Source organism: Tetrao urogallus, assembly GCF_951394365.1.
Source record: "Tetrao urogallus genome assembly, chromosome: 6".
Lineage (NCBI taxonomy): Eukaryota > Metazoa > Chordata > Aves > Galliformes > Phasianidae > Tetrao > Tetrao urogallus.
Genome location: NC_136819.1, coordinates 24,355,854 through 24,500,032, shown reverse-complemented (window position 1 = coordinate 24,500,032; position 144,179 = coordinate 24,355,854). Strand labels below are relative to the sequence as shown.

Genomic DNA, 144,179 nt, shown 5'->3' with positions numbered 1-144,179 from the left:
CCCCAGACCGAAGGCTGCAGAGTGGGACTATCGCTGCCCCAAGCCAGAACGCCCAGACTTTCCGAAAAAACAAGGTCCATGCTTGTGGTTTCTCCCTCTCCCCAGACTCCCTTCTGCAGTCTGAGTGATTACTGAGAATTGCTGGGCCTGGCCACAGGACCATGCCCGGGGCCTCCCCCAGGCAGTAGCTGGGCAGAGCCCACCTGGCCGCCCGGAGGTGTCTCTGGGCATCCTGGGAGCCTGGAGCCTTCAGGAGCAATTTCCCCACATCTCCTTCCAGCTCTGCCTCAGGGGCAGATCAGGAGCTGGTGGCGGGCTTGTGCTCCCATGCTGATCTGCATTTCAGCCACAGATGCTGGCCCAACGCCAAGGTGATGCCATTTCGGTTTGACAATCACCTCTTAAACAATCTTCAAAACAAATTTAATCAGCAGGTTAGATATCGACACATTGAAATGTAATGCTGCTGCCATATAAAGATAAATTCAGTCATAGCACGCACATATTTTAAAAGCGTACCTTAGTCAGTAGTCCCATGAAAGTTATAGATACATGATAGAAATCGTTTGGCTTCGGATTTTATGAGACATGTTCCTTGCAACATGTTTTCCTTTTCTTTTGTGCCTAATCCTTACTCTTAGACTCTTTTGATAAGGAGAACTCATTTCTCCAGGGGCAAAATTTGCAATGAAAAAAGCCACAGAAGAAACTTTCCATACTTAACATCCTATGCAAAGAGGAACAATAAGATAATAATGAGGCTGAATATTCATTATGCTAATCGAATGTTAATAAACTATGGGATAGCATGCAGCTCAGTTTGGCTCCCATCTCCCTCTCTTTATTTCTTGCCTGATTGCATCTCTCTTCTTTTCTTCTTTGCTCTTTCCTTCTCTTGCTACACAAGGCCATCTTTATGGAGGTGACCCGCTCTCAGTTTGAAAGCATAATTTATTTAAAACAATCTTGCAAATAGTAAACACTGTCAAGTAGATATGCAACATCTGTGTGGTTCAGACTGTTGCTGAATATTTCTACTTTGACCTCAGGGAAGCCTCAGGTCCAGGAAGAGATGACGACCAATAATCACAGAAACCCCAAATAGATGAGTGTAATTATATCATTTTCAAGACATGAATACTTAAAAATGAAGACTGCTTCACATATCTGTCACCTTAGAATGGAATAATTATGTTTGAACATCTGACATCCTCATAATTATACGGACAGCGTTTTCATTTCACTGCATTAATTATGTAAGGAAACAAAAAAACAAAGAAAGAAAGAAAAACCGTGGGGTGACATGCTCATGATCAGTAAGAGTGAAGGCTTCGGCATAATATGTGTAACCAGAGCTGCACCAGCACCTTGTGTCTCCAGTTTCAGATAATCGCCTGGTGTCAAATCCTTTGTACCAGGAGTGTGCTGCAGAGAAAGGGAAAAAGAGACCAAAATGTAGTGCGATGCTGAAACACAACCCAGCAGGTGACCCCTTCCTGCAGCTAAACCCTGCCTTAGATACACTGCTGGGGCTGTGACAGTGTCCAGCTCCCTCTCTCTGCTTCTGGGGAGAGCAGCCAGATGAACTGTCAGCCAAAGCAGCATCACTGAACCAAGCATGTTGTGCCTGGCGACTGCTGGGTACGGAGTGTCCCTGCTCCCTAGACGGGGACTTTCATGTCAGGGTTGAGACAGCACCAGCCTTGTTCTCCTTGGGCAAAGGAAAAGAGACCACTCAAGAAACAGGACAGACATAGACTTGGAGGTGCTTATACCTGAATGCAGCTCCTCAAGCACCCAGCTCTGAAGGCTCAAAGTCCATCACCTGCACAGTCAAGGAGGCTTGGTCCTCCTCTGTCTGCTGTGCTCCTGATGGCTGGTCAGAGCTTCCCTGACCTGAGCCTTCACAGCATGACATGCCGTGGGAGTCACTCAGCAACTGCCCCGTGGGAGATGAATATTCAAGTAAAGCCGGAAAGGCTACAGGGTCACTGAGTTCAAGGCAGGCTAAAGAGAAGGTTGTGGCAGGAAGGCTGTTGGTAGCCCAGGGGATACCTACTGCTGGCACAGAGAAGAGAGCATGCAGTCCCACAGCTGTGAGGCTGTTTGTATGGCTGCTGGTACCAAGAACCGCACCCAGCTCTCATTTCTGTTCTAGCACACCAAAGGCAGTAGGTGCGAAAGGTGTCTGCAAAACCAAAATTGGCTTGGTCTGCAGCTAAACTCTATGAAGCTGTTCTCCCACTGAGCCCCATAACCCGAGTACTCCTCTTGGGAGACAGGTAGAAATCACTCCCTGCAGGCATACTGCCTCCACAGCCCTTTTCTCTTCTCTGCCATCATGCTCGTGACTGCTTCTCAGTCGGGCTCTTGAGAAAGAACAGCAGAAGAGGGACACCCAGGCTCCTCAAAATGACCTGCTCCATCAGATCCACTACACTGCCTGTTCTGCCCTTTTCCTCCATCTTCTGTCTGGGATCTGTCACCATTTTCAAGCGACTCATGCTGTGGCCTCACCCCCATGAAGGAAAATTTAAAAAGAGAAGAAAGAGAAAAAAGGATGACCTCACAGGAAGATGTATCCAAAGTCCAGATAAGCATCTCTTGTTGTGCAGCTCTGCTGCCCATAGAGTCATTCTGGGAAGAAATCAGCTCTGTTTGACAAATCTGCCAAGAGCACAAGAGCTCGCCACACAAAGCACATGCAAAAGCTGCTGCCCCACGGTCTAACTATGGAATAGAGATATTGCTACCTCCCTCAGTGCAGCTTGTCCAGGTGTTTGCTGGGAATGAAGGCCAGCAACGCTGTCTGCACTGCATCACCTCCATTTGTGCTCCCTGGGTGGCAGTGCTAGCAGTCTGCTCTGCTGTGTAACAGTTTATCTGTGTTTCTTGCCTAAATAAATCAAATATCTGCATATCGAGGTCTAAAGCAAGGTGCCGGCATGAAGATGAGTGCGTGCCTGTGGCTGCTGTAGGAGGGCTTTGGTTTACTTTCTTCGGTCAGGCGCCTGTGTTTGTTTTGGCAGCAGTGGAGTGCTGGTGACACTGGAGGCAGAGTTCAGGACATCGCCAGAAACTGAATTTCTGCCTTCGCTCATGTTGGAATAATAAGGGCAATTCCCTCAGCGTGTAACACTCCACCCACTCAGCTGCACTCACTGCAGCTGTGGGGCTCTGCTGCCTCCAACTCAACTCTGGAACCACAACTTTCCCCATCCCACTGGCTATGAGGAATACAAGGTGTGTCAAGGGGCTTTGCAGAGGAAGATGCTGCCCCACCAACGCATGCTGCTTTCTAACAGACCACTGGAAAGCATGGAGCTCAGCTTGGTTACCCTCCTGCCTGTGTAACACTCAGGTTTAGACTCCAAGGGAAAAGCTGTGGGGTGGGATCAGCTGGGATGCTCCTTCCCCACAGCCTTACTGCTATCAGGAAAAGGGATCTGGGTTTCTTTACTCATTGAGGCTGCAGACACCTTCATTCCTCAGCCCTTTGTAGGACACAGGAGTAGAGAATAAGCCTGACAAGGTGATCCTGTGCCAAGTACTCAGATGCTCCCCCAGGGAATATCTCCACATCAGGAGGAAAGGGATGCAGCTGGGGCAGCTCCCAGCCTCAGTTAATGTCACATCCCTAGGGACACAAGCAGCTGCATGCAGGCCAGGTCCACCTTGACTACTGCGGAGTAAAAATATTGGCTCAGGAAGCAGGAATCCATATGCACTCACTAAGTCATGGTGTATTGCTGCTGCAGGATGGCTGCTGAGGGCACTGTAGCATGCACTGTGGCATGCACGGGGCATTGGGTTCCCTTGCTAGGCAGTGCTCCTTGGCCTCCATTTCTCTGTCTGCTGCAGCAGCTTGCTTGATTTGCCCCTCAGCAGAACATGCTGCTGCATGTTTAGGCTGAGAAAGCAAAACAGACAACACCGCAGCTGCTGGGTTTGGGGAAGGAAAGCTTTCAGTTTTGACTTCTAACCACAAAATGCATACTGGATTTTTCCTGACAGAAGTGACAAGAAACAGACCCTTAAATCTGCTCTGGACACAGAGAGAGAACGTGCTGAAGATACGCCATGGGCCAGGCAGGGCTTACGCAAGATGGGCTCTGATAGGCTTACAGTCTGTATGTATATGAATGCTCTCAGAGCCTTTCTTTTAAAAGAGGACCAACATTTTACAGGCAGGAAAAAGACCTGTTTATGGACAGCGTGTCCTTGACTGTCTCAGAGATGCTAGCACTGCTGAGTAGGAAGTGCTCTTTTGGATCTATTTGCTCTATAAACAGAAACAAGGAAGGAAGAAATGAAGGAAGCGAGAAGAAAGCGACACGGTGGATGTCTCATTACCAAAGCTGCCCCTTATAGCATGTATTTCTTCTCCAAATTAGAGTGAGAAATGTCCTGCAGACACGTGGCTGTGCTTTCGTATGGCAGAGCTCTACTAGCTGCAGGGGGGTGAGTCGGGTTCCCCATGGCTAATTCCCAGCCATTCCTCAGAGGTCCTCTGTACTCATTCATGGCTCATCCCAGCAGCAGCAGCACAGGGCATCTTCTTGTCCCTGCAGCTGACTGAAGGGCTGCGCTCTCTAGGATGCAAAAGGAACTTGCTGTGCATCCATTCTGTCAGCAAGGAAGAAAGGGGGCCTATTTCAGCCTCCATGGTGCTCTTCACCTGCCCAGCAATAGGAGTGGCCATCTTGGGACAGGAGGCGGTGGAAGGACTGTGGTTTTGTCAGATTTCAGCAGGGCAGGATGGAGTGGCTGCTTGTGCCCTCTGTCCCTCTTACCACCAATGCAGCAATCAGGTGCAGCACAGCCACACGTAGCCCAGTCCATAGAGGAACATTTCCCATTGTCCCTTTTTTTTTTTTTTTTTTTCCATCATTGTAAATTTTATTACCTCAAAGGTATGGAATTAGGAAATGAAAGATGTGGAAAAATTCCTCAGACCAAAGCACTCATTTCCACCTTGCCCTGGATTTCCTTCTCGATTAGCTCCAGCAGTGTCCTTGGTTCAAGCCTTGGAGTCATTAAAACTCTTTTGAAGCTCCAGTGCCCCATGCTAGTTCTCATTGCTCAGCAGAATGATACACTGGGAATAACAAAGTCCACTTTGATCAGCTACTTCCATCCTTTACAGCTGCTTCTGCGGGTGTGATTAATCCCAGCCCTTCCTCCGCTAATAATAAGCGTGTAGAACCAGCAATATCCTTTGTTGTTATTATTTCCCCTTTTCATGTCCCTTTTTGGGGAGAGCTGTGAAAGGCACGCAGTGACCTCTGTCCATCTCCTGCTGGAGGGGTGGCCACGGCGCAGGAACCAGTCCCCTGGCTGCAGACAGTGGCAGAGATCTTAGGCACCCATGGGCTGGTGATCTCTAAGCTCTCCCCTTGTCAAGGCTGTGAGTTTCCTACATGTCCAGTTCCTGATGCACCTGCTCTGGAAGGCTTCACAGAACCCTTGTGTCTGCAGTCTTACCTACGTGCAGGAGATGAGCGTTTCCTCCTGGCAGCGAGCCTCTCAGAGATGCAGGGCTGCTGAAGAGGAAACTGGGCACTGCGACTTCACTGGCAATTAGGTTATCTCTGAATAAAACTTGTGGTCCCCTGAGTCATTAATCTGGCACCTTGCTCCTCTGCAAACTTTGCCTTACAAATAAGGAGTATTCTAGGCCTTCAGTTTCTGTTTTAAGCTAACACTGAGCCGGAATTGCTCTCCATTTGTACTAATCTAGCTGAAAGAGGAAGCATGCTGTTTATTTAATGACAAATGCCAGCTGAAGAGGAGGTTACTGAATTACCAGTGACTACCAACTCTCACAGGCAGGATTTCAGCTGCAAACCACAAGTCTTCAAATGCTGCAGAAATAAGAGCCCTGCATGTGGGAAATAACCCTGCAGAAGAGCATTTCATAGCAGCATCAATGTTGTAAATGGCCTGACCTCTGATAACAGCTCATGCAGACTGTGCTTTGCATTATGTGTGTTGCAGACCAGGAGAGAACATCTCACCTTCAAATGTAGTCTGTTTCTTCAGTGAAAGCTTGTCCCTGAGATTTATCCTGGGTGTGAGCTCCTCCAGCTATCTATTCCCAGATCCACCAGTGAAATAATGGGATATCAGGCTCCATGCATATTGCACTGACATCGTGAGGAAGGGAGAGGGCAAAAGGAAAGTGAAAGAGAAGGGAGATGTGACTGACGTTTCTTCTGCATCAGGCCCAGCGATGGGAGCCTTTGAATGCTGATATGACACAAGAGCTGCACCTAGGAGAGAGAAGTCCAAGGACTGGAATGAAATAGGCTGCTTTTTCTGGGTGATCTATCTTAAAGAAATGCCTCCTTGGCCAAGAGCAGACTGCAGAATCAGGATGTTATTCCTCAATGTAACACCATAGAAAACACAGCAGCAACAGCAGAACAGCAAGGTCCCAGAGTGCAGCAAGCGAGTATATGCTCAAATGCAAAAGCCATAGGCACAGAACAAAAGGAAAGAAGCTGCTTACCATCAGAAGGCCTCAGGTACAAAGGAACCTCCAGCAAGATACCTTCACCTCCACTGCTGCCCTTGAATGAGGTCTGGGAAGGGGTGGATCCTGGCTAAACCCCTTCCAGTCACTCAGGAGCATTGTATGCAGCTGAGTTCCCCTGGGTTGGCCCTGCCTTCCCACCAGGTGCTCAATTACAGGTTCAAACCATGACTTAGCATTTCTGCTACACCATGATTTTGGGTCTCTGACTGGTGATCTGGCTGCCTAGCACCTTCAGCCCTACGATTGACACACTGGACACTGATGAAAAAATAACTGTACTGCAAAACTTTCCTTGACGGTGCTCCAAGCTGCTCCACTAATTTCTTAATACTGCCTCTCCTGGGTGTTGCAGTGCTGGGTAGAATGCTCTCTCTTTGAGACCAAAATCTTAGATTTGAAGTCTGGGGCAAGCAAGACACCACTGATGTAATGGATATGCGAAGATGGGATTTAAGTATGTAAATATGTGAATGCCATTTCAGTGAGCGAACTTTCACTTAGTTTTATAAGGTATGTGGATGCTTTTCGAAATGCATAAGTCCCAGAGTATCAACCGCCCCTGCAGCTCTGCTGATAGGAGCAAATTAAAGTCCCTGCATTTCTGCTCCGTGGACTTTGCTGGTTTTGAGGTGGGTGAGGATATGGCCTCAGCACACAAGGAATTTCATCCAGTGTATGGCTTGAAGTGCACTGACAAACTAGCACCCACCTCAGGCTAAAAGAGCCAGCTACAGCATGGGCACAGCCATGGCAGCTGCCACCAACCTGCAACGCATGGGAGCCATCCATATACAAATGGCTGATGCAATGCGCATCTGTATCGGGGTAGAGTTACATCTCATTTAGATACTTCCATTGCATTGCGCATTCAACAAGTCCGTTTTCCAAAACAGAATTTGAAAACAAAACCAAGAACAGGATAAGCTACTGTCCATCAGCTGAAATAGACAGGAGTTGTCAAGGGGAAGACAGAGCAGGAGAGGAAGAGACAGTCTCGTGGCCAGGGATGGACATACTTGTGCATTGGTTGTTAGCTCATCAGGCCTCAGTACTTCAAATTCCTTCAGATGCTTACCAGGAACAATCTCATGGAAATCAATGGATCATTATGTTATTACTATTATCATTGCTATATCCTTCACAAAATGCAGGGCCCTTCTGATTTTTGTTGCTATGCTCAGCTTAATTCACCTGGTAAAACAACTGCCCCTCTGAAGTCAGAACTGAGAAGAGAAATGAGCTAACGTGCATTTTTCATACGCTGTCTTGCTTGGCCATCCTGTGAATGAGCTTCTTGTTTTCTTCTCCTTGATCAGACAGTTCCACCTAAACCAGGACTTGATGTAGAAGTAAATCTGATAGGAGAATACACTTCCTGTTTATAAAAATACCCTTCCTGAGTGGAAGAGCCCTCTTCCTGCATGCTCGTCTGGTGCAGCATCCCAGACCTGTTTCTATGCAGACAGGCAGAATGGCTGGGAGTGGGGATATGGTGATTAGAGACATTTCATCATACTGAAGAACAAAATAAATTAACCTTGCTCCTCTGCCACCTCTGGAAAACAAGCTGTTTGAACCCCAGGCATTCCCAAACTGTGACCAAGATGTTATCCTTTTGAAATGAAGAGCTTAATCTTCTTGGCTTATATCTAAACCTGTGAATTTCCACAACCGGTGTCTGATTGCCATGAACTTATTTAGCTAACTTATAGACAGTGCATCCGGCTCTCGTGTTTAATTGTGGCTCATGGTTGACACGTTCACAGCAGCTGAGGATTTGAGCTGTGTACATGAAGTGGTAAAGCTAAAAAAATAATCCGGTCTCAAAAGGCAGTGAACTGGATGTTTCCATTCATTTTCCTCAATGTGGGTTTTCCTGCTCTTTCTTCTGACCTGGCTTAGATCATCGGGGCTGATGGGTTTATCCACTCTTCTCTCAGGCACTCTCTCGTCTCACACCTATGCACAGCTCAGTGGTGAGCAGATCAGATCCTCCTTCTGCCATGACTGCAGCATCCCTAGACCACATGAGACTCCAGAAATTATTAGACAAGACTTTTTTAATAACTGACTTATGAAAGACTCCAATCACCATCTCACCTTCCCCCCATAGTCTGATTGTCTCCCTTTTCCACCTCAAAAACTCCCTCTGCTTTCCGTCTTCTTGAGGCCTCTGAAGCTCATGCTGAGAGCTGAGTGGTTGCAACAGGTCCTCCTGGGCTCACAGTTCTGCTTTGCTTTCCCTCTTGGATGGATCATTTTTTCTCTGTTCCATGTTGGAAGTCAACGTTTGCTGTCACCACTTAGCCAACATGTCCTGCTGCCTCATCCCCCTACTTTCTTTTCTGGGCATCTCAATTACATGCTTGGTCAAGTGCAAGGTTATTGGCATGTAACATACAACAATCAGTGTCCTTCTAAAGGAGGGCGTATTTATGGAGAAGGGGGTTCTTTAAATCTGTCTCCTTTGCTAGTTTCTGTTAACCTCCCAGTTCGTATGTTCAAAGGCCAGTCCACCTCACAACTTCCCCAGCACATGCCCCTAAATTCCTATTTCCAGAGGGTTCCCACAGCATCTGATTACAACCCATGGTGGATGCAAGATCTGAGCCTCTGTGCTGTGCAGGGACTTGGGCAGTGCACAGGAGGGTTGCCTCAGCCTTGTACCTCTTCCAAGGAGCTGCAGCACCATGCTCACGGGTCAGATTTGTGGCTTAAGGGAAGCTCACCCCAAACAGGCATGGCCACTGGGGACATGGAGGAACTGGGAAGGCTCACTGGAAGGCGTGGCCTGACCCTGCCTGATTTGCTTTGTTCTGGGAACTCCAGTCCCTCCCCTGGAAGGCAATGTTGCCTCTGTCCCCTGCATTGCACCCTGTGAGGTCAGCTTCCCAGTCCATGCAATGACAGACGCAATAATTAGTGTGCTATCTTCTTCCTTATCACAGCAATGCTCATCTCCACAAACTCTTCTTGTCACACAGCAATAAGATTTCTGTGATTCCTGCCCCAGCACTTATCACTTTTATGGCTGCCTGGTGTAGGGAAGAGATCAGCCGCGTGGAGGGTAGGGTTAAGGAAAGTCCGCATAACTGTGGCAAAGCCTGCTCTTTGGACCTTCTCCTGTCTGTGTCACCTCCTATGTCCCATGGCCACCACTAGTGTCCCCACACTCTCCACTCATGTGGAGCCTGGGGGTGAAGCCACAGGGTGCTTGGTGCAGTGGTGTCAGAGCGGAGGGCACTGCGGGGGTGGCACCTGCCTGGTGGTGCAGGTGTGTGGCCTGGTGCTCTTCTGCGCTCCCCAGCTCTGCCACCGTTGCTGGGACCCCCACTGCTCTTCCGTCCCGCTTGCCCAGATTTCCTTCACAGGGAAAACAGGATACGAGTGGAGGGGGTGGGGAGCAGAGCGTGCCTCCGGCTCATCCTGACACGGAGGGGACAAACACAAACATGCCTGTCCACACAGACGACGGGAAGCACCCGCTGCTCTTCCAGCCTGCAGAGAAGCGTGGGAGTGCATGCTCCTCAAGGCAGCACCTCCGCTATGAGTGCAGCAGTACAAGCGTCCCCTTTCTTCTTCTTTCTCCACACCCCAGTTTTGAATAAGTGAATCCCCGATCTGAGTGGTTGGCAGTTTGAAGGGTACCAGCCATCAGCCAGGCAAGCACCTCAAGTGCTGCACTGCTGGGCATCTGTACAGTGCACAGCTCCAGAGCTGCAGTCCAGATGTAGCCAGGCATGTTCCCACGTCTAAAGACATCCAGCAAGTTGACTAAAGGGAGGCAGGGACCAACCGCATTTCATGTGAGTTGATATCTGTGAAGTTCATGCTGTGCCTGGGTCTTGCTCATGAAGCTCAGGGGAAAAAAGAGCCCAGGCTCCACGTAGTTGTGCATGCAAAGACCAGAGGAGCAAGAGAGCAGTTTGTGTTTTTGCTACTGCAGGTAGCAGGACTGGCTCTGAATGCATGCAAGGATAGCATCAGGCAAGGCCTATTTATACACAAAAGAACTTTGCTGAGGATGGCTGCACTTTAACACCATTACTAAAAAAAAGGAAGGAAAAAAAACCTGGCCTGAACATTTGAAGGAACATTTGAAGGAAAAGCATTTGCTTCCTGGAAGGAGGCTTGGCCAGTGGAGGCTGCTCCTCTGCTGCCTCTATCTGCCTGGTGTACTTTAGCCTCAGGTACAGCTGCTGGGTGGAAGAAGCAGGAGCTGTGCCACCCTTCAAAAGGCAGAACAGACATCTTCTGGTGACTGGCAGGTTGGTGACCTTTGTGCCCATCATCATGAAATCAGCTGACATTATGCTGAGGTTTCTAATGAACTCTCCCGTTCCCCTCACTGTGTGCTTGTGAACTTTGTTTCTGCTTGCAGCACCTAAATCTTGACAATCCTGGCTGGGCTCCTATGCAATCTGTACTGGCAGCATGCCAAACTGCGACTTGGCCAAGGAGAGCTGCTGAGCCTGGTTGTTGTTTGTTCAAAGTGCCCAAAGGAAGTTCTCCAAACCACTCTGGCTTGGAAGTGAACTGGAAATATCACAAGCCTTTTGTGAGATTTCTGATATTTCCAAGTCAGGCTGGGAGTATTAAAGCAGCTCCCATCAGATCATTCTGCTCCTGTGCCTTGGGCTCAAAGAGGCAGTAGGACACTGAATGATGTGGGTAAGCTGAAGCAAGCTGAAGCAAGCTGAGAGATAAGAAACGGTAGTTTGAAGCAAATTCATGATTTGTTTATTTGGAGAAAGCAGGGTTTAGGCATGAAAACACACCTAATACCAGGGCTTTTGTTTCTGCAGCCACAGAGACAAAGCTCCACATCGCTAGTGATGCAAGTGGCTATAAAAGCAGTGCCAATGTTTTGCATCTGCTAGTCCTGTAAAGAAGTCAGGACTTAAACCTGCCCTGGCCCCACTGCCCATGCTGGGGACATAGGATGGAGCTGTGCTGAGCTAGAGAGCTCTCCTGAGGAGCTGATGGGAAGAAAATGTAACATAACATGGAAGGGCACAGGGGAGTTACTACAAGGTTAGATGGGAGTGAAAAGGCTGGGGAGGAAGAATAGCTCTGTGTCACAGTGATGGGGGAGGGAATTATCTCCTCCCTTCCTCTGTGTTTTGAAGACAGAGCAGAGACAAAGCCAGAGTCCCATCCTTAGGAAGGAGCTGGACAAGGCTCCCAGCACTCCTGGTGCCTGGTCTCCTCTGTCCAGAGGAGATGACACAGAGACACCTCCAGCAAAACAGGCTACTGAGGTGCCTTCAGCTCATGATCTGAATTGTGGCCTTTATTGTGTGTGCGGTAATGGGGCAGGAATCAAGAACTTGTCTTCCCAAATCCACCTTACCTTCAGTTTGTAACTGTGAATTCCTCTCCACTCCCTGAGACCTGGGCTGTAATTGGCTCCTGCGAGTGGCATGGTGGGTTGAGCTGGCCCTAGGCACAAGGCATCTGAAAGACTGCCTGTGTTGAGGGGCTGTGGCAGGGGAAAAAAAGATAATAAATCTGCGTAGGGACAGCCATTGTAAAGCTAACCTCTAACTGCTACTTGGGACTCCGCAGTGCTGAAGCACAACCCTGCGAAGAGGGCAACACAAAATCTGTCCCTCGTAATTTCAAGGAAAATTCTGAGAGAAGCTGGGGAAAAGGGGCTTTTCTCCTTGGATTGCTCTGAGAATCACGGGCGGCTATTTGCCAGCAAGGAGAAGATTTGCATAGTCAGTCAGCCTCTCCTGCTGCTGCCATGAAATGAAACATAAACATGTTGCTCCTATAAGCAGAGAGCTGATCCTTGCTTGTGGTATGTTAGTTATGAGCAATTAGGATAGATACCGCACAGAGATTGGGTTATGGGTGATAAAAAATGCTGGAAGGGCATTTGCTGCCCTTTCAGATGCAAGGGATTACAGCCAAGTTCCTGGTCTTGTTGCCACACTGAGAACATCCCCCAGATGATTTTGGGAAGAGGGACTGTCTGAAAAACCACGGTCAGAAACATCTGGGAAGCAAGCTGGCCTGCCCAAAGTTTACATTGCAGTTCAGCCCAATTCAGACTAAATGGGAGCTGCCTCGAGTTGTTAACCCCAGGGGCACTTGGAATGGGAGGTCTGTGTCAGATCCAAACAAAATAACAATCAATCCCAAATGCAGCCTAAAATGCAAATTAAACCAGAATAGAAAACATTTGCTTTAAAAAAGTAATCATATAAACAAAGGACAACCACCACAACAAAAAAGGCAGAAAAAGCACATATTTGCTCGAGGAACCGTAAGAGGTCTCCAACCACTTCCTGTCGCTTAAAGATGGAGATGGTTTTCATTCCCCGTGCAGCGAGGCAGACGGGGCTTTGTGTGAGAGGGGCTCATAAATGCCATCCTTGGCTCAGCTGCCGCAGCTCTTCCTGTTGTATCCCCAGTGACGCCTTTTCCAGGAGGCTGGATGAGCAAGACCGAAGTGCCAAGACTTGAACTCCAGTCCCTCGATTCAGGACCCAGAGTGGGAAGTGAGGTAACAGTCAGAGAAGCCTGACACAATCAAAATGCTCCCCAGAGCCCGTATCAGTGTAACACACCATGCAGTGCTGCCTATGAGGATAGTTACAGCAAAGTCATCACTGTGACTGCCGTGGCTCTGCTCAGGTTCACTGTAAAAGTGACTTAGAGCAAGAGTTACTTAGAGCAAGCAGTTTGAGGCAGCAGCCCACAGCCTCACCCAACTTTTCACTGACTGCAGTGCTGGCATAGCAGCCGTTGTCCAAGGGGAGTTATCTGAGGACATTCTGAGACAGCCGCTCATGTATGTGGACATTCAGGACGCGTTCTCCATCACTAATTCCCCCCAGATGAAACTCATTGGTGCCATTCCTGACTGATTTCAGGATAAGTGAAAACAGACTTGAGCACTTGATTTCTACATGCTAAGAAGAATTTCTGCTTTCCTTTGTGGAGGGGATGTCTGAATTAATTGTTACACTTGCATCACATGATTCTGAAGTGCATTTTTCCACTGTAAAACTTCTAGAGGAAAAAGTTGAAGTGCAAACTCCCAAAAAAGTATGAAACAACTGCAGAAAATACCCTCATAATGCATTATAAACCCAAGAATGCTGAAGTTAAAAAAGCTGTGCTCCAAATGCATTATGTTAAAGAAGTGCACCCTTAGGACATGTGCACACCCCCACTACTGCCCTAAAACAATGCTTGTACAGGGGAAAACAAGAAGTCAGTGAGCAAACACAAATTCACCTAAGACTTTTCTGAAAACTCAGTTTCAGATCAAGGATTCCAGTTACTCTGACGGCAGTACCTTGAGCCTGCGTAGGGCAGTGTGATGGTCCAGACATGGCCCGAGGGCCTGCAGCCAGCCTGGCTTGCATGTACCATCCCCATTTGCCTTCAATCACACAGGCAGGCGTACCAAAGGACCTGCTGTTTGGCTCTGTGCTTGAAGCACATCCTGCATGTTGCTTTCCCAGCTGGACCCATCCCATCCCGGCCGGTGACTCAACACGAGGGATGGAAGTGTCGCAAAGCCCCGCTGTCCTGACTCATCAGCTATTATTGTCACACACAGGTGGATGAGGAGTTTCTCCGGCACTCCCAGAAGAAGCGGCACTGTCACATCACCGCTGTAAAAATAGAGCCTTCTCAGTGGGATTGCTGCTTCAGATCTGTCCTTGTGAGCCTGTGGGCACCTGGCAGAAGCGGGATGAGCATTGCTGTGTGTAGAGCTCACAGATGGTATGCCGGCACTAAGCCTTGTGAAAGGTACGTTTGGGGCTGCTGCCTGAGGCCTGCTTCAACGTGGCCAGCCCCCACCAAGCACACACCCCTGGATGCTGTGGGGGATACGTGTGCTGTCTGCTGAGCAGATCCGGACTATCTGTGTACTAGGTTGTACACAGCTTTTGCAAAGCCGCCTTTTCCAAAACTGACACTTCCTGATTTATCAGCTTTGATCTCTTTGGCAGAAGCTGTGGAGCTGTGTGTCTCAGCAGTCAAAGTTTTGCAAGACAGCACTGACCACACTGCGTTCGGATGCCGTCCCATTTGTTTTCATTTAGGGAGGATCCATTCACTCCGCATCCCTCACTAATGGCAGGTGCAGGAGGGCTGCTCTTTGGTAAGCAGTGGCTTCGGGTTGTTTCCCTGCAGCTGCTTCGGCCAAACCAACTCTCGTCAGGTGCTCCCATCCTCTTGCGGATGCCACAGCAGCCCAACAACCCAACTGGGAAGCGGTGAGGAGTAGTGCCCTGTCCCGGCTCTGGAGGCTTCTGCGGGCAGCCGGGCTCCGGGCACCACCAGCCCCCCATTACCCCCAGCAGCACTCCCTGGGGAGGAGCCAGGGAATCCCAGGCTCCATTTCCTAGGGAAAGGCTGAAACCTGGGGACGGTGCTGGCTGCCGGCCGCCCGCAGGTTCCCACCGCTTCCTGAGGAAGCGCTCAGTCACGTTTGGCCCCGCGCTGCCTCCGCACCAGGACAGCCGATGCCTCCGCGGGGGACACCCGGCACCCACCGCCCAGCCGGGCTTCGGCACGTCCCCGGCGCTCCCTCGCAGCTCCCCAGCCCCGCAGCCGCCCCGCCCCTCAGCGGCCGGGGTACCGCCTGGCCCCGGCCTCGGCCCTCGGCCCCCGCCTAGCGGCGGGGAGCGGGAGCGGCTCGGGGTTGCCTTTGGACGCGTTTTGCTTACAGCTACCATTCATCGTCTTCCGCACAACGCTGGAGCCTCCCGCGCCGTTGGCGTGTGGCATCGTCGCCAAGGAGATCGAAAGGAGAGAGTAGGGCTGTGCGGCTGGTTGGAACCGGGTGTGTCTGAAACAGATCGGTGTCGGTGTTTACTTTGCATTCTATCTGGAGTAAAGACAGTGCTCTTGTTTCAATTTCTGACCTGTTAGAAATCTCAGGTTCACAGTGCCCCGTGCACAAGCAATACAAACCAACTCCTGGCTCCTCGGTTCTGGAGAGAACTTCTCCAGCTGTGGGATCCCAGGGTCGATGCCTCTCTGTCTTGGGTTTCTGGCTGGCATCTTCTGGGTTTGATGAATCCAGTCCACATTTGGCCTTACTATGAAGGGTGCATAGAATCATAGAACCAGTTAAGTTGGAAGGAACCCTTGTATGTCATCTAGACCAACTCCCCTGCAATGGACAGGGAATAGAATCGTAGAATTGCTTGAGCCAGAAGGGAAACTGGATATCTTGCTGGAAGTGCATGGAGAATGGCTGCTGACCTGACCATTGTTTGCATTTCATGCAGCAGCTGCAGCAGGACTGGCACATTAACCACCTCCATGTCACATTTTCCTGTACAATGAAGCATCCTCAGCTGTATATGATTGAGAGTGGGAGGGGAAGAGCCTCTGAGGTCAGTGTTTATTGCAGTGGTGCTGAGAAACCAAAGGAAAACTCTGTAAAGAAGATCACAGGATGGTGTCTCACCTCAAATGGGAAGAGCAGGAGTTTAGGAGACTGTTATGTTTCCTTCTGCCATTGGTGTACTGTGCAAACTTATTCATTAAGATTATCGGCAATCTTATTTATTAAGCATCCTTCCCATTTTCCCCTCTAAAGCAGAGACAACAGCTCCGTATTTTGCAAGACTGAAGTGTGACTGAATGAGGTATGGCTTTCATTGTGCTGTAGGGTTCAGCAGGAGCTCGTCCTCATGTGCCTCTGAGAAATGCAAAGCATCTGCTTCTCCAGGCATGCAACAGCTGCAGCAGAAGTGCCCCATGAATCCCTCTGCAAACCTGGTCTACACCAATAGCTACCTGGACATGGTCTGCAGCCTGAGCTCTCGCCACATTCACATGTTCCCCCCTTGTGTCCTTGACCTAGGATTCTGCTGCCTTTCCACACACAATAATATCATTCAACACGTTAGGCCCTGGGCTTTTGAGGGTCAGTGCCATCAATGTATGGAAAGCAGTAGAGGACAATAACAGCTGTATAAGACACGTGGCCAAGTAAGGAGAAGTCCCTCAAGAGTTGTAAAATGTACCAGATCCACCTACTGCGACCCTTTCTGATAGTTTATGCAAATCCCTGGTAGTAAACATTCTGCTGCTGGTGGTGCCAAGGACGTTTCCCCATTAGGCAGTAGCAGCGGCTATCAGCCCCACTGCTTATGGCACAGCCTGGCTTCTCTGCTTTCTATCCACAGGAGCTCACACCGCTGAGTTCAGTCATCTCTCCTGTATTCCATGCTCAGGAGACACATCTGAAGGCCTGGTGAGAAAACCCTGCTGGTCCTGAGTGGTGCACACCCAGCATGGAGCACAACACTCTTTTCTACCCTTCCATCAGATGGGACCGGCCTCCCCAGAGACTGGCATGGAGCCTGGCTCTCTATGCAGGGACACCTCCAGGAGGTGGTTCCTCCATCCCAAAAGAACATCAGTGGGCAAACCCCTCTGTCAGTGATGGTCTCTGGCAGAGTCCAGGGCCACGCTGGTGGCTGGCATTGGCCTGGTTGAAAGGAACCATCTTCTCACAGCCCAAGGACAGCAACATGCCAAAGGGACAGCTTGGCTCCTCCAGCCAGAAAACAATTCCCCAAAATGCTATACAGCAGACAATTGAGATATGCAGTGAGGAAGAAGTGGCCCAGTTATCTTCATCCTGTTAGCTCTGTTCCCGCCACACTGTGTCCAGTGACACTTGAAGATAAAGAGCGAGTACCTTATTATCACCATCATGTCTGCCCTTGAGGTTTTATTCTTTCACCCCCTCCTGTCTTTGTTTCTTTCCCCCTTCCCTGATTTTTTTCTGTGTTGTCTCCCTACTTCCTACCATGCAATTCCCACTTCCCATATGGGTCTCATTCCTACCCTGTCCCCATCCTGTCTGCTAAAATAATCAGCAGTGAGACCCTGAAAATGGCCGTTCACATTGTTTCCATGGAACTGGGTGGCAAGGCTCCTGGTGCGATGAATGAAGGCAGGACGCACTTCTCAGAGCCATTGTTCCAAGCTGTCTGCCGACTCAGGAAAGCACAGCCTGCTTGGTTTACACTGAGCCCTTGACTGGTGGGTTTTCTCCTCTGTCTGCTGTGAATCAGGCCGTTATATTTTAAACAGTCACCGCTCCATTTGTGAGGTGCGTGCTTAGTAACTAGCTCTTGGGTCAGAGCAGATCCATGGGAAGGATGTTGGATGAGAGCATCATGACGTGGCCCTTTGTGAGCAGCCATAAACTAGCTTTATTTACCCCCTGATGAGGTTGCAAAGAGCAGGAACCTGGTTAGCACAGCAATGACTGTGGGATAGGATTGCCAAACCATCACGGAGTCTTTCCTCATCTCAAGAAGTCCTGATGTCATGGCTATCCCATTTACACAGTTTTCAGTCAGCCGAAAACACAGAAAGGGACTGCTCACATGTGTTTGGAGAGAGCTGCATAAACACCTTCTGACTCAGAATAACAACATGAAAACATGCTGCAACTAGCACACATGGTACCTCTCCATCTGTGCTTGACACCAGGAACTTTTTACTCCATGCCCTAAGGGCACTTCCAGGGAGGTACAAACCATGGCAGATGACCCAGAAATATATTATCAGGATCTGTATGTTATAAAATAGTCTCTTCTTGAACATTTCAGTTTGTTTAAATAGATTCCAGACTCCCAGCATAAAAAAAAAAAAACAGGGGGACCTTGCCCAATATCTGAATAGCTGCACTGTACAGTTTACAAACATGATTCACCAAAAGAGCACTAAGTGGGGTTTGAATATTGGTGTAACAAAAATGATCATGAGCTGAGACATCCCATCTGCTGAGAAAATTGTCTAGCTTGCTGGTAATTGAAAATCCAAGGCAGCGTCATATATTTCAGTAAAAACATCTTCCCATATTGGAGAACAGCTTCCCATCCATGTCCTGCCCCAGTTATAAAAGGAATTTATTCTGTCTGCTACTACTGTTCCCCTTTTGACCCGAGCAATGGATCAACATTCTTCTGTGCAGTTTGTATACTCCCAAAGTGTGTACATAGAGGCCCCGTTATAACAAAGCCTGGAGGGTCCCAACCTCCTACCCTAAACAAGAGTTTCCCTGAACACAGTGAAGTGTGACACAACTTCTTGTAAGTGCCAGCCCTTTCTGAACTACAACTCTCCTGCCCCCCTTCAGCAGGAATCAGGCTGCAAGAACCTATCTGTGGGGATGCAGAAAAGGTTTCATTCAGTCAGCCCATGCAAAAGGCAACTCTCACATCCAAAGGCCCCTAGGCCACTCAGCAGGCTGCTGAACTCAAGTTGCTCAGGGTAGACTGGCTTTAACCACTGCCCCATCTGTTTTCCTTGCCCCAGTTGTAATTCCCCAGATGTAATTCCTACTCTGCTGACAAGTTTCAAAAAATCAATTCTTTTGCTGAGGCAGAATTTACAGGTAATTACTGTTTTGATTTGATTTTCCCAACAGCTGGAGAAAGAGGCACAACCCCAAAGCGTGTATGTGGCACTGTGGGTGGGGAAGAAGAAATTCTTTCACAGTATTCGTACATTATAAGTATGGCTGCCAAAAGGCAAGCTCCCAAGTGCTTGGGGTCCACATGTGCTCTAAAAGCAGCGTAGCATCTTGGCATGGAAAAGCAACATCATATGAAGGAAGCCAAAGTCTCTACAGGTCACAGTGTCCTCAGCGGAGATGAAAGCCCTGGGCTGCAAAGTGGTACCTATCAGCTACATCTGCCACAGGACAACGTGTTTTGCTTTGAAAGCGACCCCCTTCAAGGAAACATGCTGCATGTACAAATGCAGCATTTCATTTATTTAAAGCACAACTGCGAAGCCAAACAGTTCTAAGTCACAGATGTCTTTAACGAAAAACAGCTATTGGAATGCTCCTCGTACCGTAAGCAATGAGTCCTCTCTGTCACACTTTTAGGAAATGTAACAGTTTTGATGGATCAACCTATTAATCACTTGGCCTCCTAATGGTTCATCTGAGGGCAGCTACGAATGTGTTAGCATGTTGTGCTGACAGCTCACCGAGCGGTACACACACAGATGTCCCATGTTCTGCTCCTCCGAGGTCCTACAATGACAGGCTCTCCTCTAAGATACTAATGAAGACTTCATTTTTCCCCATCCTGCTTCCGCTCATTCAGTCTTTAGTCACTTACCAACTTGTTCCTGTGGCTGCAAAGCATTCACAGCACTAAGAAGATGTCAGTTCCTGACTCCATACCACAGCCCTGGCAGCCTGGATGACTGGCTGGGGTGATGCATTGCCCCAAGATGCTGCCGTTGGGAGATGTTCACACGCACTTCTGTGACGAACTGTAAGGTTTGCTTGTGTTCACTTGCTCCCCTCTTCACTTGGAGGAAATCTGCCAGTGCTCTGCAGCTCCAGCCCTGAGAGCCTTCGTGTTAAGGCTTAAAACTGGTGTGCAACGAGACCGACAACAGCACCTGGCTTTTCTTTTTGTTTTCTTTAAAAAAAAAACACTCAGCCAAAAGCATGCACGGCACTAAACTGCAGCATGTGAACACATTACTTCTCTATATTTTTAGAAATTCTTTCGGGCTTAATCATTGCCGTTGTCATTAGGAAGCCAGGAAAGACAACTACATCTGGATTTTCCTTTCCTTAAACTTCAGCTTCGGGAGTAAACGTGTTTTATGATGAGGGCTAGCACATGGCATGGAGTTGCAGCCAAGGGAGGCTTTAGTTCTGCCAACCTGTTCCTGCATTGCAAATCCCAGTGCACAGCTCCTCTCTCCCTCCCCCAGCTATGTTCCAACCAAAGAGACATCTGATAACCTTACTGCAATCCTGTCACATGCTCTATGCACGTTCCTTGGGGTCTCTGTCCCAAAGAGACAGAAGCACATTTGCCCATCAGTGTCACCAGGAAAGCTCTGTGCTTGCCCTTGAGAAAGCTGAGTCCCACTGTCGGCAAGTATGGATGTGTATGTCAGTGTGCCAACAGATAGTAATTGATTTATGCAAGAGAAACAGGAAGGACGATGGGAGAACATCTGTAAAACTCCAAGGTTTGGTACATAGCACTGCTGCTTGGCCTGCTTGTTGTCAAAGGTGAAAGTTTAAGAATGAAGCATCCTTGCCCCCCTGTGCTGCATGAGAAAAGCCAGTGTCACGGGCCCACAGAAGGCAGTTGTTTGTGCGCAAGGTTCCTGTTTGTTACTCATTTCCCCTCCCCGTCCCAACACTCTGACTCTTTAAAGCTCTTCCAAGATTCCTTATAGGAGGTTTGTTGCCAGCTCAGAGTTTCCTGTTGTACTCAAAGACTCTTATCTCTGCAATCTTCATGCACATAGCAAGATTTGTTTTTATTCATTTATTTATTTTACAACCCAGACCATTTCTATGGACTAGCTGGTTTCTCTGTTGCTGACTTAGGTGGTACATTTTCTTGGAAAATTCGACTCCAATGCTAAAAAAAGATATTTTTGCTTTGTCTGTCCTGTGGTGTGAGGATCCCCATGTCACAAGGATGTGCTGGAGCTTCTCCAGCTGCCGCCCAGGCAGCTGGCAGCAGTGGGGTCAGAGTGCTGGCTGTGGCTGCCAGCATGACTCTTGGCCAGAAGTCACCTTGAGTAACAGTGAAGGGTCCTTGGCTCAGCCTCTAGGTGCTAAATGGAGAGAGAAGCAAGTGGTAACACAAGGAGACCTGGATTTGGGTCCTACAAAACATCACACAGATTGTAGCATCTGCTTGCCATCAGTCCTTTAGAGCATCTGGACTGTAAAATGGTGGCCACTGTATAAAGGGCCCAGCAGCAGGCTGAAGAACACGCTCAGGATCCAGCAGTCCCAAATCTTGGCTCTGCCCTATGACGATGTCCCTGTGGCCATCAGATATCTTTCACAGTGCAGGACGAAGACTTGCCCCTGGCTGCTATATAGGCACTCTTGATGATGAATAAATAGTTAGGGACCTTCCTGGACGCTTGGTCCAGATTAGGAAAGGATTTATCAGCTAGACTGATAAGAAGAAGAGCAGGTGAAGGCCTAACATCCCGGGCCAGGTCTTCCTGCAGGCTGAGTCAGGCTGAGCTGGCCTTGCTCTCCACATGAATCACTCCCTCTCATTGCCTTTATGTCTAGGAACAAGGCAGGGATGCCCCAGGGGCTGCTCTTTGGGGAAAAGCTGCAGCTGCCTTGTGTTGCCAAGGGGAATGTTTCTTCTTGCTTCTGTTCTTCCAGGGAAACTGGCAGAGGATAAGTCCCAGCGCACACCCAGATGGTGAACAAGTGACGACAACGGCACAGTGTTATGTTGTCTTCTCAAGTGAGTTCTCAAAGCAGCAGAGTGACAGGTAGCTGAGAAGCTCAATCCATCCTCCCTGCCCATGGCAGCCACAGAGCAGCTCAGAGGGACTTCCTTTGCCAGGGCTTCAGAGGAAAATATTAGCTTTAAGTGGCCATTCCACATCACAGCAAGACACTGGGGGCTTCTGGATGGCACCAGCCTGATGACACAACTTCGTGTCCAGTGGGGATCCATTTTCCCAACAGACTCATGAATATGGCAGAAGCAAATTTTACATTCCGTTTTCTGAATAGTTCTACTTTTCTAATGAGGTTGTTTCAGTTGCCCTCACAAGAGACCTGTCAAGCCAAATCTGGGCAGCCTGCGAGTGCGGCAGTGTCAGATGGAGAAGGAGCAGGTGGCCATGCCCCTAAGCTCTTTTCTTCCCACAGTGTCATCCTTGGAGAATGGTTAGTAATGCAGCAACCTTTCTTTTGGCATAAGAAAGCGATTTGCTCGCAAATTATAGAAAACTCACGATTATTCCCATTTCCCACACAGCAGCAAATAATAAACCATTAATATGATCCTGACTTGAAGACCTGTGTGGTTTGCCAATGCAAGATAATTATTTGGCTATTCTAAGCAGACCCCATCAGGCAGCCTTTTGTGGCATTCATTTACTCCTGAGCCCCCAAAGACTCATTATGTGTTGTCCTGGGGAAGATCTAGAAAACTCCTCCATCCTCACTAACAGCACATGACTGCATTTTGTGGTGCCAAGCCAGTTCTTCAGAGCGCGAACACAGCTCATCCACTGGAGCCCTCTGGCTTCATTGCTGGAGCCATTCCTCGGAGTCCTGCTAGAGATGCTCCTTGGGTTGCTGATATCCTGGCTGCCCTGGGGGACGCACTTCAGGCATTTTATCTGTCTACTGCCATCCCTTCATCTGAGGCAGTTTTCACTACTATCAGCCATCTCATGCTGCCACTGCGCCAGCATTACAAATCTGCCATGACTCCATGCCATTTCCCCAAACAATGACAGTGGCAAAAGTAGGAGAGCAACAGACTTCTACTCTTCCACTTCTGACAGCAGCAATACTTAGATAATAATCCTCAATTCCACTTTTTCATTTTGGTTCTGTGATTTCAAGGCCAGGTCAGAGCAGGGGAGGAGAAGTGCCAGATAGTATTTTAAACCAGTCAGCAATGGTGTGAGGTGAAACTAAAAAGTTCCTAAGTAACTGTAAGGTCTCAGTCTCCTTCTCAAATGTTCTTTAGACATTCAAAAACTTAAGTTAGGGGGACAGTGCTCTTAAGCGCTTAAATCACTTGAACTGGGGACAGCAGCTTATAAGTCCACACTGATGCCTTACTCAATTTCAGCCACTTACAAATGAGCTTTTTTCCTGGCTTTCCTCAGTGCCAACCGCGTGCAAGTGTTGGCAAGATCTGTGTTAGCTTGTCTGGAGTCTGAACCACTTTGCTGAATGCTTAATCAAGCTGCTCGCCCCTCTCTCCCAACAGAGGCCATTTATACAGCGAGGGAATCAGCTGGTCGATGAAGCAGACAAGAGGAGTGAGGGAGAGGGGGCAAGCTCTTTGAATGGGATGAGAACAGAGCCACCGGCACCTCAAGAAAGTTTATCTGCCTCCAGTGCCAAGCGCACACAGCACTAATCTTTTGTTGCCATGAATATTCAAGCCCAGCTGCCAGCAACAGAGGGAGCAGCTGCAGTGGCAGAGCTGGCGGGTCCCCTCGTGGTGCCCTCGCTTGCCGACCCTGGCATCTGGGGCTGCCTGGGGGTAGGGAGGGGGAGATGCTGCCTGCATGGCAGTCCGGAGCCATTTAGCAGCTTGGCCCCATGCTCCCTGAGCAGCATGAAGCCAGAGACAGATAGCCAAGCACTGTGCTCCTTCACTGACCTGAGTGTGCCAGGTGCTCCAGAAGTTTGAGGTCATTTGAAGACCTGGAGGGAAAGGACAAGGAGGAAAAACAGCCAGGCAATTTAAGTTTGAAGAACCCTTGCTGCTGCTGGGAGAAGCCAAAATGAGGAAAGAGCCCATGGGCCCCATGGAAAGCTAGATACATACAGCTGGATGCAGATCACAGTTCTGATGGTGCATTTGGTGATGGGATGTATTTGGCAGCAAGTGGAGCAGGCTGAGGACATGCAAGGTTTGGCAGCAGGAGCTGCAGGCAGGCTAGCAGGTGACCATGCTGCTGCAGTGTCATAGAAGAACTGGAGGGTTCTGGCACCCTCCATGATGCAGTGTTTGGAAGTCATGACCTCTCCTTGGATGGTCAGCATGTCCTTCTCTATAGTCTAGAGCACTATAAAACAGACAGCTCTCTGCCTCCGGTGAAGCAGTGGAACAGAAACCCAAGGAAGATGTGGATGCCCCATCCCTGGAGGCATTCAAGGCCAGGCTGGATGTGGCTCTGGGCAGCCTAGTCTTGAGGTTGGCAACCCTGCACATAGCATGGAGGTTGAAACTAGATGATTATTGTGGTCCTTTTCAACCCAGACCATTCAATGATTCTATGACAGGTCAAAGCAGACATCCGTGCTGCCATAGCATCATCCTGCCCAGCACCAAAGTCAGAGGCAGAAATGGCCCTGTCATAGCTCAGATCACTGGGACCCACCTTGTTCAGCTATTTTTGCCCGGTCATATACTGAAATACTTAATTGAGGGGGAGGAGGGAAAGAAATGGAAAAGAAAAAAAAAAAAGACTGAGGAAGGGAAGGGCAGGCTGCAAGGACTCTGATGGCTTCCAACCAAACCCAGCATGTTCACTGCCACATAGCTGCAGAGGCTTGTCTCTTTCATGCACTGAAGAAGATGATTCCCAGAGCCCTTGCTATGATCAGCTGTCAACTACTGACATTTGAAAATACTTACTTTGTTCTTCTGACTCTCAAAGCTTCTTATGGAAAGCAGGGTCTAGGAGCAGCAATATGTTAGTGTTGCAATACCATAATTACACCACCTCCTACCCAGGAGCAAGAGGTCCCTGCTCTCTGGATCTCTTTGATCCAGACAAATATGAATGCAAAAGAGCTTGCTCAAATAACCTAATTGCTGTCTACTTGTAATATGTGTGAATTTATGGCAAACTTCTCAGAGCTCAGCCTCCTCACAGTCGACCCTCCAGGCATGCATTCCACTTGGTAGTTGAATGGTCACAGAATATAGGTGCCTCTCATGGATTTATGGTAATCTTTGTGAGTGATATTAGAAGAAAAAGAGTTTATGCATAAGAGCTTTTCCCTCAGCAAAGCCACCACCTCCTACTGCTTCTGCTTTTTAACTCTAAGAGATCAGGAGTTTAAAAACTGATTTCAGACTCCCAGGTTGTTATTGCCACAGTGCTGGTATAGCAAAAGGAAGGATCATTGTTCACAAAAGGTATAGTTTTTTGCAAGAATTTAGAATCACTTCTCATATGCCATCGCTATTTACTTCCCAAGTGGTCTTGAGTTCTCATCCAGGTGCTGTGAAATGCTGGTCTGCACCCTTAAGCACAATGACAAACGCAACAGGTGTGTGCACAGTGATGCTCCCATGCCACATGAACATAGTATAGTTCAAATTATAGATTATATATAGGCTAAGAGTGACATAAGGCTCCAGCAAAATTGTTCAGGCCACAGCTAACAGCTAAGAGGGGGCATATTGGTCTAGGGAAAGCAGACAGGTAGGCAGATCTGTACCTCACTCTCCTGGCAATGCATCTGAGAAGAAACACAGCTTGTTCCAGATGTACACTGCGTGACAGGAAATTTCTGGGTTTGCACCCTGAATTCAGCTTCCCGACTTCTGCCAAACTCCATGTCCCAACTCTTTAGACTAAACAATTAATGAACACCATTAAGCAGCTCTGTTTGTAATCTGGAAAGAGTTTACAAACACATTGTGGCAGAAGGGTGTCATGCAGAATTGTGGACTTACTGTGTTTTGGCATATTAAAATTTCCCCTCATTCCTCTGGTTTGGCACAAGATGAGCTGCACAGAATGGAAGTGTCTAGTTTTTTGGTGTGTGCGGATGCTCTCAGCCCATTCTGTGCTGGTGGCCAGCTCAATCAACAGCTGCTGTGGTAGGAACTATGTCTGAGACCTGTCCACCAGCTTGTGGTTGTCTCTTGTAACAGGGATTGTAGCCTGCTGGAGCTTAAGTGTCTTGCTTAAGATTGCTTCCTGCAAGTTTGGTATCTTCTTTTGCCGGGTTAGGCCAGGCTTCTGACCTGGGAGAACCCTGTTTAAATACAGCCACAATGTTTTTGCTCACTGTTTTTTAACAGTTTAAGATATTTCCATTTCTTTTTTCTTATAAATCATTTTTTCATGTGAAGAATTTGCCCAACCCACAGCAGCACCATTTGGTACACCTTCTTGGCTCTGATGCCCTAATCCACACTTTGCTGGGAAGCAGGCCTGCCAAAAACACACCAAGTCTGCAGAGCTGCCTGCTGGGACCCACCAGCAGCCCAAGAGATGTCTGAGGAGAAGGAAGCAGCCTGTCCAAAGCATCTTGTCTGGTTGTGCCAGGTGCAGGAGCACTGCTGGCCTCCCCACTGCTGGGTGGGTGGCAATCTTCTCCACAGCTTCTGCAGCACTTCCAGTACGGTGGGACTTCCCAAGTCTGCTGTACCACCTGGATCCTGTAAGTTTCTCTGATGCTTCTTTAACGCCTTCACTCCTTTGCACCAGAGTGATCCAGAATGCCAGTGAATTTTATCCAAGCGTGGCACAGAAAACACAAAAGCTGCAATTGTGTTTTATTTTCTTTTCAAATGATGCTATGTACTTCATGTAGTATTACAGGAGATGTGTCCTAACATCTGCAATTCTTTCTGCCACACCCCCTCATTTGCAGTCCTTCAGAAGAACTCCGCAGGGCGCAGGAGTTCCTTGCATCCTCATCTGCAAGGGACAAATCTTCAGCTTAGGCATGAGACAGGGGTGACAGTGCAACCCAGGGCTGCAGAGGACTATTTCAGGCAGTTATCCACCAGCCCCTGCCAACCTGCCTGGTGCTATTTGCCTTGCAGGGGAGATTAACCACCCTTAGAGTTCCTTTAAGCCCTGCGCTGCTCAGGTCTGAACTTCATCTGCTCTCACTGCAGCCTCCATGGTTTCCCTTTTCCACTCAGAAAAGCCTAGGGATACCTGCAAGACAGGGTCTTAATACCAAGCAGCCCCAAGCACCAATGCACTTGTGTTGGAGGAGGGCTTTAAATCATAGCACAGCAACCTGCTTCTGGACCCATCCCATTGCAGTGTGATGCTATGCTGTGCCAGTTTACTATTCAACACTGATAGCTCTGCAGGTTTGGGCTGTTTCTACTGCATTTAGAAGTTCAAAATAAAATAATAATAACAGAGAGACAAGGAATCTAAATGTGATCATGCCTGAGCCTAAACAATTTAAAAAAAAAAATCCAAGCCTCTGTTTTGTTGCTGTCTTAATCTAATTTTGGCCAGATGCACATTGCCTATTTCTTCAGAGTAAACTGAATTTTACAGAAAAAGCACCCTCATTTCACAATTTGCTGATGCAGTACCTCAAGCTCATGCCACAGCACAGTTGGCTGACAGACAGATTTTCTAGTTCATGCATTTTGTTGGTAAATTTTATGTTCTTTAAATTTCTCTGCTGAGCACTGCACAAGAAAACTTTCTATAGGGTAGCTGAGAAACTTTACATGGAGTCTGAAGAAGGTTTCTTTGCATGCGCAGAGCACACAGCCTTCCTAGCACTACACCACATGCATGCCTGGATGCCACTCAGTACAACGGGGCCTGTCCCATCCAGGCCTTCCGAGGTGATGAGGCTGAACTTGGCTTGGGAAGGAGTAAAGGCATTTCCCAACAGGGCATAGCTGCCAAACCGCACACCTGAGCACAGTGAGCTAGGAAAGGAGGGGAGCATAGGAAAGGAAAGGGGAAAGGAAGTCTCCAAAAAGAGCGTGTTGGAGGTTTTCTGTCCTCTGCCTGGATTGATGCCAGAGCTTGTGATGGGATGAGTGTTCTGACAGACTGAAGTTCATAGACTCATAGAAACACTAAGGTTGTAAAGCACCGCTAAGGTCCTCTTGTCCAACCAGAAAGTCAGCTGATGCAGGTACATGAGATACCCAGTTGTTCATGAGGAAGGCAGGAAATCAGACTTGCCACAAAGTACTCTTTCCTGACTGTTTCATTGAGCCTATCTTATTTCAGTCCTTCTACCTTGCTGTGAGCAGATGTGTCCTTGGTGGTTTCCTGCTGCCCACTGCCCTCACTTCCAGGAACCGAGGAATGCTCTAAAAGCACACCCTTGGTATGGTGCAGCTCAAATCCCAGCCGCCCTGAGGCAGGTGACAAGTGCGGCAGAAGCCCAGGGTGCTCTGTGAGCCTGTCAGTCATGTACCACTGCCATGAGAGCAGATGGGCAGGCGGGCATGCAGGGTTCTGCCCAAGAGCGAGCAAACGCACAGAGCTCATTCAAGGCGCTCTCCTGAATGCGCTCGCACCTCATCCTCAGTCCAGGCCCAAGCGTGGACCAGCAGCAGATCTGGCCTCAGGCCCAGCCTGGAGGCTGCTCTGAACATTCAGCCTGGGTGTCAGCTCCGGCACGGCAGCTCCCAGAAGCCAGAGGCCCTGCAGCAAGTGGGGCTGGGCCTGCCCATGGGTGCCCCACAAACTGTCTGCAAGGCGACTGCCATTTGGTGCCCGCAGGGCTCTTTCTGATGAGGCAGTCTGCATGGAAGCACACCCCGAATGGTGAATCACTTTGGAAACGGTGGGCCTTTCTTTATGCAGACAGCTGCAGAAACACGAGGCACCTCAGCACCCAGAACACACATGCTTCCTCCTGCATGCAGTTTCACTGGCACTCCCAGACCTGACTGCGTCCACACACTTCTACATTTCAAGAGACAGCACTCAGTCTAATCTCATTCTCTGCAAAGACTAAATCTTCACAGAGTTCTGAATAGGTCTGTTTAAACTAGAAACGTAATTGCATCTTCTTTTCATGGCTGTCCACATATAAGCACTGAATTCACCTGAGGTGGAGACAGGGTGCGGGAAAGGAACTGTTAGCTCTGAACAAGGGTTCACTTTCTATCGCTTTCAAAAGAGAATGACAAGTCTAACTCCAAGTCCTGTAACACTTGTTTGGATAACATGGCTGGATTCAGACAGCTTGAAAAACAGTGCTGATGGATGTCTACATCACCTTGGTTTGTAAGGTGTATGTCAGGTACGATTGCTGTGCCTCCTCCTAGCACCTCTTCCCTAAGGAAAACAATCAAACAAAGATGAAAGGAAGAAGAAAAGGAAAACAGAGGGCTTAGCTGAGGGCCACTGCAGCTTTAACAAGAAAAACAGTCCCAGAACCAGCAGGTCTCTCCTACGTGCTTTGTTCCCCCAGATCCTCTCTAGGTTGTGCCATTTTAAAAATCTACAAGCTAGGACATCAAAGAGAGATTGAGCACAGGAGGAAGGCTATAGTACAGAGGCACTGTAAAGAATGAATGCTCAAAGACCCAGGGTTTAACAGCATGGAAACGTAGGTCTGGACACAGTCGGAGTGGCTGAGCAGACACTGCATGCAAAAAGAGCTGCCTGAGTATCAGGATTCCCTGGATGAGGGTTTGTCAGCTCTGCCCTGCAGTACAGGAAAGCAAAGGCAGCACAAGCAGATCTACATCAGAACAACAACTGAATTACTGTCCCAACACCAGCTCCCTTCCTCCTGGCCATGGCTGTCACAAGGGCTGGGTTGGTTTTGCTGGGGCAGTTTGTTTTGGTTTTGGAAGGATACAATTTGTCCTTGAGGTCTGTTGGGTTTTTTTTTTTTTTTTTTTTTGGACGACCAACATTTGGGGCAATGCCACAGATTCCATCGATGTGGGAGCCTGCTGCGCCTTTTCTTTTTCGACGAGCTCCCAGCCTGTGAGAGCAGCATGATGTCTCTTGATCCTTCCAAATGAAATTAGGAAAATGGGCTGCCTAGCTTGCATCTGCCATACACTGCACAAAACGGCACTGTGGAGGGAGCGCGTTTGCTAGGAAAAGTAATAAATGCAATTTCCTCCATGAATTAGCTGTGCCACACTGGCTCCAAAAGGGATCGGAGGGAGAACAAGAAAAGATCCACTGTCTGCTAAAAATATGCCAGGCTTAAGTTATCAAGGGATGCAGGACAGTGGGTCACACTTCAAAACCTGATGACAGCAGTTCAGGGAATTTGCTCAGATCCATTTCCTTTGCTCTGTTTTTACAGAGCCTTGGGCATTTCACAGTGAGCACAGAATCCAGTGGGGAGGGCAGAATGGGGCACAGAGCTGAAGCCCCAGCTCTGTCGGGGCCTAAAGTGACCTTGTGTGCAAGCAGGAAGAATTTCAGGTCGGCAGAATGTAATTACACTGGTTGGAAAGGCGCCAAGATTCTGGCATTAACATCCCCACCGCCTATAAAAGTGCCATGGGGCCAGAACTATAGATTTCTCCATTGCTGAAAAATCAGGGCTGGAGAGGTAGAGGCACATGTAAGCTTTGTGAGCAGCTTAAATTGTTACAGAGGGGGTTGGAAAAGCAGTTAATTTATAAAACATGACTAAACTAAAGAGCTGACATTTCTCTCCTTTCCTCTCTTTTAGGAAAGGGATAATAAATTCCCAAAGTACTGTGGCAAATGCATCCTAGCCCAGTAACATACAGATTATTCCTGCTTGTGCCAGATTGTTTTTTTGTCCTCTCCTCCCACACACTTACTGCTTTTCGCAAATTGATCTCATTCAGGGCAAAGCCTATAGCAGGCAGAGCACCACTTGACTTCAGGCTGACCCCAGTGAGAAAGGGTGATGCTCTGGTGGTGTGGTAACCAGCCCCCAGCCTAGCCAAGCACTCATGCCCAACTGCCTCCATCTTGGCTGGTTTTAACATAGCTCCCTGCAGCACAAGAGGCAGTGATTACTATTGCTGAGTGCTGGGCCACGTGGAATATCATTGCAAGCTGAAACATTTTGTACAATCAGGTGCAGAGGTTTCCTGTACAGGTCTTCAGAACACACAGCATCCCAAACAGAGGCCAAATCCAGTGCCTGAGGAGAGGAATGGGCATGCTAGCACAACAGCTGCATTGGATTATATTCATAATTCTCAGAAATGTACAGAAATGCTTTCCAGCATGCGATCACTTGTGTTTCAGGATTAGTTTTGAGGAGGCAGAACTTAATTCTTCCCTTTCCTGGCACTCTCCGCTTTGACCCACAGGGGATCAATTAGCTTGCAAGTTGCAGAAGAAAATTTGCACACAATAAAGATTCTTTTCAGATACAACATTTGGCAAGAACACATCAGGGGAAAAAAAAAATGGCACTGCTTTCATTAAGGAACAGCATTAATTTTTCCTCTTGCAGCAGGCAGAGAACAGACCTAGGCACGAGTTTAGGAGGACAGCAGACCCCATGTACCAGCTCAGTGGAATTTGAGAGAGCCGCATGCTGCAACGTGTTGTATGTGCTATCATAAGCTGTGGCTACACAGCATTCCTCCATGCACAGCTGCATCTCCTCACACTCTGGCTGTGCAGAAAAAGCAAGATGTGGTTTCACTGCTACTATCTCTCACAGCTTTAGGTAACAATTGCAGAGCTTCTTTCATAAGTAACAATTTTTAGAGAGCACAGTACATCTTGATCAAGGTGCAAGAATGACATACATCTAAGAGCACAGCAGTAACATTAAACTATTAAAAACTGAACAGGTGAACTGCCCCCCAGATTGCAGCTTGTAAAGCATTCCTCAGTTCCTGGAAGTGAGGGCAGTGGGCAGCAGGAAACCACCAAGGACACATCTGCTCACAGCAAGGTAGAAGGACTGAAATAAGATAGGCTCAATGAAACAGTCAGGAAAGAGTACTTTGTGGCAAGTCTGATTTCCTGCCTTCCTCATGAACAACTGGGTATCTCATGTACCTGCATCAGCTGACTTTCTGGTTGGACAAGAGGACCTTAGCGGTGCTTTACAACCTTAGTGTTTCTATGAGTCTATGAACTTCAGTCTGTCAGAACACTCATCCCATCACAAGCTCTGGCATCAATCCAGGCAGAGGACAGAAAACCTCCAACACGCTCTTTTTGGAAACTTCCTTTCCCCATTCCTTTCCTATGCACAGTGACAAAGCTTTTTCTGAATCAGAAATAAGCAAGTCTTACATTCGCACTTCCTCTGAGCGCCTGAAATAGCCACACTGCCATCTGCCTCAGGTACCGCACGTCCCATGTTGTCAGTGCGTTATGCGACTCCGAGGTCACAGAGCAGACAAGCATCAGAACCAGGAAGATGAGCTACATTTTCTACATCTTCAAAGAATAAAGCATTAAGCAAAGATCAATAATCATGGGATAATTTATTTGGGTTTTGTTTTCATCGGTTTTGAAAAAAGGGTGTTGGCTGCGTGCAAACATTAATACTCAGCTAAAAATATACTCCTAAACTTTCCTTTGGTCAGAGCTGTAATTGGCAGCAGGAAGCAGGGCATCACTGAACAAGAATTGTGGCATTTCTCCTATGCAGATCAGACTGTGCTAGTTATAAAGCAGTGAGTGGGGAGCAGCATCCCCACTGCAGGATCAGCTGGTGAAGTGACAGGGCAGCTCCTCTACCACCCTCATGTATGAAAGTTAACTTCACAGTGTGTGGTGGGATATCTGCTGTAAACTATCAAGATGAAGTACCGCTCATGACCAGATCCTCTTTCCCTACTTAGCACAGTTCAGACAGGCTCAAGAAGTGATTAAAAATTGTCCTCTTAGAATCCAAGCATTGATTTTCTCATCTCCTCAGATCCTCCCAGCCAACACTGCTGCAGGGCAACAACTTTGGGGAGGGATAGAACAGCTGGGGACAGTAATCTGTTCAGCCGCCTCAGCGTAATCTGCTGCCTATGCACAAGCATCATCCTGTTCCACAGTTCTTAGTAATTATCTAGAGATCCCAAGTATAGAGAGTCTTGTGATGTGTCCTGCTTCCCCACTGCCCACACACGGCTCAGATATGTCAGGGGTGGAATGCTTTGTAGGGGACCCAAAAACTTGTACTGCTTGAGGCTGCAGTACTCCCTTGCATAGCTTCCTTATTAAACCTAGATTGGATATGAGGAAGCAGTTTTTTTTTTTTACAATAAGGATGGTGAGGCACTGGACCAGGTTGCCCAGAGAGATGATGGACACCCCATCCTTGCAGACACTCAAGGTCAGACTGGACGGGACTCTGAGCACCTGATCTAGCTGTAGGTGTCCCTGTTCATTGCAGGGGAGTTGGACCAGATGGCCTTTAAGGGTCCCTTGCAAATCAAAATGACTCTATGATAGGGCAGGATTAGCCTACAGAAGTACCTAGCCCCCTCAGCATTACCCACACGCTACACAGAAAACATTCAGATGCACTCTAGAGCTGGGGTTGCTATGAAAGAATCTCTTTAAAGACAAATTAAAAGCACGCCATCTGTAAATAAAGCAACCTGCCCCTATGAAACCAGGCATCTTCACCAGGAAGAAAGGGCCTCAAGCCGAAGGCAATGAAATATCTCAGTAGGACTGTCAGAGTTTCAATTCCCTCTTTGAAGTAGCACACAGTGCTAGTGTTGTGTGCGCTAATGAATAGGCTCAGAGCTCTCTGATGAGTTAAGCACTACAAGGAATGAGATGCCATGTGCCAGCCACTGTTTTCTGTGAAGTCACTGGCAATGCTTTACTGCAGTTTGACTCTGAAGCCTTGAAAGGGGTGTTGCTGAGAGATTCCACAGAAGAAGGAAAAGAAGAAAAGTAGAAGCAGGTGTACTGGACAAGCAAACCCAAACAACAAAGGGCTTATTTCTGCAGAGTGCAAAGCACCAGTGCCTTGCCACAGTATCAGCAGTGGACAAGAGTTCAGCAGCACTCCATGTGCAGATAAGGGTCAGACAGACATGCAAACATAGAAATGGCAGCCACCTACGTTCAAATTCCCACTGTGAAGGATCATAAGCCCCTCTGTAATACTGCACCACCTTTCTGCTTTTCACTTCACACTAGGTAAGTCTCGAGGTAACAGCAAAGAAAGTATGAACAGTAGCAGGCAGTGCTCCTCAGGAAAAAAATAAACAAAACTTAAAAAGAAAAAAACCCAACCACTTGTTTTTACTTACACTTCAATCACTTCCAAGAAGTCTGCTCTCCACCCAGCATGCTGCTGTCAGGATACACACAGTCTCACAGCTGACTCCCATTTGTCATGATTTTAGTTTCCACCAAAAGAGATCATGCTTTTGGAATACACATCATCTTTACATATTCAAACTGTCAGTAGCCTGAGATACAGTAAACTAAAAGCTCACCAGCACCAAGAGATGGAATTCAACCTCCTTTTACCCCCATCTCTTCTCTCTTTACACATTCTTTCTCAGCTCTGTTGCCCCCTGGTACTGTCCATAAGCCAGAAGAAACAAATGCCAACTCAGATGCACCTGAAATCTCTGCCTCAGGCTCTCTTTCCTTGCAAGGCTTCCAGGCAAGACCCAACTTAATCAGGGCTCACCTATTCAACAGAACAGCTAAATGCTCCCAGCTTTCCTTAGAAAACATCTATATAACATAGAAAATGGTTAAGCCATTATCTTCCCAGAAAATAAACACAAGTATCTCAGCATCTGAAAGGGGAGCTTATAATGCTGTTCTGATACTACGTTAGGAGAATAGACCTAGGCCTTATATGAAAAAGACAAGGAACTTGTTACAACAAACATACACAAGCTCAGATGCCTTGGACCTGTTTCCCTAGAAACCAGGCTAAGGACAAGAAAATCTGGCAACCAACAGCAATGTTTATAGCTCAGCATCAAGACTGAATAGCAAATCCTTGTGCGTATTTCTCACTGAATAAGCTCAAAAATAAAAGTCCTCCTTTTCCCTCACATTATACAGCTGCAACACACAGGAGTAAACACTGATTGCCTTGCAGGGCTTAAACACTCAAGTTACTAGCCACCAGTGCATGGCTGCGCATCATACAGTTGAGCCTCTGATAAGCAACACTGTTTATCACAGAGAACTGGCTGATGCACTGGCAGCATGCAGGGTAAAAAAGATTCTCAGGGAGAGTATTTTCATTTACTATTCAGTGAAATCAAGTCTAAATTTCATATAAATCCATCTAGATCTTGATCCATAGAAGGGACTTCATCAAAGTGAGGGAGCTGGATAGGAACTTGTGTCTACCAGCCCAGCTGGGGAATAAACGGAAGATAGCACAGCACTGAATTTATTACCTCAAATCCTACAGCAAAATTCACAGTGAATGGCACAAAGACAAGATGGCTTACTTCACATACGGGGAATTACTAATGGAAGGAGTCCACATGCATGCAGCTTTCAGACAAACAACAGAAATTCATACTACATGTCTTGTGTAGCATAGGAAATCAGTGGGTTATGAGGTAGACAGCCCCAGTAACATTGCTCTGGAGTTCATCAGAGAAGAATTCTTCCTGCAAGAATTCCACAGTCATTCAGATTCAGACTTGTAAGGGGCAATGGTGCTTCCTCTCAACATGCAAAGCAGCAGAACTGCACTGCAGAACCTCAAAGCATGAGCAAATGGAAAGTCATTATTCAGACTAAGCATTGGACAGTGCAAAGGTGAAACTGGTCCAAGGAGGAGGTATCAAAAATTTTCTCAAGCTTGTAGGGAAATTTAAAAAAAAAATAAAAAAAAAAAAGCAAAGAAGAAAAGAGCAGAATGAAAAGTATTTTTGCCCACATCAGTGGTCTTGATCACAAAAGGACTGGATGTTCATTCCTAGCACTCACTCTGGGTACAATCTCAGTCTCTGGGTATAACCTCAATCTGTCTTTGGTGGTATGTGCATCTTCAGAAACACTTAATGTGGCCAGGCAGAAACAGGTTCTTTCATTAATATTTCTTCAACTGAAGGGAAGGTGCCTGGTTGTCCATCAGTGAGATCTTTAAGCCACTGGAAATACAGAAGAAAAAAAAAAAAAAAACAACTATGAAACCTGTTCACAAGCTGATTATTATGCAGATCAGCAATCGTTATCCTTTCTCTCACTACCTCAGATGCTTTCTGCCATCTGTTGGTAACAAACCTGCATCTGGCAGATTACCAGAGGAGCCCTAATCAATGGGTAATTGGGGTAGAGGATTGTGAGGACAATCCTGGCAATGAAAGCACATACAAACTTATAGCATGAGAAGAAAGTTTGCTTGTCACAAGCGTGACATCCTACACCCAGCATTACTCTGCCACTCTGACAGAATACCTTCCTTTTGGAAGAATGTGGAGTGAGAAAGATTTATCACAGCAGCAGGACAAATTACACCAGCCTCTGTAATGATACCTTAAGCAAAAGGTTAATTTCCAACAGATTATGCCAGTGAGCACTGCCAGGAGAGGCACAGAGCACAGCAAGCACAAACATGCATGAGCTTGCATTGCCATGCGTGCCCCTTTGAACCATCTGTTAATGAGAAGCCGAGGATGCTACAGACGCTTTCAAGTAATGGTTCCCAGTTCTATCTCTTAGTACCTTCTGATAAGAACTGCTCAAAATAGAGCCTCTGCAAGCTGTCTTCCCCAGTCAGGCATTCAGGGTCCAGCTCCATTCCATGTGGTCCTTCCCATCTTGATCACAGCAGCTCAGACACGATATTCTCATTATCACCCACCTTCCAAAATAAAGCTTTCTAAAATCACACTTACTGGTACTGAGCTCTCAACAGAGACATGTTGACAGATTTGTCTCATTCTGAATTTCTGTTCTAGGCTTCAAAATTACCAGAATCCTGAAAACTTCGAGGGGAAAAAACTGCTGGCAGAACACAGAAACCCAGCCAGCACCTCATCCAAAGGAGAGCACAGAAGAATTTGCTGCTTGCTTTCCTTTCATCAACTGGCTGCTCCTTCAGCAAACGCTGAGAAGGTCTCCAAACATGGGAGCCATCAAGAAATACCACAGCTGCTGCCCCTTCTCCACTGGGATCGCTTAGAGATGAAAGTTTAAGCAATAAGTGTAAAGACCTCTGGAAGAATTAAACTTTATAAATTCACATTTCAAAGAATGAATCAATGTAAAATCAGCACCATACCATTTGAAAGAGCTGTCCTATAACATCTGCTCTTCTATCACTCCATATAGACAGAGAGAACAGTTTCAACTGGAAAGATTAGAGACAGCTAAATGCTGAAAATCACATTGTAACGTTCTCAAGATGTTCCAGTCCAACAGTGATAAATGGACAAGCCCAAGTCATCTGCCAAAGTGAAAGGAGGCAAAAGAGGCAATTTTTGTTATTTTTATTTGTTTTTCCAACTATGCCTTGTGTGCCATTGCTGTGTCCTACCCTCCTGCTTGCACTTGCCCCAACAGCTGGTTAGGTGCATACACAACATCTATTGCCCAGACACCACCCTGGGAGTGTCACATCCATTGCAGCATGGAAGGAACAACAAATTTTTGTAGTAAGAAAGTGGTCCAAAGAAAAGAAGGAAGTAGAAATCCCTATAAATATCCAAATGCTGCCAGTGCCCACGCATGCTGGGCTAGGATCCAAAGTAACTGTGCTGGGGTGATAAGAACTGTATTAAGCACCTGAGCATGGGAGAGGAACACCAACACCCAACCTAAGATGTTAATTAGGCTATGACAGAAAAACAACATCCTACAGCAATCCAGTACCCAGGCTGATGTGACTAAAGAGTGAAACTTTACTATGCAAAGCAAGTAAATGGAGGGAGAACTGCAAAAGAAAGCCGATTTTAAATACATGTTCCCAGGGTATATAGATCTTATTCTCTTACTTCTCTTAAAGGAAAGGGGTGCCTTGTTTATTTGATTTACAACTTACGGCAGAGAGTAACATCCTCACTTAGTCAAATGCAATGACTTTTTCTTTTTACCTTTTCAGTATAAATTCAGCACTCCAAGGATGTGGTGCAGGCTCCATGTAACAGGTGCAGCCTGCAACATACTGGTTCACTTGCCACAGAGAGCAGGGATTCACATGCAATAACCTTGTAGATTATCTATCTGAACTGCCACCAAAAACCAAGAATTCTGTATATATTAGAAACCTACTTTTGTGCCCTAAAAACGTCAGGGAGCTAACAGAAACAGAGCTGGTAAAGAGACAGACTTGGCATGCTGCTTTTTTTGTGCATGCATATGTCTGTAATTTGTTTTGAGGTGGGGGTATTGTGTAGCCCCATCTGGAAGGGGGGAAGCAGAACTCAGTCCCTCCTGTATAAGATCAGATAGTTGTTTCTCAATGGAAGGATTACTTTCTCCGGCCATCTTGAGCCTCCCATACTCATTAAATGGTATTAGTCAGAAAGACGGGGTAATGGTGAAAAGACAAATCCTTTCTGGCTGTCATTTGTGGTACTGGAAATGGGCTGAGATTTTAGTATCAAACTTTATTTAAATGTCCATCCTACTACTGCACTGCTTCACTCAGAACAGCCATGTGGGGCAAGAGTGAAGTGGCATTAAAAGACACGATGCTTAATTGTCCTGCTGACACCTTAACAGTAGGCAGTAACTACTATCCTTGCACATTTCATCCTTCTGAAACCTGAAAGCCAGCAGGGCTCTGGATACCTTCTCAGTGCAACTCCCTTCCTTTACTTTTCAACCTGCACATCAGGGAGTTTTCACTGTCAACTTCCTGCTAACCCATCCTGTATTTATGCCAGAATCAAGAAATGATTTGCAACAGCAGCGAGCTGAGGTGAAGGAAATGAGCTGGAGAAAGAGGTGGTTGCTGAGCTGGTGTCTGCCCCAGTGAGGGTAGAATGAATAAAAAACACAAGACATGTCAGGCATTGAGAAGAAATGGCTCTGCCATTGCTCCTGATTTAAGGCTTCATAAGAAGGCAGTCAGCTCTAAAAGCATTCTAACTTCTGAAGAACAACTTTAAAAGGAAGCACTTTGAACTTCTGCCCAAAGCAATACCTACAAATTGTTTATGACTTACGGAGGACATCCAGAAAGCTTGTTCTGGCCTGGCATTATGCACATGCTGAACGGAGACTGACAATAATGCCTGTGTTGTGTTCAGAAATTCTTCCCTCTTCCTTATTTCACCTTAAGTTTAGCATGAACTTCCCAAGTGGTTGGTTTTCTTAGGAGCACAATCCAGGCAGGACAAGATGCCTGGCAAATAATCCACACCTTTATTTTTGGCACAGGTGCCACCGTGACAACTGAGCAAATTCCTGTAACTCTAAGCTGCTGAAACATAATACTGAATTCCCTCAATTCCATGGATTTCCACCTTTCAGGTCCCTCCTCCATAAGGATACACGGGGAACTGTCATCATCTCAGAGAAGTCTGAGATGAATGAAAAGTTACTTTACAGTTTATTCTTACTTTCTTGCTAAGTACTGAATGAAAACAACAGAATGAAAACAAACGCTGCCTATTATGGAACAAGTTTCTGAATGTTCCACTTTCATTAGACATTTCCTGTGATACTTTTTTGTTGTTGTTGTTTTAGCTTTGGAATCCCTACCACTGCAAGTCCTTGAAGCACGTACACAGGATTACCACAAACCATCTTCCAGAGGGACATAGCAGAAAGATGTCATAGTTCCAGTCATTGCAGTCTCATTAACCAGGAAAGCAGGCAAGTGTTTGAAACAGACTGTAGAACATAAGGAAGTGCTTTTCTCCCAAAAAGGACTGCTCAGCAGAATGTACCACCGTAACACAAATGCAGATGTCACTCTGAGACAGCCATGCTGTGTCACACAGGCAAGTATTAAACAAAGAATTGGGACACTGAGGAGAGTAAGCCTTGACTACCAGCTTCCTCCTTGTCCAGCAACATTCTGTGCGGTCTTCCCAAACAGCACGAGCTGTTAGTGGCCCTATTATCAAGGACGGCAACATACTGTTCAGCTATGCTTGGGAGGATTATTTTATTTTACCAACAGACCAGTTATACATATTGATGCAGAGCTAAATGATAGCTCTGCAATATGAGGAAAACTAGAAGAACATTTTGCAAGGACCGTGTTAATTAGCCAAACACAAAAAAATTCTGACTACCTGCATCTTCATAGGCTTTTGTCGGCTCTTACCAGAATTGTTCATCTGAATGAAAAACAGCAGCCATCAAAAACAGCAGCTTTGAATAACTGTCACAACCTGGTCTATAAGGAGAAGTCCTAAAAAACTAATGCAGCAACCATCACATTCCTCTTCATAACGTTCCTAATTAACCCAGAAGTCCTGGCCCAATGAAAACACACCTCTGTGAGAAAAGGGAAAAAGGTGAAACATTAGAGATCGAAAAATGTTAGATCTACTCTCTAAGAAAACCACGTTGTGCACCTTGTGTGCCATAGGAGAAACAAAAGCAACAACAAAAACAAAAAACTACAGATAAGAAAAGCTTTTTGACCCCAGATCTGTAGTAAACATTCATTAGAAAATCTATTCAGTATGTACATGCAGAAATGAAAAAAAGACTGCTGAGTAACTAATCGGAAAACAGAGATACCTGCTTAAGCAAAGTCCAACAGCCATCAAGCTCATGCTGCGATCCAAAAAGCACATCCCATGTCAAGTGACTGGCACTTGGACTTCAACTGCACAAAGTGGAGAATACCTGCTTTTGGATACCAAACCATTTGTCAATCTTTTTCATATTAGCTGCTACCTACAAAGAACAATATAACACACAAAATAAGGAGTAGGCTGCGACTGCTCACATCCTCCTGGGCATTTTCACTGCAGATGCCTCCACCAGTACTATTCTATTATAAATGAAGCAAACAAACAGTTTAACAAACAAAAGGCTGTAGCAAATCCTCTTTAGGAGGAAGAGGATTTGATAGTTAGGATTTCTAGTCAGCTAAATGTACAATCTTAGAGTGCTCCTGTATCTTCCTTGCTCCTAAGCAAGGAATGTTATCAGAACAACCTTTCTCGAGCACCTCCAGGCATCACAAAAAACACTCAGTTCAGTGCTTCTTTCTCTCCATCTCAACCAGTTTCAACTGATAGATCTAAAATTTGTTTAATCTCTTAATTAGAGGGTGGTTGGACTCGATGATCTCTGGAGGTCCCTTCCAACCCCTACAATTCTGTGATTCTGTGTGATTCTTCTCTCTCTTTTTCCACCTGAAAGCAGCTGCAGGTCAGTTTGCTTGAGGGAGGAACATTGTGAGTCTCCAACATCACAATAAGGGCACAAACCTTAACTCCTAGAAGGCTTCTGAGGGTATGACGTCTACATGGGGCATAAACAGAGTCCTAAACTCACAGCAAATAAAAAGAAAATATTACAGGAATGCTTTTTAAGTCTCAAGCTCTACAAATTTACTAAAATGTTGATGTTTCTTTTGAATAGAAGACAAGCTTTTTCTTCAAGACCTCAGAATGAAAATTACAGATCCATTAATTCCCACAGTTCCAATTAGAAGTTTTCTCTGAAGTCAAATACATAAAGCTTAACCAAACCGTATCTCTATTCCCTCTAACTTCCAGGACATTCCTCCCACCTTGGTGTACAAGAGGTGTTTAACAGAAGATTCTAGCCAGCATCTCACTGCTTTGAGGATGCCTTAAGGTTCTGTCACAAACACCAGACTTACCATAGTGAATTGCATGGCTCTCCATCTATTCTGAAGAAAAAGATTGAGTCCAACTGAAAAAACAAAACCCCTAAGTCCATAGGTCCTGGATATTTCAAACCTCAAATTTCAACTCATCACACTCAATGCAAGGAAGAAGCCCACTTGCAGTCTATCTTTCCACAGATCAGTACAGGATTGTTGAATTAAGTGGTACAAGGACCTAATGGAAAGATTTCCCACGAACTCTCACTAGAAGTAAGTATTTGCATTTGTAAACATAGTCTATACACCGACAGAGGCAGGTCATTATACTTAATTTGAACATGCTTTTCAAAGAAGAAAATGTTAATAGATGATTTCTGAATAAAATGACATCTAATTTTGATGGCATACAGGATGTTCCTACTCCTATATTGAGATGATGACCCTGTAACTCAGAGACACACTGAGAAACAAACACTAACATCTCTGGTCACACTGCTCAGTGTCTCACCCAAACACTAACACACCCAGCTGTAATGGTGCTTTTAATAAAGACCATGTGTAAACCCTAGCAATGAAAGAGCTGCCTCACATTTACTTCTACTATCTCTGCCACTAGGACAAGTAGCAGAGGTAACGGCCAGATCCTAGGCCACCAAATGCCACTTCAAGAGACAAAGTGAGATAGTCTCCGGAGGAACTTACATTGGAATGCAATTAAACAAGAGTGTAAAAAAAATGCCACTTAACTGAGTAGAAAAGCTTTTGATACCTGAAAGTGACCTGTGAAATAAAGTTTCCTTTTAGCTAGAGATAATTCTTCATAGCATCTTTGCCTCCAGAAACTACCTTACAGGTCTGGCTCCTTTCTGACATAGAAGGCACTGAGAATCTGAATAGTTTCCTCTCTGTTGTGTAACATACTTTTCAAGCTTTAGCTTGTCTGCAGCAAGTCTAAGCATTTAAATGGACAGCAATGACATCTAGTGGCTTGCTAAGAACCTGCCTTATTATATTTCCAGCCCAGTCACTTACTTTTAGTAATAAGACAACCCACACAGCTCCAAATTTTATTGATGTGCTCCTGACTTGATAGGTCAACAGCAAGCGCATCTGAAATTCTTCACAAGTTTTCCCATAATACACATTCACTGCTGTCTCCTATGATTGCAGCATTTCTTAAGTTACTTGCTTGATGTTGAGGCGAGATAATGGGCACGTTTACTTTAGCTGTGCAGGTAAGGCCTAAATTTCTTCAGCACGAATCTATCTACAGCAGTTTACTCATATTAAACAGGGCTTGGGCTCCCATCCACCCTTTTGGTTACTCTCTTCTCTACCTGCATTAAATTAAATGACAGAGATTACTTACGCAGACAAGAATAAGGCTCAAAAACATGTTGTTTGTAACAGCTGGTATATGGTTCATTCACAGTTGAACAAAAATAAATAAATACAAAGGACTTCAAAAACCACAACTGTGCAGTTTCAACAAGGAGAAAAGATCAAAACGCTGTTCTGAAAGCACAGAGGAAGAGATCTTGCAGACTGGATTTATTGGAGAACAGTGAACGGTTTGCTTCCATCTGCCCTCCCCAAAAAACACCTCATTTTCAGGGAGAGGTACTGCAAAGTTGCCACGAAACACAAGCGAGAACTTACCAAAACTTTGGAAGTATGTGACAATTTAAGGAAAGCTCAGAAGGTATTTTTATATAGCTTCCTACACTACTGACACTGGTCATTTAACCACTGCTGGAGTCTTTTCAGGCAGTAACAATTTCCACAGCCTCAATAGAAAATAACTTAGAAGATTTTCAACTAACAGTGGTGAGGAAGCATTACATTTGTGGTATGTGTATCTACTGAAGAAGCCTAGAGCCCTCAGAGAATACAGCATACTGGCCATTAAAAAAATAATGTAGTTTTAGTTTTGTTAACTGAGATGTATGAATACCTAAGACTGAAATGAGTGGGTTTTTGAGGTACTTTCCCCTACGAACCCATCTTAGGCAGAGACTTGTGACTTTTAATCCCACAGACCAGATTCCCTTGGAATGGTCTGTAAGCAAAAAATATTTTTCCTCGTTAAACAGAAACATTTACCTAACATTGTAACAAATCTGCTGCACTAATAGGGAAGGAATGTAAGGATAATACTTTTAATATACCAGGCAAGCATGCTGTAACACCAAAAAGTAAAGAGACAGAACAAACATAAAGAATGCCCTAAAGAAAATAGGTAACTCTAAATTACTCTCTCCACCAGAATAAGCTGCAACTGATGTTTCTCTGAAAAGGCAGAAAAATAGCCACCTCAGGTCTTCCCACTTCAGCTCTGCTTTTTACTACTTACTTTGCACAGTCAAAACACACTCATTACAGGCTGAAGCTCCCAACAACAAATGCATGAATGGTCTTCTGAGGCTATGAATGGTTATCAAAATTCTTAAGTCAATTCCTCAAGAAAACCAATCTATATTCCCTTGTAATGAAGCAAAAGACCTAGTTCTACGATCCTATGAATAGGACTTGAGGCAAGTGCTCAAGTCAAGCACAGGCTTGTGAAAGAACAGAAGAGGTTTTCAGAGGACAATATTATTGCTTGACTTAAAAGAATCATCACTTTTAACTTAGATCAATTCTGCTAATTTTGCAATTCAGCCACAACCAGCAGAACTTCATTAAAACTTCAGTTTCTCCAGTAGTAAAACAAGGAACCCAGACTAACTGCTGGAGAATTTTCTTTTTGTTCCCTTGCCCACAATGCAGTGGACAATTCTGGGAAGAATTTCCCAAATTAAAGCAATAGACAGAAACACCGACTTGCAGCCATTCCCAGAAAGTATCAAATGCTGCCAAGAAGGCAGAAGATTGCTGGCTACCCAGCAAGGAGAGCAAATTTTTTTTACCAGTTAAGAGTTTTCTGTAGTCTGTCCTTGAGGTAATCTATGACTACATCTCTATTCCAGTGCTCAAGGGCTGCCTGAAGAGGACCAGAGCACAGCAATACAACTGGGCAGTGTTCTTACTTGTCTGGAACACTGGTTTGGGGTGGAGATGAAAACAAGATCCACTATACAAAGGAAGTCAAAGTGGAAGTGGGATGGAGGTGTAAACAGACTAAGAAGCATTATTAGAAAAAGCAATAAAGCCCTCAGAGAAAATTAAAATGCATGGGCTTGATCACAAAGCTTGTGGGAAAGAGAACTGCAGTCAAATGACTAAACTGTACGCTGAGACATCTGCTTGAAAATTATACACACTCTTATACTACATTGTGTAGAAACATGTATTTGTGTAGCACAACATTTACAAAATATATGTGCAAGAGCACTTCTCCTTTCATGTTCTCTCAGCAAAAGTGGCTATAGACTCAGCAAAAAAAGAAAACCAAAGGCAATTCTAGCATTGGAAGTGATGAATGAAGACTACACTGTTTAGTGTTCCTCACTGCCTTCAATTGAAGTGTGTCTTCGCCAAAACAGATACAACACAACAGTGAAGAGAAACCACAGGCTGTCCCCAGTTCCTTCTGGGCAACAAGGCACACCATTAGTTTCACACTGAGAAACTCAAAATTGCAAACAGCAAACATCTGCTAAAACAAAAATCCAGTAGATTAGCTCTAATTGCTTTTTGAGTTCTTAAGACAGCAATAGCTGTATCTCCACTTTTTTCAAGATTAGTTTACTATAATCCTGATGACAAGACCCCATTTCTCTTTCCTTAAGAGTTCCACAGAAGCCACTCTGTTCCCATTTCTGGAGATTTTACTTCCACCACAGAAGCTTTACAAGTTGTGAACAAAACCTCTCTGGTATAATGACATTTGCAGATTTGGAGAACTACAGCCAGCTTTGCATCTCCTCTTCGTACTTCTGAGGATCAATAAAAGGTTTGTCAATGGAGCGGATCATCAGCTCACCACAGTACACACATTCAGCTGCCACAATATCATCAATGTCAGCTTTGATCTGTTCCCGGCTCTGCTGCCCCTTCCCCAGACTAGCACTATCTGCATCCTTGGGACGATGGTGGCCCTTGGAAGGCTGACTGGTAGCTGCCAGCTTCTTCTGAAGATCTTCCAGTTTTGCCTGCTTATAGGCAGGAAGGTTTGGAAAAACTGCTTGAAGAAGACAGTCATAATGAAACATGTGGCCACAAAGGAAAAGGTAAAATGGGCGGTTTAGAAGAGGAAAGTCACAAGCAGCACATTTTTCCTGAGGCTCAACAGAGCCATACTTATTTCTCATTTCCTGGATGTCCTCTCGGATTCTCTTGGCACTCTGCGTGGCTTCCTCCATCTCCCTCTTCAGCTCCTCAATGTGCTTGTTGTAGTCCTCCAGGGAGTTACAGATAGCCTCCTTGAAATGGTCAATAGTGACAAAGTCTGGAAAAAATGGCAGGACATCTTCAATCTTCAGCAGGGCACAGCTGGAGAGGCAGGCCATTGCCTTCTTGACATCCTTCTCTTCCTGAACAACATGGCGAGCAATCTTCAACCAGAGCTTCTTCCGGAGTTCCTCATCATCTTCAGGGAGATCTGCACAGGACTTGGCAAGATCAACATCCACCTAGAAGGTGAACAGACAAGGAAATTGAGTCAAGCAAGCATTCTTCTTTGTTTATCCACCATTCAATGCTTCCATTACAGCAGGTACTTACAAAAAAAAAAAAAACAAACAAAAAACAAAAAACAAAAAAACAACCCTATTGCTATTGCTGCCTAGGGCAGCAATACTGGCCTGCTATTTACATGTCATACACCTTCTCTCCACTCATCCAGTATTCCTCCAGCTGGAAAATTTCCTCGCTACCCAGCAGAGAACAAAGCCCAGAACTACAATAAGGGCAAATCTATGATATGTTGTCTTTGCTGGCCACACATTTCAATGAAGATATAGCTATGTCTCTGGAGTGAACTCAAACACCTCCCTGAAGGTCAGCCTAAGCTAACAAAGGCATTCCTCTGATAATTACTACAGCTAGGAATAGGAAGTTAATAGAATCCTGAAGAGTTTCTATGCACACCTTGAATAAACGCAGACACTTTACTTTGTGTTAGAGACTAGGGTTAAGACAGATCATAGTCTTGTTTGTATCTCCCATGCTCCCGCTCTCAATTGCAACTTGTTAAAGTCAGTTGTCTACCTAAAACAATCACGAAAGCTCAGAAGTTGAAAGTCTTTCCTCCTATACTTATCCGCCCAGCTCCAATATTGATGGGTGTTCACGTCTCAATGCTTGGTTCTTCATGATAACTTGAAGTAAGTTCCCATATCTCACAGCATGCATGCATAGACACACGTACCTGTAACGCAAGATCCACAGCTTCCTCATATAATTCCATCACTTTATAAATATGGACACATGCATGATGGTGCCCATGCTCTGCACATAGGCGCAGTGCATACTTCAGGTCATAGTGGATTCTGTTTGGGTTGGTTCCTGCTTGTTCCAGGTATGACAGCAATGAATCTGGCCGACACAAAGCATAGAGAGACAGCAGGTAGTTGTGAATAGCTTGCTGGGTTTCCTCCAACTGATATACACAGAACTCCATGTATCTAATGGCTTCATTGATCTGCTGAGTACTGGCACTCTGGCTATAGTTAACAAGAGCTGGAATAAGGTTCCTGGCATCCAGTCTGGAGCCCATAGAAATCCAAGCATCAACCACTTTCTTGGGAATATGCTGGATGAGGACCGGAGAGAACTTGTAGAACAGCTTCTCATCTCTGTGCCTGGACAGCACATTTAGAGCTTCATCGTACTCATCGTGCTGGCAGTGGTGAGCTACTACTCGCTCATAGTCCTGCATGATGACTGCAAAATAGACCATGTGCTCTGTGTCCCCATGGCTTGCCAAAAGCTCATAAATAGATGCCCGGTTATTAAATAAACAGTCTTTGTTCTTCGGGCTGCTCAGGAAGGTGCGAAACTTCTCCCGGGTATCCAAATAGAGATTCCGCTGTGAGGGATCTCCTTCCAGTATACCTAGCCAGTTCAGATACAGCTCTGTTAGCCACGTGGTCAGCAGAGTGGTCTGTGTCTTCTCAGAATGCTTTAGGTTATTTAACTTCTTAATTAGAAACTCCATCAGGGCCTCTTCTTGCTTGGCTTCAATGAACTTAAGGGCAATTTCCTCAAAATAGTTCTGGGTCAGTGCATAACACTTGGCACTGTCTAGATACCTCTTGTTTTGGAAGCAGTGCTCTGCTTCTTTTGCCAGCACAATATCTAGGCACTCTGGACGGTCTTTACAATATTCTTTGGCTAAATCAAATTTGTTCATATTCATATACATTTTCCACACATCTCTAGATTCCCGCTGGACATGATAGCGGAACACAACTTTCTCAGTGTGGATCCAGATCTGCTGGACCATAGGATCTTTGATCATGCGTGTCAACGTGCCAAACTTCTCCAAGAACAGATCTTGAAAAACCACTTGCTCATTCAGCGTGCATACAGCCATCACCCGATCAGGCAGCAGCAACAGAAAGTGGAACTGGGTGAGCACAATGGATATTGGCTTGTTCACAGTTACATCAATATCAGAAGGATAAACCCAGACCCGTTCATCACTCAAAATCGAATCGGGACGGCTATAATCCAATGTACCATATAAAACACCATTTCCCATCATCCAGGCAAAGGAGCGTGGGTTGGAGCGCAGTTTTGGAGTATAAAAGGCTATCTCACTGAATCCAAAGCTGGCTGGAAACTCTCTGAAGCTGGGCAAGTGGTCAGCGTGCATAGCAAATATGGAGCCGAAGCCTTGCTGCTCTGTACCTTCAGGCACTTTGCCAACAAACTGGAAAAGTCTCTTTCGAGTGGTTGCTATAATAAAAAATTTCCCTTCTATCCCTCGTTCAATCTCCAAGCAGCAGACAGGCGCAGATCCCGATTCCTCCTCCAGAGTGTAGACCAGTCGGAAGTACTGGTCAGGATTAGTGCTGAAGAGGCTTCCCTCGCTGACAGATATTTCAGCTTCATAAACTTGCCCCTGGGCTGTTCCCACCAGGATAGGCCCAGTGTTGGTCTCTGTACCAAGAAATTTGTTCCAGCCCACGCTTTCAATCAAGTGGCCTTTCCAGCGGGAGAGTGCTCGTACTTTCTGAACACTTCTGTTCAGGTAAAGGCATTCACTAGTGTTCAAAGCAATCAGGAGATGAGAGCCTGTCAAAAGGAGAGGGGCACAAGGAGAGAACAAATTTACACTGTGCCTAAGCAAGCCAAATTCCTGAGGCTTCTCAGCCTTACATTAGATAAGCACTAGTATCAACATACTAATCCAGGAATTTTCCCCCATTCATGAAAACGTGGGGGATTTCCATAATGGAAACAGTAGTCCATCCATTGCAAACTAGAGTTGCTAATCTCAGATGTTTCAGTTGAAAGGTATTCTTCCAATTCAGTAACCGTTCTAAGGACAAACATTTCTCAGAGTTCTCTCCTATCCCTGGCAGATAGTGATACTTATGAGAATCGCTTTTCAAGCTTGTGCTTTGTTAGTTTTTTCAATCAGTCAAGTCTACAATGAGCTACAGATGTTATACGGTTCATTTTAAAAAATTCTTATGTGTACACACATAGCACAAAGCAATGAGTTCCATGAGAACCACCTGTCTGCCATATTCACAGAACCAATATGTTCAATTGCCTCTGCTGCCAGCCATCATCTGTAAATATATGCAGCCCATTGTCTCACCTGTGTGGTCCAAAAACATCTTGTAGACTTTGGCTTCATCTTTGCGTCCCAACTCCACTTGATTAGGTTCATCTGGCTTCCCAAGATCAATCCTGCAAAGACAAAACATGAATGTGTGCTGCCAATCAAAGTTCATATGAGCTTAACTTATTGTTTTCAATATATGCAGGTTCATGGCTTACCGTTTCTTCTAATTAACAGATCTCTAGCAACTTTAAAAAAAAAAAAAAAAGATGAAAACAAGCAATAACTTCAGGTCACCAACAGCATTACCTGAGAAGGGTGTCTTTGCCAAGGCTCATACAGAGCTGGTTAGAGGAGACCACCAAGCTGTTAATTTTCTCTGGAGGAGCAAAATCAATCCTTTGCTTGTTAAATATTGGCGTTTCCTTTTCCAGTCGTGCATTCACATATCCTGGAGGAAAAAAAAACAAAAAAACATGAGTACTTGAACAAGACCAAAAAAACAAAACAAAACAAAAAAAAACCATGACAACCTACATCAGACTCTAGTCTAGAAAGACAGTGTGACCATTGCCTTCTCTGTGTTTTAGTATAAAGGGAGTTTGCTCCATGGAACATCAACACTGAGAGCAGCCCTCACACAGATGTGTAACTGGAAAGTAGTAATACACTCCACTGTCTTGTCACAGAACTGAAAGCTCATCACAAAGAATTCCAGCCCTGGCATCAACTGCTTGATGAGTCAAAACATATTCAGACTGTTTACTTTTTCAAACTAAATCCTACAATACAGCCAGGTTTACCTGGTTTTCCAAAGGATCTGAGGACCATATCCAAATTCTAAGAAATGCCTGATGAAGTTTAGAGTTGAGGGTTGAAGTTTGCTCAGACATGGCTACTTTGCAGAATACACACTGCATTTTCAGCCTGACGAAGCAAAACTTCCAAATCAATGAACTGAAATTAGGAATACAACCAGCACGAGGGAACCTGTGCAACTGATTAAGAATTCAGCTAGTCAGCTGAGTCCCAACTAGCTTGGGAAACGTAATATCCAGCGTGAGGCATATTAAGGAGTTCCTTATGGAGGAGACCTAGCTGGGAGAGGCAAAGATAGGTGAAGGTCTGACCTGAAGAAATTGACGTACTTGTGGAGAAATATGTTAAATTATTAAATAAACTGCTCAAAAACCTATTGTTTAAAAAAATAATAATAAATTCTTATGGTCTTCAGTGTAGATGGGCAAGACTGGCTCCTTTGGCTACAACAAAGGCAAAGGCTTAGCCATAGGAATAGCAGGTAACAAACAGAATGTTTAAAGACAGGTGAACTGTAACGACAAAGGGGTACCGAGAAGTAGTACAACAGATTTAATTTTCATTGAAGACAAATAGACCTCTGAACCCAAAAATATGGTACTTGTCCTTCTTCAGAAATAGAATGACACGGCCTGTGCAAATGCCCTTTATCAGCCTCCTACAATGAAGCGAAACACTACAAAGATCTCAGATATGGCAGTGAACTGTAAAATATGAAGGCATTCATATAAAACTGAAGCCAAGTGATGATAATCATCACAGAATCCTGGAACATCTGTACATTCACAAACAGATTTTATCACAAAATTGCATCCACATCTGTCCCTTGAGACAAGTTTTCCCACTGACTGACATTTCCCATACGCACAAAGTCTTACATAACCCTCAGACAAAGAAAACAGCACAGGATCTGTTTGACCACACTACCTCAAGCTAGAAAGCCAGACAGACTCGATATATTGAGGTTAGCTCTTCTGCCTTGCTCCATGAGCAAGTGAAGGATTTCTAAAGCAAGCAGATCCATGCAGCAGTTAGTTTGGACAGGAAGATTAAAAGAAATAAAATAAAATAAAATAGAGCTATGGCAAGTTAAAGCCATTCATGAAATTAGCTACCCAGAAAGATGTAAGCCAAGAAAATAAACCTGAATTTGAGGAACTTAAGGGGAATTCTCAGGGGAAATTGACTTCCCTCATTCTGAAGAGCACAGGCCCAATAAACTCGAAGACACTTCTCTAAAGCATATCCAATACCTACAGCCTCACCCAGATTATCCTGAAAAACTCTAATTTCAGCTTTGTTGAAAAGGTTAGCATAGTAGTTGAAAGCTACTTGCTAGTATCATGATTCCTTTGTTTGGAATGGCTTCTCCTCACCTCTGCCTCAATAGGAGGCCAGCTGTGGATCATTAAAGGCTTCTTGCTTTAAATGCAAGACAGATATGCAGGAACAAAGCAACCACAATCCAAGTAGGCAGCCTTTCGCTCAGCACAGATTTTCCCACACATCGATCCTTGCTTAAACATCATCCAATTACACAAACATGCATTCCTCTATTTTTAGCCAAACAAAAGTAAAACATATGTTCTTTAATTCAGATTAAGGAGCTGCAATGTCATGGCTTAAACTTGTCATTATGAATGCACTGATTTCAAGGCTATACCCATTACAGGAATAACAACCACAGCATCATCATCATCACCATCATAATTTTAACTACTGTCTATAACAGGACAAGGACACTTCTCCAGCTTACAATTCTCTACATGGAGGAAATATCTGTTGTGTAACATACATTCCATTCAGAAGGTCCCCTTCCTCCATCCTGACCCCAACATCCCTTCTGTGTTCAGGTGAAATTCTACTGCAGTATTTCCCATCCTGACTTCTGGGAAAGCTTGCGCTTTTCCTGAGAGTTTGGAATCTGTTCAAAGATTTAAGTTCACCAACTTCAGTCATATCCAGCAGATCAAAATAGTTCTTTCCACGCTGAAACTGGACTATCTAAAGTTTACACCGCAGGCTGTACTTGAGGTCTGCAACAGAATGTACAGCTTTGAGAAACAGTAGCTGTTTCCAAGCACTGGGAACAACTAACTGAAACAAGGGAATAAATTTTAAGTTCTTCCAAGATTTCTAACCTAACCTTAAGGAATGCTCTGAGAAGTTAACTATTCATATGCAATTCTTCCAAAGTCGATTAACATAAACTTCAGCTTGCCCACAGCTTCTACCAGTCCATGTTTTGTTCCAAATCAGCACAGTAATCTAAGAACGACTATCATCCTTATTGGATTGCACCCTTGCAATTTAGCCGTTTCCAGAACTTCCTTTGTCAAAATCATTTGTCAGCAAGCAGGCAGATTTCTCAACTGTGAGACAGTCATGACCAAAGAGAATATTGCAGCAAGAAGAAAAGCTGAGTCCTTGCAAATGTATTTTCTGTTGGCAGCTTGTCCCAGCACTACTTTGCTTAACACCTTTTGGGGACAGTCATTCTTTATGTAATAGTACAGAGCAAAGTAACGTAATGAATGTTAAAACAAACAGGAGGAACAAGCCTACTTCAGCATGTAGACTCGGAGTAATTCTATCTGTGCAGTTATTCTATATAGTATAAAGAACATGGCAGTTTATCAATTCTCAACACATATACAAACCTTACAACTCAGCTTCCCCAAAGGCTAACAGCGAGCTACACTGCATGAGGAAAAAGCTTAAAAGAATGTGCCTGCATCTGTAAGCATATACCTCTCGTATGCCAGTGCTGCACAGCAGCTGCTGCCACAATGACAATACCAGGTAGACCAAAATCTCCTCACAGTCAACATTTCTCACTCAGTACTCAGTGTGGCATTGTGAGGTGGCATCTGATGGAGAACTGTTATTGAACCTGATGAACACACCTCAAATCTAGCAAGACAAATACTTGCTTTTTCGTGTATGAAAGAAATAACCCATTGGTGATCACATCTTTATGTTGGGCGCACACCTTCTTGAAAAGCATATAGCCAGAATATTGTGGCTGTAACAGCAAGGTTCCTTGATGAGGACCAAAATGAAAGCTAAATGATCCCTGTCAGCTACCACAGCCTTGAACTGAGTAGTGCTGAGGAGTGGTCATGATTCACATCTACAGAGGCATGGCATGCCACACACACATGTTTTTGCCACACACTGCTTCCTGGCACACATGTGTAAGGCCTTGCAAAGCCCTCCCGTAGCCAAGCAGCCCCTAAGTTTTGCTAAGACTACACGTATCACTCTCAAGCTTCATCAGAAAGCCAGCATCCCTCGCGCTGAAACATTTCATACAGCAAATGACAGAAGAAGGGGCAGCCAAACGCTGCAGCACAAAGTTAGCAAGGTACCTGAAAGCACAATCACTGAAAGCACTCCCGCAGCCTGCCATGCCCCACTCCCTGCCCCAGCCTGCCACCTCGTCTCCCCCTCTCCCCACCGTAGCACCCCGCACAGCACACGGTGGGAGCAGGCCTCTGACTCCCTGCTCCTCAGCCGGTACTGGGGCCCGCCCGTCACCCGGGGAGGAGCCTAGGGGCGCTACCGGCGCTCACCGGAGTGCGGGATGCCCACGCTGGCGCGGCTCTGCTGCACGGAGGCGGAACGATACAGGGAGTCCTCGTACTCATCCAGAATGGAAGCCATGGCGCCCAGCCGCTCCCGGCACCCGAACCCCGCGCCGATCGCTTCCGCCAACGCTCACCTGACCCGCGTCACGTGACCGTAAGGTGGCGCACCGCGCCTGCTCCGCGGCCGTGGGCCCCGCCCCTCCCGGGGCGCGAGGTGGAGGCTGCCGTGAGGGGCGGGCTAATCCCGCCGTAACATGGCGGCCGCGGGGCCGTTACCGCTAATGAGTTTGTGCCCGCGGCTGGGAGCTGTTTGCAGGCTGTGCACTTCGTAAATCATGAATGTACCAACCTATTTTACTTCAGCTGCAAATGTATCTAATGGCTGTGTATACGCGCTGCTCTACAGACACCTCGTGACTTTTCTCTAGCGCGGTTTTTCCTTCTAGCTGAGCAGTGACTGCAGCAAAGCGTGTGGTGGGGCTGTCCCTGAGTTGAGCTGGATTTGCTCTGCGAGTTTATCACAAGCACATTGGTCCCACATGCTGCGTCACTGAATAATGCTTCAGAGATCGAGTTTTGCTCTGGTTACGCCGGCAATTGGTATTTACCCTGTAGCTTAAGGTGGCAGCATTTGTAACAACGGCATCAACAAAAAGTTAAATTCTTATAGGACACTTTTGGGCTTCATCTTAAATAAAATGACAACATGTATGTGTAGATATGATATGTAAGCTATATACTCTGAATTAAAGTGTAGTATTCACAGTGCTCACTGGCAGAAAGAGAAACCTTGTACTGCATTACAGGAGAGCTTGTGACACACAGCTGCTGCAGGACAGGCAGTAGCCACGCTCCACACTCAGCAGCAATGGTACACGGTCGCTCTTTGCACATGCTAACACAGTTCTGTCTCCCCCTCCTCTGCCTTTCTTCTGCAAATCCAACTCACAAAAAACAGAGCTCCTAACCAGAGTACTCTGCCTCAGGCCTCCTGCATGGTACAGAGACAGACACACAGCTCCCACACTTGCTTGGCTCCCAGATGCTCCTGTGGCACAGTTCTGTGAGGTCACCTCTGCCTGCTCTGTTCAAGCACACGGTGCCTCTTCCTAACCGCCAGCTTGCAAGCACCAGCAGGAGCCCACACCTAGCTCCAGCCTCTGCTGTTTACCATCTTTGTGTGGCAGCTCTGAACCAAAACAACAAAACCACATTCCTTTGCTCTCCAATCATCCTTATCATCTTAAACAGCAAGCGTTCTCATTCTCCTTCTCTGAAAGTACACACAAATTGCATTAGGTTTAGGAAAATGAGCTAGGAAGAGATACGGTGGAGTATCAGATCCATTATCCCACTCTGGCAGATACCACATCATACAGCTTTTTCTCTATTCCTATCAAGCTTTGTCTGAAAGCGTGGGTATCCTTCTGCAACTGCTCCAGCCCATACCTGCCTCAAATACTGACTGTGTGCATGATTTTGAACTCTGATTTCCAGTCTAATGGAAGCCATGGCTAGTCTGACTCCATTTGTTCTTGCTCAAACATTGTCTTGTAGAGTAAATAATCCTCCCATTTGGCATTAACTTCCATTGCAAAAGTCAAGTCAAAGCTTTGATTTCACTCTGATTTACCTAACCCAAGATTTACCAGACCGACATCTTGTTGACTTTCTCCTCCAGTTTCCTGGAGCACACTAGTCATCCTTTTCTGTAGAATATAGTTTGACCTCTCATTTCAGGTGAGGTCTTCTCTCTTGCTTTAAACAATGATGCTTATAATTTTGCCTTTTTAGTCACTTCTGGCAGTAGGAAACTAAAAGTTTTTTACATAAGGAGAAAATGAACCATCTCAAAATGTAACTGGTCATTAGGCTTAACTGAAATTTGTGCACAAATTTCTCAGCATTCAGCTATAACGAGTATTTCCATTCAAAGCGTACATCAGTTCATATTTTTGTAATCTTTTTTTTCTTGATCAGGTCCAGAAGTAGAAGAAATTTTCTTTCCCATTTTGGCAGATACCAGCCTCAGTTAGGACTGATACCTCATGAGAAACCTTTGTCCTATTTTGGTGTGGTTAAACTGGAAGTCAGATCCTCACCTTATTTGGAAATGAATATTCAGCACAAAACTAATCCAGTCCCACAAGTCTGCTCCATCCTTCTGCACTATCATTTGTAATTACTGAATTTACAAACATGTTCAGTAACTGTATCCTAGCACTGCATTCTGAAAAGAGTAGGGAAACAAGGGTTGCAGGCAAAGGATTTATCAGCTCTTTGATTCTCTAAGAGTATGTGAAGAATCACAGTGACTATGTTTTGTGTGTAGTAGTAGTAGTATTAACTTGATAAGGGGAACTTGTGGGAGAGATTTCAGTAAGCAATTCTGATGATGCATTTCAACTGGAAGACCAAATCCTGGTCTTATTTCTACGGCTGTGCTCACACTCACAGCAGATCCAGCTCAAATGGTTAACATTTTCTCCAAGTTATGGACACAGCTGTCACCATTTAGATGCTGTATAACATCTAACCTCTTCAACTGCCTTTCAGGACCAATTTTAGATAATGGCATGGATAAATGTACTATATGAGAGGAACAGATTCCTGGGAGCTTGTCTAAATTTGTGCTCCCATGACACCACCTCTGCCATTTCTGGCTGCCCTGCCCAGCCCATGCTATGTGCACTAATGCATGTATGCTCGCAGATTGAGCCATTCAGTGCCCCATACCTGATGACCATATGATCCATGATGTGCTGGTGCAGAAGAGAGGGCAGGAGGATGTGGCTTTGGGAAGATGGAAGGGCGTAACAGATGCATCTGAGATCTAAATGACTTGAATTGACCCAGAGATTACCTAGCAACACAATTATGATCTTAATTAAACCCTGGACTTCCCTACTGATTTTCACTGCGGATATGGTACTGGGCGTCACTTAATCTCACTATCTATAGAACACTGCATAACTGTTGTCAACATAAAAAATAAATCTCATTTATAAAAGCCATAAGCAAACACATGTTCTTCTCCCAAAGCAACGACAGCCATAAAATACCAACAGAGGTAATATTCAGCCAAGCTCTCAGCCATCCCTGTACCTGCTTTGGGGAAAATGCTGCAGATGCCTATGGCCCCAAGTAAAGAGATCTTTGAATGGTGACAGTTTCCTGGTAGCACAGGCAGCATCTCTGACCACTTTCCTTCTATTATTCAAGGAGAAAGAAGGTTTCACTGTTGTCTTCCCATGGGTATTATGTTTGCTTAGGAGAATCTGAGCTCGAACCTATAAGGGAAGCCATAAAACAATTGTAATTTACACTGGTAAAGATCAAAGCTTGAAAGGAGTTTGCCACCTACTATTAACCACCTTCCCATGTTCTCCAAGCCCTTTGTCAGAAACCAACTTTCTGCACCAGCAAAAGCTGGATGGAACTGTCTTATGCCAGAGGAGCAAACGCAGACCAACTTATTGCAGCTCCTCTGACAATTCAAGGAATTTTCCCACAAGTGAACTATCAGAAAATATTGATGTCACACATGCAATGCAGAGCGTGGTATCCTTTAGCAAGCACACCAAGTGCCCTCATGGAAACTCCATGGGTGTAACCCATTAAGTGCAAAAATGAGTGTACAAATACAAGGAAGAAAGAGTACAAACATGCTAATTCCCTCACTTCTTCCAGTTAAGTGTTTTCTCTTAAGGTGTCTAACTGATTGGCATAATTAAATTAAGCTTGGATTAATTTACCAATTTACCCTTAATCGGAAGTATTCTGTTTCTTTTCAGATTTCAAGAAAGGGTTTTTGATGTCTCAAACCTCCCTCACTTTCCCACATTTATCAGTTGGTGTAATGAAAGATGTACTTTCTCCAGCAGATGGCAACATACTTCTGAATTATTTATAGAACATCACAGAGGCAGGACTCCTTTCTGTGCAAGTCACATAGAAGATAATTTGTCTTTGAGAAAGGGCTGAGTACAGATACAGGTGCTTAATCTTTCCTTGGAACACTTAATACTTTTGAACCTAGTGGCACTGCCATTTTGTTTTAATTTATTATTCAGTAATCTTAAAATCTAATATAATACCATTGGTGCAGCTGTCTGTCCTCACATTTAGCGAGCATGGCAGTGAACAGATGAGCCAGAACATCCTTCTGCATCCCCCATGGCATTGCTTTTAATTTCAAAGAGGAAGAAAGACATTCAGAGGCCAGGGCAGAGGGACCTGCGTTCTTGCATTGCTTCTCCACATAATTTATTATTATTAAAAGTCATTTCAAAATCACACATCTCTGATGTACACCAGAAATACACATTGACTGCTGTAAAATTGTGAAGCATTTTTATTGCTGTGGATTCAGAAACTAAGGAGTTACTATCAGTCAAGAAATCTATATGGGAAAGCAAATATTATGACCTTTCTTCCTTTTACTTCAGATGTGGTAATTTTTCTGTGAATAACAGAAGCCCTGTGTGCTCCTGGCTTGTGCTTTGTGTCTCTGTAAGGCTGTAAGAAAATGATATGGAAAATGCATTTGACATCATTTCCTGCAGGTTGCAGTGGCTAGACAAGGTGCATGCTAGGGAAAACCAGAGCAGGCTCTTCTCTACCTTTTTGTCTGTCACTGCTTTTAAGTGGTAATTACACTTTATTTTTCCCAGGGAGGATGTAACTCAGGTGCATGACAAAATGCCCTGTGACTCAGCATTAGCTGTCTCCCTGTTCAGGATTATGAAAGCGGCTTGCTGGCAGTGGCTATGTTTGACTTCTTCAGCATTTCCCATGGCGTCCCATGATCCTGTTTGCTCTGGCACCTGCACTCCCCTCTAGCCCCTCTCCTAATCCAGATCCACACCCACCCTGCCCTGCTGCATGCCCGTGTTGTTTCCCTGTTTTCATCACCTCCCCTTCCTTATTGTTTGGTGCTTCCCCACACACACAGTACTATGAAAGGATTCAGAAATGCGATCCAAGTGCATCGTTTGCAAAGGGAGTGTGTTGATATACAGTTGTACAAATGCAGGTAAAGCAGCGGGTTTGCTCAGCACCCAGTGGCCATGCCAAGATCGACCAGCATACACTTCTCTCTCTTGGTAAGGAGGAAGCCCTGCTGTTTTTAAAACCCCCTTTGTTTTTAAAACAGAGGTCTCACATTTCCCACAACATGTAGTGTTATTTCTGAGGCAATCTGAGCAGGGTGTGCAGAAGGCTCCCTGTCTGTGCTGTTCTGTGGCCACACATAATTGCAAAGTTACAAATGAGATGAACACAAGGGAGGCAGAATACCATGATATCTGAGGCTCACTGCTCCCCAGTGAAAGTCGAGACCACAAAATTCCCAGGATGGTAACCCTGCACTTCAGAGGGGAAATTACATGGAATAGTTTGTGCTGTCCTATAGGTTTGCCCCCACCTTGAGAGATGAGCCCTCATTTCCTATTCCCCTTTTCATCCAAACTGGTTCGGTTTGTTTTTTTAACTCAGCCCATAGTCAGACCTTTCCTGCCACAGCTCCAGTGAGCAAGGTGGCTGTAATTTGATAGGATGGGGGGTAATGGTCTTAAGTCGTGCCAGAGGAAGTTCAGGTTGGATATTAGGAAGAACTTCTTGTCAGAAAGAGTGGTGAGGCACTGGAATGGATTGCCCAGTGAGGTGGTGGTGTCACCATCTCTGGAGGTATTCCAGAAGCAGGTAGATGTGACACTGAGGGATGTGATTAGTGGGGTTGTGTTGACAGTTGGACTTGATGATTTTAAGAGTCTTTTCCAACCTTAATGATTCTGTGATCCCCTGTATGAACAACAATGTGCAGAGAAGCAAGTGCCTTCCTCCAAATAACTCCATTGTGTTTTGAGGTTTTTTTGTTTTTTAATAATAAGACTTTGTGCAGCTGTATAAACTTTGTTCATTGGTGACAACCACACTGCTTATATAAGTTGAATTTCCACTGTAAATCATTTTTGTGTACTCTAATGGAGTTCCCATTGCTTTTCTGTTTGTGTTAAGCAGAAGCTACCAGTGGTAGCGCAGCCCAGTTGAAGAGAGGCTGAATACCAACAATATCTGAAATCTGTACTTGGTCTGCCTAGAAAAATGTGATTTTCTACACCTCATTCCCTTAGACGGGTATTCCCATCGTGAGGAATACCATCATAATTGGTACTAATTATAATTCCTGGGAGAGAGGCCAAACGTAGCCTTGGAGACTGTATGTGTTGCATTCAGGCAAAAACTGATGGCGCACTGCTTTCTGTGCACAGCCCATCTCTACTTTTGGCCCTCCAGCAGCTCGAGGAATGGGATAGACTTTCACTGCAAAACCAGTTTGTACCCAAATCTTGCAGAATCAGAATGTGTGACTCCTACTGCGTGATTCCTTGCTGCATTGTGAAACTAAACCTGCGTCTTCTGTTAGACGTCAGGAGCAAGGCAAGTCCTGAGAAAGGAACCCGTGGGAGCTGCCCTGTTTGCTTACTTAATCGCTTAGTTTAAATATAGATTAAAAATCACTTAAGCTCATCCACAAGTTAAGTGCATGTTAACCAACGGCTGTCAGAAACAGCAAAGGAGAGAAAACACAGTAAGATCTTTTAGGAAGGGAGCAAAAGAAAAAGGGATTCAGTCACTGGAGCAGGGCAACATGTGCGTCATACCAGCAGATATCTATTCCCAAGTGAAAACCCAGTAAGAATCTGAAGCTGCTGACATCTTTTCATCTCACCCCTCTGCTACTGCTGGCACTTGCTAGCAGTGAATAACTTGGTGCATAATCCCTCATTTACATTTGTTTATTCCGATTGAATGGAAATGCCATAGTTCACATAATGTCACCCGTGTTTGGCACATGCGCTGCGTGACCTTCGTGTGCTGTGCTGCCTGTCCTGGCTGCAGGGCTGCGTGTCCTCCTGCTTGCCCTATCTGTGTGTTATGCAGGGAATACAGCCTGGCCCTGTGCCTTATGAGGCTGTTGAGGACATTCTGCGTTCACCCACTGAACTGACACCAAAGAGCTCGGCACTGGGAGAGGCTCTTCTGCAATCCAGTCACTAGAATAAGCAGCTGCCCACTGCAGCACGACCTGGGCACATATTTTAGCAGCAGCCTTGCTTGCAATACTGCCCCTGTTGTTGTACCTATAGAAATTCAAGGATGTGCTGGTAAAAATGCGTAACAGGGAGATGGAAGAAACTGCTGAAGGAAACTGCAGAGAGAGCCTCCTGCTCAGTGCTATTTCAGGGAGTTGTGGATTGTCTGCAAAAGGTGCACATTTGAAGGGTGGCATCAGCCAGGTCTCTTCAACTGGAGGAGCTGCTGAGCTCCTCTACCAACCATGGGAAAAAGCATGTTAGACTGTGCCTAGTTTAAGAACCCCTTCTCAAGCCCAGCATTAAGACATGTAATACCTGGGTAGCTGCTCGCTGTGGTGCACAGTGCAGTGAGACTCAAGCTGGGGAGCTGCTCATCTGTGGTTCCTTGCCGGGTGCAGGCAGCTCTCCCCTTGTGCATGTGGTGAAGGACATCGTGTAAGGACATGGCGGCATCTATTGCCAGCTCGAGTTTTGCTCCTCCACGAGGAGACAGCTCCACTTTCAGGGCTGATGTCGCAATACAAGCAGTGCATGCAGCAGCGCTTCCCCCGCAGTGCTTTCTGTTGCTTAGCGATGTAACACGGCGGTGCAGCCGTCGCTCTGATGGTGTGGCCACTTCTGTTCGCGACGTGGCGACGTGTTTCTGCCATTCCCTTCCGCTGACTTCTCCACGCTGACCACCAGCACCGCAGCTCCATCTCCACCTGCCCCGGGAGCGCAGGCAGCAGCGCGGGGCGGCCGGCCCGGCCCGGAGAGGCGGATCGGGGCGGTCCGGGGCGGGCCTATGGAAATGAGGGCCGGTTTTGGGCTGCGGGCGGCAGGTGTATCCATGAGGATCGGGCTGAGGCGGGCCGGGAAGGGTGGCCCCGTTCGGTAGCAGCGCAGCCGGCCGGGCATGGCAGCGGCCCTGCAGTGCCGCAACCCACGCTGAGCCCGCGCTGCAGCCATGCCCCCTCAGGAGCTGCTGGACTACGCGCCGGCCCTGCGCAGACACAGCCCGCCCCGGGGCAGCGGCCCCGAGCTGGGCATCAAGTGCGTGCTGGTGGGCGATGGGGCCGTGGGCAAGACCAGCCTCGTCGTCAGCTACACCACCAACGGGTACCCCGACGAGTACCAGCCCACCGCCCTCGACACCTTCTCAGGTACGTGCCCACCCACACGGCCTTGCGGGGTGGCTGTATGGGGAAGGAGAAGGGGCTTTCGTACTTGTTTGGTTTGTTAGCTTCAGGGGTATCACAGCATTGAACCGCAGGCTTGCTGTCTTCAACTGATGTTCAGCAAAACCACGCCTTTCCCCTCACGGTCGTTGAAGTGAGCCTGGAGCAGAGGTCGCAAAAAAATTGAAGGGCTGTATAAGTCTGTCTAAAAAGCCTTCTCTGTCATCTGATGAGCTCTCATTAGTTTTCCTACTTTTGTAAATGCCGTCTTGGTGCTTGTTTCCACCGCTCCTTTTTTTGGGCTCCAGCTTCTTGTATAAAGCCCAGAAAAAATAAAATAAAAAAAACCCTTGGAAAGATTGCTGATTGTCATCATATCTGAAGAAACACGGCAGTATGCGATGGTGCAGATAGGTAGATCAGAGATGGACTCAGGTCAGACCAGGAACTAGACTTTCGGTGTGTCATAGTCTCATGGGCTCTCACAGGGATCGTTTTCTTTGTCTGACTGTCTTCCCAGTTGCACTGAGAATTGCCAATTTGAGCAACAACGCTGTTGCTGTTTGGGGTCCTGCAGCCCCTTGGGAACAGTTGCAAGAGCCCTCAAGTCCTCCATGAGAAGATTCCTGCTCTCTCCGCTCTCCTCAAGCTCATCTGTTCGGTTTGTGCTAAGTTGTGAGGGTCAGGAGCCTCCAACTGAACTGAACTTTCTGAAAGGGCAAGTTCATAGGAAAATGATCAAGAAAGGTGGAAATGAGTGTGGGTTCCAAGACTTCTTTCCTAGCAGCAAGTAGTTTGAGGAGAGCTGGGCAGAGGGTTAGCCCCACTCCGAACATCAAGCTACCAAGCCTGACTTCCAGAGGTGCATAGCACCATATAAACCCAAAATATCATTAAAGATTTTTCTTTAAAGTCTGGTTTCATCTTGGGAGGAGGGCAAAGCAAAACAGGGAGAATAGGGGAATTTCCCTTCCCACTGTTAAGTTGGATAAGCTTGAAAAAAGTACCTTCCTGGGTTCACAAAGGACAGTTTAGGACCCAAATCAGAAATTTCAGCCCGATTTCCTCATCTTTGGGAATGCTTGCATCTGAAACTTCCAGCAGAGGTGAGTCGCACATCCTAACCCAACTTCTGGCCAATGGACAGTAAGGCCAGTAGGAGCTAAAGAAGTTAATGAGATAGGAGAAAGTGCTGCATTATCAGGGGAAATAGCACCAGGACCGGGATGCAGCTCCACTACCCGGGCACTGCCTGCGGCTGGGTGCACTGCCAGGCACAGCAGTGCTGAGTGCAGCACATACCCGCTGACCTTTCCCCACCAGGCTATCCTGTTCTGCAGGCCCCTCTGCTGTTGTGCCGTGATCCCCGGGGTGTGGACCCGATGCGGGCGGTAGGTAGAGACTTGTCACAGAGTTGCTAGAGTAGCTTAGCTTGCAGCAGGTACGAAAAATCCTTGTGCAAGCACTGGAGCAGCAGGTAATATACATGGTGCCTTTTTTTTTTTTCTTTTTTTTTTTTTTTTCTGAAGGCTGTAAAACCTTCAGAGATGCTAATTTGTTCTCTTAGCGCACTTTGGAGGCAGAAGAAACCAGATACTAGAAAGGCAAATGCCCAGTGCCTTGAAGATCAAGTCAGCATCTAGCAGGTTCTTTGATCAAGAACAGGTTTCTCTTCCTCCTCTGGGGCAAAGATATGGTAACGATCCAACCGATTCCCAGTCACAAGGAAGCTATGACTTTCAGCTATCCCGCGAGGAGTGGCACTGTGGTGTACGCACCCACCCCTTCATTTTTCTTTCACTCGCTGTCTCCCACCCGGGGAGTTTCAGTTCACGCTTTGTGCCTCCCTCCTTCTCCCCAGTCTGCTCCCAGGGAGGAGAGGTCTTCTCCAAGAGTTTCTATTAGGCTCTCCAGGTCAGCTGTTTCTGTCGCTTTTTGTCACCTGGCTAATTACCTTAGAAATAGGATCGATCTTTTTTTATTCCTGTCTTTTGTCTTTTTTTTTCTAATTAAAGGAAGGAAAAAAAAAAAAAAAAAAAAAGAAAAAAAAAAAAAAACAATAAAGCCTCCTCCCGGGCCCAAAGAAGCGGTTTAGCTAGCTAGTGTGAAGTGCCAGCCATTGTCACTTTAGCACAGGATGTCTGCCTCCATTCAGCAGAGCACATCCCCATCCACATTGTGAAGACTTTTAATTGATTGCGAGTTCCTCTGGCATCTTTCTCTCCTTTTCCTCAGTTCCCAGCCAGACTCTGCGGTGTCTGTGCACTTAAACATCTAACAGTTTCATTCCAGATTTCCATTAGAGGTCCTGCCAGCCCTCAGTCTGAGTCAGCTGATACCACATGAAGGCTTACTGTGATTAGGCAGTGAAATGGGAGCAGACCTCACATTTGTAACTCAGCAGTTTTCAGTGTGTGGATAGCCTCTGAAAGGGATTTCACTCGTCACTGCTTCCTTCATAGCTTCTTTATTTCCAAGTTGGTTTTAGGTATTTGCTTTTTCTTATCTGGGACACTTCCTGAAATAGATGTTTTTTAATAAATAGGGAAAATCACCAATAGTTCGTTTAACGAAGAGTGATTTGGGCTTCTTCCCTAAGTCAAGAAGCTGGGAACAAGTTGCTGAAGTTCTGTTTGTTCCACTTGGAGAGTGGAAGAACAACAGATTGTTTTCAGGGCACTGTTTGTTTAAGGTCTCTTCTTCCTAAGACTTCTTCAGTAATATGGAACGATTCTTTGAGAATACTGGAAAACAGCACCTGAGGGATAACCAAATCAGGACATCTATAGCATGTCTCATACTGTTTCCAATGCAAACTTCAGCTGTTTTAGTGACGTCTGTGAGGATGCTCAACAGCAAGGACAGGCTGAAGTGACTTCAGTGACTTCAGAGGTCTCTTTAGCAGGATACAAAACAAAGTACTCCAAGGGGAAAAAAGAAAAAAAGTATGTGTGTGTGCTGAAAACTTCTGTGGTCTCATCCTTATTCTCTTTCTGTTACAGTGCAGGTTCTGGTGGATGGAGCTCCAGTGCGGATCCAGCTGTGGGACACTGCTGGCCAGGTAAGCTCCGTCAAAGGAACGATCAGCTCTGGTCCTGTGGGACAGGGCCCATTTGCAGGTTTTTGTGGAAGGCAGTATTTAACTGGAAAGGAAGGAGATTTGCTAGCACAGTGTCAGCCATTCGCTGACATGGCAGACACAGACTGGTGAATGTCCTAGTTAACGTGTGAAAATGTCACTGCAGCATCGTGCTCTTAGAACTCTCATGTTCAGTCCAGTGAAGATATATTTTTTCCCCCTCTCCATTCTCTACAGGAGGATTTTGACTGTTTGCGCTCACTTTGCTACCCAGACACTGACGTCTTCCTTGTCTGCTTCAGTGTGGTAAATCCAAGCTCCTTCCAAAACATTACAGAGAAATGGATCCCTGAGATACGAACTCACAACCCCCGGGCTCCAGTGCTCCTAGTGGGGACACAGGCAGACTTGCGGGATGATGTCAATGTCCTCATCAGCCTGGATCGCTACCATGTGAAGCCCGTGCCCCGGCCTCAGGCAGAAGGTCTAGCAGACAAAATCCGGGCTGAAGCCTACCTGGAGTGCTCAGCACTGACCCAGAAGAACCTCAAAGAAGTGTTTGACATGGCCATTGTCAGCGGTGTTGAGCACAAAGCACGTCAGGAAAAGAAGATGACAGCCAAAGGCATCAAAACTCTCTCCAAGTGCCGCTGGAAGAAGTTCTTCTGCTTTGTCTGAAATTGTGCTTGGGAAGAGGAGACAAAAGAAACACGTGATGCCAGTATTACTCCACACCTTCTTGGAGTGACTGCTCCTGTGGCCCCAGTGAGGAGGGTATGATAAGCTGCTGGGCTTGGAAACCTGGCTCTTGCTGGGTTACAGCATCTAATGCCTGGGAAACATGAACTGTTGTGCTGGGATTTGGAACGGTCCAGGCAGCTCTAAGTACCTGATGGACACGCCTGTTGTGTCCCAGGCTAATATAGGAGCCTTCAATACGTCAAAACTTAGTACTGCAGAACAGGCAGGTTCCTTACATTGATCAAAATGGCCATTTTTCTGTCTGAAACTAACAGGCTTCCAGAGTCCTGACAGAGAATGAGGAGGGCAGGGACAGCTATGGGTGACTGCAGTGTGGTCAAACACAGGCTGCTGAGACTGTAAAGCAAGACTTGTGTTTCTCCTCTGATTCTGCTTCCCCAAATAGCTAGATGCCACTTGGCTGGGAAAAAAAGCTGCACTCTTTCTTAAAAGCCCTGTATTCAGAGTGCCCTTGAGAAGGTTTTTCCTAAATAAAAGCCATTAGCCAGCTGAAGAGAACATGCATTGGAAGCTGCATTAATTCTTTAAGCAAAATGTTCTTTGAAAAGAACTGGACTCCACTGAGTGCCAGTGCTGTAGCCCCATCTGAAGAGGGGGTCATGAACTTGGGGACCTGTTATGAAAGGCCTTTGTGTGTGTAGTGATCAGAGAGAAAGAATAGGTGAGGGGCAGCCGAGGGTGGCTCTGTCTGCCTAGCAGAGGGCAAACTGTGTCAGTGAAAGGTTTGTAACGCTGCCAAGAGGTGAAATGTGGATGGAAAGTCAGTGTACGTTAGAAAAGAAATGGAGAGAAGGTAGAAAAGGAAGGGAATAAAAGGGAAGAAGAGGTGAAAGAAGGGAAAATGAATAAGGAAAGAAGGAACAGCGTTAAATGAAAGTTGTGATTCTACTTAATCGGTGAGTCATTTAGGGACTAGTGACATCAATTTCAGTGTAATGTTGTCCATACTTTAAATTCTGAATCAAAAAGGAAGGGTCTGTAGAGAGATAGTTCCTCTTGGCCAGTAAAATCCTCTGTTTCAAACCTAGACAGGAGAATAGCAATTACCTCATGCTGTCCTTCCTGAGGTTGCTGAACAGGAATGGAGGGCTCAGGGCTTCTTTCTGTTGTGCTTTCCTTTCTCAAGGATCACAGCTTGATCTGCTGAAACTAAAAGCAAAGGAAACTCATGAAGTTCCTGTCAGAGACAGATATTTGCTATGTTTGCTTTGTTGCCCACTCCCCTGTTTCTCAGGGGATTCATTTACTAGTGAGTCTACTCATACTTTATTGCAGAACTTGCATTAACTTCTAAAACTTTTCTCACAGAGACATTTTATTCTGGCTTGTATAGCAAAGTATGACAGATCTGTCAAGCAATGCTTTCAATACTTGGGGTTCTCTGCATCTGGACATTATCCATCACTTTGGGAATGCTCTGAAATAATGTGATGTTTGGGGATATAGCTGGAAATGTTTGCCCTGTGCTGAAAGAATGCGTAATTGGGCCAGTGGGCTTGTACAAAAATAAGTACATACAATCCAGTGTGGCTGTAGATCCAAATGCCTGCAAACATCTCTCTTTGTGGTACAGCTCACGTAGTCCCCAGGACGTGACGTGAGGATGCTGTTATCAGTGGTCTGAATGAGATGGGCAAGTCTTCTTTCAGCCATAGAGCTGCTTGTTGGGTAGGGCTTTGAGACCTCAACAGACTAGTGTGCCAGAATGAGTTGTGAGTTGACAGGACTTCCCCAACCAAAATGCTGTCCAGGTCCAGTGAGGGATCCACAGAGATGGAGAGTAAAAAGGCAGTCGCTAGAAGTGAGGTGTGCTACACATCTCTAGACAGCATACCATGTATTGAACAAAGCTCTCACCATATATCCCAGTGTCTCTTACCTGTACAGGCACCTTTGTTATATTATGACTTCAGTTTGTCTGTTGGGTCTTTATGCATTTCTTTAACCTGTGAAAGCAAGGATTCAGATGTGACCTGCTGCACTGTCCTTGTACAGAGCAAATCCACAGGTACAAAGAACAGTAGCCTTGCCCCATGCTGGGGAGAGCAAACATTGTCCTGCAGTAGCTTGGTATAAACAGGGATTCTTTCATTCTGGAAAAGAAACTGTACTGAGAGCTGCTTTCTTCCTCTGTGATTGTGTCAAATATTTGTTCAAATAAATTTTTTTTTTTTTAAATGTCTGCAATTTGCATTCATCATTTTGTCAGAGCAAAGTAAGCTTGGATTATAGATAGTGGAGGAGGTATTCCATTTTACTGACAGTAAGGTAAGAGGGGAATTGCCTCATTTCTCCCTTGTAAAGTTAGGACTTAACAGGAGTAAAAATCCCTCCCCCTCCAATCACTGAAAGCCTTGAAGATCCTCCTGTGGCCTCAGTTAATGTTCCCCTCCCTCAGCAGCTGCTCAGGATGGAGGCTGCTGAAAGGACAAACAATGAGTTTGCAATGCTCCTGGTGCCCCTCCTTAAGCCATCAGCCAGGGACTGGTCTGGAGGGCCTCAGACAAGCCCAAATGGAACTTGTGTTTGGAGACCTAATAACAGCTTGCTGCTCTGTCATTAGGCTGGTAGGTAATTTTGCCACTGAACTCACTTAAATTTGGTAGTTAAACACTAGCAAGTGCTTAATGAAATGCTGAAAAGTTTGCTTCTACAACATCAAAACTCTATCCTAGAAGTTCACACACAGGACTACGGAGGGCTTTTATCTGTCTGCATTTAGGGCTCAGATTAAAAAAAGCAAAACAACAAAACATGGTGGAGCACAGGCAGTGAGCACACCAAATGCAGAAACTGGAAGGGAACAGGGAATTACTGCTGATAAGTAGAGCCAGCTTTGCAGCTTCCCAGCACTCAAGCTCCCAGAAAGACCTGCGAATGGAAACAGCAGGGAAGTGTGAATTAACTTCTCACGGAATGAGTCATTCCACTGAGCCATATCCTGTCATGTGCACAATAAGCACACTAAAACTCTCTGAAACCCGTGAACTCAGCCTCACCACCACCCCTCCCAGGAGCTGGGCTATCTCATTAAATGGAGCCCCAGGTGGCTTTGCTGGGACAAAGAGAGCTCTGGTAAGGCTCAGGGTTGTTTCTGTGTCGCAGTGCTGCTTGACCAACCTGTATTTTCAGATGATGCTGAGAGCACAGCATAGTTCCTGGGAGACCGTTGCTAATACAAACCACCCCACCAGGCTGGATTAAGCTAGCCAAGCCCATTGCCAGACAAGTGTGATTCCATACAAGTGTCACTTACCTGAGACAAGAAGGGACTTTTATTCAATCTGATTGAACTATGATCAGCATCAAGTGCCAAAATAGTGCATGTAGAGTAGAAGTTCTTAGTACCCTTCTTACTTTGGTTTCTGACTCAGATCCTGATCTGCAAGCTTCGGCATCCAACAGAGTAACTCATCAGAGAGTTCCTACTGGTGTAGCCAACACAACTTCAGCACAGGCAAACACTACGTCATGTAATTCTGCACGAAGCCCCAATAGAGCTCCGGTACTAGTGATGGGAGAGATGTGAAGAAGACTGGGGCCTTTCTTCTCTTTCCTCTGTATGAGCACACCCTAAACAGGCCCAGCTGTGCCAAGATCCCAGCTGGCAATGCTTTCCTGAGCTTCCACTAAACCCTGACAGGGAATTAATCCCCAAAATAATACCAAGTTTCATCTGACTCAACACAGCCTCCTTCCCAGAGCCAGAAGGGCAAGTCTCAAAGGTCCCTTCAGGAGAGCTTGAAGCCCTCTAGGTTACACCCTGCTTACTATGAAAGAACAGGCTGATTTCTGATCAGGAGCTGAAATGAGCCCAGTTGTGGGGGCAGTCGGGGCCAGGAGCCCTGCTGAAATGCAATCACAAGAACATTACACCCTCCCCCTTTCCTGAGAGGGGTATGACTGTGTTAACAGCTTTACCACCTTTTAAAATGTACTTCAGGTGCTAACTAGCTTTTTCATCAAGTTGTCTAATGGATTACACTTGAAGCAATCATTTCCATTTTGAAAGCAGAGGCCAGTTTGACTTTTTCCACCTGTCTTTGGTCTGCTTGTGCTGCTTACAGATCTTGGCTCTCCTTTGCGCTGTTGCCTCTCTCAGAGCCAAGCTTTGGTGCATCCAGGTGATAGGGTGTTTATACACAAAGAAACAGCTCATTTTTGATCAGACAGCTCCTAAGCTGACCCCCCCCTGTGCTGGGAAACACTGCTGAAGCCCCAGCTCTCTGCATGCATCTGCTCCCCGAGGAGGAATCACAGGGCTGGCCCAGCCGGCACCTGGGCCTCCTGGAAGCTGCTTACTCACGCATCTGCTGAGTCCAGCCCTGGGCTCTCCGTTCCCACCATATAAATACGGCATTGTACTTGCAAAGACCTATTGCACAAGAGAGCAGGGTATGTTTCAACGTATCCCTGAGACAGGTTCCCTTGGCTGCGGTACCACGTGATGCCCATTCCCAGGGTGACACCGTGCCCTTTCCAGCTCTGGGACCCAGCCACTCAGCACCCAAACTTGCCTGACTTGTTCTGGGAGAGCAGGAGGAGATGTGGGTCCCATCCTCCCCCTCCGTCCCCTCACCCCCAGCACTGCCCCTGGGGCTGTGTTGTGAACTGAAATACACCGGTTTCTGCTGCTGCAGAGGAACATCAGGTGTGGGAAATCTGGCTCGGGGACAAGTTTCACCACGAGTCACTGAGCCAGGCTTTTCTTTCCCATGAGATAATCTTGGGCGGGGCAGACAATCGCTTTAAATTAAAATACAATGAAAATACATGGGCTTCCCAGGGCTTAGGGTAAATCTCTCTTTCCTTGTTTTCTCAGAAAGCGAGCCAGGTTCTGCTGCAACCTCCCACAGGCCTGCGGCGTGGAGGGCAGCACTGCACAGAGGAGCCAGGCTGAGGCTGTATGCCCACTGCCCCTCCAGCGAGTGGCTGGTGGCAGGAGGCATCCTGCAAGGCCAGGGCCATTGCTGGGACAGCACAGCCTGCTGTGGAGGCGCCTCTGTGGCCCTGCAGAGGAGGAGGGATGTGGCAGGTGGGGCTGCTGAATCCCTTTCTTGCAGCATGCCCCTCATGTGGGTGTCCTGCAGGTCATGTGGCTGCTGGCATGGTGGATCTGCTCCTCAGCCGTGAGCAGAACCAGGCTGGGCAGAAGGAAGCTGTGGGCTGAGGACTACCACCATGGTGTTGTCACTGTGTGAGCTTTGCCACGTTGAGACCCCCAGCCCTGGAGCCTGCATTGCTTTCCTATCTGGCAGCATATGCTCTAGCAGGGCCCGTCGTGAGAGGACTCGGCTCTTCTGGCAGAGGTTGGGTCCCTGCGGGGTGAGACAGGAGAGAGGCTGGGAAAATGCTGCTTGAGCAGCACAGATGAGCTCGAGGCAGTATTGCCCAGCATGGGCTGTTCTCCTGCTGGGAGCCCCGGGTCCCTGCAGCGGGCTGGAAGCAGGAGGAGCACCGGGGCATGGGCAGAGCTTCAGAAAGTGCGCATTCATCTTCCCTGCCAGTAAGGCAGAAAGCGCCCGGGGTAGGATGATGACGCACCGCACACCTGAGATCGTTTTCATGGGAATAGACCCGTGAGAGACAGCGAGAGGAAGAGCCGGGGAAACTCTCCCAGCACTTCAGCCGGTGTCAGCATTCACAGAGCAGATTTCACAAGATAAACAAAAGCCTTTAATAACCACACTGGAGCGAAGCTTTGAAACCCTGTGCAATCCCTGCCAGGAGAGCAGAGCAGCAGAGTCCTCGCACCGTGCTGGGGCCACCACCAGCAAGAGCCTGGGTGGCCACAGAGAAAAAGGCCCTACAAACACCCAAACGTCCAGATCGTAGTGTGGGTACCCAAGCTGTGCTCCCAGCCGTGGGTACTAACATGCACAGTGCTATATATAGTGCCCATGAATATTCATGCCCTGTGCTAGGGGGTTTTAATAAGATGGAGCAGATGAAAGATGCCATCCACCCTGGAATATTATCTGGGCAGAAGTGTGTAATCTTGAAGGGAGGGGAAGTGAGGATGTGTTATGCTGTGATATCTTCTGTAGGGTTTTTCTTTTCTGTAAGCCAAATAGATTTGTAGAATAACGAGTTATCAGTGTATAACTGAAAAATCTTAAATGTGCAAGACTCCTGTCAAAAGATGCTAAGCCTGAAATATAGGGATTATGTGCTAACCAGTAAAATACACCTATGCCCTGGAAGGAGCATCCTGAAACATCTGGTTATTTGCCCTAAAGTACCAGTTAGAACAGGGGAACAGAGCTCCTGTCTTTCCTTGCTATGGGTCTGTTCCCTGTCTTCAGGCATCTCTTTTCAGATTATAAAAGCACTGTGGTAAGTGCTGGGAGAGAGGAAAAGTCTAAAACTGCTTTTCAGTCATCAGAAATTTGGAAGTGCTAACTCAGGCTTTAACATCATTCCCTTGCATGGCTTTGGACAAATAACTTTCTCTCTTCCAGTTGAACAAGGGAGCTGCCTCCCCTCCATGGCATGTGATAGGTTTATTAACTGGCCTAATGGGGTGCCAAAGCACATGAAGAGTTATTGCCAGGAAGATCACAGCATTTCTCCTCACATTTCTCAAAATGGGACAAGAGGCCTGAGATGTGTCCAGACATTGACCATCCATAATTGTCTTTCATGAATTCAGTAGATCTGGGAAACCAAACACTGTGATCACAGCTCCAGTTCTTGGGTTCAGGTAATCAAGGAGGAAACACAGAATTCATTTAAAGCAAACATCTCCAACCTTCAGAGGTGGTGAAGGAAACCTGAAATTGCATGTTCTGGAAAACAGGAAATGTTCTGAGCAGGGAACAGTACAGTACAGTACATCCTCCCTCGCTCCTCATCTGGGTGATCAGCTGGTGAAGGGACAGCTTGCTTCTGCAAAGTGCTGAGCTCACTTATGCTGCCCTTCAGCATTTTACTGGCACCCACTGGAAGTCTTTGGCCACAGCTGTGGTCTAAATAATTACAGAAGGGAAGAGGGGCCAGCATGAACATTCCAATATTACAAATTCAACTCCACAGTAAGCATTAGCTGTAGGAAGTAGGAACAGTAGGAAGAGACCAAGTCCAGCTCTCAACCCTCTGTCCTAGAGCATGGCTTTATTGGTAATTAAAAACTACATCTCAGCTTAATTTTCTTCCCACACTTGGCTGTACTCTATCTTACCCCCATCTCAAAAAGACATGTCAGTCCTTTCATATCCTCACTGAAGTTCACAGAGATTTGCCAGCATTAATCAGAGACGATTACCTCTTCATCTTTAGGCAGGGATATCAGACCTGAGCTGAGGGTGACTCACAGCAAAATCACTTCCCCCTGTGAGGTTCTTCCAAACATCCCTTTTGCCCTAAGACCTCAGCGCCTTTGGTCATTCTGCACTTGGGAAACTGTCTAGGCATGGAGCAAGCCCCAGCTACTACCCAGTCCATGTATTTCACATCCCTGTCTTTTCATCTTACCTTATGAAACTAAGGTTACAAGCTGGTTCTGGCCAGGCAGTTTCACTTTTTTTTTTTTTAGATGAGCTTTTTCCAATGAATTTTAGGATGAAACAGTACTGTTTTGGTGAGCATCTCATGTAGTGCAAACAGAGCTGATGGACCACAGATCCATTCTTGGCAGTCAGTGTGGATGAACCCTGGAGCAACCCAACCACACTGACCACTTCTGACTTGGACATCTCCAGGATTCCCATGTTCTTGATGAGAAGAAATGAGCCACCTCTCCCTCTCAGGGAGATGCCACTCTGAGCCTAGATGCCACTGCTTCTCTCTTTTTCCTCTTCCCCTCCCAGCAATCCACCAGCCAGGATAGATTTATGTTATTTAGTGATAATTTGAAGGTGCTGCCTGTAGCTTTGCCTTCAGGGTGCAAATACACTGGGCTTCTATTCTGGGTTTGTGCTGGGAAGGAAGCAATTGACTGAAAATAAACCATGTCTCAGCAAATACATGGCAGTCATTAAGGGATAATATAATTCAAAAAGTTTTATGGCCTCTCCAGGCGACCACAGCTGGGGTGAACCTTGTCTCATCAGTGCTGACTGAATAGAGTATGACTGATTTAAACAAAGCATTTCTCTGCAACGTAGATACGGCTCTGGCTACAGGGGGGCTGCCCAGTCATAATGTTGGTCACTGACTGCCAGGCTGCAGCAGAAGCGGCATGGTGAACACTCTGAGATGCCAGGGCCTGGCCACGTGGTGGGTCATGGCCCAGAGTTGTTTACATCCTGCTGAGAGCAGAAAGGCCACGAGTCTCAATACAAAGGGAAGGCAGGAAAATGAAGCGAAAGCACATGTGTCTCCTGCACACTCACTGAGGACAATTTGGCTGGCATTTTCCTTTTTGAGAAAATTTGTTTTCATCTTCTTAGACATCCATCTCAAAAGGTGGACAATAGCCTCCTTACCGGTAGGAATTACCACTGTGCTATGAAGAAGACAGAGGCACAAAAAGCAGGTTTGTCTGACAGGGCAAGCCTTTCCATCACGGCAGATCACTGTGGTACATAACACAGTGCAACACTGTTTTGGTCCCCATTGTTCCTTTGCATAAAAGTCTTTGAACTAGAGTTAGTAATTATGGAAGCCACGCTGCAGACAGCTCCTCAGCCGCAGATACGTTTATCAGCAGAGCATCAACCTGCCTGGCTTCCCAGAGGTGGAGATGGCATGGGGTCATGCTTGCGTCAGCTCATCAGCCCTGCAGAGCTGGGATGATCTCTTGCTTTTGTCTCTGTGAAGCAGACAGCATCAGTGGATTTCCCATTACTGATTTAGGTAGCTGCCCAGATTCAGCAAGGACAACATGCCAGGCTCTAAAGGCATTGCAAAGATGGAGAAGTATTTCCTGCTAATTTTAGGAGGTTGAAAACAAGGGGACTTTTAAGTTTAATGAGAAAACAGATCTATGTAGGTTAAAATACATGTTGTCATGAAAACACAAAGGTTTGCTTTCCTCTCACCTTCTCTGAACTTTGGCTGAGTGCTGCTGGCAGACGAGTGACTTAGAAACTCTTACTGACCACTGCAAATCCTCTTTGACATCTACCCTCACATGTTAGGGACAGGAATGCTCAGGTAGTAGGGCAATCTTTTTTGATGTGCCCCGAGGTGAACCAACAAGTCTCAGCCTTCCTGGACACCTAATTGCTAATTTCTGAAATCTCTCTTTTTATGTCTTATTGCTAATCCTATGGGGCTATAAGATCCAGTGCTCTAACCATCAGATGTGTGGGTTGCTACAGTTTGGGGCAAACTGCATGGGGATCTTGAAAGGTAACCACTGGTTAGCCTCTACACTGGGTTCTGTGTTTTCTCTTGCTGAAGGAGAAGAGGAATGTTTTTAAGCAAAGCAACAATTTTTGCAAATTAAATTGGTATGGACCAGACAAAATGGAAGGCAGGTTGGAAAGGAGAAGATGATTTCTTGGTCACAGTGCCTGGAAGTTTTGGAGAGGTTTTCAGCTGGAATACTATGAGGACAAGCCCCTGCCCTTGAAGACAGAGTATGTCATGTCTATGAAAACTAATAGTCTACAAAGTTGAAGAAAATAGAAGGTAAGTGGACATGAGTGAGGAGGCCCCTTCCAGCCCTGTATACAAAAATAGTTTCAAAGGACTGCCATACCTTACAATTACCACCAGGCTGGGGACAGTTCCTGAGCTTTGCCCAGCAATAACACTCATCTCTACGAGAAATTTGGACCATGTGTATTACTTCACTCTAATTGCATCACAGACAAGCATAGACTTGGTCAGGAACCAAACACAGTTTGTCTCATTGGTAGCTTCCAGTTTTAAGAAGCATCATGGCAACAACACAGCATTAAGTAGGGACCGGGCCTCCCAGCCATCACTTCACTTTTTTTCTGGAAAAGCTAAGTAGACAGCTAGTTTCCTTACTGCTAGGTTTAGGACAAGGACTTTGCCCCCATTAGGGTCAGAGAACACAAAAATTGGCCCTAAACACTGGGATGGGAGTACAGCACCCCAGCAGACAGCCCCAAAGCCATGACAAGAAGGCAGCAGGATTTTTCATCACAGAGAGGTGGCCAGCTGAGCTCTGAACACAGCAAAACAGATTTTGGTTTCACTCTCTGCTTCCAGAAGATGAAAGGTAACTTGGAGAGCAATTTGGTGGCTTGGTGTTTACATGTGGGTCTGAGCAGCTGCAGGGCAGGGCAACCCGCGACAGCAGGCAGGGAACAAGAGCCACATAATGGCTGAGCAGGCACCTACAGCTGCCTTCTTCATTTCCCACATTCAGGCTCAAGCATAATCCCAAATCAACATCAAATTTCACCAAAATCAAGCAGAAATCCCCATGGGTGCTTTCTGCCATCCCTGCCTCAGAGCAGCAATAACACATGGAGGAATGCAGGGAGGTTTTGTGAGGAGAGACACCTTTAGGCTTCATCAGCTTTGCTATAAAGCACCGTAGAGCTGGGTGAGAAGTCAGCTGGATCATTTTTACTTCTACTTCCACAGCTGCAGAGCATCACTCATGTATAGGAGCTGGAGTGCAGGTCTCAATTAGATACACTTAAATAGGGACATTTCCTTATCAAGAATTTGGCTCTAAGACTGAAGATTCTTGTCTTGCAATTAGAGGCACCATTGTTTTCACAGCAAAGGCACATCTTCATTCATGAGGGCTCCCATTATGCCTTCTGCAAGGCAAAAGTGTCCCACACTGGGCATTGCCAAAATGTCCTTGGTAGTTCAAAAATGTCTTACCTCTTCCTTTCCTGGCATCATAATGCCCTGTGCAGAAAGGGTCTGGGGGATGTTCAGAGAGACAAACTTCCTGTGTGACCAGAGAATGATGCTGTCTGGCTGCCTGGTACTGTTATATTTGGGTTGTACCACATGGCTCCAGACACCCTGCAATGCATATCAGAAACCACCTGAAAAAAAAAAAAAAAAAAAAAAAAAAAGAAGACACAAAAGAAGGGAGCACTGAGAGTCAAACAAAGGTAGAGTTTATGGGAAAGAGTGGCGGGGGGAAGGAGACAGGCACAAGGAATAGGAAGTCAGGCTTTGAGCAAGCCCTGTCATGTTGCAGGGACCTGCTCTACCTGCCCTCCATGTGACCGCAGCTCTGCCGGCCCACTGCAGGAGAAACGTAGCATGGCAAGAAGGGATCAAGAAGAGATATTCCTGTAGAGCCGATGGCAGTGAGCATGTCAGTTGGCCACAGCCTTGCTGAAGGCACATGTGTCAGGTGGCTCTGGAGAGGAAACAAATGTTTATGGGTGATGTTGCCTACCAGGCTTAGGAAGCTGGCTGTGGGATGGTGACAGAAGAGAGTTCAGTCATCTCTGACCTACAGGTACATCTGGTTGCTGAAAGAGACCAGACATATTCACAAGTAATCACAGCTTATCCTCCATTCCCCTCTTTACGGAAAGGAACAACTCCAGTACCCATAGCATCTGCCTTTCTCCAGCCCTGCAGAGCACAAGAGCTCAGTGACAAGAGCCAACACTCAATAAAAAGCAAGCACTTGGGCTTCTCTATTGCAGAGCAGAAGCAGCAGACTGCAAAGGCAACTGCAAGCTGAGTTTAATCATTCCGTGTTTCATTAGAATCACCAAGGTTGGAAAAGACCTCTAATATCATCCACCATCCACCTATCACCAGTATCTCCCACTGAACCATGTCCCTCAGTACATCATCTAAATGTTTCTTGAACACCTCCACCAACGCAGCCATCCCAAGAGGGAAAGTCACTATGAGCTCTATGGTAGAAAAGGCATTTCTTGGAAGGAGGCTGGTGGGACAGTGACCTCCAGGGAAGAACAAGCACCCTGTACTCCCCACTGTCCTCTTTTCCCAGTTACTGCTCCTGAGTCAAGGACCCAAGGTACACCTAGGTGGGCAGTCCTCATCCCAACAACTCATGTCAGCTGTACAAGATAGGCAGCTCCTTTTGCCCTAAATACAGATCCTGCTTGAGCCCTCGCCCCATGCTGTCCCATCCAGCTGCCTTCTGCTGCAGTAGGCCTGGCTGCAAGGCAGAACCTACAGATTTATATGTGTTGTTCACCACCACTGCTCCCTGGCTCCTTCCTCGCAGCCTGCTTGCAGGGAGCTGTAAGAAGAGTTTCCAGCCCACAGTCAGTTAATCACCCACAATTAGCATAAACCCAATGCAACAGCGGGGGAATAAATGAAAGCTGGGAAAGCCCCCTCTTCCCAGCAGTGGGATGAGGCAATTTACAGAGGGCCCGGAGGTGCGGGAAAGAAGAGCCTTTCATGAGGTTGCAGGTCCATGTGAAATGCTGGGCGAGGGCAGTCCAGGGCAGCACTCCCTCATCCCCAGCTGGGTTAGCCGCCCCAAAAGACACTGTGGTTTCTGTTTCTGCAGGAGCCCAGAAGGTCTCCTCCTGCCATCCTGTGCTCAGCCAGCGCCCCAGGAGCTGGCACAAGGAGCGGCACTAGTGGGAAACACGTCCCTCACAAGTGGAAGGCATTCTGCCAGTATGTTGGGGGGGATTCTAGCAGAAAGAAAGCAGGGGATTACTTTGTTCAGCTCTCTCATGTCTGCTCCTTCCATCTGTGGGCAAAGAAGGGCCTAGAGGTGAAAAATACCTGTGGAAACAAATAGGTATTTTTTCACTGCTGGGGCTTCTGTCTGGACCTCACCTCACTGCCCCAGGGTTGGCCAACAGAGGAAGTTTCCCTCTGTTAGCATTCAAAAGGCAGCATCTGGCTTCACGGGTGGTGTGCAAGCTTACTCATTTTCCTGATGGCCAGGTGTCAAGGGGTTTACAGCCTTGTGTGCCTCAGTGCAACAGGAATGCACCAGAAAAGGAAGAAAATAAATTTTTGCCGGCTGTCAACTTGCATGTATAAATTGATGGGGAAAATGATATTGGGCACATGTGTTGTGCCAGCTCTTCCCTCTATCTGCAGGCCCATTCTCTGAGCAGATCCTGTCTCCAATTCATCTCAGCAGGTGAACATGGAGATGAGGGAAAGGAGAATGGAAATGGTACGGCTGAGCAGCAGGGGGGTGGTGATGGACCAGACAGCAGAAGGCATGGCAGGGAAGCACGTTCGTTGTGCATTTTAAACAGATTAACTTGGGCTTTAGGGAAAGGTAGAAAGACCTCCCCCTTTCCCAAAATACCAGGGCAAGAAGGAAAGGAGGGTTTGTTGACAGGGTGTAATTCTACAGCGTGAGCAGGGATAGTTTCTAAATATGAAAGAGAACCAGTTCAAACTGGTTTAACAGAAACTTTGTGCACCAAAAACCCCTAGTGAGGGCATTAGAACAGCAGCTGTGCATAGAATCATAGAATGGTTTGGGTTGGAAGGGACCCCAAGCATCATCAAGTTCCAACCCCCCTGCCGCAAGCAGGGCTACCAATGTGGTACTAGAGCAGGCTGCCCAGGGCCGCATCCAAACTGGTCTTGAACACTTCAAGGCGTCCTCAGCAGCAGCTCCAGCTGCACAGCCATATACTCCGGCTGCAACCCCAGTGCTTCCAGGTGTCTGCCCTCATGCAAAGGTCACAAATGCTCCCCCCACCCCCTAATACAGATTTGCAGCTGCTTCCAAGACAGAGATAAAGAGTATAGGGTGAGTGCTGGAAGGTATGGCTGCCAACTTCTGACAGACCCAAGGGGAAGAAGACCCAGTGTGTGGAGGACCCACAAGAAGCTTGGAGAGCTGCAGTCGTTTTTCTGCTCTCTGGAGGCTGTCCCAACTCTCTGCTGCCTCCTAGTTGGCTATGATGCTTGGAAGCTGGCTGGGGTATGGTAACATGGATCATAATGGATGGGGAGGAAGGGAACAAGATCCCACAGCTTGAGGGACTCACTGATGGTCATGGCCTCTCACACTGAAGTGTCCAGTGTCAGCAGCACAAGATGTCCCCACTGTTTGACATTTCAGTGTCCAAGGCAGCACCGGTGGGACATTAGGAAATTGTTGCTCCTCCTTGTGGACACCTCAGTGGGCTGGGAAACCACTTTGGGAACCTGCTCTGGCTGAACAACACCCAAATGAATAAAAAACCACATCAGTGCAACCGGCAGACTGTGGTGGAGGCACAGGGAGCAGAGCTAGGACCCAGGTGCAGCTGGAGAAGGAATGAATGGCTCCCACCATGCCTACATGAGAGGGACACTGTGTAAAGAAGAGTTTCTGGCTGGGGGAGTCCTGGCAGCTCAAATTCTTGGGCCAGTACAGTCAGCGCTTTGCTAGAGAACAGCTGCAAATATTTTTTGAGAATCTTGAAGCGTGTAGCATGTGGGTCAGGTGTGTCAGAAGAGAACAAAGACACAATATACTTCATCTATGCTGAGATGTGTGGAAATTTCCCCTCTTCTTGCTAGTGTCTGGCTGACTCCACCAGAGCCCTGAGTCTCTGCAGCCCAAGTCACCTGCTAGCTGCCATCTCCTAAAGCCTCTCGTGCAGGCAGGCTCTGGCAATGTGTTATACACAGTAATTAACCACTGGGACTGGCTTTTGCCAGAAATCATGGAGAGCTGTTACAGAAACCAATGGCAAGTTTCAAAGCTCCTGATGCACCTTCTGAAGAGGACATTTTGGAGCGGCGGTCATTGATGAACTACAGTAACTCTGCAACACCTCAGGTGGCACCTTGCTTTGGAAACAGACGTCTCCCTCTGATGCTGGTCAGCCAAGCTGCCTTGCAGAAAAGCACCTCCTAACCTTTTTACAGTCCCTGTTGCAGAACAGAGTGGATCAACAATAATTTCTCTTAAATAAATGTTATCATTGCTGGCTCTATTTCCCAGCAACTGCAAATTATTACAGTAACACACAGTTCTGCGCTTGAAGACCAGTTGAGAGTATTTCCAATTTCTCTCTCAATTTCATCAAGGATAAGAATGCCTGGAAAGGTTCATAGCCCATTTCCCACACAGGCACTGCTTGAGCAAGCAATGTTTGCTTCCTAAATTCTGGAATAGCATGGCACTTCAAATCTGCATCTGATCTAATTCTAGAAGAATGTCTTCAAACAGGACAAGTGTTGCAGACACAAGCTCTGACCGACGCCACTGCCTTGCACAGACAGCCCCAGATCAGTTTGTGTACCCCCTTATTTAATGATTGCTGGGGGTTCATTTACTCATTCAAACCCCAGGAGGCTGTTACCCAAATGTGGAAGGAAAGAAAAGTGCAGAGCAATGGGGCTTTGAAGCTGCAGAGCTCTTCCTCTGTTGGGAGCCATGTTAAGAGCTTAGGGCACATGTTTGTAGAGCAAGTCTTGTCACTCCCAGTGCTTCTAGTAAGGGGGAGAAATGGCCTTCAGGATTTTTTTTTTACATTCTGCAGAGCAGGAAGACAGGCCCACTCCTCTTTCCGCCTGGGCTGGGAGCTCTCTTGATAACCTGAACAAACTGACCTCAAAGCCAAAATGATTTCTTCCTCAAGCAATAAATTTGCACAGGGAGCTGAAGCAACTTGTCAGAAAGTAGCACATCACCGTGGCCTCTATGCAGGAGACAACATTCCCGTCAGCCAGGCAGGGCCACCCCCATGGTGCAGGAGCAGCTGCTGTGTTTACAGAGCCGTTGTGCCATAAGGGAGTCGGAGACACCCAATATTTAACTGTGAGCTAATGCTTCCTGCCTCTGGTCCCACAGACACACAGGGCTCTCAGGGCCCGTTGGGATCAAGTCATCCAGAAGCTCAGGCAGTCAGTCCCTGGCCCTGGGACCCTCTGGGCAGCAGCACAGCAAAGCAGTTGCCATGGGGTGACATGGCTCTGCCCCGAAAAGATCAAGGCAGCACATAGCTGCTTGTCTCTGGCTGCAGGCAGGGGGAGAGCCGGAGTTGCACGCTGTCAGGCAGAAGCAGGCAGCCAGGGCTCTGCTCGCAGCGGGGTGTGCAGGCAGGGCAGGGTGACCCCACACGGTGCAACTTGGGCTTGCAGGGCTCGGGCGTGCAGCTGAGCAGTAACAGAGGCTCTGAGCTTCCCTGTGCTGTGTTGTAATGACTTCTTGATGACCCTCGTGTCCTCCATCACAGCTTAAAACACAATGATGTGCCTTAAGTGAATGAGAGTGTAATAACATAGCCTTCTCTCTTAGGGTATGTCAAGAGAGACAGCCTTGGCTTCCAACATCCACCATGAGTTGCCCACTCCACACCAAGATTGGTGACTCCATCAGCAGGCCAGTGTGTCTCCAGAGTGCACACAAGGGCAATGTGGGTGCCAGCAGCTGGACAGGACAGCAGGTGTGTGTGGGGGGGGTGGTGTTGGGAGAGGGGTGACAATGATAGCAAAGCACAGAGTGCAGCTAAGAAAAGCTTCATGTGAAGGGGAACAGTGCTGGGACACCCTGTGCTGCCTGTTCAGTGAAGTTTAATGCACATCCATCACCATTATCTTGTGCCTGAGCCATCGTCAGCCCAGAGATGCAGCTCGAGCAGGTTCTGTTTGAAGTGCAGTGTCTGCTCTTGGTTTCAGACCAGAACCAGTCTGACCAGCTGGAGCCCAGTTTCAGGTTACACCCTGCCTCATCTCTCTGAATCAGTGGGCAATGATCTCACTCTCAGCACTCCCAAGGAAGGACTGCTCTCTCTGGTTAACCCTACCTGCTGCATTCACCTGTTCATGGTGTGCCCCCCTTCCCCCAAACCGCAGGACCTGGCTGCAGCAACACCTGCAGATGAAAGGGTGGGAGATAGCAGGCATGGGAACGGCACCTTCCCCTCTGCGGGTCATTGCTTCTCAGACACCACTTCCAAGTCAGATAAGACAAACAATTCCCATTTATTGCAACTTGTATTATCAGAGAGGGTGCACAAAAAGTAAATCAAGATGGTAAGTTTATTGCATAGGCTGGAAGAAAAACAGTGATGGAAGAAATGATACAAGATAGGCCATTAAAAGCCATGGAGGAATCAAACAAGCCCTCCTGCAACAGGGAGAGGCAGCTGGATTGCCACCACGCTGTGGGCAGCCATTTCCTCCCTTCCAGCCTTGAAAGGGTCCAAGAATTTAAACTAAAATCTGTACATAAATTTGTGCTTTCTTACACACACGCGCACACACACACAAACACATCACACACCCTGATTTCCTCTCTTTTCACAGCAGTTTTCCAGGAGCAGCAGGCAAAGGGGGTTCAGGGACTGGTACCAATCCCACGCCAGACTGAGCATACCAGGGACTACAGAAACATCAGCTTCTGTTCACAGCAGAAACCCTCAGCATCCAGAGGCACAAGCCTGATGCTGGAGATGCAGCCATGCAAAGCTGGTGGCATCCTGCTTCATCAGCCACGGGGAAAACACGGCACCTCAGTGTGGTGGAGCTGTTACATGCTGCCACAGGCCCAGGGATGAGCTCTGGGCCCCCCGGGGTGGGTTCATCTTGCACCAAGAGGGACAGGCCAGCAGGAAGGACATCTGGGGACATTCGCTGGCCATGCTCCTGATGCCAGGGACTCAGGTGAGAGAGAGGCTGTGGAGAGGGTAGTAACACTGAAGCAGCAGCACAAGCTTCCTGGAGGAAGCATCAGCTACCAGCTCTGCTCACTGGCACAGCCAGGACCACACAGATGGCATCAGTGCCTCCAGGAAACCCTCTGGTTCCTTCAAACATCCCTTCACTGTGCTTCTCCCCAGCAACCTCTCCTTCCCTTCCTCCCTCAAGCATATTTCCCACACTGCAAGCAGTGCTTTCCCCAAGGTTTCCTTGGGAGCAGAGATTTCCCATGGGCAACACTAGCTGGCACCACAGCAGCAATGGGGAGCTTGATCCTTCTGCCCTCCCTTCAGCATCAGCAGAAAAAGTTTGGGCATTCCCTTTCATTTCACGTGAGAATAAATAGGTATTTTGTGAGCATGTTCAGGGTCAGACTGAACACTGGAAAAGCAATCAGGGCAACTCACAAAGTGGAGGACGCATACTGTATGTAGGTGGCTGCAACATGGCAGCCAGGCAGAAAAACTCTAGGTGTGCTTTTCTGTTAAAAAGCAAAGCCTAGTGATTAAAACAGGTTATTTGTTTTTCCTTCTGTCTTGAGAACAGAAACCACTGGAAAGTGTTGCAGGGCTCAGAACAGGTCCAGCCCAGGTCTGGCTGGTTACCAGAAGCACGCAGCCCGCACAGGGCTCACCACGACCAGGAGGACAGCTGGAAGGCAGGGCAACTTGGCAAAGGTTTGGGAGAAAGGGTAGAAAATCTGAAGCCAAGTGGCAGGAAGCAGCACTGCAAACGAAAAATTGCTGGCCATGGTGAGCTTGTACCATTCACCGTTATGAATGCTACACAGATTCAATCTCAGGGTCCTTCAGTAAGCAGAGCTGAGCTGTGCTCCAGATTTGAGCAAGAAGAAAGATGTCATTCAAAGTTTCACTGGATTGCTTGAGGTTAGGAAGAGATAGACCTCAGAGAGCATCAGAATGCTCCCAGGTCCTGAGTCCAGAGCAGCCGTTTAGCCACGACAATCATTTAGCCATGTCAATTTAGCCACATTACTGCCAAATCATGGCTAGATCTTGGCCTCAGGCTACCAATGTCTTCTAAGAAAGAGCCCTCCAGGCCGAGGCCCCCATCTAAAAGCAAAACTCCAGAAGTTCTTGGGAATGTCCCAGTGTGTGGCTGGGAGAGAGACTGGAGCAGGTCAGACTGGTTTGGTGGCACCATTGTAAAACAGATGCTCGGTGTCCTCTGTAGTGGACAGGGTCGAGTTGGTAGCAGTGGTTGGCTGGCGGCGGCGGCTGCTCTTCCTTCTGCTCTTCAGGAAGAAGTAGCCTATGATGGCCAGAACCACCATGATGCAGATCCCAAGGAGCACAGCAATCACCACTTCAAAGGCACCTGCAGGGGACACATGAATGTGAACAAGTTAGGAGGTCTGCTCCACAAGCTCTGCAGCAGCACACTAAGAACAAGCACAAAAGCTGCTGGAGAAGCTGTGCTGGAAAAGAGGAGAAGGGGTGGGCTGACAACAGGGTGGGCATTGCAAAACTAAGTGAGAAAGACAACTACGTGGAAAAGGGTCTGGCAAGAGTATTTCTGTTCTCCCAGATCACAGCTTCCATCATTTCTTGGATGCACCACGCCCTCTAAAGGCTATTTGGTGACTTTGGCAGAGTTGGCCATTTGGCACAACTTTAAATGTCAAACTCTTCTCCAGTGCTGGATTTTCTCCATACAACAATGTAGAGGCCACAAAGTGAGGTCACAGGGAGCACTCCTGGCCAGGAGAATGCCATGGGAGTGAGGTGTGGTGGTGAATGTGTTGAGAAAGAACTTGTAGCAGTGTTGTGAGCATACAGCTCTGAGGGTTGATAGGGTAATCAGACTTCACCCCAATCTAGCATCCAACATCATTCACATACTCACTTGGGCATTCTTTTTTGCAGAATTTAGTGGTCCTTTTTGTAAATGTGGCCCTGAGGAGGAATTTTGTGTGACATTTTTTGATGTTGAACACTGCAGCATTCATGGATGTTGATAGAAAAGAAATGAGGAGCCTCTGCAATGATCTACAGAGTCACAGACAAAGCAGGAATTGGACCAAAGGTGCATGGTCCACTGAAAAATCTCTCTAGCCCCTGCTAGCGTCCTACAAATACTGCACTACTCCCTTAGTCTCAGAAGGGGCACAGGAAATAGGTAAAAAGGGTAATATTTCCAAGGAAGGGCAAAGTATTTTTCAGGACAGCGAAAGCAACAAATAAACTCTGTATGAGGAACTGTTACTCACTTATCATATCACATATCATCATATCACCATATCAATTATCATATTGTTACTCACTCAACATATCACCGTGAGGTTCAAATGTTTCCCATCTCCGACCAATGGCATCTCTTTCTGAATTGGGAGTAAGAAGAAGAGTTTTAAGAGGAACAAGGGCTGAGACAGTTTTCAGAGGAGCGCATTTCCAGTACTGTGAAATGACTGGATGCATGCAGTGTCAGAATTCCTCCTATTTATGCTGTTGGCCTCCACAGCAACGCCTGCAGAGTACTGCAGTGTGAAATTTTTCCCTCTTGATTGTTTAGAACTTCTCCCTAATATGGAGAATTTTCTTCATTTCTCTCCTCCCACTTGTGGAGAACTGGAGCCAAGCTAGAAAATTATATTCTTTGGAAAGGCCACACCATGACTCTAGCTAGTTTTGTCATGCTACTCTGTACCTTTCTGAACATTAGCATCCACAGAATTTCTCCAGCTCTGACAAATGACAGGCTGTACTGCAGACATTCTGTAGACATGCGTTGTTCCCCATAAGCAGTCAATACATTGCAGAACATTGTGGGGCATGGCCAGGACTTGAGAACAGAGCTGCCTTGTCCAAAGGCTCCAAGTCACTGCCTCTTTGTCACCACAGAACTTAATCTGGATGGATTTTCCAAGTCTGATCTGTATTCCAGCCCTCACTATTCCTGCTTACTTGTGACACCTGAACATGATTTCATGCACTCTTCCTCTTCTTCAAAGTTGTTCATGTTGCCATCACAGCCCCCGTAGGTGAAGCGGTCGCATTTCTCAGAGAAGGGATTATAGTACCAGCGAGGGATGCTGTCTGTGCACTGTCCAGTGTCAGGCAAGTCCACGCAGTGAGCTGGCAAAGCAAAGGAGAGATGCTGTAGCCCAAGCAGCGTCCTACCAGAGCACCAACTTCTGCTCATGATAGAAGAGCACAAGCACTGTAGCAAAGGCAGACCTATAGCACTTGGGTGCCCACCGCCCATCTGGCAGCTGCTCAAGTTGGCAAGGCCAAGGTGAGCTGCCACTACCAATACTGGGCTGAAGGAAAAGGCAAGAGCTGGCAGACGTCAGCCAAAGTGCTCCTGACAGTGTGTACCTTGCTTATGTGTGACATTGATTTTCTGCAGTCTATTGAACTCACGAGCATCTGCAAGAGAAATATTTTATGTTAATCTTAGGGCATTCCTGCACATTTATTTGCTACAACAAGCCAGGGAAAAGGAGATATACTCTGAGGTTCTTAGATAGCTCAAAGCTATGAGAGGAACATGGGAAAACACAGTGTAGTAACTAGAAATGATTTCCAATTTGAGTTCAACTTTCTTAGATTTTTCCACCAAGAAAAAAAAGGGGAAGATGCTCTCACTCCAGGTTTTAAGAAGTATGAAAAAGTACTGGTCTGGGAAATAAGTGAGGGCAAAATAAGAAGCCTGGGAAGGTAACAAAATACCCACACATAGGGAAGAGATTACGTGAATTTTGTGAGAAGGAGAGAGGGAGATTACAGACTTTGGCAGCTCACCACTGTGCATTTACGTTAGCATAATGTGAGGATGTTAAGGGGGTTTTGATGCTGAACCAATTGGGAGAAGTCATGGTTTAATTTCCCACCTCCACAAACTAGGAGAGAAGGTATGATCATCCAGAAATAAAACACTGGCAGGGGAGGGGAAGGCAGGCTCTGAAGTCTTACAGGCAGGGACAGGGAAGACAGTAGAAGGAAAAATCCCAGCGGGGAGATCAGCTGTAGCAGTCAGAGATATGGGAGATGGCAGAACCTGAAAATATGGCAATAGTGAGAGCTCGTGCAGGGTCAGGAGAATACAGAGCAACAAAAAGCAGAGTCAAGCATTGAGCACTGCAGTCATCCCTGCGCAGATACTAAGTTTTCTAAGCCAGAATGTGAAGAACTTACATTGTTCACAATACACCTCGTCTGATCCATCAGCACAGTCTGGAGTTTCATCACACTCCAGATAGGCATCAATGCAGCAGCCATCCTTGCATCTGAACGAGGAGGCCTGACAATTCCCATTGCATACTGTGTCAGAAACAGTTCAGATAGTTCATTAAAATTTGCTCATTTTCCCTGCCACACAGATGTGTTATGAACGACTTAAAAAGCGGTGAAAGGGCTGGCAAAGGTCTCTCTTCTGTGCCACTCAACTCAAAAAAGAAGAAAATCATTTCTTGCTTATAAGCCAAGCAGTGCTCAGGGAACAGCCATGCTTCCTCTCAAAACAGAAGTCTGCAGAAGCTGGAGGCAAGGCATGGTAATGCCCCAGTCACCATGGGGACCTGGTGACAAAAGAACCAGACACGGAGGAAGTACTCAATACCTTCTTTGGCTCAGTGTTCACTGGGAAGGAGTGCCCACTGGACTCCCTGGTCCTTGGCTTAAGGGCAGAGTCTGGGGCAGTGAAGCCACATATGGGGAAGATCACTTAGAATTTTGTGAGCAATACCAAAAATGGGGGAAGTAGGGAACTCAGTGCCATGCAGCGAGGGCTGGGCAGGCAGGAGAAGGCTTCCAGCTCTGCTCATAAAGCGCAAAGGCAAATGCAAAGACAAAACAGAGAGTTAAACATCCCACACCTGATATAGAACAACTCCACACAAGAACAGCATCTGGACACCAAGAAGTGATAAAGGATTTGTACAGAACAGCCCTGGGAGTCAAGGTGGACATAGTGAACGTGAATCAGCAGAGAGCTCTTGTGGCAAGGATGTCCAACTGCACAGCAGGCTGGGAGAGCCAGCAGAGACAACTGGCCATCCTCCTCCGCCCCTGAGGTGGTCCCAGCTGATCAGTGCTCTGCCCAAGTCTGAGCTCTCCAATGCACAACAGACACCAGCATGATGGAGTGAAGCAGCAAAGATGCAGCAAGAGACTGGAGCACATGACCTAGTGTGAAGTTTTGAAAAAGACAGACCCTTTTTGGAGATACACAGTAAAAGGGTGAGCAGCAACAGACAAACAATCCAATAAGGGAAACTGATTCGAATAGAAGGGAAAACAAATATGAGGGCTGCCCAGAGAGAACATAAAATCTCCTTCCTCAGGGATACCCCAATAGTGGCTTGAACAGAGCCCTAAGCAGCCTGACATAACTCAAAGCTGGCCCTACTCTGAGTAGTGGGTTGCACCCCAGGCACAATTTCCAACCTGAATTATCCTATGATATGAAAGTGAAAGGCTTGGCAAAGAAATTAGTCCCTGACACCTCATTTTCCACACTGAGTGCTAATCAAAAAGCCACAGGAATGGATATGAGACACTAAACCTGAGCTTACAGCAAGATTATATAGAGGAGCAGGAGGCTTACCTGGCATTTGTCGCCCGCTGACAGAGCCTGAAGAGACAAGGGGAAAAATAAAGTTAATTTACCACCACACTGCTTTGTCAGCATAGAATCAGCTTTATATTGCTTCATGTTTCTCCTAAGAAATGTGCCTTTTCTGGAACAAAGCCCTGTAGTGGTGAGGAGTAGAAATACAGAATTTAGGTTAAGGATGCTGGATGAAAATTTGGTGAGGGTCTGTGCAGCCAGGGACATACCAGGAACACCTGGCACTGAAGACATTGTGCCAGAAGGAGCCAGTTCTTACTGATGCCTGCCCTGGTTAGTTACACCAACATGTGGCCAGTGGTGATGATTTGATGCTAAAGGAAGCTAGTCTGGCATCAACTAGGGGAACAGAGAGCCAGGAGCTGGGTACTGTGGGACCCTCATCAGCCTCATCTCCTCAGCTCTCCAGACTATATCTGCTAGCCACAAAGGTGCAGTCCTTGCCCATAGGGACATCCAGATCCTATGAAAAAGAAGGGGCTGATTTTTGAAGCAGACTCACCTTTAACATTCCTGCAGGCAAGTTTACATTCCTCTTCCCGTAAATAGTTATTCTTGTTAGGTTTGCAGCCGCCAAAAATGAACTCCTGACACTGCTGAAGAGTTGGGTTATAAAACCAACGTGGAAAAGAGCCTCGACACCAACCAACCTTCTTTGGAGTCAAGCAATGCTCTATCAACAGAGTTAAAATAAGAGGGTCTGGTTAGCATGTTTTACCTTCACATAGAGAAAAGAAAATCTTCCAAAGGAAAGTTTGTCAACAGTGTGGATGTTTGTCTGAAAAAGAAATACAAAATGTGAGTGGCAAGGGGAAGGCAAATTGGGAATCACATAATGTGTTTTCTTATATAATGTATATAATGTATTTTCTTATACTTATTTCTAATACTTATTTTCTTATGCGGGAGGACAGAGTACAAAATCAATTTAGGAGGTGCCATTTTCATAAAAGCAAACAGCAAAGAGTTCAGCTGTGAAACTCCTTGCTTCAGGATGCTGCTGCTGTGTGAAGATTCATTCATGGATATTGAATACAAAGACACCCTATTTGCTTAAAAAGGCTGCAAATTCCTTGGTGGCTAGCCAAGCACAGCAAGGGTTTACTGACAGCATGTCATGTTCTTGCTATTATCTAGTGTTAAACTCTGGGCACTGTTGTATGCAGTGCACTAGATTTCTGACAGAGTGACTTGATATGGATGTTCTTTTAGTTTTATGGTACTTGAGGCACAAGAAGAAATTCTCTGCTTGACAGCTAGGCCAGCATTTGTCCAAGAATTCATTGCCCCAGTGCAGTTATAATGCTGAGTACTTTGATCATTAAAAAAGGCCATTATAGTAAAACATACAGGTAACTCCGGGGCCATTCTGAACATCACACAGATGACTTCACCTGTCCTGTGGCTTAAGGGAATTAGGCCCTTCACAATAAAACCACGGAGTCAACAAATCCTTTTGGGTTCTTCTCTTTTGCTCTCAGATGTATCCTCAGGATCCAGCTACTCTGGGGTTATCCAGTAAAAGAGGCAATGGCACACAGAGAGGATCAGACTATTGTAGGCCACCTCTTCTATAAAAGGATGAGAAAACCCTAAAATAGACAGCTACGAATGGAGAGACCTTTCACTGTTTGTCAGGTGCAGGCTTTTATTGTGAGAAGTTGACATGCAAGCCCACTCTGCTGCCTGTGCTCTTTTCCCATCTGCCCCGAGAGAAGGGCTGGCAAAGCTCCCCAGCTCGGGCACACTAGATGTCTGTGGGCTCACCTTCAGTCTGCTCAGAATTCAGCACTATGATGGTGATGTTGGTGAAGTCTTGCTGCTGGGCAGTGTCTGTGACAGTAAGCTGGAAGACGTAAGTGCCCACCTGTAGGTTGGAGATTTCTGCCTGGTCTTTTTCAAGCTTCTGAGAATGCAAAATAAAGGAAGAAAAGGCATGTGTAATGACAGGATGAATGAAGCCCACGTTTCTGCTGTATTAGGAAGAAACAAGTTTGGATGGAAAACCCCAAGCAGAATTCTGGCTTTAAAAATGTCACAGAATCACAGAATTGTAGGGGTTGGAAGGGACCTCCAGAGATCATGGAGTCCAACCCCCCTGTCAAAGCAGGTTCCCTACAGCAGGTCGCACAGGTAGGCATCCAGGCAGGTCTTGAACATCTCCAGAGAAGGAGACTCCACAACCTCCCTGGGCAGCCTGTTCCAGTGCTCCGATGTCTCAGTGCTTTGGCTTAGGGTTTTTGTTTTTGAGTTTGTTTTTTTTTTTTCATAAAAGTTGCTTTGGCTGGGCTAGGGGAAACAAAAAAGGAGAGCAGCATCTCCAGATTTCCACAATCTCCTACAGCTAGATATTACTACTCTTCAAAGTCAGCTATTGGCTAGTATACTAAGTCTCCCAGAAGGTGCCACAAGAGTTCCATACAAGCTTCAAGGCTTTCTGGAGTATTTAGCAGAAGTTTTACAGCAACTGTTTGTTCTTCTAAAACCACAAGCCCCATTGAACATCTGCAAAGTAGTGTTCACGCCCTAGAGATGCTGGAGCTAGTCAGAAGCCTTGGCTTCTGCTCCAGCTCAGCTAAATTTGGACATCCCAACAGGGAGCAGACTGCGGGCAACACAGACCAAATTGTTTCCTTTGTTCATCTCCTTACCTTTATCTCCGCAGAGGGGTCACCGAGGACCTGTTTCCATTCATACGTGACAATCCCGTGGTCATCTGTGCTGTCTGTGCCTCTCAGCATCACTGGCTCCCCTGGCTGCACCCGCATGTCCATGCCAGCACGGGCTATTGGAGGACGGTCATCTGTGGAGGAAGAGCAGAGCAAAGCATTGATAGAGGCAGCTCTCCAGTCCTTATCCACATTATGAGAAAAGGGGACTCCTCCAGAGTAAATCAGTATGGATGCCATTCACTAAAAGGAATACACTTTAATACAGCTGTGCTTCTTGCAGCCTGTGTGAGCAACAGGTGATCAGTACCGTTACTGCTGCCCTCAGCCATTTAGTAACTCCACAACTCACTCTGGCAGTGCCTTTTGAGCCACATCTGCCCACAGAAATCCCAGGAGGAGGCTTTCCCTGTGGCTACAGCCTCCATGCTTTCAGCAGTGGGAAGAAGGCCACGCAAACAGCACAGAGCAATCTCCACCCCACCACTAATGGAGATGACCTGATGTGGGTGGTAAAGAATGTGGAATGGACTCTCTTCATTCCTACTGCTGGCTCTACGCACTGCACTGTGCACTTAACTGGAGCTGTGCAAGGGGGGGATGGATGTGAATGGATCCCACCTCATCTTCCGCCCCACTCTCTGACACAGGTGCTTTAGAAAAAGCACACAAATGCCATTCATGCCACTGTTACTTTTTGTCCCACTCTACAAATTAACTCAGCAGCAGCCCTCACAGTCCATTAAACTCTTCTACGAACAGTGAGCTAAGAGATGAAAACTGATCTCTGCCAGTGCCAGCAAGATCAGACTGCACAGTGACACACAGTGAGCCTGACTCATTGTTCCTTTTTTGACTCATTGTTCCTCCAAGGTCTGAACGCCTTCTGTTTGGCTCAGACCATAAAACCCCACCTGGTAGTTCCCATACCAGGACTCAATGGTCAGGTTCAACCTGTGCCTTTTGGAAAGGCATCAATTTTCATTTTCAATCTAGATGTGTCACTCTACCATTCTTATACAACTGGAACTGAACAAGAGGATTACTGCCCAAAGCCTTTGGTTGGAAAACTATTCCCTCAGTTAATTACTTTCACTGTTTCCGACCTGGTCTTAATTTTCTGCTGTATTTCTAGATTCATGTCCCACCTGTTGCCCCTTGCTAGAGCCTACTGAAGGGACCTGATGTATAAGGCATATATGCAAACAAAGCTGATATTAAAAACAAGCCATTTGTTAGTTCTTTCACCTATTAATTAAGCAGGATAGAAGGTTTTGCAACGTGTACTCCAGGTGAGACTGACCACATATCCATGCAGAATTTTCTATTTTCCAGTATCTTTTGATACTTGATGAAGACACCAAGCAAAATCAATCATCCTTTTGGGCACTGTTCCTAACTGCAGACCTGCAGCTCTCCTCCCTCATTTCAGGAGTCAGGCTGCCTTTTGCTATGTGAGAACTTAATCACCCTGCAGCTGCAGGGCTTCCGGTTAACTTTATTACACCAGCTGCTCCCTACTAAATGTCACCAGCATTATCTTTTAGTCCTCCTCATGTAGCACCACGGGATAAGGCTTTCAGCAGCAGCCACCAGAACAGGCAGAGGACAGAAAAATGGCATTTTCATCACAAGCAGAGGTGCCCACTCCAGTATCCTTTGGCCTTTGGGTGAGGCATTGCTCCCTGCTGGTTTCCTCTCAAAGGGCTGCCTGCCAAAGTGGTAGAAACTGGCCCCAGTGAGGCACAAGGACAGCTGGAAGACACCAAACTGTGCTGGGCCAGCCTGGCCGTCTTGGCTTTGAGCAGGGCTGGCAGAACAAATAAATGGAGTTTTGTTTTATTTTCAAGAGATCTTGCCCAGGGTCACAGGAGCATTCGTAGCCAAAGGAATGACTTCAGCTGACAGTGCTCTCCAAACAAACTAGGAAACAACAGCCCCACAGCTATGTGGTACACAGCACCACGAGCTCTGGAAATGGATGCTCCTGCTGTTCTGCTGGGCCAACAGATGCCATGAGCCCAACCTTGAGAAATGCAATCTGCTCCTTGCTGCCTTCGTGCCAGGCTGAGCTCATCAGGTGGGGGCAGACACAGGGGAAGACCAGTTCTGCAGAGCCACAGATCGGTCGTTAACTTACAGCAACTCCAGGTCATTCTTTTCCTTGACATTTTTAAGCACACACACTTTAAAAAAAAAAAGAAAAAAAGAGAAAAAAAAACACCAGAAAAACAAACAAAATGCTTTACTGCAGATTGGTTCAGTTGCTTTGAGTTATGGATTGTACAGTGAAGTAAAAGATTGGTTCTGATTACAGGGTCAGCTACCTCTCCAGATCCCATCTTTGGTGAGCAACATTCCCCAGGTGTGCTCATCCCCAGAAAGCCAGAGGGTTTGCTTGTGTGCAGGGACTGCCAAGGAGGACCTTTCCATAGAAATGAAGGACTTCATTTTCAGAGGGCTCTACTTTCTCTCCTTCGAATATGAGAAAGCTCACCAACATCGGTGTATTTTCATCACTGACTGTATGAAGCAGGTGGGCATTCTCCACCTGAGCTTTATAGACAAATGCTTACTGAGCTGGGGTCAATGCCAACAAACTGCTGTGGAAAGGGAAGTTCTCCATTCAGCTCCTTTCGCTATGAAAGGCTGTCTGAAAAATGAAAGCTGCCTTTGTTCTAATGCTCTTTGGAAAGTTTCTGTAGAAGTCTGTAATTAACGGGGATATTAAAGCTTTATGATGCTGTTGCATGTCATGCTCTTTTCTGTGGGGCACCAGCTGCTGGAGTCACGTCATCGAGTGACAAATTCAGCTTCCAATCAAAATACATAGGAAAAAGATTTATCTTTCATTTTTGCTGATCCTGCAGAAAAACTCAGTAGAGTAAATCCAAAATGCTCACAGCTAAAATCTTGCACATTTGAGTGTCTCATAGGTTATTCAGGTCTCAGTTTCTGTTTTTTGCTTTTCAAAAAATTTTCAGGTCACTTCAAGGCTTATTCAGCGAATGGTTTACTTGGCTTCAGCTCTACCAGTGAGTAAACCTGAACCAAAGTTGATAGGAAACAGAAGTCTAAAGGACACTGAAATCCTATGAAGGCTGTAAAAGTAAGCACAGGGGTGGGAGGGGACCCCAGCAGGGGCCTTGCTGTCAGAAAAAGAACACACTGGTAAAATCCTGCAGAAGGCAAAGCTCCCAGTGTGAGGATTTCTATTTTGGTGCTCACATTCCAACTACCGCCCTTGAGACATAAATTCACAGAAAACCAGATTTTCTCCATTCCAGCACTCACAGAGATTATACCACGCTGTGGGTACTTGAGACTGTAAAGTGATATCTCAGTACAGCAGAATGTGCTGAGATTGCCTCTGCTTGTTTATCGTCACTCCCACAGCCCACGCTGTGCCTTGGCACGGCTCGTTGTGGCCCCCACAAACCAAAAGGCCAGACACCAGCACTAGGAAGATTTTCCACAACTTATGCAGCTCTCAACACTCATTGACATGAAGCTTTGCAGGAGGGGAATCCAGCAGCTCGGCTGAGCCTCTCAGGCAGGAGCACAGCTTGCTGCAAAACCCTCCCTGCTGCCCACCCGTCTCCCATTCAGATCAGGCATTTGGAGCGTGTCACCCAGCCTTTCACAACCCCCACAAAGAGTTCGGTTCAAGAAACGGACAAAGGTTCAGGGAGGTTATTTTCCAGCATCACGCCCAGAACTGGTTTGCCCAGACCAGAATAAGCTCACGGTGGTTACCTCAACACCGGCCTCCATGATTACCAACAAAGTGCAGGTGAGCCTGCCCCTCCCCAGTGAGCCAGGCAGAAAACTCGCAGCAAAGTTCAGGCTGGGGAGTGATTTAAGGGGGTAGAGCTTCTTAGTTATGGCAGCAGGAGCTTTTGCTGTTGCCAATACCTGGAGGTTTTTTTTCTGAAGCTGTAACACCTCAGCAGGACGGCAGTGGCACACGCCAAGGCTGCCCTGACCCTGTGCCGTTTCCACATGCAATGCTTCCTCTGTCTCCCTCTCCTAGCTTTTAGCTGCTCAGGAAACACTCCATAATTAAATCTGTCTTTCAGCAGTCCCCAGCTGTGCTTTCTTTCAAGTGTTACCTATCTCCACGTGAAAAGTTATAAGCCTCTGAATCCAGCAAGTCTATTGTAGCAGTACTGTGAGTCCTGCAACATGTGGCCGTTCTCTTTAATATCACCCACTGCGGTGCTAAGCCACATAAACACATATTTCACTATTGGCTAGAAAAGCATGCTTTTGATCCTCATTTTTGCAGAGCCCATCTGGAGATTGCCACTGAGCACACCCTCGGGGCTCTGAGGACACTAGACAGCATATAAAGAAGGGCATCATACAGTTCCCCACCACTCTTCGGCACCCAGCCCTGGAGACGATGACAGCCCAGGTCCAGAGCAGCCACAAAGCTTTGCACATTCAGAGAGGAGCAGCACGACAGTGAGCAGACATCTTTGTCTGCAGCACAAAATTAGGTCCAAGAGGAAAGCATAGGGGGAAAGTCCAGTGTGCTAAAAACATCTTCCTTACCCTCAGTTTCACCCTGCCTCTTCAGGTATCCACAACAGGTCCGGAAGGAAAACCCACATCCAACATCCTTTTTGCTGCCAGGTGGGCTCATAGAGCACTTCTACCACGTTCTCCATTTCCACTGTGGTCCCTCTGCTCCACCATTACCACCTCACACTCAACCATGGGAGCTGGCCTTGCACAGCTGCGGGCACCATGGGGAGGGGGCTGCAGCCTGCTGGTCTGCAGAGGTGAAGGGACCTCGTTGCTCAACAGCACATCATATTTTCAATCTAACCTTGTGAAACCAGGATGCACTGAGGATGATGCATTACCTTTTCCTCCTACAGAAAAACATGTGGGAGTTCAGGCAGCTGCTATCATGCCACCTCTACTCCTGGAGATGTGGCTTTCAGTGCATCACTAGCTGTACCCCTGTGGAAAGGCTTTTGAGCCTGGAGCAAAGGCATGGGAATGCCTTCTGCAACAAGGAGCTGAGATTCACCAGAAAGCCCTAAAATGCAGTGGGAAGCAACTAGGGGAAAGAGAAGACAGGAGAGCCACCTCTGCTCTGCCAAAAGTTGTTGGCCTCGCAGGCTGGCACATCCAGCAGAAGATCCAAGACTATGCAGCTCACATGATCAAGTGTCACGCACTCAGCTGCTCCCCTGGGCACCTGCACTGTGCCCCAGGGGCGGGCTGGGGGGCTGAGGAAAATCTCCTGGAAGCTCTGTCCATTCCTCCACAGGCAGTAAGCTGGTTAAAGCTGCCAAAGACCAAGTCGTGCCAGAGGCTTGTTAGGCTTCCTCCAAAACAAGGGAGGAAGGAAGCAACAGGAGGAGTTGGTTTTCGTGTTTCGGAACACAGCATTTTAAGGAGATCACAGAGCACGTGGCTGGTGGCCAGGTACAGATTAGCTTGTTTTTCACCTGGATTTCTAGGCCAGGTGCAAACTTTCTGAGCAGGTAAGCAGAGGCTGAAAGAGATAAACAGACCCAGAGTGGAAGCGACATGATCAAAACCCAGCCAGCAAAACCAAGCAGCCTCAACAAGCCCCACAGAGGGGTCTCACAAGACTGGGGCTGTGGCAAAAGGAAAGGTATGCAGGTTGTGCCCTGTCTCCAGCCCCCAAGCAATTAGGAACTTAATGCAGCCCTTTAAATACAGGGATGTTTCAATTTTAGAGGATTTCACTTTCCAGCCTTACAGGGCTGGGTAGGAGGAACAAAGGAGGGAGAAAGAAGAAAAACAATATATTTTTCTCTGCCTTGTCAAGAATAAAAAATACAGCCTGCATTTGGTAAACACATGCTCCACCTGTTTCAAATAGGTTACAGAATGGCTCCTGCTCTATTTACTAATAAGTAAACTGGAACAGATCGTGAACTGATGAAATGCAGCAGCACAAATAAGAAATGGTAGAAATGAGGCCCAAAGCCCTCAGTGCTTGCCTACCCCCAGCTTGCACAGATCCTTTATGTACTCCTTACCACTAGATCCATGTTTCTGTATTGCCTGGTGGTAGGTATCATAGACGTCCCTCTTCAGGAAGTTGAGAAAGCCGACCTTCTTGGCGAACCTGCAGACGAATGTCTGCTCATAGAGACAGTTGAGGAGAAAGCAGCCCCGGATGTGGTCTTCCTCTGAGGCCAGGTCCTGCTCCACAAGGGCCAGGTTACAAGCAGGGTCCTTACAGCAAGCCCTCATGCAGTCCCTGCTCCGATGGACCATGGGGGATGATAAGAAGGTGGCTCCATTCTGAACGGAGGCATCTGTGTCCAGCACCAAACTCGGTATCCCTGCTGTAAAGTTCTCCAGGCACATTTCTCCAAAGGGCTTTGTCTCCTGCTCTTCACCAAAGACCACCCTTGCTACCAGCACCAGGCAGACCCAGAGTCCGGTCTGTGGACCTGGTCTTCCTCTGGCCATCTCGGCAACCCGATCCTTCCTGCCTTGTGACCCTAGTCCTTTCCTAAAGGGAGAGAAAAAACAGACAAGCTAAGAGGGATGGTATCCAGGTACCTGCCAACGTGGGGTGAGCAGGGATCTGGAGCATGCCCAAGGCCCCATTTGCCCCAGGTGGCCAACGTGTCCCCCCACCCTGCAAGCTCACCCCCAAACTGACGTTACCGGCCCCCACCTGTGCGGCCTTAGATGGACCGATGCCAGGAGTGGGGTGTCCCCCTGGTCCCCTACACCTTCACCTCTCAGGTGTGCCCTCAGCAGCGTCCAGTGCAGACAAAAGCACAGAAGGGGCAGGAAGTGAAAACCAACTCCCAGAGAGAGGGGAAAAAAAATCAAGTCACTCCCCTCCACGCTGCATTGCGTAAGAGGAAGGGGAGGAGAGCGGGCTGATACCATCTCCAGCTCAGCTGGCAAGGGAGTGAAGGCTCACAGGGAGCACCCAGTGCAACCCTGTGTGTTTGAAAACCGCACACTCGCTCAGGTGCAAGGGCACCCAGCACCTTGCCATGCTTCAGCCAGCCAAAAGCCCAGACCTGCTGTGCTGAAAGCCCATGTCCTCTGGTGGTAGCTCTCACAGCCCAGCATCACTGAAGGGTGGCACAGAGCCCAAGTTTCGCTGACCCAAATGAGTCAATCCCCAGCTCCGTCTCACAGCCTGCACCCACTGCCAGAGGTTTCCTGCTCAAAATCATTTGTTTCAATCTTTGGGGGCATAGTACTCCTCTTGTATAGTTCAGTCACAGACAGGAACGCAAAGGCTGCTTGCTCTAACTGGGTTGCATTCCCTACCTTCCTGCTTCTGTAGAGTGGAGATCAAATTCCCTTGTTCCTCAGCTACATTGGTGCCACCCCCTTCCTCTGCAAACAGTCCCAAAGCCCCTGGGTAAACTCTTCTTATCTCTGTGTCACAGAGCTTAGGAGTGCAGGGAGTGCTTGCAATTTGCCAGGACATTATTTTTAATGAAATATTGCATCACTTCAATGGCAGCAGCAAATGCAAGATGGTATTGATGGCAAACATTGGAACAGAGATGGTGAGCCATGGCTGTGCCTTGAGCAGGATCTGGCTTTGAGTTCTGGGGAACTTGCTCACATCCAGAGTCTTCAATTCCTGCTGCCTGCTTCTGCCTGCAGCCCCTGTGGTGCTGGGGAAACAAACAATGCCAGGATTGTCTCCTTTTGTTCTTCACCGCCTGAGGCACTCAGCTCCCCCTCCTTTTTTTCAGTGTGTACGGAATGAGTAAGCCCCTTCATAAAGTGATTCAGCCTAAACTGATGTAGCCTGAAGGGGAGTGGGGTTTAATCTCCTTTGCTCCCATCAGAAGGCTGTACCAGTCTCCCATTGCAGGCTTTTCGGTGCTCACCCTAAAGGTTTTCAATGTTACTTTACATTATTATTATTATTATTATTATTTTGCATTGCTGTCCTTTAATTTCAAAAGCTTATTTCCTATTTTCCTCAGTAAAATCATATCCTAACTCAGCCTTCATTATGCTAGTGCAAACCTGCCACAAGCTTTTAATCACTTCTTTTATGGCATTTCACCTCGGTTATCTTAGTCGCTTTTTTTTTTTCCTGTGCATTTTCCAGATGCAGGGCCTTGTTGTTATTGTATAGTTATTGAGTCTGTTGCTTAATAAAACATACCATAGGCTAAAGAATGGATCACCAGGGATTTCTCTCTCTGCTGGAAACCCATTGCTAAATACATCTTAGGACCATATGGGTATTGCTGACTGAATCACAGAATCACAGAATGCCAGGGATTGGGAAGGATCTCAAAAGATCATCTAGTCCAATCCCCCTGCTGGAGCAGGAGCACCTAGATTAGGAAACACAGGAAGAGACACCTTATGGCTTTTATGGCTTTTATGGATTGTTCTCTCTGTTATTTTCAGCTGAGCAGCCTCCAGCTAAAATTCTTGTGACAATTTCCTAAAAATGTGACTTTACTTTTAATATTCTTTATATTATTAAAACGTGAACCACTTCTGTTTTGCAGATGAATATGGCTTGTTCATTAGACTTTTAAACATCACAGGCTTGGTCCTTCACTGTAGGAGTGATGCATTCCACTTCAGTGCCAGCAGCATTACTGAATGTACTGAATGTTGTGGGGTTTTTTTGGTTGGTTTTTTCTTTTCTTTTTTCTTTTTTCTTTTTTCTTTTTTCTTTTTTCTTTTTTCTTTTTTCTTTTTTCTTTTTTCTTTTTTCTTTTTTCTTTTTTCTTTTTTCTTTTTTCTTTCAATTTCTGGAGAGCTTCAGTAATGACTGTTTTAAGTGAGGTCAGCCCCAGGACCAAGGACTTTTGCTGGAAACCTCTCTCCATTGCAGCATCACTCCTTCCAACTCAGGACCTGCTCCCAGCCCAAAGCTCCTATCTCAGGCCTCATCTTCTGCCAAATGAATTATTCCCCGTGACTCCAGCTGAGCCGTGTGTTACTCATATTAGCGTGAAGAGAAAGCAGGCTGTGTGATTTTATGGCTTGGGAGTGTTTTAAAAGGGGTCGTGAAACAGTGAGTCATGGTTACTGTTTGTCTTTCATGGGGCGAGAAGTGCCTGCTCTTAGCCCTGCAATAATAACTATTCAGCTGGGGGGTTAAACTACACAGTGGCTTAATATTTGACCAGGATCATTGCAGCTCTTCGACATGCACAGCTTGCAGCAAATCACACAGGAGCCTGCGTCACCAGCCTTGATGTCACCACTGAGGGGACCCCAGCACCTCTGGGCACCTGGCTGCTGTGAGGCATAGATCCAGGTAGGCACACAAACAAGGAGGACTTGCTGGACTTCGCCCAGCCAAGTGGCACCGCGGCTTGCGGCGGCTTCCCGACAGCACGCAGGCTGCTGCAGATGGCTCCACTCTGCTTGGCTTTATCTGGGAACCGCTCCGTGTGTACCTAGTGCTGGGGAGACAGGTTTGCTTGCTTGCTTGTTTTGTCATATTTGCCTCAGGTTAAACCTCCTGGTGTGGTTTGCGGGCGAGACCCGGATACAAGTGACGGCACAAAGATGTGTCAAGAGAAGGAGACAGGGAGGGATCTCACAGACCGTGACTAACAACCCGTCCTGCGGAATGCAACCAGGGAAAGGATGACAGGCTGCTGAGTCTCCAGGAGAGCCTTTCCCACCGCTTCAAGGGCAGCTGTGGGGAGGGCACCACAAAGAGAGTGTGCTGTTTTTTTGGGGAAGTTCCTGTCTGCGTCCTGTGCGGCACTCTGGCTCTTCTTTTACTGTTGCTAGTCACGGTAAGGTGTTAAGGGCAGGAGCGCTCGGAAAAGAAGGCGAAATCGTACTGAAACTAGCTACGCCAGAAAGCATCTGCATTCTTGCCATGTCTGTGCTAGGCTTTTACAGGGAGATAGGTATGGAAATGGCTCCTTTTGTGAAGCAAATTGCCTCCCGTGGGCAGGAAGTAGAAGTTTAACATCTTCCATTTAAGTCCCCAGAGGCATCCTCAGCTGTTCTTGTTGGGCTGTGCGGTTCTCTAGGACTCCTCCTCCTCCTTCCCCTCTTTCAGCAGCCACAGCCCCTGGATAGCCGCAGACAGGCCATCTGCCAGTGCCTCTGGAGATCGCTATCCCTCAGGTCCAGGGATGGAGATTTCCCGCAGGTCCCTAGCCCCCCTTCGAGGAGCTTGCGTCACGACACACTTCTTGGTGCGAGAACTATACGGACAGCCTGAAATGCTGTAAGCAGGTTGGGAAGCAAGAATTCCCTTCATCTTTCAGCCACTGCTTCTCTTGCCTCCAACTCTACTATTCAAGAGCTTGCATGAAAACACCAATCACACTTTCAGCGCTGTGGGTCTCCTTCTGTAGGGGAACAGCAGAGCAATATGAGAAGTAGAGCAACAAAACAACACGGATAGATTTTTCAGAGATCCCAATATGATCCATTTGTAATCAAACTGCCAGCTTCACCTAAGCATTGAGGGGTGGGGGTCATTCCTATGCCTGCCCATGCCTGCAAGAGGGTGCAGCATGTCCTTACCTTGTGGTGTCAACCTCATGATGGTACAGTCACCTCTGCTGCCTTTCCTGGCTTAATTTGTGTTAACTACCATGTTTGTAACCACAGGGAAAGTGATTATTTTCAAAGGAGGTGAAGAGTGGCTCCTGGATGATCGGAAGGAAAAATGTCCTCTCTGGGCTGGGACTCGAGGGAAAGAGGCCAGTCTGCTCCTCCAGAAAGAGGAGCCGGGGCCCTGCTGAATTATTGATGGTGCATAACAGCCATCAGCTTGCAGAGAAGGAGAAGCACCATCTTCAGTCTCAGCTGTGGATGGAGGTCATCAGCTGCGAGAGCAATGTAACCGGAGCTCTCGTGCCCTGGTGTCACGGCTGTTTGGCACAGCAGTACAAGCACTCAGCTCTCCCTGACCCAGGCCCTGGGCCTTTACAGAAGCCTTCTTCTGTAGAATTGAATCCCATTCTGCTCCTTTTGGAGGCAAAAATTCCCTCTTAGGGCAGGCGTGCAGGAAGTGGCTGTGCACCCATGGAGGACCTGCTCTGGCCTGCTTTGTATGGGACACCTGGTGCTGTGCGCTGGAACTGGCACCACGCCTTCACAGGGTGTTTTCACACATCGTCTTTGAGCTTCTTCCTCTTATTTAATGATTGATTCAATTACCTTATTGCTGGAGCAGCCCTACTTAATCAGTAAGCATTTATTTCTGTATTTCCAGCTTCTCGTAACAAAGAGTTCATGAGTAAGCACGTATAATCCATAGTGGCATAACAAACATCCTGCAAGGCTGCTTGCTTTGGCTTGCAGCTATCCTGAAAGGCCTCTGGCATTCCCCTGTAGCTGACCCAGGCGGCACCAGGGCACCATGCTTATTGCTTTGTTGATAAAGTGCAAGCAACAGGGTGAGATTGCCTGTGGCCTTCTCACATGCCTTATCTCAGCCTTAGTTTGCACTTGAGCAAGGTTACAAGTAACAGTGGCCCCAGCTGATGGCAGAGCAGGCATTAGGGCCGGGTGTTCCCCTCTTCTCCACATCCATCTCATGCTTCATAAATTTGGCTCAGTCCATTTAGAGTTGTGGGAGAGTAATAGGGTTGTTGCACAGAATTGGGGGAAGGGGGACAACTGGAACCTTCAACTGCAGTAGATTTTGGGTTTACACTTTCCTTGATCTTAGTGCCATTTCCTCAGAAAAATCTGTCAGCATTTGGGGCAGTAGGAATAAGGGGAAAATGACAGTCTTTGAACACCAGGATAGAGCATTTCTGTATGTAGACAACTGATGCCTGGCATCCTTTGGTTCAGATTTACTATGTGGTCAGCCAGCCTATTAACCTCTGAAAAGTCAGTAGTTGTAAACATGTCAGAAGATGTTTGAGGGGTTTTGGAATGTTAAAAATCTCTCCTCAGGGAGTATGATCCCAGCCTCTCTTGTTATGGATTTTTTCTGGGTGATTTTGGTTAAATAAGACAGCTTCCAGAGTGAAACTTGAGAGGGAATACAGTCAAGTAGTGAGGAAAAATGAGGAAAGCTTAGTAAATTAATTACCTGACAGCTCTCTCCTGAATACAAGCTTTAGGTTGTCTGCAAAGCAGGGAACAAGGATACTATTTTTAGGTGTACTTTATCCTTCCCTGTAATGCTGCTGAAGCATGCTTCAGAATCAGAATTTTGCAAAATTTTCTGTAAGAAAATCTTTGGCTTTTGTTCAAACTTAGGGAAAAAGAAGGGCTGGAGTGCTCCATTTTCTTATTGGCCCATGTAGGACTTGCTGTTGGCCAGTTGCCACTGTCCCTCTGGGCACAATTACCTGGTTGTGACAAGGGGACCTGGTATGACTTCCAGAGGATGCCAGCACTGGCATATCTTCTTTTCCCACACAGCCCATGGGACTGGAACTGCTGATGTGCTTTACAGCAGAAGGTCTCAGTTCAGGTTCAGCCGTTTGACCGGGCAGCGCCTGCAGCAGGTCACAGGAGGGCTCTGGGGACGGGTGGATAAAGGGGTGTGACACAGCATCTAGGGGAAACTGGCAGTGCATAAACAAGTCCAGTCTGATTTCTGCCCCTCTGTACTGCACTGCCCATGTCCCCTAACATAAGACAGGGCAATAATGTTGCAGAACTTTAACCCCTCTTCTATTAAGAAAGAGATTATAAACCAAACAATGGTAATAAACACTCTAGCAGTTTACAGTGCTTCAGCAGATGGACCTATTTACCATCTATAATTACCTTTTTACAAGAAGGAAATAATGCTTTATCCGTTAACCTGCAGTACTTTGTCACACTACATATAGCTTTTTTTTAATAAGAACACAGATAATTTGTTTTATTGCTGAAATGCCTTGCTCAGACGACCTCAAATTCAGATTGTCAGGTTTTCTAGACAGAAGTTTTACAGAAAGCTAGAAGAAATGTACAGACTGCAGAAGAGGTGAAATGGGGAGTGCTGATTCTGAGTTTGGCTGGTAACACCACTGACCTAGCACTCCCATCCTTGTAAAAGAGCGGATCAGCCCATTGAATTTGCACACACACGTCAGTTGCATCTGTAGGAAAAGTAATTCAAAACCTTCTCTTCCCCACCTCCTGCTGCTTCTTGGAGCTGACGTACGTTAAATATTAACAACCTTTGTTCATCGGTTCCCTGCTTCACTTTTTAACAGCAGATGTTATTACACCAAGCCATCTCCCTTCTCTTCCTGCTCATCAGCAGCATCCTGTGAAACCCAAGAGCCTGCTCTTGTAACCCTGCCTACCGCACCTGCCACTGCTCCCTGGCATTGCCAATGCTGCCTGCCTTCGACATCCACAAGTGGCTTGTGCTGTGAGCCAGGAGCTGCGGGGAGACACTGCTTACAAGACGGAGGAGAGCAGCCAGGAACAAGGAGGAGGAAGTGGTGAGGATGGCCAACAACTCCAGTGCATTGCCCCGGGTGACTTTCCAGACTCCAGAGAAACCTGGGGAAGAATCATCACACAGAAAACTGGGCAAGCTAACCATAAAGTACAATCGCAAAGACCTGCAGCGTTGGCTAGACCTGGAGGAGTGGATCAATGCCCAGCTGCAGGAGCTGTATCAGTACCCGGTGAGTAGCTGGGGCAAACCAGCTCCTCACTCATTGAGGGAATGAGATGAGAGGCTGTATGCAGGGATAGAGGTGTGCTTGCTTAGCTTACTGGAAATAGATCCTTGCTATCAGTTTTGCTGCTGGCAGTACCTGAACTAGCTGGGTTTGAGGTACTCAGTGCATCCTTCAACCCTTTGGCCTTTGTGACTTTATCCTGAGGCACTGAGGATAAAACAGTATCTGCAGCTGCAGATGCTAGACATGCTACTGGCAGCAGGGGAAGAAAAACAAAACACGTGCTCAAATTACACAACTCCCCAGAGCAGCCTTCCTGGCCTGCATTTTCATTACCACCAGCAGCTGTCGGTCCTACATCATTCTTATGCACCTAAGAGTTGGGAGCATAACCAGGAGACTTGGGAGCAACGAGGTCCAGTGCCTCAATGGTGTAGGATAAGTGATGTTTCTGGAAGCACTTCTCAGAGTGGGAGCTGGCCTGAGATGGATATACATTTTGACAGACCAGTGTATATGCTGAGCCCCTTTGGAGGCAGGTTAGACCTTGCATTCCTTGGAAATTTAGGTATGTAGCCATCTCGGGCTGCACCTGTCTAGCAACATGCTCCCTCCGGCCTTCTTGTGTCATAAATGTCTGCTTTCACCATGGAGGTTTATGTAGCTTTGAAAGGACTAGAGCCATTTCCTCTGTTTCACCCTGTCACTCAATATGATGCTAACTCTGCTTTTATTTTATTTGGTTTCACTGGAATCTCTCCATTTATCACCATTGTAAAGTTAAATGCAAGCACCTCAAGGCTGCTATGAGGGAACCTGCAGGTTTCATCTATCCAAGTTCCCCAAGGGGATGTGGTTCTAGCCACCACAAAATACCACTGTGCTCTGAGTAGAAACAAATGTTCCTGATAAGTAATGTCTGAGGGAGAAGATAGGAGACAATCTCATTTCCATCTTAAAATTTGTATACATTTATTTTGTCTGCATTTATGAAACCAACAAAAAGAGAAAATTTAGAGTCCTACTGATGCTCACAAGTTGAAGGACCAAACAAAAGGGGCATGGTAGTTCTGAAGAGATGAGCAAAGAGAGTGGCTGCTGCTTTGAGCAACAGGACCTTTGGGTAATGACTGTAGTTTTAAAATATTAGTTCAGAGAGGGCTTTTTTGAGATAGATGTGAGGCATTTCTTGGTATCACCAGTAACATAATGCAAGATGTGACTCTGTGTATTACTTTCACTTGTCTAAGTCTACAGATATACATCTGTAGAGATGTCAGAAGAACAACTCAGGCTACTTTATTACGTGTTTTTCTGTGAGTTGACTAACTGGGAGTTGTTTGTTGTTACCAGAGTAGCTCCACAGAGGAGATATTTTTTTTTTTCCAGTAAGCACAAGTGGGAAATGCAGCCATGCCCACATGGGAATTGATTGCAAATAGATTGCCTTTGCTAGCACCGCTCCAGCACAACGGTTTTAGCAACTCCCTGGTGTTCCAGGTCAAATTAAGACATTCCTGACAGGAACTACATAATGCAATGCTGATCCAAATCAGAGATTGTTAATAGCATACAATAGAAGTTTACATATTACCTTTTCAAATAAACAATAAATGACTTGTAAGCACCCAGAAGTCCAGCAGGTACTCCTGCCCTGCTCCATGCACTGCAGCAAGATGGTTTAGTTAGCCGTGGTAGCTTGGGCTTCTTTGGATCCATTGACTTCCATTACATCAGCTCCCCATCATTTCCCCCTTTGCTCCTCCTGCCCTTGGCAGTGCAGTGTTTCTCCATGTCTTCCAGAAACCCACATGACAGCTGGAGTAAATGGCACTGCAGAGTCAACTGCCAGCAAGATTAAATCCAACATCATCTCCTGATACAAATAATCTGATTGCTATGCTGTTTACTGCCGTGAAGCTTTTCACAACAAAACTAAGATCTGGGAGACAATTTGGGTTTTCAAGACCTTTCCCTGCACTTGGAAGCAGAACCACGGTCTCAGCTTAGACCAGATCAACACCTGTTATCTAAATAGTCATGTGAAAACTATTATTTTTATGAAGAAATGCTGTATAGGTCACAGTACAGTATGTGTAACTGTTTTATTCTTAGTTATCAAGTCAGGTGTGTAACAAAGCTGAGCTCCTACTGTTTTTCTGCTTCCTCTCTGGCATGGTGTCAAAGACTGATGGGAAACAGTTTCTTTTTTTTCCCCATAAGTACTGTGTTTATTGTTTAATGTTTTACATGCCTGTCTATTAGGTGCTGCGCTTACTCTACTGAGTACTGTGATAAAATATCACTAGTGTCAAGTTGTTAAAGGTTCATTTTGCAACTACATTGCAAAATGCAGCCTGCATTACAGTCTTGTAGGGGAATGTGGAGCTAAAATGTGCCTATGGCCAAGTTTACAAGTGTTCCCAAATAACATTCACTTGTACTGAGACTGTAACTCCTACCTCCAAAACCTGTGGGTCTCTCTTACATTAAAACTATATTCTATCCTCCAATTCCTATTAGAGAAAGCTGACAAATAGTAAGTTACACCTTTCAAAAGCATAGCTGTTTGCTTCTTCATTTCTGCAAAAATCCATAGTATAAATACCAACTATGTGAATGTATGCAGCCATAAAGCTTAAAATCTCCCTGTATTTTAGTACCTCTTTAAGATTAAACCTGACGGACTTCTGTTTGATGAACAATTTGCACACACTCTTTTCAGAATCAGGTTGTCCCAAGCCGGATTACACTGCATTGTAGTTAGCAATTGACATTGGATATTCTTGAAAAGGTGTTCCCATCACAGACTGTGATCCCTGAGCAGGGATCAAGTGTTGAGGTGGGAGCAGATGATGAATCAAGATGTGTGGCTGTAGCAGACACCACAGAGGTAAGACACCTCTTGGTAAGAACCTCCTTACTTTGAGATGATTTGTGTCTTGACGTCAGCTTTGCAGCATGGTTCTCTTGTAATTAGATCCTTTTCAGATGCTCACTTCTTCAAAGATGGTCTCTGGAGTTCTTAAAAGTTTGAGGGTTATGAACTATGCTGGTTTTTATTTTCTTCTTTTTAGCTAAGAGAGAAAACAGATGCAGAAGTTCCTGGACCAGTAATTGACCTTGAAGATCTCCTGGAAGTCCCCAATGAAGAACAGAAATTGAAACTACAGGTCAGACAGAGGAACTTGGTAACTTCAATGTAGGAACTGCTGGTGTAATACAGTACAGCAATATGTTTGGGTTGCAGAAAATGTACATACTATAATGTATGCTGCTTCCCTGTGTCTTGAAGCCAGTCAAGAATAGTAAGATTATATATCCTTTTTACAGCTGGAGGGAAGGGTCAACTTATGAAATATTAAAATGATGTCTCTCTGGCTTTCAGGAAATCCTCCATGAGTGCTCCAGTCCAACAGAGGTGAGTCAAGCACCACTGACACACATATATTATGCTGTGCTCTGAGTGCATGTTTGTTTATACAGACTATTGTTGGGCAGTGACTTCTTAGGTCAGTTTTACACACATTTTTTTCCCCCCCTGAACTTTACATGTCTCGATTTTGAGTTAGGGAGTTAAGGAAGCATCACTGTCATGGTATTCAAACAAACAGAGCCCAGTGTTCTGCTGCGTGGCACACACATCAGACAGCAATTGACTTCCCCACACTCTGCAGTGTGCAGCAGAGTCCCCCGTCCCTGATTCAGTCACATGCACTGCATGTGAACATTATGCTCGGATGCTTTTCATCAATCTAAATGCCTTATCCAGCCTTTCAATTTAGTTGTACAATGACAAACAGCAAGTGAGACAGATGCCTTTACAGTGCGGTCTTTACAGTGCTGTTACTTGCCCCGGAGAAGGCAAAGTTTGCACTAATTACAGAGAGTCACAGAATCATTAAGGTTGGAAGAGACTCTAAGATCATCTAGTCCAACCAATGATCCATTATAGCACTAATAACTACAAATAAACAAATCAAGAGCCAGACAATAAAAAAGAATTTGCAGTGTGAGAAACTCCTGGTTTCTGTGAACCGAGAGTGTTTATTTTTAGTATAACGTTAAATAAAATAATTTAATATTGTTTACAGTCTTTTAATTACTGGAGTGGAAGGCATAACCTGAACATCAAGCAGTCAAAATAGTTGCTTAGATTTCTGTTTGGAATAACCAGATGACCCAGTTTGGTCCGTAGTGCTTGGCTGTGTCAGCAGTGGGGTTTATGTCCATTAACTGCTCAACTACCTGGCCTGCCAGTCCTCAACCCCTACTCCAGGTTATCATTAATCTTATGTGCGTCCTGCTCCACCCCCTTCTCTGCCAGCCACTTCCGTGTAGAACTGGCATTGATCCACTGAGATTTGCAGTCCCCAACGTGAAGCTTTACAGGTTCAGCAAGGAAGCAACGAGAGGGACAGCATGCTTTGCCCTACATTGGGAGGGCAGCAGAAGTGGGCAGGAGGTTATGGTGGCAACAGGAAGCAGGGGAACCTGAGACAACAGCATCTTGAGGTCATCTCAAGGTGGAACAAGCAGGCATTGGGAAGAAGGCAGGCTAGCTGCTGCAAAAAAAAAAGCAAACATGGCTGTTCCAGAGGGAGCCAGGGAAGGAAAGAAGAAGGGCTTTTAAACCCCGTTCAGCCATCAGAAGGTCTAATTTCCTAAGCTAGAATATACATTTGCTTAACATATGTCAAAATCCTGGTTTCTGCTCCTGAAGAGAAACATGTGAATAATGTAAAAGGCACAGTATTCTTTGGGCCAGTGAGAAACGGAATTAACATCCTTCTTCCTACAATTCTTACTGTAGGACTTCATTACGGAATTGCTCAGTCGATTGAAAGGTCTCCGGAGAATCACCAATCCTCAGAAGAGGTTACCTCACCCATAAGGGACATCTAGCTTTGGTCACAAGGAAAAATGCATCTTTCCCATAAAAAAAAAAACAGATCAGCAAGATCACTTCAGAATACATTTAGGATTTACTGTTATTAAGGAACTTCACTGAGTTCGTGAAATTTGTACCAGTGGCTTCAAGTTTCCACTCCTTCCAGATCTACGTGCACAGCAGGAGGCTAAGCTGTGTGTTTTCCTGATTCTCAAAGGGCATTTTAACCTGGAGAATGGGACAAGATGTCCTTCCTTTCATTTCTTCTAGGAATTTCCAAGCTGGCTTGGGAGCAACGAATACAGTTCTCAGAAGCACATAAAAACTTCCTTCTTTCCATCCACTGCAAGGAAAACAAGGAACTGGTTATCACTCCTTCATCACCATGGAAAGTTGGTTTCTGTGAAGCTGCACCCTGTTTCAAGTCTGGCTGGGACCCAACTGCGATCTTTTGCCTGTTACTGCCGTACCTGTCTCTACAGCATTGCTCATACTTTATAGATCTTATTAAGCCTCTGTTAGCCATGAAGGTTCAACAGAAAATATACAGTAGGACCAAAGGAAAACATCCAAGTGCATATGGTCAATACTTAAGGGGAAGCTGACAAAATGGCTGCTAAGGCTAGTGGAAGAGAGATGTTTTTCCTCTTTGCAGAATTTAGAACTTGATGATCTAGAAGCATCTTCTACAGGAGCAAGGCCTGGGAATGATTTTTCTCACCATTTAAAAAGACATTGTAAAATACTTATTTTGTATATTAAAACGGAAAATCAGCCATGTGCTGCCTCAAAATCGCTCTCTTTTTATACGCTACAGAAAACTGAACTGAAGACATACCTGCTCCTAAGCAGCAAGTCCTTCACAGACAGATAGGTCTCACAAATTAGAAATAAAGTAGGACACAGCCTTGCTGCACAAACTCTTCAGGCTATAACTAATGTGTGGCTGGAAAAATACAGAGGAAACTACATCCAGGCTCTCAGCAAGTGAGTAACTTGACACGTGTTGCAGGAAACTAAGACATCAAATGGAGGATGACTACTTACACAGAGCAGTCTCTCACATTATGTCCCTATGCTGCCATCCAAACACCAGAGATGAGTTGGCGAGTTGCATCTGAAAGGACTTCTATGTACCACCATGTACTCAGGGGTGAATGCCTTCACGTTTGGCTTGATATGAGGCCAACAGGACATGCTTGCCCTCCCGAAGTCTCCAATTTGTAAGAAAAATAACAAAAATATACAGTGCAGGTTTGCACCTGCTGTAAGTCTGGCAGTGCTTGTAGATTCACACCTGCTGACACTGATGAATCACAGCTCTCAAGAACGGAGAGCAGCTTAGTGCCAAAGAGCTCTGAGCACCATTAACATCACAGACTAGATTCAAACAGGAGTTCAGGTGGAAGACCCTGGTGGACAGGCTCCTGAGCTGTGTCCTCACCATAGCTGTCATTTGCTGCAGTGTAAGTTCACAGATGTCCAGATTAGTTACATATTCCATAAAGCAGCTTTTATTCTTCTGAGCTGTGACAGCACGAAGACCTATAGAGCCATTTCTCCAACACAAGAGACAGATTTTTCTCCACACAGGGAGTTAATTCTGTACCCACTCAATTTGGAGTGATGAAAAGAAAAATTTTTTGCTGTACTTTAAAGGTGGAGAACTGAGGGGAAAAAAAAGCTTTTGGAACTCTGCTTGAGAGAAGTTGTCTTTGTGTGTTCTCTTCCAACAGCAGAAAAGTGAGCAAGCTGTAGCCCCTGTGATATGCAGTTTTTCCATTATATCAAAACATTACTATAGTAGAAGAGTGCACATCAGGCGAGCACAAAGATACAACAGTACAAAGCAAGATGATGTGGCCACTGTGAGTTGACTTCTCATCTCTGGTGCGAAAGAAAACAACGTAAGGCAGAACAACTTTTGGATTTGTTCTTGAAAGGAAGAAGTCAAACTTGATTTTATTTACTTATGGCTGCTCTCAGCTGAGCATTTAAGGACAGAATGAAGTACATTTTGTTTACAAACAGTTTCCAGTCAACTGCTGTTTCTCAGTACCATCACACTACTAGCATAAGATTTTGATATTTGATTTGCAGATAGCATGGTAAGAACATTTCTTTAAGGTGACATTTGCCTCTTGATTATACCAAGATAACTCAGAATGTGAAATTTCATGCGTTTTTCTAATTAAAATTTCATGAAGGTGCATAAAATAACCTTCAAATCATTTTCCATTTATTATGAGCTACATTCCCTTTAAACATGTTCAGGAGGCTATATTTGGATCACTTGTTACAGCAGGCAAAGCACATCTGCATGAACTGCAGCAATAGCAAATTAATGCAGTTTATCTGAGGCCTCTCTGTGAACCAATCTGATTTCAGATTCATTTGTTAGTATTAGTTTGAATTCTTGCTGGGGAGGAAACTACTTTTGATATTTCACGTACAAAACATATTGAGAGGAAAAGAAAATCATCTTATATCCTTATGGCACACAACAAAGAAGGAAACAAACAGATTCCTTCTTGTAGATCCCAAACTCTCTTCAGTTCTTGAATGGCTATCACTGAGGTTGATCCTCCCAGTGAGGAACTCACGGCTTACCAATACCTTTAATGCTTTACCAGCACCTTTTCAAAGCCAAGGTCAGTGTGTGCAACACAGCTAAGTGTGCACTGGCCAGCTAAATGTCACACAATACTCTTTCCAAATGAGATTGTTAATTGTGCTTCTGCAGACAGCTGATTGAGATTGCTCTCATGATCCTTTTGCATGGAGGCATGAGCTACAGTGGAGGTGGCTTTACAAGGAGAAAGTGATTGGCCAGCCACTAAAATGGCCAATTACATGCAGAAAGCTCAGCAGCCACAAAAATGTCCGTTAGTGACTGGGCAGTGAAAAAGTCAGTATGTGTGAATGACTGAAGAGTCTTCCATGACTAAGTTCTATTTCAGGTATTGGGCTGGTTGCATTTCTGGATTCCTTGGGATGAACCCACAGAAGCCAATCCAGGAAACTAAATAAGCTGCTTCAGGCTGCTAGCTGTTGCTTTACTATTGATGAACACAGGGCAGGTCTCACTGGACTCATGCTACCTAACTGCACAAGGAGCTCAAACTTGTGTTGTGATGGATCAAACATTTAAACTGCTTCAAGTAAATCACCAACTCATAGATAAAAAGGAGGTTAAAAAAAAAAAAAAACAACACACCTGTAAAACAAGAATTAATTTGCCTATTATCTGTATGGAAAGAACCTTGGGAAGGCTGAAACCCAAAGGAGTGGATCAGTTTTAGAGAGAAGATGGCTGTTTACATCTTCTGTACATGCAAAACACAAAGGATTTAACCTGAGACAGAATTTTCAGTGGGCTGTCTTGCTGTCAGACCAACTATCCTGGTCAAATAACAACGAAGAAAGCACCATTCCCACAATGACATGAAGCCAGAACTGCCAGAAAAAGAAAGTCTTAAAAATGAAGACTTCAAACTCCTCAGGTCAGTAACTATCTACTTAGATCTTGTGTAACACAGGATTCACTGTGAGCTCTTGCATCAGAACAGTGCAGTAGTTTTCCCTCCTGTCTGTTCTAATGTTAAGGCACTTGTGAAGGAGGTCTTTCCTCTCACAGACTGTGCTTCAGTGGATTGGGTTTCACCATCCCTTCCTAACAATGAGTTTAGCCAGCACTGTCAGATATACTAGCAATTTCTTGCTGTGTCAACCAGAAATATTATCACACCGTGTTGTCTGATACAGATTACTACTGAAACTCCTGATCCAGTCCAACAAGTTTGCACAAATCCACCTCTGGATGCAGTTTAAGGTATTTACGGAGCTATGGCTGACTGACTGGAGGTGGCTGAAGTGCATGCAAACAGTTTTGCCAGCTCACCTACACAGGCAGTGACCTTCAGCATAGGGGCAAAGCAGACAGCTGGGAGTGGCAGCGTCAAACCAGACAGGCAAGATCAATTGGAAGCTCTCTGTCAAAACCAAATCATAAGGTTTTTCTGTTTGGACACTCCTGGAATTTGTCAACCTTAGACAGCTGTCTAAAGTCACACTACAGTCCTGGAAGAGCTCACCCTGATGGGATATTAGAGCTGATTTCAGAAAAGTTTAATCATGTATTTCAAACAATTCTGGGTGTTAGAGCCACTGGCATGTGTTGCATGCATCTGGACTGTCTCTGGGTAGTATACAAGCACAGTAAACTGAGATTCACTCATAGCCAGGTAAGAAATCATCACACATCCAGCATTTTTATCCTACCAGGGGAACAAGTAATAAACAGACTCAATTCTCACTTTCATAGTAACACACATCTCTTCCAGATTAACATGCTGCTCCCATAGACTACATGCAACGTATGTGCAGACACTGCTGGTCAGAACACAGTGCATCTGTGGCAAATTATCTTTAAGAAGTATTTTTCATTTCAAACATATAGACGACACTGCTCATCACTGGAGCATGACACCCTTGCACCAGCCCAGCAACACCACAGAAGTGTTTTTTCATGATTTCATTTTCCTGATCCACTTGGCAGTACAACTGAGATACCATTACAGGAGGGTGACACTTTATAAAGGGCTATTATGAGGCATTTCCAAAAGAGATTTCAACCAGTCTGCTGTAAATAGTTTTATTACATTTTGAAAGTTCTCATCACACACGTGACCATGACATAGACGATTTCTTAGTGCAAAGTACTCTGCTGACTTGTGAACCAACATGTAAGCTGTTAGCAAAAGCACATTACTTAACAACCAGCCAACACTGCCTTAAGCATACATCTTCACTGTTATTCACGATGCCTTACTGTCTATATTTATAGACTCAGAGCCACCACCTCACATCAAATCCTCATTTATCCCAAGCACTGGTGGCAAGCCCAGCACTTCTCTAGTTGTGTTTCTGAGGGCCAAGGCACATGCCCTCTAAGCCCCTTTCAGTTAACAGCACATTGTTTTACTGTCCAAAACATCACCCATTTTGGCTGCAAATCCATTTGGATAGCAGGAGAAGAGGGAGGGGGCCAGATGCGAGGAGTCCATCTCCTTTTCTGCCAACGAAGACTGTGATCACCACTACTTGCAAGGAAGATGATACCGAGAGGTGTGGTGGTCCTTCATGTCAAACTCATCATGGCCTTCCCTGAGAAGCAAACACAAACTGCAGTCAAGAGTAAATATGCAGGCGGGAAACTCACCCTAAGCCAGTGCCCAAGAGCAGTCTCTAAAAGAAACCTATTCCAAGGGCTGATTGATAAGACTACACCAGCAAACATGTGGACTGGTTACTCAAGAGATTTGTTTGTAACAGAAACCTGTGATGCACTTTATGAAAAGCTCTGTTCATCCTTGCCTGATGAAGTGGGGAAATGACAGCAGACCTCTATCCCCCCCTCTCCCTGTGAGCTTCATAACCAGAGACTCATTTTCAGCACCATGTCTGCGATTTGCAGGCATGTTAGCAACTCCAGTGACAACAGCTAAAACTGTAGCCTGCTCCATTTGACTCTGGAAAATAACTCCTATGGCTGAAGTACAGTGTACTGGCAACTGTCATAGTCTTGCCAAGAAGCAGTCAGTGTTAAGACAGTAGCTTACATCTCCAGCGCAGGAATTGTATACCTGACATTTTTCATACAATTTAAAGCTTCACGGTCTCAAGCTAAGAAAAGCCTCAGGAAATTATACTATCCGATCTCCCTTCTGGGAGAATCCAGCCCAGATTATCCATCATTGTCATAAAAAAAAAAAAAAAACAAAAACCAACCAAAACACCAACCATAAGAAGTGCTGAACAATGGTCTCTCTTATCCCACACACATCAACTGTTCCAGATAACAGTTGAAACAAAGCGCCCTAACACACACTAAAGCAGTACAGACAGAACGTTTCTGTCCAGGACCAGTTTAGTCCCTGAAGCCTGGGGTAATTACTGGTAACGAAAAGTATTTCCATTAAACACTACCATTCAGTTCAGACCCAAGTTCCTCAAATCTTCCCACCTGTCTTCTGTTCTTCTGCCCAAGAGGAAGAACAAAAGCAGCTAAGCTTACCTATGGCCTGTCCCTCAGATGAGAGGAGCTGGAAGACTTACCGAAAACAGCGCTGGCAGTAGAGGTCCCCACTGCAACCATGGCATCGCAAAGTGGCATCTTCATTGCAGATGCAGCACCAGGGTAACTCATGTTCATCACTGTCATCTGCCTCAGCAAGAGCTATGGCAGTTGGAGTCTGCCTCTAATTCACAAAGAAAACAAAGACGCAATTCAAACCACAGCAGATACTATACAGGACTTCCATTGTAAGGCAGCTGAATGTCAAATAGTTCAAGGGTGTTCAGACATTGCAAGAAAGCCAAAGGACAGGCTCCATGCATGTATCTAGGTGGTTAAATAAATACCCAAGATACTCACTACTAGCATTTGCCCATGAATCTGTATTATTTAGAAGGTAAGCACCCTCATTCAGTACCTACAGCAATACAAATCAACACCGCCTGTCCTGTGCTAAAGGCTGAAGCCCAGATCTTCCAGCAGGCACCACAGCAACACCAAATAACAGACCATTCCTGCTGCAAAGGCAAATAATCAATCAGCTTTCCTGAAAAGAGTTACGTGTGGAGGGAAAGCAACGGGAAGGTCCGAAAAACAAGAGGTTGCAATTTTCTCTGTTAGAAAAAAAAAAACTGAGGGACAAAGAAGATAGTTTATCAGGAGACCACTAGCACTCATTTGTACCTGAGGTTGGGCTGAAAAGACACGCTGGAATTACAGTGTTAAGTTTTATTCATGAGACCCCCGTTGTCTCTTGCTTTACAGAGCCCTTGGAGAACTGAACAACCTCATGCACACTGAAACGCACTGCCTGACCACTGGCACGGGCAGCACCTTAACACAACTGCAATAAGATGGCTTTTAGACCAGTTGTACTTGCTTTAGCAAGGGGGTTGGACTCAATCACTTGAGGTCCCTTCCAACCCCTGCAATTCTGTGATCCCAAAAGTGCAAGGTGGCATACCTACGAGATGGCTGTTTTCAATAGTGCTTAGAATTAAATAATTTACTGCACCAGGGACAGGCCTGTCAGGTGTCCGTGACTCACATGTCCACTTAATTCTCATAATATACATTAGAGAAGGTGTATACATTTCCATAATAGGCTGGTATCCATTCTGAATGTAGAGTATCTTGTTACCAATACCTTCCTCTGACGTTTTAAGAGAACTCAGCCAACTGATTACTATCTAGAGATTCTGTTCTGTACATGTTTTCTGTCTGAAAGCAATGGCAGACCTCCTACTTAGCCTGGTTCAGGCTCTGGTACTAGACCATGGCTTTCTTGATCTAATTTTATTAGCAAGTTAAAAATTCTGTACTATTCACTTTGCTAGGTCAATTCTAGTTGACTTTTCTAGATTTAGAGGACACTTTCTCATTCAGCAGAAAACCAGCCTGAAAGGATTACAGAGAGCAATTCTTTTTAAAAGTAAAAGATGACTCTCATCTGTGCTCAGCATTTGTCAGCCTTACAGATGCCACTAATTCTCAGCTTGTCTGCTCTGGAGAAGCTGGGTACTTTTTTTCCCCCTCCCAGAACTGACCATAGGATACATCAAACCCTTCTTGCAGAGCTGTACTCTCCTTGGACCCCAGAGTATATCATTCCAAGAGATCCTGACCAGCTCACTTACCCCTTGCTTTGTTTTTTTATGCAGGTTCTGTTGTGAAAATCCTGGCTGAGTGGTCTGATCTGGAAGAATGTTGAATCCACTCGCTTCATCCAGGGCTGCTTCCTCTGTAAGCTGACAATAAAGAAGCAAAAAGCCACTTGTTTTGAATACATTTGGGAGCCTCATTCTAGACAAACCTTCCTCCCTTCTTCTTCTTGACCCCCCCCCATGCAGTAATTGCAGATGATTGGTCTGAACACATCTATGTAGTGTTATTCGGACAAGTGTGAGTTTGTCTCTGAACACTATGTGTGCATTGTGAACAGTCAGTGCAACAGCAGAGGCCAGACCTCAGCTAATGCACTATGCTTTACAATGCATCTATCAGCAGATGCTCCTCCTATAGCTGAACGGACGCACAGGAGCTAGTATTGGAAAAGCACTAGGAGAGGGAAGGAATGAGACTGCCCAGGAACAGAAGCTCATTATTTGCATGCTCGCTAGGTAACAAAAACACTGGGAATGACTGAAAGGAAAGTAAGGAAAGTAAACAAGGCCACAGCTGCCACTTCTGACCTGTTTCAGCACTCTCTGAATGGCTTCCTCCTCATCCAATTCCTCATCACTGTCAGGAAATTTGTAAGTTTCCAGTGTAACTGCAGGAATAAGAGACAAGAGACTATGACCCATATCTGCCTCATACTTCGTGATCACTTATGTTCCAGAGACAATCCTTTGTAGTATGAGCTGGTGTAGGCACTCTGGCAGAGACATATCCCTTTAGAGGGGGACAGTTTAAAAAGCACGTTACCATATGTTTTTGAAGTTGGAAAAGGAAGATAAAAAGAGAGCTTTGCTTTGACAACATCTCAGAGTACACTAGAATTATCACAAAGAGGGAAAGATAAAAGCCTGTGCTTACAGTTCCAGCCTTAGTCTTAGCTAAAATCTTTCATGCTGATTTCATCATGAACCAACCTCTACAACTTTACAGTTAATAAAATCCCAGCCTGCTTCTTGCAGAACAGAAGAATTAAATAGGTAAAGGCCTCTCAGAAAAGAAACTATTCTGACACAGGAACTTAGTCTCTCTTAGGACTGTATTCTTCTCCGATACCCACCTTTCTCTGGGTCTTGGCCTCTGAGTACTGCCAATCTCTTAGCAACCTGTAAGATTTTTTCCTGCCTAGTGTTTTCTTCTCGCAGCTCAGCAGCAGCCTCTGCCAAAAGTTTATTCTTCTCTTCCTCCAGCTGTCTTGGGTCCAGATTTGCATGGGAAACACAATCTTCACTTTTGCGACTCAGGTCATTCAAGTTTCGGCCACTAACAGCTGAAAACAGACATACAGAACATGCTGGTAACTCAGCTGCAGTATTCCTCGGGTACAGCCAAAACCACTGAAGCAATAGCATGTGAGCACCTTGATGCTTTCCATTAATTAATAAGAAAAGGCATGTCACAACAGGATCTACACTTTATGTGAAGAAAAGAAGGCGAGTCAATCTGCATTTTACAGGAAGATTATAGAGAAAACACTGCAGCTGGGAAGACAACAGTATCCCAGATTTCTGATGTTTTCCAGAGCACAGATGTATTAGGAGTAGCAACAGCTTAGAATCATAGAATCATAGAATCACCAAGGTTGGAAAAGACCTAAAAGATCATCCAGTCCAACCGTTCACCTATTCCCAATAGCTCCCACTAAACCATGTCCCTCAACACAACATCCAGCTTCTCCCTAGGTAAGTGTCAGCTTACAGAAACAGAGCAGAACAAGCAGAACAACCCTAAGATAACAACAAAATGGAACCATTTCCCAAGCAAAGACAGTGAGATCCAATATTGAATTGGGTGCTGTTCTTTGTCAATCTTGTGTCATAAGGGGGACATAAGGACACACCGGACACCTAGATCACCTGTAAGGTAGGAAAGGCAGCATATATTCCTTTCTCACTGTAGCAGGCACATTAAGAGACAAAAACAGATCTTTGGAAGCCAGAATAGATACCTTGAGGCTGGACTCCTGGACTGTCATGCTCATCAATAGAAACTTCCTCAGCTAGCTGAGTTAACAGGTCATCTGTTTGCTGTGACAGACTTCTGGTATCAGGGGGTTGGTGTACCTAAGAAACGAGAAGGGCATGGGAGAAAGCAAATGCGAGGAAAGTGGCACACTCAATTAAAAAAAAAAAAGTAAAAGAAAAAGTGAGTAACCATATAATACTCTGAGGAAACAGTATAAAAAGATGCATCTACTGATTTGGGAGACTCAGCTTATAGGTATATGGTGTAAGACTATCAAGGTTTCATTCTCAGTCTTTTTGAATGCAGCCAACATTAATGCAATCATCTAAACAAGGCAATGCAGGGCTGAACATATAGCAATTGATGCTGCTGTATGCCAAACCCAGCTCTGCCACTGCCTCTAATATAAACAAAGTGCCATTCTCTACCGTGAAGCCCATAGTAAGAGCTGCATGTGCATCACTGCTGAAAAAGGAGCATGAAGAAACAATTTCTCAGTGACAAGACCAGCAATGCTGGTCAGCAATAATGTAAACAGGAAAAGGAGATTTCTGAAGGGAGACACCTGAACAAAAAACACTAAAGGACAAAGAAAGGCTAACATGTTGTGCCAGCTTAGAATACAGAGCAGGTGAAACAGGTGGAGAGCTTACTGGTCTGGGAGCCTGGGAAGGGGGATCCCTCCCCTGCAGGACAGCCAACCGGTCCTCCATTTCCTGCGCGGATGGAATAGGTCCGTGGTAATCCTCCTTCAGTGCAGCCAGCCTAGCTTCGATCTCAGCCTGAGAAGGGATGGATTCTGCAATTCGGAATAATCCAAGGAAGGGGTTATTGAAAACAAATAGCTTTGAATTGGTTTTATTTTGTTGTTTTTGTTTTTCCAGAATCATGCTCCAAACACCTGAGCAAAAACCTCCTTAAGTCCTTAACTCAAAGGAATAGTCATACTGCAGTAACTAGGAGATTCCTCTGCCACCCTTTTCTCCCAAATCACTGCCTCCTCCTGAGTTTATTCTTCCAGTTCTAAGACCCGTGTTAGTGTAACTCATTTGGCAATTGGCTGACTACAGATACTAGGGACAGACAGAGAAGCACATGTCCTTTAGGGAGTACAGTCTGTTGCATCCTTTAACACATCCCTAGGCATCAGACTGAAATCTCTCCTGCATAATCAGGTAACCACCTTGCAGTGCCTTTCCCTCTTAGACACTGTATATAAGATTTTTTAAAAGTTTATTTTCCAATAGGCACCCCAAGGCTGTCCCGGAATCTGAGAGCTGCTGAATGGGGCAGGAGTCTGGTTTTGTTCTCTGTGAGGCCAGATTCAGAATAATAATCCCACAGAGACTGGTACTGCTGTGGATCAGCACAATGACATACAGGAAAACTTCTGCAAAATGGTTTGGCCAAAAGATGGCCCCTTTCATTCTGCAGCTACTGTGCCCAACACAGACTTTTACTGCCAAACAATGAAAAATGAGGAAGTGATTTCATAGGTAAGATACTGCCCCAGGATTGCGAAGCCATTTCAAGAGAAATCCCAAGGGGAAGATTAATCTAAAACCACTGCAGAACCCAGCCACTGGGACAGCTCTGATCACATCACTGCCTTCAGTTCCTAAGAAGGCTGATACTGAATGCCTGGTACTTCCCTTTCCCTCCCATAGTTTTTCAAGTAGCAGCATCCCCTCCCAGGGAATTTCTGATCTCTCCAAAACTCACTGGGCTTCCTTTCCTCCCTGAGCTTCTTCAGTCTCTCTGCAATAGCTCTGTCCTCTTTGGAGAGCCCTCGGTATTTGGAGCCATCTTGAATGAGTAGTTTTGCATCTGCCTTCTGTTGTCCTTTCAGCTGTTTTTGCTTAGCCTCAAACGCTGCTACACGCCTGTGTCAAGGATGGAAAAAAACAACTGAAAACAGAGGCTTAAATCTTGAGATATGAAAACATCCTCTATGAACACAAGCTATTTGAAGAACATCAGTATAGAGAAGTCTCTCATTCCTGTACCAGGCTCTCCCATACCGGTACAGAGGTACTGCCATGAATAAGGAAAACTGTGACTCCCATGGTGCAGCAGGCGTGGCACCATTTCTGAGGAGACAAGGAATGTTTCACCACCAGGCTTGTTTCCAAGCCAACCACAATCAGTCATAGAATAACACAGACAGGCTGCTGTTCATGAGTGTATTAAAAATTAGAGTGTTTCCTTCTACTCTCCAAAACAATAACCAAAAAAAACCACACCTGCAAAGCAAAAGCCCATCCTTAATCTAATCCTGAACAAGCAAACATCCACATCACAACCTGCTTCTTTTGCTGGTTTCTATAAGGACAGAGGGGGAAAGAGCTGAAGGTCTGAAAGGTTACCCTACAGCAGAAACAGGTGGCTGATCAGCAAGCTTAACTCACTTTTTGTAGTTTTCTGGTGGTGACCATTTTGCCGAAGTGCTTTGAGACTCTTGTCTGAAACATAAAAATACTGTTATCTCTGAACTCAAGACTCCAGCAATGCTTCAAACATCTATTCTCTCAACCCGAGAGGAATCAGAATACAAGTGTATTGATCACCTGGTACAGTCCTTTCATAACTCCATTAATATAGAGTGATCAGCTTGTGAAAGTGACTAAGATGATACAGCTGCTTGGACAGGAGGTGACTTCATTTCTAGTCCTATGTTCTTGTTGTTTTGCTTTTGGACAAACTTTGTTTGGTTTAATACAGACACCAGGAGGAGCTGAAATGCCCTTGGCCTCCCAGAGCCTGCACATCCCAGTTCAGCAAGCAGAGAGCGCAGTTAGGTAGGATTCTCAAGGTAATTAGCTTCCATACAGTACAGCTCCCTGAAAGGAGCAACAAACACAGAATTATATAATGCACAAGCATTGTATTATGGAAATAATTATGTAATCACCAGTATCATGATGACATCTTCTAGGACACTTGAACATCACCAGTAAATCTTGTGTAACTGTTTCCTACCTCCTTGTGTTTGTGTCAAGCTGCTAAGCTATGCTTACATAAGGTAGTTAGCATACTTTATTCATTCTTAGAAGGCACAGCTACAAATACCTGTGCTGTGCTAAGGACAAGCAAAGGCAAACGTGGGCAACACCTTCATCGGACCGCTTTCAACTCCTAAGTCTTCCATTGTGGAAGCCAACTGTGTGAAAATCACCAACTCACACAGCCCACAAAACATAGCCAACACATACTACCTACCTGCTACCCACTCAGGGAAGAATTTCTCCTGCTCTAACCCAACAGTTACTGATACTGAACAGACAAGGGGAAAAAAAAAAACACAAAAAACAAACAAACAAAAAAAAAACCCAACTGAACAGCAAAAGTAACGTAGGAGAAGGCCGAGTTTTTTTCTAGACATCTTTGGAGCTGCAAAGGGAAAAAGGAAACGTTCCCGCCCACACTTACCCGGTGAGCTTCCCGTAGCACTGCTTGCACACCTTCTGCGGAGCGCTCCCGCAGCGGGGCACCAGGGCGCTGCAGCTCAGGCAGCCCGAGCAGAAGGCGCGCCCGCAGCTCCTGCAGCCGCACTGCGGGGACACGAAGCGGGCGGGTCAGCTCCCGAGCGGCGGGGCGCGACGCGGCCCGCACCGGGCCACAGCGACGGGACGCACCCGAGGCTGCGCGGCCCGGCACGCCCTAGGCTCTCCCCGAGGCCCGGCCCCGCCGACCCCTCGGCCGGACTTGCCTCTTTCTTGAAGAGGCTGAACTTGCAGGCGCACCCGTAGCAGCGGCCCTCCATGACGCCGCCATCCCACGCTCCACAGCGCCGCGTTCAGCCGGCAGGCCCGGCCCCGCCCCTCCGCTTCTGCGCGCGGCCCGACGGGAGCGGGTGAGGGGAGCTTCGTTTGAAACGCGGGAGGCTGTCGGGTTAATGGCGTGCGGTGCCGAGCTCAGCTGTGGCACAGTGAGTCGCACATTCTCCGTCCCGCACAGAGCTGCCGACGCCACGTTCCACAGCTTGCAGCACACCAGGCTGAGTGGCTTGTCCTTGGGGTTCAGTGTGACAGAAGCAGCAAAGCATCACCAAATTGGAATCTGGAACCCGAGTTTCAGTTTTTGTCCAGACGAGGAACTATCAGCGTGCCAAAGCTACCCATGTTTTCAGTCTTAGTCTTGTTTTCTTGGTGTTGTAGTCCAAGTGAAGTGTAGTCCAAGTCCAAGTGAATGTTGTCTTGACCACAGTTACTTATGGCACGGAAATGCACTTTTAACAACAAAAATAAACCTAGGACTAGTAGATTTTTTTGGTGCATTTCTGTAGAGCTTTATTTCAGGCTGCTTTTGTCTCAACAGAAGTGATTGACAAATCTCTGTTCTGGTTTTACAGATTAGGAAAGCCTGTTGCTCAAAGGCCCTGACTCACCTCCCAGCTAGGAACCAGGACAGTCCCAGAGCAGGTAAGATTGGGATACTTGGGCACAAACACTCCTCTCATCTTTTCACATGCACAGGCTGATGGAAATGGCTGTGTTTGAGCACAGATCTATTATGTAACAACTGCTTGTGTTATAAGGTTTGTACATACACATGAATATGTGTACACGTATGTATTCATTACAGCTGTTACTCTATTTTTTTTAAGATTAAATCCTTACATGTTGGTTTTATAAGCTGTATGTAGTACGTGATGAACTTTGATTAGAACTCTCAAAATCAGTGCTGATATTTGAATCCTAAACCTTTGGCCATGATGTCCCTGGTGTCTATTGTTTGGTGAATATTAATTCATGTATCTCAGAAACTGAACATTAATTGCAAGCCTCTACCTCATTATTACACATGGGCAATGCCCTTTCTGGGCTGATAATTGTCTTTTAGATGCACATGCTCTTCTGCTATGCAGTTGAGCATACCTAAGCTTGTAGCAGGTGTCTGAATTGTATAAATCCTCCATTTAAGATTCACAGCTAATGGTGGGTGAAAACGAACGATAGTATCAGAAGAATGTTTTGTATGTTGTGCTTCCCTGTTTGGCAGGCTGCAAATTTACAGCAAAATGACAAAATTAACTGAAGTCTGCTGGCAGGAATTCAAAAAACAGTTGGAGAAACATTGAAGCTTTTGATATCTGCAGAAGGGAGTGGCAGATAGTCTGGAGCGTTTGTGGAAGCTCCTGTAAATCTGCATATTCATTAAGGAAAGCAGTTAACAATGACTCCTAACATAACTGATGAAATGTGGAAATCTTAGACTTCAGACAGAAAAGCCCTTCCTATGAAAGAGGGAACTTATGAATAATGTATTTCAGAAAATGCATTCCTGAATGCAGCCTACATCAGTACTGTTGAATTCATACTTTCAAAACAAATGAGAGTGGAATTTTTATAGCCAGGCTGCCTGCCCCTTAGGGCTTATGACTTGCCTGCAAGAAGGGCTTGCCTACAAATAAAGCACCCTGCTCATGCCACATTCCCACATCTGAGATTGCTACTTAATACTATATTCCTAGGGACTAGTTGCAAGACTAGAATTATATATATATTTATATTTATATAGAATTATATTTATATATATATTCATATATAGAATTAGACTATATGCAGTAAATTACTGTTTCATGAGTTGTTCATGGTTCTCTTTTGAATTTATGAATGTTAAAAATCTGAACCTAGGAAGCCTGATAGTAGAGCCCCACATTAGGCCATGAAAAGAAAATCTGAAATAGTGCTCAAGTTACCATCAAAGCTGTCAGCACTGCATATTTAAACTAGGGATCCATTCAAGTTTGCACTGGGGATTTTTACTTAAGTTCCTCCTTGAAAGTCAGACCCAGAGAGAATTAGCATTCGTACAGTTTGATGTTTAGGTTAAGATATTAGAATTGCCTTCTCCCCTCTTCCATGAACACACACAATCTATATTCCAGGTTTGTACAGAGAACATAAATCCAGCAGGATATGAGGTTGAACTAGAACACATGCATTTGTACATACATACATGCCATGCAGAACATTACTGTCTCTGAGGTTGGGTTCCTCTAGCTCTCCTTAGCTCTTTGTGATCAGCAGTTCAGTTCATGATGGGATCATACTTTTAAAAACTTTGGAGGGAAGATCATGGAGTTTCCATCCTGAATGAGACCCAAAGTACTTAGGCACCCAGAGCCATGTTTGATGAGTTTTGCCTGTTGCAGCTTGTTAAAAACAGCACCAGTTTTTGGCAGACTAGTTCCTTCCGGCTATAGCACAGGTGCAGCCCTCAGGTACTGCATTCAAATTACCTGCCATGCTGAAAAGGGAGAATATACTGTATTCTACTATATCAGCATTTCTCCATGCAGAAACACTGTAAGAAAAAAGCATTTTATTAGTAACATAAGGAGATAGTACAGAACAGGTACTGTCCCAGGCTTATGCTACAGACACCCAAGTGTCTCCTCCTTGCTTGATTTCCTCAATAGTTTGCATAGCCAGATCAGCTCATGAGAGCTACAAGTATTTGTTGTCGGCTTTATATGCAGTTTCCTACCACAGTGCAGCCAGGCTCTAGACCTTTATGCCCACAACACATCAGATATTATTCTGAGGGTGAAAACTATCCAGTGCTTAAAAAGTAAAATATTACAGATCTTTAAAAAAGGAAAAAGAGAAATCTCCATAATTCAGGATTTTCTTAGCTGCCTTCCTGGCACTGGGAAATCGAACTGGCATTCTCTGTGTGCTTTTCTTCACAAAGATATAGTTGCTGCAAGAAAATTTATTACATTTTATCCCCTTCCAGCTTGGCGGTGGCATTTAACTCTTAATATACCAAGTAAAAGTAAACTGTTATCTGTCCAGAGTAGTGATTTTTTTCTCTTCTTCCGACTTATAAGAGATAGGAGATGCTGCTCTGAAGTCAAGATACTTCGCACCTAATACGATATTCTCCAAAGTTATTGGTTCTATTTCTATTCAGAGAGCTTTCCGTTATGTTTTCAGGCCTCATTTTGAGGAAAGCAAAACAAAACAAAACAAAACAAAAAACAAACACAGTAATATCCCAATGGAAGATTTCAATACCTGACTCAGGCCATGGCTTACTTACAAAGTGGCAGCAATAGGAACTTCCTTCCTTTCCTTCTCTCTCACTGTCTGTTCCTGCCATTAAGTTTCTTCAGCCAACTCTGTTCCCTGCTGTTTCTGGTTATGAAAGTAATGCAGTTATTTGAGTTGAAATGCTGCACAGGAATGTTAACATGCATCTTCAATGTGAAGTGGTCATTTCCAGGCTAACCACTGTGCCTGTACCTACTGTATAAACAGGCTAGGCTTCAAAGCATAAACAAATGTCTGAAGGTTTTTCTGTATGAATACTGGAATGCAGATTAGGGTTACATGGAATTGTCAGAACACAGGCTCTGGAATACAAGTTGCTCCATAGCCGTATTCCGAATTTTTCATGGGTGGTTTCTACTGCTATGGGTAACTGAGAATCTACTTACATAGTTTGTTTTTCTACTGCATCTCGCCATGCAATACCAGCAATGGAATTACTATAACAAAAGCTTAGAGCCTCAGAAGCAGTGGCTAGTTGCTCTCATACTTTCATCCTGCATTTTCTAGTCCCTGTCTGTATAGTGTTACCTATGAAATGTATAGCTCAACTTGAATCCGGCCAACTCCCAAACTGTGTCACTGTGAAATTCAACCAGCACAAAATTTGCAGTGGAAGTGAAGTCTGCAACCTTCTTTGTCCCACAGTAAGGGCCAGCTGCTGGTGATGTAGGTTGGCTTCCATCGTGTATGAGCAAATAGTCATAGATGCATCTGTCATTATCTTCCAGCTCAAAGAATAACATTTTAAGAGATACCTGAAGGAAACACAAGAAAAGTACAGTTTCTGAATTATATCCTGTTCTCTTAGCTTTTGTATTTAACGAATGCTAATTGTTTAAATCCTTTATGTACAGGCCCTGTTTTCATTCTGTATTCGTCCTACATCCTGGCCTTATATTGTAATATTTGTTTGCTTAGTTCATGAGCATTAAGTCTGAAAGGAGAAGCAAGAGATAAGATCAATTTTGTACACTTTAAATTTCTTTCTCAAGAAACACAAAAACAACACCTGTGCAATATTTCAGTTTTCTAGTGGGAACTCTTACCTAGGGATTATTATGAGCAAAGCCTGCAAAGTACAAGCCGAACTCATAAGTTTCACATGCAGGTGTTAAGATTTTCTCTTGATGATCACCTCAAATACCAAGAGCCAGCATAAGGTCTTAAACTGAATTTACGTGTTCAGATTTTCACTCTGCCATTACAGCTGTTAAGCTACAAAACAAAACAAATTGATTCCATTAGGGAACATCGCTGCAAACAGTGAAAGAATCAGTTCTTTACCTTATATCCTACTGGAGAGCTGATGACCCAGAAGCATGCCCGGTTTTTGGGGTATTTATTGGGGTAGTTTGGAGAGGTGATGATTCCACTGGAGTCTGTGAAAGTACCTCCACAATTCACTGAGTAGTAGAAAAAAAAAAAAAAAGAATGGTATATTAACAAGTATTTTGACAGTAGAAAGAAGCTTGCTTGTACTCTTCTGTATTCTTTCTTCAAGCCAGGAAAGGATGTGCTATGAAGAAAATATATCAGCAATAGATTTTCACTGCTTAGCATTTTTATCAGCTGCTGTACTGAAGGCACTGAAAACTTGGCTGCTAAAAAAACCTTTGGAGGACGGAACAGATGAATCTAAAGCTACATTTGCCATATGTGTTACCATGTTAACATAGCATTCTAAAGGAACTACCTTACAGCTCTTTCAGAGAAGAATTAGGTTAAGTATTTGAGACTGCATTACTGAGCTAGATCTAATGTCATCTAGAAATTACTCCATCAAGCCTAATGCAGAAAAACAAGGATACATTTTTAAGATGTCTTCAACTTACATTTTTTAAGGATTGCAGCTTAAGCTGAAATAAGACAATAGCCACTTATTTGTTCGCTGCCTTCTAACTGAAAGCATGTTGCAGCACAACAGAATTGTCTCCAGCAGTGCACAATGCATTTTGTATGCTTATAAAACAGACACCCCCGAAGTGAATACAGTAAGCACTGAGTTTCATGCAGCATAGCAGAACTATTTAATTCAGAAAGTGTAAGCTACCCAAGGTTATTCTCTCCTGTTGCATAAAATGCACTAAAACCTTTAATAACATATGAACCAAATCTTTGCTTTGCTTCTCTCTGGCATGATTTCTCTTGGTATTTTGCAGTCTTTTCTTTTTTGCTTGCACTTTTCACGTTAGTCACAGTCATTGCATTGTTCTTGTTTACATAAATTTTGCTAAAGATGTGAAGATGCCCAGCAGAGGCTCTGAGAAGAATGTTACTCAGTTACTCAGAATTACTAGTGTGAGACCCATGCAGCCTCCTGTTTTGCCCACTGCTAACCTTCAGCGTCATCATTGCTCATCCTACTGTGTTAGTAATACCTATGGAGGTGCAAAGACTAACAGATAAACCTGCCCTGGATTATGCGTTCAAAAATGTTCAGTTCTCCCATACAAATACAACTAATACTGTACTCCGAGCTCTTTTAAGGAGTGTTCATACCCCTGTTGTAGGAGGCTCTGAATCCTGTGGCTGTAACAGTCTCGTCACTTGCAAACTCTACCAGCATTGTTGATCCTGAAGCAACGATGGAAGGCAGCGGCCCCTGCCCACAGTATTTGTCCAGCAAGACAGGAGAGTTCTTGCTGTTTCCACTGTAAACTTTTACATAGTCAGATGAACAGTCTGAGGAAGTTTGGAGATCAAAAGCCTCAAACTGCAGGAAAATCTTGAGAAACAAAAAACACATTGGATTTACTGCTATACACGGGGAAAGATTCAAATTACCTCACTGTTACGAAGCAAACTAGGAACTTCCATTCGTTTTATTATCCATGTGTCACTGCAATTTTATTGCCTGTATAATAGGAGCATAGAATTTCACCTGCCATCACTGCTACTGTGCCCAATAACTGATATTTGGTTAATTATTGCTTATCCTCAAAAAAACACACAATCTTAACTGGATAAAGAAGTTATATAGTAACATTTTATGGTATTATCAGAAGTGTTATGAAAATTGTTGAGACTTTCTTCTCATTCACTATATAACAGAATAAGTGTCATCATGATAAAACAACGTGGTGTAGCCCTGCTGTTCTGGTTCAAATATTAAAAATTACCTTATTCCGACGGATGCGGATCAACCACAGGCAGTTGCTGTTGTTTGGGTATGGGGATGGGTAATTGACAGAGGAGAACGAGCCTTTGGTTTTTGGCAATACAGAGCTACAGTAATCTGAAGGGAAGAACCAAACAGTGCTGAAGAGAATAAAATCACACTAATCTTCCAGAAATTCCAGACAATTCTCTCCAACCATTATGATCAGTCAAGCTTGTAAAAAAATTATGCCTACAATTGTGTTGATGTTCCTGGTGTAAAAAATATTCAAAACAATCAGCAAACTCAATTACTTATAAAGCTACTTTGCTGCTTCATCTACTAATTTTATTATTTTTAAACAGTAGGGCTCCACCCACTTATTTCAGTTTTCTGGAAAAGGTCTAGATCTTTCATTAACTTGCTTAACCTTGATCAATAGCAGTTTCATTGATAGTAGTACATAAATTCCCGTGAGCAAATGTATGTGCATTCTTAGGTGTATGCAAAATAAAGCTTAGAACAGATTCTATCTAAACAAAGAAAGAGATAGGCACTGGGGAAAAACTAACACAGCACTGAAGTCAGGTTATAAAATTAGTGATTGGCATTCAATGCTTGATCTCATGTATATTACATCTTTCTCTCATTCCCTGCTTTCACCAAGAGAACTGGACTTTTTGTCCTTTTTTATTTCTGCCAGGGTTTATGTGTTTTTGGTGTTTTGTTTTTCTTAAACCTTGTCCTGCTTCCCAAATGTACAGATCTAATTAGGTAATTACATAATAATGCTATTGGAGTGTGATTCACTCCCAGCTTCACTATCAAGAACACTTTTAAGTACTTTTTGTAGTTATCTTTGGGATTATGACAGATGCAATTAAACTGAAAACATGTCTTATTTGCAGTTCAACTGCACAGTCATTGCTGAGAGGTGTTCCTCTGTATACCTACATCCTCAAGTGAAGAAATGCACGTGGCCGGAGCAAGTCTGGGATTTTACTTGCATTCTTTTGAGTCTCTCAGCTGGAGAGTTCCTGCTTTGGAGAAATGTTCAGTATTTCTAGACATTCAGATACCACAGCAATGAGTAAGAAGTCGATGTGGGCAAGGAGGTAGATAACTGAACAAAAAGCCAAGGGAATTCCTCTCACAGATGTTCTATTAAGCCTAAGTGATACCCATACAGCCCCACAGTCATTTTTTAACTGAAAGAAATCAGAAACCCACTGGTGCTATTGCAGAATAAACTAAACTTGAATCATGGCTCTGGATTGTTCATATGCTTTCCAACCTTCAGAACTTTCCTAAAATAAGGAATTCACAAAAGTACTACCGTGGTTTCTAGTGGATTTTGCTTATGTCAAAAGGCAGGGAATAGGTCAGCATAACTCAATGATAGCATATTACTGAAAGCAAAGTGTCCTTCCCAAGAAGACTGCAGCTTGGCACAGGGACAGTTCTGTTCCACATACGTAGCAGCCCTCTTGTAGGGCTGGGGAGAGATGGGCAGTGGGCTGAGTTCCTCTGGGGATGTCTGACAGTGGTTACAATAAGTATTGAGCTGGCTATCTTACTGCACTTACTGCACTTGTAGAGCTTGTTGATTTTAGCTACATCCAAGTTACTCAGCCCTTCTCTCTGCCCAATGGGCACCAAAGGGTTAGGAACCGGTACAATAGTTGGTTTCCCAGGAGTGCTGGAGAAATCATACCTGTAGAAATAAGGAAGTCATATTTCTAAATCATTTCTATTAAATATGAACTTGATCATACTCGTGTGCCTCACAATTTTTATTGCACTGTATTGTTTAGAAGTTGTTTCTTGCTAACAGAAGTAAAGGAGGTGGTACATGATACAAACTTGTATGTTATGAACCAAAACACAACTATGATAGTCCTGGATAAATACTTTTCATGAGACAGCATACATCTTAATGATGGAAAAAAATCCATCTTTCTTCTCTCTGCACCCAAATAGTGTTGTCTAAAATTAACGTAGTACTAACTGGTATCTGCCCAGCATGGACTTCCAAACTGTTTTATTTCAGTGTCCCAGTCTTTGAAACATAGCCATGTCAAAGGCCTCTCGTAAGAGAGGTGACTGTAGTGACAGAAAACATTATCCTGTGCTTTTTTCTTCTATCGATATCAATTTTGTTTTCCAAGAATACTGCTGACAAAGCACACTTACTCTTCTTACATCCATTAACTCAATTGTAAGTGAACAGCAAAAAAAAAAAAAAAAAAAAAAAAAAAATCATTCCCTGCACAGAACAATTTCTTCTCCCTAGATCTGAGTGGATCCTATGAAAGCACGCATTGGAAAACTCACGCGCCATAGTGCATCACAGAAGAGTAGTCATAGGGAAGGCCCAGATTTTTGGAGTTCACTTTTCCAAAGTTCCCTTGTTCTCCTGCAAGGCAGAAGAACAACCGTTCATTTAGAGCAGTATTACTGCTATCAGACACCACCCGCTGTTGACACTGTCATAATCCTAATAAAAGTAAATTACTATACAGATCGTGAAGTCACACTTGGATCTTCCAAAACAACCGAAACTTTCTGATGTCCATGGGAGCTTTTTTCCACTGAATTTAGCAGGTTTCAGAATATAAACTGAGGAAAACAAGAAAAAAATTCAGTGTAATCCATGAATCTAATTCCATTCTTCAAGGAGATGTATTCATCTCTCCACCTTCATTTACGAATATATTTTAGTAGGTTATATTGGACATTAGAAGCATCCAGCTTATGTCCCAAGAGCTGTGTCCATACCTTAACAGAGAATGCTGTCTGGTTACCTAGATCAAGTCAGACGTATGTATGACCGACCCACCAAGCTGTCTTGCTGAGCCTTTCCACTGTGCAAAGTAATACAGGGATATAAGACCTCAAGAGAAAGGTACTAGGTTTACCTATTACTCATACTTAAGTTATCAACCATATTCTGGCTTTGCCTCTGATCAAATCCATCAGGAATGGCTACAGCCAAATATTATAGCTTACTTTAAGTATGGGCACTCAGTAAAATCTGTTAGAAATAATCTGACCAAATACAGCTACTGGTAATGCTTCCCTCAAGGTAGCTGCTGTGTACCTCCCCATTTTATCTGTTTAGCCTTAGAAAACTCCTGTTAGAAAGTATCATATTGATAAAGGAGTGGGGCCCACAGACAGACTAGGATTCACATCCCCTAGCATTCGTTCTCTGAGGCACAGCTGGAGGGAGTTTGATCCCGTTCTAATATGGATGCACCTATTTCTCTCTATTGCCTGGAGAGCCTGTGAATTGCATCCTGGTCCTCTTGTCCGTAAGATGTGAGCAGGGTCAGAGCAGAGCAATGCTGACTCTGAATGCAGTCAGCATTGCCTCGAGGCTAATTTCCTGACCACTGAGCACTCCTTCTTAGTTCGACATCTGTACCTCTGTTATTGTAACTAAGGGTTTGTAAACAACAAGCCATCTGGACAAGAATTCAACACTGGGAACTCATCAGAAGATCATCCTGACTATCTGACTCTTGAGTTCATGCAATTTGGCTGGCAATCTTGCAATCAGAGTCAGCCTCTTCCCGTAATAGCCATCTGTGTTGGTCCCAGAGAGGGCTAAGAAATACAAAGAGAAAGTCCTGAACTATACAGAGTTTGAGGATAAACATTATTTTGGAACTTTTTGTAGCTCAAGAACTCAAAGCTCAAACTGGTTCTCATTAGCATTGGCGTTCCCTGCTCAATTACATTTTTATCTCAGTTCCTCTTATCTGCTATACTGACTTAAGAAAGTATTATCAGTAACTTCACAGCTTCTTTTGAGATGATGACCAGAGAAGAGCACATTTCAAATGCGGTGAAACGTTTAAGCATGTGGCTACTGTTTGGCATGTAGATACTTAGCTGAACTCCTTCATTAAAGAAAGGGGTAGCAGTAGCCTGGCTGGACAAAGGGCCAACAAACTATGCTCCCTGTAATGTGCTGGGGAGCTAAGGGTCGCACATACAGGAGAGCTAAGACCTGCACAGGCATGGGGAGACTTAACCCATTGTATCCACTAAAAAACAAAAACAAAAACAAAAACCAACAACAAATATCTGCCAGAATCTAAGTACAGTGACTCAGAAGGCTGAAAAGGACGCTCCGAGTATAGTTTTGTTCCCAAGAAGTTTGGGAAAAGCAAGCAGAGTTTCAAGTAGCTAAGTGGACAGTAAATGATCAGGCTGTATACTGTCAAAACAAAGGATCTGGATAGCTTCCAGTGTAAATTGAGGGGGTAAAAACAAACCCCAAACATCCATAGTTACGAAGTCCTGGCAAGGGAAAAGCAGATTATGTGCAAGAACTGGGAGCCTACGGAATGTCTTGAGGTCTATTTCTGTACCACTAAAGTCAGGAGGATCTCTACCATCAGCCCTGTTAGCCACATAGTTTTGTTGGTTTTTATAAACAGATGATGTGCACTAACAGCCTTCATAAACACAGATAGCTTTTCAGTTCATTTCCCCTGCACGTCCTTGCCTTTTCCCCCCTTTCCCTTGTGTTGCATAGTCTAGTCTTCCTTCCATTTTCCCTCATCAGCTCAGTCTATAGACAAGGAGCTCAGAAATATCCTTTAAGAAATCCTGTTAATGAAACATCATGATCTAATTGGCTGATATATTCCACTGTTTTACCATCCTTGTTTCCAGAAGTGGTTTCCTAATGTGACCTCAATTCAAGTGATTGTAACTGGTTGCTGCTTGTGCTGCCCACGATAGAAAGCAGATGCTTCTTTTTGCAGCATTTCACGATCCTTATGATCTTGATATTGTGGGTAGAAGACAAGTCTGGGCTCAGCATGGCAGTCTCAACAAGAATGTAGAACTACTTTTAGGTTGCATTTGCCACAGAGTAACAAACTCACATGGAACAAGAAATCTTACCACAGTGCGCACATCTCCACAGCTATTCAGCCAGGTGTTGCTGCTGCTGCTGATGTGCGCAGCTGTTCTCAGAAGAAACATTCAGCTATATCTCAAAGCATTTGTTTTCTTTGAACACCGAGTGGGCTTACCTGCTGTAATGTGTTCCCACATAATTTTGACAAACTTGTCCCGATCGCTCCGTGCCTGTTCGTGGATGAAACCCAGCGCGTGGTTCATTTCGTGCTGAATCGCTCCTTTATCCATACAGCCATTTTTCACCAGGCCTACTGCTTGACGTCCTCCAATTTTTCCAAAGTAAGACCAGCAGCTAAGAAAAGCCAATTTTAACAAAAATGGTTACGTTCAGCAAATACAAAGAAATGTATATACTGAACATGCCACCATGGGCCTCCAGATACGCAGCCCCAAAGAGAACACACACAGTCGCTGGTGTGAGATATCCTGACTACTTGAAAGCTGCCAAAGAAATTGCAAAGGGAGAAATTGCTCTTGTAAAACAGGTGTGGCAAACTTAGGTGAAGCAGTTCAAGTAGGTAAGCAAAAAACTTGAAAGAATTTTTGCAACAACTAAGAAAAAAAATAATTTTGGATTATAACCCAATATCTTTAATGAAGTCCACTCATCTTTTCCTGTAGCCTGTTGAATGGTATAACTACCAGTATATCTAAAGAAAAATGAAAAATTGCACCTGCTTTCTACATCTTAACTCCTAAGATAAAAAGGGAAATTACTTAAAATCTGACCAAAATAGAAAAGAAACTGAAAGACATTTTGTATACTTCCAGACACAGGAGACAGGGAGCTTACCTCTGCCCGCGTTCAACATACACATAGTCTGTTTCTGTAGTGTGATTGACAAACTTGACACAGGTCAATGTGGAGACCTCTTGAAGAGCATCAGCAATCCAAGACCTCTCTGCCAATGCTAGGATGAGAAAGGGGCCAGAAGTCTTGGTTAGCTATTTAAAAATAAGGTTCACCGATAGGATGCATTCCTCTAGATCTCTACAACACTCTTTACCTTTTTATCCTACAAATGTAATGAAGAAAGGCACAGAGCCTTCAGAGATCAAGTTGATCAGATTTTGAAGGAATATGTAATAATTATAACTAGCCCATACGCATTCTGCAGGAGAAGGCTGATGAAAAGCAAAAGACTGGCAGAACATTAAAAAATTAAACAGTTTAAGATGCAAATAATTGGATTTGAAACATCCCAAATGAACCATCTGACCCTAATTAAGTATGGAAAAAGCAGCTTGTTTATCAGAGGTAATGAATGTCTGCCACACACCCCTTGAAACCATTTGAGACAGCCAGTGTTAGGAAGCTCAGACACTCAGTGTTTCTGTTCAAGTACCAAATACAGATTGTTTATCTGCTTTTGAACATTTTAGCCTATTTTGGCTTCCTCAATTATGAGTCATCTGCAGTTACCTTTCATATCAATTTCCTCATCTTTAAAGTTTGGAGAGAGCAAGGCAGAAAGAATAACCCTTACCTAACCCACAAGACTTAGGTATGTTCTAGAAACACATGAGCAGAGTAGCAATTAAGACTGGGCTCTCCTCAGCAAAACCAGTAACACAAACCAGTAGCACAAAGGTTTCCTTTTCTCGGGAGTAGGAATTGGGTCCAGCCTGACATCAGGGAGGCCTTCACAGGGGAGAGGTGGAGGACCCACAAAGCCCATAAGAAGCCTTCTGGAACAAAATTTTCCAGATGAAGGCATTGGCCCTGCAGCCTTTTCCACTAGACAGATCGTTTATGACATATTTGAAAGAAAGTCAGTGTTAAAATAATTGCTTCTGGTGGTAACTGTGACAAATACTTTCCTAACGTGGACAAATTACATATCTTTTTCTTCTGTACTTGCTGAATATCAAAGTGCATAGTAGCTAGCAGAAATGGACTATTATTTGCAATTAAAATTAACTGGGTTATTTTTTATATAACAAGCACTGCTTGAGTAACCACATTTTAGTGCTTATGCCTAGAATGTTTGGAGTCTTAGCCAAAGTGCTGTAGGGCCAAGAGATTAGCAGAAGAGACATGTTGATAAGTTCTCATTCGGACTCAGAGTCCATCTGATGCATGGCACAATGCCATAAAATATTAGAACAGGGACTAAAGGTTCAATGCTAGCTTTACAGAGTCCATTTGTATACACTTACAGAAATCAGAGGAGATGTTAACTGGAACTTTGACTAGTCCATCCTGTGACTTGGGCCATAAACAGCTCTCACAGTTAATTGCACTGCGTTGTCCTCTTCTCAGGAGAATGTCTCCTTCATGCACAGCTATTTTACTGTCTGGCAGATGAAGGAAATGAACATTCAAGGCACTGAGACATCAAAGAGAAGTGCAAAAAGAAGATGAGAGGCATACACTAACCAAAATTTTGTACCATCCGAAATTTTTTCCACTGAAGTTTATTTCCCAAAAAGGTGACAAAAGATAAGGGAATTCAGTTTAAGTGAGTCTAGTATACATAGACTGGTCAGGCTTACCTTTCCTTGCTATATACTTATCACAAACTGTAGCTACTGGTTATTATGTCAAAAATGTACAATAGTTTTGGATACAACAGAGAGGGAAGTGACTTCCATCACACAGGGAAGAAATCAAAGTCAAACGTATACTCATTTTTGAGGGCACATGTGGAAAAGAACATTCAAAATAACAATTACTCTGTAGTTCTTCTAAATTTCTTTATTGTGACAGCATAAATAATCACAGAATCACAGAATCACAGAATCACCAAGGTTGGAAAAGACCTAAGAGATCACCCAGTCCAACCGTCCACCCACCCCCAATAGCTCCCACTAAACCATGTCCCTCAGCACAACATCCAGCCTTTCCTTGAACACCCCCAGGCTCGGTGACTCCACCACCTCCCTGGGCAGTCCATTCCAGTGCCTGACCACCCTTTCTGAAAAGTAATACTTCCTCATGTCCAGCCTGAATCTCCCCTGCCGTAGCTTGAAGCCATTCCCTCTGGTCCTATCACTAATGACACGAGAGAAGAGGCCGACCCCAGCTCACTACAACCTCCCTTCAGGAAGTTATAGAGAGCAATGAGGTCTCCCCTGAGCCTCCTCTTCTCAAAGAGAAAAATCAAATTATAATCAAACTGAACGTGACTTTAAAACACATCTGAGTTTTGTGAATTATTTTCTACAGATATAGTAAACATTTTCAAGAAGAAAAATGTAAGAGACATAGAGAATGAAGTATAGAGAAGGAACCCCCCAAGAATTGCAGTAATTTATAGAATAGTTGCAATCAAACTCACCTAAGTCATTGTTTCTTGTAGCTATCTGAAAAAAAAAAAGTACATTTTTTACATACACTTATCTCAACAGCAGAAAAATTACATTGTGTAGAATCACAGCATTTTATAAATAATTTTAACATAGAGCAACAGAGCAGCACAGCAAAGGCAATATGAAGTCTCAGCATCAAGGAGCAGCAACACACCTGGACAGGTTTACTTAGAACAAAGCTATAGAGAAATGCAAATTGAGTTGGCAGAAGAAGGCACTTCATCTTCAAGTTTCTGAGATGATCTCTGCTCTGCAGCTCAGTTCTCAAGGCCGTGACTAGCTTACTTGGGACAAGCTTTATGGGAAATCTGCCTTTAACAAGTGCAACAGACTTAGATAACGAGTAGTAGTTTCACAAAACAAACAAGCTGCAGGACCTCAAGAGAATTGTCAGACTCTTACTTCTTATTTATCTTCAGAGAAAACAGAGGAAGTGGAGCAATAGGAAAGAAAATCCAGCAACCTTGAAGTGACTCATCTTTAAGAACCCATGAACTGCTGCAAATTCCCTCACTGCTGACCTAGGGACAGGATATCTGGTAGTAGTCTGTTTACAGCAAAACTCAATGTCAAGGAACTCTTTGATCCATCTGTACTGACTACCTGTCCTAGAAACAGCTTTGCACACTGCCAGGAGCCACCCTGTTCTGCAGAGCCCAGCTCTCAGCCAGAGCAATGGAAATGTGCTGGAGACAGAAGTTGATTGCTGTGTCATTGTTCTCCCCCCTCTCCCCATTGCCCTATTATGCAATATCACATCATCACTGGTGGTGACTGTGTCTTTTATAAAACCATGAGCTCCCTGAGTTTTGGCTTCCTGTCTCTGGGATGCCCTTCCTCATTTGATGTCCATGAGTAGAAACACGCCTGAAGAGATGCACAGCACTGAATCCTAGAAAACCTACACTGTTAGAGCAAGCTGTGCAATGGAGATGTTTGCACTGAGGCCATATGACAACAGTTACAGGCCTGCTCTAAGTTTCAGCCTCTGTGCAAATATCCAATGCTAGAGAAAAGCCTAAGGATTTGCTGCATTAGATCTTCAGGAAGCAAACAAGAAAAATGTATGAATTTTGTTTCTGCAGAGAATTTCAAGAAATCTACAGGGTTCACAGCAGGAATTGGTGGAGAGAACCTTCTAAGTATTTCACTATGAAGGTTTTAACTGCTATTAAAGTTTTGCTCGGAATGTTTTCATTTTACCACGCTGATTTTTAATTCCTAAACTTTCTAACGTATTGTACACTTCTGTGACACCCAGAATTCATTTAGTTAGTTTTCTTGTAGATTATACTCCCATAGCATGTATAAAGGACTCTTTTTGCCCTTGGCTGACAATAGGATGAAATTCAGAAGTCCTCGTTAGTTAGTTATGCTGCTAACCACAAGCCCTCCTGTACAGTTCTGAGCAACCTCAATGTCTACTGAGGAATCAGGTACAGAAGAGGCAAGGGGAATCACAGGAGCACACTGCTACACATCACAAAATGATCAAGGAGAGAGCAAAAGACAATAAAAGCATTTAGACAATAAAAGCATGAGGAAAAAAAAACCCAAACAGATCACTGTGCAGAGCCTGGAGCTGGGTCACTCTGGGTGACAGTCTGGAGGGCTAGAAAAGAGCTTTGAAGTTCTGCCATGCAGTTTTGCATATCCATTCCAGGCAAGGCTGTAATACCTTATTGGCTCCAGTTGCAGAGTACAGATGGGAGCAATTCCTGAGTCAGGAGACTTACTGCTGTTTAATTCATTTTCCTGACTGTCAGAAAGAACGGGGTATTTTTCAAATTTTATATCACCTGCTAACTTCACACACTGTCAGCAGTTATTCTGTAGATGCAAAAAACTTTCAGTACTGCTTGCTTACATTATCTAACTTCATGCTTGCTTTGATATCCTAGCAGATTTTTCAGGACTTGAACTCATTATCTCTCCAAACAATTTGAATACATGCCTGTAATTTGTGCTCTTTCTCCTGTGTGCCCTTCCTCTTGTACCATCTTTTGACTTTTGTCCTTAGCCATACTGTGCTTGAGCTATCAGCTATTTTATCATTGCTGGTTTTAATAATATATGTTTATCACATTCTTAGTGATGCTTATTTAATCTCAATTTCATTCCACAGCAAAGAGTGAGCAACAAACCAGGTGGAACAGACTGGTCTCTATCTTCCCTGCTCCTGAAAATCTGATCAGAAAACCAATCTGATCTAAAACCACAAACATCATCCTGACACTTTATTTTATTCAGAAGTTGTTCTGATACATAACAGAAGTACTGATGTAATGCTGCTCTCTAGTGGTTTGCCATTTAAGTAAGTGGGACACTTTTCAGGAAAAGACCAGGAGGAACTTCTCATCACAGCTCAATCTGTTCACTGCTTTTTCTCCTGCTTACACAGCATAAAGCAGTAGCTGCTTCCTGCAGAAAACACTTGGAAGCACGAGTGCCTTACCTGTCTCACAATGCGTATTGACAAGCAATCATCAGTTTTAGTCCTGATTACCTGAAAACTTTGCTCTAGGATCTGCAGCTTTTCACTTTACCACTCACCCTCTCCAGATTCACACACCAATTCAATCATCAGGTTTCTGAGATGCTCTGGCAGTCCACTAGGAAAGCAAACCATTTACTTACACCGCTTCCTCTATTTATTTTTAAATTATTTTTAAATCTTTCACTTCTTTAAATAAACCCTTCTGGAAGCAATTGGACAGTTTATACGATAGATTTCAAGTTCTTTTCTGACTGCAGCTGAACTCCACCTTCACGTTGTGAGCTCCACATTTCAACTTATTTGTATGGTTCCCTCACAGATCTTGAAGGCAAATCAGAACAAGAGAGAAAAGCAGAAGGGATGGCCCACAGGCTGAGGGCCAATGGTGGAGGCCCCAGGTGAGGCTGCTTGAAAACCATTAAAGTCCATTGGAATCATCTGGCTCTGATAGTTATGTGTTGCAACAGTCTTTCATGTTCTGTGCAGCCCTAGTGTGGTCTGCCCAAGGAATGCAGCTGCAGGCTGGATAACCATCTCCTTGGGGTCACCTGCTGGATCATCATCCAATTCTTCAGTGGCCTCTCAGACAATTGTATTTTAGAATGGCTGTGAAAGCCATGTTGACTCAGCCTTGACATGGCATTTATCCCCGAGTCTACTGCTTCTATTTTTACTATATATTCCTTCTAACCATGGGTACAAAAGAAGCACAATCACTCATCCTGGATCCTTTCAGTGTTCGATTGCACTTTCCCACAGCTCAGGCACAGCAGTGATTTAAGCAGCAGTTACCCTTGTTTGGCAGCTGAGAGGTTTCATACGTGAGCTGCTTTGGAACTCCTGCATGAGCATCATCTGCTCCTGGCAAGTCATTACTCTTCATTGCACTGATTTGTGCTAAAACCCTTTCTTCCAAGTACAAATATTTTTTTTATGAGGCATTCTTCCTGAATCTGAGATTTCTTCACACTCAACCTCTGTAAGGAACAAGCTGGTCAGTAATTTTCCTGCCCTGCTCTGTAGTCAGTGCCAACCATAGGAATGCACAGCTTTTACGCAGTAACCTCATCGTCTCTGAGGGTCTGTTTTATATTTTGATTACCTATTGACATACTGCCATTAAAAAAATATATATATATATTGCAGTTATTACAATTTTATGTGTTTTGTTTGTTTTCGTTTGTCAGAATATATTTCAGCATTCAGATATGACTTCTACTCTTTTTATTTCTACTGTTTCCCATGTGTAAGTGTCCTTACTGCCTTTTACAGTGTATAGCATACACACATTTTATTTCTACCTCTGGTACATCATTTTCATGTAATTTCTAAGCTTTTCTCCCTTTAGCTGCTTGTTTTATCTAACTTCTTGGCTTTCTGTGAGTTTTTAACATCTCATGTTACTACTGTGCATTTTTCATCTCTTTCTGTGCAATGAGAAGCATAAAACAACTGAATCTCTGGAGAGGCTTTTGGAGAAAGAAACATGAACCCTTGATAAGAAATAAAACTAATTCCATATATTAGTGTAGCAGAAATGATAAGTCATGGCTTGAATCAGTGATTGAGCACCTGATGGGAAGGCAGGGCCAGCCCAGGGGAGCTCAGCTGCTTGCAGTGCCCTTGAGCGACTGGAAAGGTTGGAGCCAGGATCCACTCCTTCCCAGACCTCATTTAAAGGTTGGCAGGGGAGGCAAGGGGAGATTGCTGGAAATCCCTGTGTATCTGAGGTCTTCTGAAGGTAAGCTTTTTTTTGTTTGTTTGTTTGTTTTTCTTCCTATGCCTCTGGTGGGTGTATTTGAGCAAATACTTGCTGCTGCTTGGGGCCTTGCTGCTCTCTTGTCTTTGCTGCATTTTTAATTTTGTTACACATGAGAAACTGCTTTCAGGTGAAGCTTCTTAATAAGTGAGCATCAAGCAGTTGAGTAAAAGCAATCGTGTAAAGCAATCTAGTTGAAGCTTCAAAAATACAAGAGGGTGTTTGTAGGGAAGCTATACAGCTTGGAAGCATAGAATAATAGGCTAGAAATGACATGAGGTGTTTAAACAGATAATGTTCACTGTTTTCTTAGTGTGTCCTCTGCAAAGTATTTTGAAAATATATTGAAACTTTTTTGAAAAGTGGGAGGTCTAGCTACTTTTTGTGAGTGCAGAAATTCAGGTGCTGACTTGTGTAAAAGCTCCAGTGTTGCTCACTAGTGGAATACAAACTGCGTAGAAGCCAAGAGTTCTCTATTCCCCCACTATGGAGATTGCTACACTTTCATTGCAAGTAGTGTTTGGTAATGGAACAGAGCATCTGGTCTTCATATGTTCTCTTACATGGGCTTATGAGGCAGTTGGGTACTATTAACACTCTAGACAAGGAACCAAGCATATAATTAAAGTCAGGTGGTCAAAGCTGACTGCTAAAAAGAAGAACCTTCATCCAGATTTAGGATTTGAAACAGATGTTGCAGTTCTCAGAAGTGTTTATTACCTGTGGTTCCCAGAAAGCCTGAGCATTCAGTTCTGAAAACTTAATCTGGAAGGAGGTGACACGTAGAATGTTTTGTGTTTCTGTGGCTCATTTCTATGCATCACTGAAGAAGTACTTTGCATCAAATCCTGAGTGCTGTAGGTAGCAGTTACTGTGGTCCTGAACAGCATGTAGTTTATAGTGGAGAGGAGCTGGCCTTAAACTCAGAGAGGGAGTCTGTCACCTGTGGCAGCTAGCAACATCTGTGTTGATGATAAGCTGCAAAAGCCACTTGTAGATTGCATATTGCACAGAATAAGGGCATATCTGTTCCTGTTGATTGTTTGGTCCTAGTCATTCTGGAATACAAATGGTTGATTTGAAGTGTTCACCACCCCTCAGGACTAGATATCGTACTATATACTGAAATTTCTGCTACCCTGAAGTAATAGACAGCTTTAACACAGGCCTGTCTCTGTGGAAGATGTGTTTTAGAAAAAAAATAAAATTGCCTAATGATTGCACTTTTCCATCTATATTAATGTGTAGCATCAGCTGCTCTCAGTAGAAACTTGTTTTGAGCAGAAATTGTTGAATGTAGATAGTATTTAAAGCTACACAAAGTGTGCTTGTGTGAGAAGTGAAGTATCTCTGTCAGTTATTGTATCAACACAGTGACATTGACATTCCTCCTCTTGCTGTAGATTGCCAGGCAGTTAGTCTTTGCCAGCTTCAGGAGGCAGTTCAACAACACTGTCAGTTGCTATTCCAGGGTATGTTGGAACATTAATATTGGTCTGATCTAGAGCAGTAGATATTGTGTAGATTGACTGTCAGGCTGGAAAGAAGGCCATGGGAGAAGTGGTAAGAGGGCACTGTGGGTAAAGAGGTAAGTTAGACACTGGGGAATGTGTCTAAAGCTGGGCAGACAGACTTGAAATAGTGGTTCACAGCTCTAGGTAGATCTGTAGAGCTTCAGAGAGGTCCCTTGGTTCCCATCAGGAAATCAAACCACAGCTATCAAACATCTCATCTCTAGAACTACATTAATAAGGTATTGATCAAAGAGTTGGTATGCTGGCATGTACCTCTCATTAGGATAAATACTTCTGTAGCTCTTTCCTGTTGTGCCATTCAAGAAGCATACAGGTCAAAATGTTTTACTGTGGGATAGCCCCAGCAAGTCTAAGCATTTTTACTAATATCTTGAGAGAAGAATCCACTGAGAGCATCGCTAACACTAAACATATCCCAGGACACTGTCTCTTCTTTTGATAGCAGGTATGTTATGACATCAGCTACTTCTGCAA

At 45.4% G+C, this 144,179-nt stretch overlaps 6 protein-coding genes across 6 annotated transcripts; 2 read left to right on the top strand and 4 right to left on the bottom strand.

The window, feature by feature from the left end:
- Window positions 1-45,238: 45,238 nt before the first annotated feature.
- VPS18 (VPS18 core subunit of CORVET and HOPS complexes) lies at window positions 45,239-53,556 on the bottom strand (the record flags this gene model as incomplete). The annotated part of the gene is made up of 5 exons (XM_079537923.1): window positions 45,239-45,967; window positions 46,705-48,575; window positions 49,108-49,199; window positions 49,381-49,522; window positions 53,466-53,556. 5 exons carry the CDS (start codon window positions 53,554-53,556, stop codon window positions 45,239-45,241), a joined length of 2,925 nt encoding a protein of 974 aa, XP_079394049.1.
- Window positions 53,557-61,526: 7,970 nt separating this feature from the next.
- On the top strand, window positions 61,527-65,494 carry RHOV (ras homolog family member V; the record flags this gene model as incomplete). The annotated part of the gene is made up of 3 exons (XM_079536850.1): window positions 61,527-61,722; window positions 64,740-64,798; window positions 65,054-65,494. 3 exons carry the CDS (start codon window positions 61,527-61,529, stop codon window positions 65,492-65,494), a joined length of 696 nt encoding a protein of 231 aa, XP_079392976.1.
- An 18,718-nt stretch (window positions 65,495-84,212) lies between these two features.
- Window positions 84,213-97,797, bottom strand: SPINT1 (serine peptidase inhibitor, Kunitz type 1; the record flags this gene model as incomplete). Its single annotated transcript, XM_079537550.1, has 10 exons — window positions 84,213-84,409; window positions 85,356-85,412; window positions 85,996-86,166; window positions 86,410-86,460; window positions 87,229-87,354; window positions 88,640-88,666; window positions 89,166-89,336; window positions 90,431-90,569; window positions 91,315-91,466; window positions 97,359-97,797. 10 exons carry the CDS (start codon window positions 97,795-97,797, stop codon window positions 84,213-84,215), a joined length of 1,530 nt encoding a protein of 509 aa, XP_079393676.1.
- Window positions 97,798-104,717: 6,920 nt separating this feature from the next.
- PPP1R14D (protein phosphatase 1 regulatory inhibitor subunit 14D) lies at window positions 104,718-109,791 on the top strand (the record flags this gene model as incomplete). Its single annotated transcript, XM_079537746.1, has 4 exons — window positions 104,718-104,900; window positions 107,975-108,070; window positions 108,286-108,318; window positions 109,711-109,791. The coding sequence occupies 4 exons, from the start codon at window positions 104,718-104,720 to the stop codon at window positions 109,789-109,791; spliced, it is 393 nt and encodes a 130-aa protein (XP_079393872.1).
- A 5,096-nt stretch (window positions 109,792-114,887) lies between these two features.
- On the bottom strand, window positions 114,888-123,269 carry ZFYVE19 (zinc finger FYVE-type containing 19; the record flags this gene model as incomplete). The annotated part of the gene is made up of 11 exons (XM_079536665.1): window positions 114,888-114,954; window positions 115,906-116,048; window positions 117,502-117,612; window positions 118,057-118,136; window positions 118,602-118,811; window positions 119,490-119,604; window positions 120,160-120,305; window positions 121,229-121,389; window positions 121,915-121,968; window positions 122,936-123,057; window positions 123,216-123,269. 11 exons carry the CDS (start codon window positions 123,267-123,269, stop codon window positions 114,888-114,890), a joined length of 1,263 nt encoding a protein of 420 aa, XP_079392791.1.
- Window positions 123,270-127,091: 3,822 nt separating this feature from the next.
- LOC306948100 (embryonic protein UVS.2-like) lies at window positions 127,092-138,137 on the bottom strand (the record flags this gene model as incomplete). Its single annotated transcript, XM_079537579.1, has 11 exons — window positions 127,092-127,322; window positions 127,852-127,970; window positions 129,067-129,292; window positions 129,687-129,802; window positions 131,251-131,378; window positions 131,999-132,080; window positions 134,716-134,894; window positions 135,396-135,513; window positions 136,763-136,900; window positions 137,884-137,908; window positions 138,069-138,137. 11 exons carry the CDS (start codon window positions 138,135-138,137, stop codon window positions 127,092-127,094), a joined length of 1,431 nt encoding a protein of 476 aa, XP_079393705.1.
- Window positions 138,138-144,179: the final 6,042 nt, after the last annotated feature.